Here is a 123204-nt window from a genome sequence, read left to right on the forward strand (position 1 = left end):
GAGCTCTCAGGTGTTTCATGTAACCTCCATCGTGGTTGTTTTTTTTTAAAGAATGATTTCAGACTCACAGGCCTGTACAGAGATTATTTATTTCTTACACACTTTTGCTGTCTGTCCTTCATGATATGTTTCTTATACACAGAGTTTAAGTGTGAATGCAAAATGTTGAGTTTAAAAAGCAGACAGAATGGATCACAGCTCTAATGAAACCTTGTGAGACAGGTCCTTTGATGTTTGTAGTTCCTGCTGATGTGTATGTGTTAAATGAGCCGCAGTGTTATTTGTGCTGTGTAATGTGATTTCTACTGTATTGTTCAGCACCTTGTTAGCTGTTTTTATAGATTTTATACTTCATGTTTACTGATGTGTGCAGACGTGAATATTATGTTTGTCTCATGGAAGTACGACCTACACTCAGGTAATCCTGATTGTCTTAATCCTGTTTAAATCATGATAGAAATTTTGATTATTTTATAATGAATATGATGGTTTAAGTCAGTGGTTTCCAACCTTTTTGTCTTTCAGCCCCCCTCTTTTATCTAGAGCCCCTATTTTTAAGATTTTTTCTTTGGCCTTAATTTGAGTCAGTGGATACAGGTGGAATTTGGGAGATAGAGTATCTCTTAGAGCCAATCAGAACTCCTCCTGAACCTTTTGAAAAATTAAAGATCGTTTACATTTTTGACAGTTTTCTGTTCTGTGTTTTGTGATTTTCTTTATTCAGTCATGCAGCCATGTCAGTCTGAATAATGACAGTTATTAACTACATCAGTGAGAACTTAAACATGTCTGTCTTGTCTACATGAATATGAGTCACTAAATCACATAAACAACACTGCATGCTGATTGACTTGATTTAAAATGGTCAAATACTGACCTCTGCTGCTCACTGACTGAACTGCAGCTGAAGTAATAAATGATCACTGCAGACAGGCAGGAGCTCGTTATGTATTAAAATATATCTGATATTCTCCTCAAAGTTTTCACAATATATTAACAACACTGTAATGATCCATTCAGCATCATCAATGTAGGCATTCTAATTAATTTATCAAACATTGTAACATTTAATGTATGAACTAATCAACATTGATCCTTACCGGGCAGTCAATCACTGAAACAAATTATTACTGATACTTCAACAGGGATATTTACTGGACTGAGGCAACATAACTTACTCATATATTTGATTAATATATACGTGATGTATCAAACATAATTCAAATTAAACTTATATAGACTTAAATTAAACTAATGTCCTATCCAATTGAAAATATATATTTTATAAGATTATCTAACTAATCCAAATTTAAAGAGGGCCATACAGGGCTCTCTCTGTGTGTGTGTGTGTGTGTGTGTGTGTGTGTGTGTGTGTGTGTGTGTGTGTGTGCGTGCGTGCGTGCGTGTGCGTGCGCGCATGCGTGTGTCTCTGTGTGTGTGTGTGTGTGTGTGTGTGTGTGTGTGTGTGTGTGTGCGCGCGCGTGCGTGTGTGTGTGTCATTGAGAACTCGGTAGGGGATTTAATTTTAAAGAGCCACACCTACCGCTCTGCTATTGGCTGACAAGAGGACAGCCATCCGTCAATCACACACACACACACACAGACACACACACACACAGACACACACACACACACACACACACACACACACACACACACACACACACACACACACACACACACACACACACACACACACACACACACACACACACACAAGCCCCGCCCATCTCCACCTGGAGCCGGGAGGCCTCGAGCGTCCCTGGAAACAGTAAGAGAGAGCCAAACTTAGCACGCGGAGGAGAGGACGGCGGAAAGGTAGGCTCACTTAAACCTTTTACTTTCAGAGTGTCAATGAGTGTGTTTGATTTAAAATATTTAACATTATTATATTGCACTTAATTTATCATTAAGTTTTCAATGCGCACGTCAGGTTTCAACCAATGAGCTGCTCTCACACAGATCCGAGTGTTACACAGTGTGTGAGAGTTCGTGCACAGAAGTTCAGCTGTACGTGTAGACAGATATATCAGCTGTCAAAGAGGATAGATGTTCACATTTATAGAGTGTGTTGTCTATTTACAGAGTTTGTTGTGTATAGAGTGTGTTGTAGATGTACACAGTGTATGGGAAGGTGAAGGGTTGGAGCATTCAGCCTGTCCGAACAGAGAGGTGAAGTTAATCCTTAATTCTGTTTAAGCCTCAGTTTCTCCTCCCAGTCTGCAGGCTGTCACACACTGTTCACTATAAGACAAACTGCAGAGGCCTATTAGAGGGGACAAACATGAGGCTGACTGCCCAGGACCCTGGAGGAGGAAGGGGTCCTTAAAAACATCTCTAGTTTTAGTTTGGATTAGTTTTCTCTCTAAGTCTTAACTTCCTGAGTTAAGGAAAAAAAATAACCATGATGCTTAACTCTCTATGGACTCTGAAATAAAAAAATAAATAAAAACAATTCAAATGACTAAAAGATGCATATATTTTAAAATGCAATTCATTTTATTTTTTTTTAAATTAAACTGCATTAGTGTTTTTAAGAGTGTAAATCAAAGTCATAGAAAATGACTTTGACTTTGACATTTAAACTTAATTTAAAACTTTAATACAACGGCATCAAGAAGTCCTACTGACCCAATATTACTGTAATACATTTTTGGTTTTTAAGTTAAAAATTGCAGGCAGACTCCCGCTCACTGTCTAAATTGCACAAATACATTGCCATTGTATTTATGCATTAAGACAGCCTGCAATGTTCGATGGACTCATTTCTCTCCTACACACCTCTCATTAAATAGATCGTTTCCTTAAAGCTTCAGTACTTTTTAATAGTGTCGATCATTAAAAAAACATTGACTGTGTACCTTTAAAATGTGTTGTATCTAAAAGTAATGAGGGAGATGTTTTTGACCTTTATTGAAATCTGGCTCATGGCTCATGTGTGTAATGGAGGTGTAGTTTTATTCAGGGTTGGCTGCTGTGGTGCAAGCATACATTTATGAAATTATCTGTTTATTTTACAGGTATTTTATCAGTTTGTACTTTTCAACATTATGATATATTTCACCTCTGCAGGAGAAGTCTAAATTCACTCACAATATTTAGTACATTATTCAACAATTAACAAAAACTCATAATAATCAATGGTTAACCCATCTGTCATTGTCTTCAGTCTGGTTTGTAGCATTGAGATATATATTTTTTTATGTTAGCCTTTATTTATACAGGTACTCTCCATGACATCAGACAGATGTGTGTATAAAAATAAACATTTACCATTTTAAAGATAAAAACACAAACAGAGAAAACATTTTTACATTCACACATGTGCCAAGTGAGATTACACTGGAAGCCCTAACATTTTATTTTTACTCTGTTTATCTATGATAACATTTCCATTTCGGTTGTTTTCTCGAGATCTCCTCTTCTTTATCACATCATCCCTGAATAATAATGCTGGTTGTCCTTTGATAAGAGGTGAACTTTTACAAGATCTAGAGAAATTCACTCGTCATCAGCTGAAACCAGGTTTGTTAACCCGAGACAAAGGGATAAACTAGAGGAGATCCCGAGTACACAACCAACATGTACTTGTAATGTTATCACGAGAAACAAGGTTGAATAAAAATAATGTAGGCATGTCCTCATGAGGCTTCCATAGATTAGACAAACATTCATATTGTTTCATTTGCATGCATTCAATACTTTCTCTCTGTCTAGTTGGAAATCTCTTCTTTCCTCATCTGTAGTTTCTTTCATTTTAAGAACATAAAATTCAAACTTTATGAGCCGCTCATCACTCCAGCGTCACACCCTCCTAATATGATGGAAAATAAACTACTCTGATCTACATCTAATGTTAGATGCTTGATTGTAGTTTTATGCCTCTTCTCTGAGAACAAGTTGTTGTGGAGTAAAATGTAAAACAATTGTATGATGTCCGAGATGTGGGGTGATAATGTTCAGGTGTTAAAGTCATCGAGGTGATCCAAACACACGTGGTCGCTCAAACAGATGGTTTACACAGATTAACATCCTCATTAGTAAAGATTAACTCAGAGTGGCTGCTCCTTATTGTGTGTGTGTGTGTGTGTGTGTGTGTGTGTGTGTGTGTGTGTGTGTGTGTGTGTCTTTGTGTCTCTGTGTGTGGCCTTATGAGGGAGTTAGAGCAGAATAACATGTTTCCTGGTCTTCAGAGTGGATGGGCCGGTTTGTTCGGATGACTCGGAGCAGGATTAATCTGACAGTCTTTTCTCCGGGCTGACCCGAGGCTGTGGGTCACTAACATGTTAGCATCCTGTCTGAAAGTACATACTGAGGGCACAGAGTGCTGCTGGTCCTTCATGTTTCCTGCTGCGTTCTCACATCAGCTCACTCACATGGAGGCATGCCAGGAAAGAGTTTGGGTAAAGTCAGGGGTAAACCTTCAGCCGTTTGTGTTCACGCATGCAGCTCAGCCCATGATCCATGTGCAGAGTGATTCAGTTGTGCTGTGGAGGAAACTGAAGCAGTAAATGTTTCAGTCTAAGAATACCACCTCCCTCCCCTGACCTCATTTTAAATGTGAATATGTCTGACCCCAGGGTATAAACCCCCTGACCCTTATCTATATAAAACACTCCATGATGACAGGAAACTTCCCAGGGACTTCCAGGATTTTCCTCAGAGGACTCAGCAGAGACAGAAAAGTCATCCCCTTTACCTCCCTATATATTTAAACTGTTTGTTGTGTTAAATATAGACTACAGCCAGCTGAGAAAACAACAAAAACAACTTTAAATTCCACAGTGAGACGCTAACATGGTTCCCACGTGGACAGCTGGAGCTCAAACTCTCTGACCCTGTGGGTATGAATATCAGACTGGACCCCAGCATTTAAATATACCACAGGGTTTAGGAGTTATAGATGTGTCAGTAAAATGATTTATTTCAAACAAAACATGATACAGACACACACAGACACACACACACACACACACACACACACACACACACACACACACACACACACTGATGTGGAAACACATAGATATACTGTATAGCTCCAATTCATAACATACTGTATCTGAAGGCACTTTACAGAAAGAGAACATCAGACCATACACTGAGTTGTATTAAAGAGTAACAGTGGGAAGGCAAGGAAAAAACTGCCCTTAACAAGCAGAAACCTCGAGCAGAACCAGACTCATATTGAACAGGCAGAAACCTGGAGCAAATACGATGGTTCAACGTTTAGGTAGAAACAGAGACAATGTTTTTGTGTAATCTAGACAGTGTGCTCTCTCCTTCTTGCTCTCTCTCTCTCTCTCTCTCTTGGTTAAAATATGTCTGAGTATCTGAAGTTTCCTTAAAGCTTTGTGCTTTCTTTTCTTTTATTGATTATTAGAATTCTTTTGACACGTGTATGGACATTTTTTTTTGACAACCTTACTGTTTGTATGACAAATATTGAAAATCTGTCTTTTATTTTTTTCTCCTCCTCATCCTCACTGGTGTTTGTAACCTGCAGCAGGATGGAGGAGTCAGACCTGCTGAGAGAGAGGCTGCAGGCCATCACTGTAAGATCTACACAAGACAAACATTCATGTTCATACTATACATCATTTACTGCACAACATTCATTTAAACCTTAAACATAATTTACTTTAATGTGTGTTTAATAAAAAACAGGAGAAGCATCGTATTCAGGAGGACATCAGACGGAAGAAAGAGGAGCTGGACCGAGAGAAACTCAAACTGCAGCATCTCAAGGTGCACTGCTGTCACTCAAACATCGTCTATAAACATCAAATAGAACTGTTCATGAAGTGAAACTCTACAAACTCTCTGCTCACTATTAAAACATAGTTCTGTTAAAGTTATGTTAGTCTAATTACAGGTATGTTTAAGGTAGATTTTATTCATTTATTTACGTTACTTGATAGGGACAGATAGACAATCTGAAAACCACTATCCAATGCAGGTTGTCATAGTGCTTAAAGTGGATACAGATGATGACAGAGATGAAACACCTGTTCCTAGAAAGGATTTTGTGTGAATAAAAGATTAAAACAGATAAGTTAAAAAGGAAAGAGAGAGACAGAGTGAACTTGGTGCAGCAAGATACAATAAGACATACATTAAGCTGTGACATAGTTACAAAATAAAAAGAAGAAAGTTAGACATGAGTACTAGTAAGATTTGGTGGCTTTTTTTAAAGGTAGTGAAGTTTGTAGTAAGTTCCAGGATTTTTTCAAGCTGTCTATGCAAAAGATATTTTGCTAAATGAAACTTCACAATTGCCACATGAGCTGCAGCCCTGTAGTCTCTGTATGTAGTGCATTTATTTTAGCTCTGAATTAACTATTTAAACACTACAGTCAGGCATGTCCAACAACAAAAGCAGCATTAGAGCAAGAGTTTAATAGATAACTGTTTTTGTTTTATAGTGAGATCATTTTTGTCCACTAAAGAAATCTACTGGAGTGATTCCTAAATGTGTTAAATCTCAGAGTGTATAAGGTTTACTAAATCAGAAAACTTGTATTCTGTTTCAAATCATCAGAAAAAGTCTCTGAGGGAGCAGTGGCTGCTGCAGGGAGCAGTTACCCACAATGCAATACACTCTCCACAACGACAACATCATCAACAAGAGAGCGCCACGCGTGACCAACAGGAGACCAAAACTCTGCAGCTCAACATACACAGGTACACACACACACATCTCAAACACACACAGATACACACCATTGTATGCCTGTAAACATGGACGTCACCCATTGTTTTCTGAAGAGCCCATCGGTGGTGATGGCCATATTGGAAATGTTGACCCTATCAAGCTTTCGGTCAACATAGAAACAGACAAAGAGGTGCAGCTGAGGCGGGTCTTACGCCTCCTGACACAGCTACAACACGGCTGTCAGATCGGTCATGCACCTAATTACGCATAACCATCAAAAAAATGTAACCACTCGCACAGATTGTGCCAATAAAGATATTAACCAATCAGACTAAAATAATTATTTGAACCAGGCTGTTAACATGTTCATTTCTGCTGTCAAATGGACATTTTAATAGGCGAATGGGAATTCTGGAGCTACCCTCAAGTGGACACTAGAGGTACTGCAGCGTGTTGCACTTCTCCATTGGTATCATTTTTCTATTACTGGAGTGCACACACACCTCAGAAACACACACAGTGGCAGACACACAGAAAAACAGCAGTGTGACACGTTATTGACCATGAGTGTCTCTCTGACCAATCAGGATAGAGATGGACGTTCTCTCTCTGGAGAGGGAGGAGTCTATCGTCTCCACCAATGAGAGCTTAATCCTCAACCGACTGAAGGCTGTGGAGAGGAGTTCAGAGGACATCATTAGGGTACATACACACACACACACACACACACACACACACACACACACACCTACACAAATATTATTACATTGCTTTAACTTATTTCTGTGTGTCTTTCAGGAGGCTCAGGACAGCTTTGTTTTTGGTAAGAATCTATCAATCTTTATTTGTACAGCTCCAATTCATAACAAATGTTATCTGCAGACACTTTACAAAAAGAAAAAGCTGCCTTTCTCAGGCAAAAACCTTGAGCCGAACCAGACTCAAAATGAACAGTCATCTGCTGAGACTGTGTTGGTATTACAGGAAGAGAGATAGAGAGAGACAAACAGAAACAACAACAATGAGTTAAACTGATATATGGTTACAGTAGTAATGGTAAAGGTATGTGTAATAGTAGCTGTAACAAAAAAATATGAAAACAGACTGATGATTCTGATTTTAACTTTAACACTACAATGAAGATGAAATATTATGTGTAACAGTTGGAGTGAGATAGATCCGACAGCAGCAGGTGATCCAGAGGGACTCACACGAGACGAGGAAGCTCAGTAAATATATATTTCTGTATGAACACATTTAAAGGTGTGATACTTGTTTACAGGTGTTTCTCTGTCCCACAGCGCCCCCTCAGGTCACCACAGTGTTCCCAGAGGTCCAAGAATGCCCCTCTCCTCCAGCCAGCCAACACCATGAACCAATTACATCAAGACAGAGTGAGATCATTTTTTCTCCTTCTGTAAAATCTTTGGTAGACTCTGTTCCTCTGCAGCAGTGCTTCCTAAAGTGTGAGCAGGGGCCGCAAGAGCCGTGAGAACCAGAACACCTAATATTTTTTCTATTAATGGTTTAAGAGATTCATCGTGAGTTGGTCATGAATATGTGGTAGATTTCTAATACTTGAGTATCTGAGTACTAATCGATGCATTCATTTTTACTTAGATTTGATATATTTTCACGGCATGATGACGTTTAAATACCATAACTCTGGTCCATGTATGGCTGTCGCACCACTGGACTCGTTAATAACTTCAATGATATATTTCTCCTTGAACATGTGAGCAGTGGTAGCATTATAGTGGTAGCTGACTTTTCTTTATTTTTTATATAAAACAGGGTCTAGTGAAAGGTGTTTGACCAATCAGGGAAAGACATGTGACTGCTATTACAAGATTTACGAGATATGACTCAAGTACAATTTGACATCAATTTCAATACCATGGCAACAAAAATACCAAAGGCAAACTTCTGCATACGGTCTAAATTGCAACGTATGTAAAGAATGCTCTCCATCTCCTACTTCCTATCCAAACGTTGTCAATGTTTTTGTGCAATTTCAACAGTGTGTGCTTTCTCTCATTCTCTTGTGGCAGCTTTTGGTTGAAAATATGACCGAAGATTTAACGTTTTTTTTAAAAAAATGTTTCAATACTATCAATAATTTAATAATAGAGATTGTATCATTTTAGAACACCTGGCATTGAAAGTATGAAAGCATTGAAAAGGTTGATAACCTTATTGGCAACGTGCAGTGACTCTAACATGACTGTGTGTGTTGTGTTTGTGTGTCTCAGCTCTGTTTGCCATGGAGATCAACGTGACTAAAAACCTGCTGACAGGAGAGAGTAAAGTTCTGTCCACTGCAACGATTCCTGCTGACGAGTTACACCAACACACCGGACTCAAGGTTTACGATGACGGCAGGAAGTGTGTCTACGCACTCAATTCACAAGAGGTGTGATCGTCATGAATAACAATAACAATGTTTAATGTAAAATGAAAGGTTGATTTAATGAAGTAGATAAGAACTTACACTGAGGTAGTAAGTAGAATTTGAAAATAAACACTGTTGTAAAGTTTGTGGCCCTGAAAGCACTGAAACAATCTCTAGATTGTCTACATTTGTTGCTCCAATCATATTGTAGTTCCAGGATTTGGGGTTGAGTGCAGGTACATGTGGACTCTAAAGCTGATAAATTCTAGTGCCAATAAAACAAGCTTTTACTGAATGAAAACATACTTCAAGCCAACGTAAAGACGCTGAAATGATCTGTTCTAGAAATGATGTAGACACAAATAATTTCATCCAGTCAGAGAACAGAGATGTTGACCAAACCATTACTGAACAATCTTATTAAAATTGCTATGGTTGTATTCATGACTGTCATGTGTTCACACAATCACCAGGATACCGTTAAGTGATCTAATTTAGGCATTACTTTCTTTTTAAATCACATAAATGGCTTGCTATTTTGTCCTTTATGCTTTATAGTGAAGCCAGTGTAGCGTATTTCTATTGTCTACTTCTGGCATCAGGTTATCAAATGTAACATTAAACTCTGATACATTTATATATTGGTTATCAACTGAAGTTTTGTGGATTATTTTGTTGGTTGGGACATCACTATGGCAACCAGTTCAATGTTTGATGTCTCCAAAGGATGTCAATCTAATCATTGATCTGGATGGAAAAATAAGAATAAATTGGAGTATCATCAGCATATTATCACACTGAAAACATGACAATTAATGACAGTAACTGTAAGAAAGTTATGAGCTCCTTCAGAACTTTTCTGCTGTTTCTGTTGACCTTTTCTTGTATTTTTCTTAAACTGACCTTATTTCCTCTTCTTTTAGCATTCACATGATCGAAGCTGTGCCTCCGAACTCTCAGCCAATGAGGTGGAGCAGCTGCTGAGGAGCGCCACAGTGCATCGCAAAGAAAACCACCAGAACTACTGTGAACCTCGCAGCACGAGGAAGGAGCTGTACTTTTATAATCATATTAATGAGAGAGAAGGAGGGGGGGACTGTGACATCATAAACAAGGGAGATAACAATGGTGACCATCACCTCAGAAATGGCCGAATGGAGACAGACTACGGATGGCAGAGAAAAGCGAGTGCAGATAATCGGGAAAACCATTACAGAGGACAGGAAAAGAAAAAAAAACAGAGCAACCTGAGGGAAGGTCATCGCCATGAAAACCGAAGTGGGTTTGGTCATTACTATGGCAACCAGAAATGCCGTGAATACAGTTCCTATGAGGTGAGGAACTGCCACACTATTCAAGGAGATCAGCCCCATTGCTGCTACACCAGCTGCATCACCAGGAGTAACAGCAAGGTACATGGAGATAGAACCAATGGCTGCCCTCTTCCCAGATCGCATAACCAGGAAGCAGTGTCTGCTTATCAACCACAGCTCTGCTACACCCCAGCCAATCATATCCCTCTTAGTGATTACATCAGTGTGGGTGAAGAGAATCTTTACTGCTCGAGCCAACGTTCCGATCACAATGGAAACCATCCCACTGCTCTGTACAGTGGCCCCGCCCCCACTGACAGACTGCCCTCCCCCCTCTTCGAGGACAATGCCCCTTACACCATCCTCAATGCTGTCAACACCACCGAGCCAATCACAGCCATCTTCATGGGCTTCCAGACGGCGCAGGACGACAGGGGGCTGGGTCATGAGTTTGAGGGTTCTCTGAAGGCAGAGCTGGTCATCATTGAGGACAGCGAAGACGTTGGTGAAGACAACAACACAAAGGAGAACAACAATGCTGGTCCAACAACGGACAACAATTATCAAAATGAAAGATCAACCACTGGAAACCTGAAACATACGCCGAGACCAGTGGGACCAGGTATCAGAAAGATCCAGAAAAAACACAGACACTGCTGCACTGTCTGTTAACTGGACTAACCAGTGTATGCCTGTGTCCACTTACCAGCTGTATCAATCAGCCAACTCATCACTAACCAGCCAACAACTAACATGCTGTATCACTCATCTAACAAGTCATTAACCCTCTGTATCAGTCAGATAACCAGCCCCTCACCAGCTCTATCAGTAAGTTAACAAGTTATTAACCAGCTCTATCAGTCGGCATACTCAATGACTAACTGCTAACAACTAACTAGCTATATCGCTTCTCAAACTAGTAATTAACCATCTGTATCAGTCAGATAACCAGTCACTTACCAGCTCTATCAGTCAGATAACCAGTCACTTACCAGCTCTATCAGTCAGATAACCAGTCACTTACCAGCTCTATCAGTCAGATAACCGGTTTCCATCCAGTTTTATCAGTCAGGGAACCCAATGATTGACTGTCAACAACAAACCAGCTCTATCAGTCACCCAACTAGTCATTAACCAGCTGTATCAGTTAGCTAAAAAGTAATTAACCAGCTCTATCAATCAGCTTACCAGTCATTGACCAGCTCTATCAGTCATCTTACCGGTCATTAACCAGCTCTATCAGTCAGCTTAATGGTCATTGACCAGCTCTATCAGTCATCTTACCGGTCATTGACCAGCTCTATCAGTCATCTTAACAGTCATTTACCAGCTCTATGAGTCAGCTTACCGGTCGTTGACCAGCTCTAACTAATCATTGACAGGAGATGATGGAGACCAAATCGAGTTCAAAGAAACGTGAATGAGGTGACAGAACATGACTCAAAGTAAAGGCGTGTCTTACTTTATGCCGGCTGTATCAAAAAATAGGTATTGTTTTAATATTTACAGCCTAAAAACTTTGTTCCTATGCTAAAATCAGACGTTGTACCCTTGTCGAACTAAATTAATGTACTTATTATTGTAATTATTAACCCTTACCCAAATTATTGTTTTTTTCACATTAATTATGTCCACCTTGAATCTTATTAATTACAGTGAAATGCAGAGTGTTGAAGAGCGTCTTTCTTATCTTCAGTGACCGGAACATTTAGAGATGGAGCTGTGTGAATGCTGTTAACTTGTGCACAGGGTTTCATTTCAGTGAGCTGCTGAGGTCCTGTGGCTCCCTCTGCTGGTAATCAGATCAAACATATCATAGTGATGAGTTTAATTACTCACAGAGGCAGCAATGCTTCTCCCAAACACAGACATGGAAAAGGTTGCAAATTACATTTTTGAATTCCAGAGGAAATAGAGATATTAGTGTGAAAGAACAGACTGTGTTTAATTCAACATTTAGTTAACCAGGAAAAAAACTTGTTGAGATCCAAAATCTCTTTTTCAAGAGTATCTAGGCCAAGAAGGGCAGCAGCACAGTTAACAGAGTTTCTGACTAGCAGCCATACATACAAACATAATATACAATATACAATTAATTAAATATTAAAGGACACAAAATAACAAATTTAAAAAGCAAATATTTGTCAAAATTGCCCACATTTGTAAATATATCAGACAGAACATCTACAGTGTGCCTCTAAATCATCTGACATCCTCTTAATATCATCCAATGAGACCTGCTCTTTAGGTTCCAGGTAATAATCAGACGGTAATAAAAGTTCCTGGGACCGAAGATTATTAGTTCCTGGACTCTTCTGACTGATGGAGGTCATTAGGTGCCAAGGCACACTCAACTGAATTCCTACAAATTGTTGCTTTAAGTCTGTGTGGACAAAGAAGACCAACCAACATGTACATAAAACAAAGAGTGATGAGCGAGGGCTTTAAAATGAGTGAGGAACCTCAGCCATCACATAAGGATTGTCACGATACCAGTTTATTCAACTTTGATATGATTCTAGTAAAAATCAAATGATATTGATAACCGTTTGCCACCAAACTAAATGTGAAGTCCTCAACACTCAATACTGGGTGATCTCTTGTTTTCAATGTTCAAAACTTGCAGATAAACTCCTAGTACTGTCTCACACTTTTAAAGACCAGTGTCGAGTGACGAGTGACGAGTCAGCGGACAAATAAGCAGCATTCTTGTTTAAATTAGCATGGTATTGTTTCAATTAGCAGACCAGGTGTGAATGCTTTTTCTGTGGAGTTGGAAGGTAAAAAAAATGTTTTTTGTGTGCTGGTCTGAACTCTAATCAAATGTTTTGTCTTTGTTTTTATTTGAATGAGCTTTTTATACTATTGTAAGTTTGTCCTGCTCATACAGACTGTGTTCATAATGTGACGTGTAACAATGACACTAATAAACCTTTGATACTGATTCATATTAACAGCTCTGTGTGTGTGTGTCTGCTGCTTAACCCTTATCATAACACTGTGTGTGTTTGTGTGACACCTGTGTAATCCTGCATGATGTGAATCAGTCAAATGACCGTCCAAAAAATCATCCTAGATTTCACTCTGTTAGTTTGAACTGTCACTAAACTCATTGTGTGTGTTTGTGTGTGTGCGATATAGGTGCGTGTTTGCAGGTAAAGAGGGTGGACCGAGGTCTTCCGCTGTAATCCCTGACTGACCACACACATCAGTTCTTCATCATCATCATCTTCCTCTCTGCTGCCCTTATACATCACTTTCATCCGTTCAAACCTGTTACTGATCCTCTGACTTTAAACTATCGCTGTGATGAGCTAGAAGAGTATTTCAGCACTCAAGATTAGACTCAGCCCTGTGTCTTTACCTGCTTTAGAAAAGGATGTGAGTCAGCATTTCAGACTAGACTAGACCCACCTCTACCGTAGTCTCCCTTAAAACAGATTATTGTAACATTACAACAGATCATAATGTATCTATACAGAGGTTCAGGTGGACCTCCACGCTGACCTGAACAGACTCACCTTGTCGTCAGTAGAATCACTGAAAACAAAACTCCTCTCATGCTGCCTCTGATTCACCTGTTGATAACCAAGCTAAAGCTTTAAATAACATCAGTGTGAAATATCCACAAAGGAAAGGAAACACACAGAGCATGTTTCAGGAGTCTCACACTTTATTAAAGAGCTCATCAGGACACCTTTCATTTGGCAATAATACATGATCAAACTCAAGGCCAACAAACTAAGATCAAACAGAAGCAGGATAAATGAGCAGAAAGAGTAAAATAAGATTACCATATACAGACAATTCAGGCAGTGTTGTGTTATTGTATCCAGAGTAATATGGTCACGAACACCCGCAGAGAACACATCTCAAGTGTAGTTTCTTCTTATACTAAGAGTCATGTGTGGTGTAATAAAGTGAGATAAAAGTGAGAAAACAGGAGTGAAACCAGGTGTGTATCATAAAGCAGTGAGGGTACAGCGGTGTGTAATATCATACAGACACACATCATGACATCGTGTTTCACTGTTTTCTCAATGTCCATTCACTAAAGTCAGAATCTCATACAGTTCCTTTTTACAAACTCAAACACTTTGTTCACATTCAAAACAGTTCTTTGTAAAGATGTGCTCAAACATGCCCTCCAGTGTTCAGTGTTTGATTATATGATCCAGACAAATCAAGTGAAGTTCTTCAAAAGTTAAGAGTCAGCATAGACATCAGTGTTTGATTTCAGCGGTCCTGTGAATGCACGTTAAACAGGAGGCGACGCTTTCAGCTTCTTTGTGTTCTGTTTTCATTTATTTGAACTGTCAGAAGAGCTTCCTGTGACCGAGTGTTTTTTTTTATCTGTGTTCGAAGAAATTACCTTTATCTACTTCATCAAACTAGTTTGATGTATTTCATAATTCACTGTTAGCTCTTTTAAAAAATACTTAATTCTTCAAACAGCAACAATCTGGAAAATCACATGAAAACACGTTTTTGGTACAAGAAACCAAACGCTATAAAGACAGAAGGATTTAACTTCTGCTTGGTTTTTGTGTGAATGTAAACTCAGAATAGTGTTAGAAATGATTGTTTCACTTTATTTAACACAGACCACAGTTGTCAATAATGTTCATACTTCAGTAAAATGATAGAATCCCTGTTATTTTAATGGTTAATGTTATTGAAAATAACCAAATCTTCAGAAAATAACCTGCACCTCTTCAGCCACATTTTAAACCAAAAAGATGCCGCTAGAGAAATAAAGATCACTGTCCTAAAACACACAAATACATTGGCAGTGTTTGCAGAAATGTACCTGCAATTTTTTTACATTTAAAATGAACAATTTCCCAATATTTGAAACCTAGGACTTCTCCTTTTTTTGCTGCGATATCTAAAGACGAACAGTATCAGACAGACAAACCCAAAGCTGCCGCCAGACAAGAGAGAGAGAGAGAGAGGGGGCAGCGGAGGTCGCCGAATTCTGACGTTTCTGGAGTCATTTAAGTGTTTAAAAAAGATTTAAAAGTTATGTTTATGTCTCTGACAGCACTTTGTTGCAAATTAAAAATAGAGAGGTGAAATACTTATCTATTTAATAAGACAGGAGTTTGTCTGCCATTTTTGATAATTAAATACAAGAAATGAACTTGCATTAGGACTTCTATTTTTGTTGCCATGGTATCAAACAGGTATTGACATTGTTTGATTTGAACAGAATCATATCAGTGTTTGTAAAATCTGGTTTCATGAGAACTTAAAAACAGACTGGTGAGTGTTGCATTTGATTTTCAGCTTGACTTTCACAGAATAACAACGTTTTTTCGTTCTTCGTTTCTCACAGGGTGATTAGATGAGAGCGAGTATATTTACACATTCATGAAAGTAAAATCAAAATAAAGAGATTTTAAAGTGCTGCTGCAGTCTTTCGCTCACCCGTTTTCAAAAATATCCTCCTCCATTTTCTAATTTGACTTGAACTCTTGTTCACTGCGCAGAACATGTGAGTCCATCATCTAAAACAGCGAGTGAGCTGGACTCAAGAAATTGAACTCAAGTTAGCGGAGGATGGGTCATAATAACACACATCAGTATAAACATGCACACTCAGCAAACACATCCCTATAAAAAAAACATGGCTCACTTCCACTTTAAAATAATCCTTCTTTTAAGGATAAAAAGCTTTGAGGATTTATACGCTGAATTCATAAATATATGCAGCAAAAATACGATACAGTACATCTCTGTAGGAATCAACGCAGGACATAAAAATATGTAAAAATCTTTTCTTTAGATTCAAACGTCTGGTTCTTTCAGAAGTGCTTCAACATCAGCTGAGACTGCAGAGTCTCAGGTAGGCAGAGTTTGGTCAGGTTAAATCAATCCTAAAAATAAAACATCTGTCTGAAAGTTACACAGCATGCTCACGCTGCTGAAGCTCAAACAATCAGCTGAAAAACACGAGCTGTCAAAGAAACACAGAAACATAGACCCTCATTTTAAAAGTGTGTTCGGACCCCTAGTACCCAGAAAGAAAATAAAAGTGAGCCAAGTCCAGCCAAAAACTAACATCAATTGCAATTGTTTTTGATTGAACAGACTTATATCAGCTGTTCTTGAACCATCAAGTCAGTCTTTCCCACCTGAGTGTAAATCAACTCAGAGCTCAGGGTTGGACTGAAGGTTTGTTGAGCCTTCTTTGACAGTGACTTTGAAACTCTGGGTCGGAACATTAAGGATATAAATCATGTATTAAACTTAATATAATAAATGTTTGCCTTTTCTAGTTTCTGCTATGCATAGCTACATTATTTTAAAATGATGTTGTGTGCACTTGCTACGGTGGCTGTCAAAGGCAAACACTCATGACTTATATTTGGGAAATCACACTGCAAATACAGAAAAAAACACATCGCAGAAGTCAGTAACGATGCTGATTAGAAAAACTCAAGAGACGTGCTCCAGGCCTGTAGGGGGCGCTCAATGTAACTGTTAATGGTTGATAGGAGAAAGTGAGGGGTATGAGGAAGTGAAGAGTTTGGACCATTTTCCCCTTGTCTGCCGCCATATGTTAATACCTAATAAATAACTCACATTAACTCCGTGTCTGCCCAGTAAAGGTTTGAAAATCACCACATTCAGTCAGTTCATACAAATCCATAACTATCACAAACAGTGGTATCATAATTCATTCACATGTAGAAATAAAGGTGCAGCAAATATGAAATATTAAAGGAGGATACAGCAGGTTTTAACATGTGCTTCTACAAGTTTACATCAAATAGAAAATATAGGCCACATGTCAGAAACAGCTGTATTATTTCCAGTGCAATTCTATACTCTATAAATATTATTATAGTGACGCAGCTGGTGTGCTGGAGGAGTCCAAGTTACTAAATATGAAGAGAACTTTCTCCAGGTTGACATTTTGTTGTACAGTCTGTTTTCAGAAACCAGTCTGACTGTTTCTGTCATTAAAGCATCATCAACTCATCATATCATCCACCAATAAACAGACTGATGATCGTCTGACCCATCGTTCTGAACACAGAACCAACACTGCGATACACGACGGGTAACTTTGGCGTTACAGGGCTGACAGCTGAGCGCCGTCCATGATCACTCCTTCTTCTGGTTGGCTAACAGGGAGGCTTCCCATCGCTGTGCCATCGTGTTCTGTCGCCGCGGCACTGAGGAGAGGGAGGAGGGGAACTGGAGGGGGGAAGGAGGAGGGCGAGATTCAGCTGAACCACTGGAGTCAAAATGGATGATGGATGGATATTAGGAGGGATGGATTGTTGGATGGATGGATGGATCATTGAAGAGAGGGTTGGACAGTTTAAAATGATGATGGATGGATGGATAATGGATAATGAATGAAAGATGGATGGAGAATGGTTGGATGGATAGATGAAGAAATTACGCAATAGGACAGTTTGGATGGATGGATGAATAGAAGGATGGATGTATGGATTAATGGAAGGATGGATGGATGAATTGAGAATTGTTGGATGGATGGATGAAGAAATGTAGACAATAGGATAGTTTGGATGGATGGACGAACAGATGGACGAGTGGATGGATGACGGAAAGGTTAATAAAGAATTAGAGAGAGGATGGGACAGTTTGAATGGATGAATACATGAGTGATGACTTGATGAAAAAAAGTGTTCCAAATATTTGTTAAATTGTGAACTATTGAATAATAAAATTAATCAGTCCAACTGATTAACAAATTAGAAAGTTCACAATTATTAACAGCAACAAATGAATGAATGAGCAAAGGAAGAAATCAATGACCAAAGATAGTTAAAATAAAATATGATTGATATGCTGTGTGTGTTCATGAACAGAGTTAAAACAGTAAGCTGCAGTGTTACAGTTTACATTTATTATACAACATCAATGAGAGATATTCAATCTTTAGATGAATGTTACTGTAAAGACAGATTATATATAGACAGTTCACTCTATGAGGTTGAAGCTCAATTTATCAATATTTATATTTATATATATTTTTTAGCAGACCAAAGTAGTGCAACACAGACTGAATTTATTTCAGTTTTCAAATGAAAGGTGGCATTGCTCTGTATCTGTAGTAAACTTTTATATTGTAGACTATTTCCGTTGATTTGTTGTTTGTGTGTGTGCGTGTGTGTGTGTCAGTTCACCTTTTGGTCACAAGAAGAACTGGATCGTTCCATTTTACGAGTCCTAGAGGGGGAAGAAGGTGAGGAGACACATCTGTCTGGAACCTCTGGAACTGAAAAAAGAAAAATACAAATTTTACATTTTAATTATTTTCATATAAGAAGATTAACCATTAAGGCCTGTAATCACATGTTTTTGTTTCGCTGGCAGCACCCATGCAGTTAAGCGTTTTTTTGGGGCGTAACATCCTGAAAACAAAAACACCATCAGTGTCGCTGCCCTTGCAAACCTGGCAACCCACTGCACTCGTCTATGTCACCTCTCCTTTGCTGACCAATCAAAGTCAAAACAGATTGGTCAACAACAAGGGCAGAGGAAAAACTGATCTTTTTGGTCTTTCCAATGGCCAATTTCCAGGTGTAGAGCTGCTAATGCGAGGGCAGGATTCATTTATATGGTATATATTAATTTTATTGTTTTATTGGTCATATTTCCATGAATAAAAAAAAAATATTAAGCACACAGAGCTATTCAAATTGGCCCTTACAGTCACTCCTGAGAGAAGCAAATGAAAAGCCAACTTTTTGAAACATAGCAACAACAAAGTTATCAGCGCTGCCAGGTCAAAAAAAAAAAGGTAATTGACACAGAACCTTAAAGAAACAAAATTTTCCCCATGCACAAACTGTATTCAGTATTGAATTGTATGCTGTTCAGTGGATTGAGAAGGTAAAACACAACATCATCTGCAAACTGTTGAATGATGACTCTAACTAATAAAGTCAATCTGTATTAAACACTCTAACAGAAATCCACAAAGTGAATATTTTGGTTGTGGTGAAGAGGAGAAAAGTTACAGCAGTGAATAAAACAGCCTGCTTACTGATTTATTTGGTTTACTTTTTTAATTGAACTAACTTTTCTGGTATGTTTGTGGTCTTGACTGTACGTACCCTTATAGCTAATGTTATCGTTGAGGCCTGGAGACACCAGCACCGTGTCATACCGCTCCCTTCCCTTGCTCCACTCTGCCTCCCTCCTCCTCCTCCACATCTCCTCCCTCTGCCTCCTCCACTCCTCCTCCCTCTGCCTTACCATACGGATCTCCTGCTCCACCAGCGACTGGCTGCTCAGTGAGCGCAGCTTAAAGAACGGATTGGATGTGAACGTGCTCTCCTGTTTTTCAATGGGCACGGGGGCAGAGCTTAGGCAGAACTCAGAGGCGCTGCGAATGATAAGATTGGATGTTTCCACAACGATGACATTGGCAGAGGACACGGCATCGTGGCTCATAGGCCAATCAGAGAGGCCGCCAATCGCAGTGGTGAGTAGGCGGGTCCTCGAGGTAGGACTAGACGAGTCTGGCTCCAGGATGATGACATTATTGGCTGTCATCTCATGGTAGACGGACCGTGGGAGGGAAGAGGAGCAGGAGGGGGAGGGGGAGATGGACAGGGTAGGGGTACGACAAGCTGGAGGTCTGGGTGGAGATCGTCCTGTCTGCAGGGTTGTGGGTCTGACCGCAGAACAAGAAGAAAAGGACATTGGAAAAATCAGAAACAAGGGCAACATCAGACTTTCATTTATCACAAGGTTAAAAAATGTTTTAAAATGAAAACTAAAACTTTTTGACTTAATGTGAACACCATGTGCTCGTTCTTTCCTATGAAGAGGCTTAAAGATCACTGTGTACATAACTCTGTTTAAAGAGATCTAAAATGAAAATCATAATGGCTAGAATACTTCTTTCTACAAGTGGTAAATATGCGCTGACTATAGAAGGCTTTCCCTCAAACTTCATAGATGCTTTGAAAGTGTCCAATGGCTTAAGATGCACAGAACTACAGTAGACCTTCAGTCCCATCTTGGGACCGCTTACAGTCAGATTTTTTTGCATGGAGAACAGATTTCCCCTTACTATTTTAGTGATCTTTACTCGACCTAGTCTGGAACCTAGACCTATTTCTGTTACCTGGATATATTCAGGCCCTGAGCGATTATCCCCCTCTCCCTGCGGTGTCTTTCCTCTCTCTCCAAAGTCCGTCGGATCTCTCTCTCCACGGCGGTCTCTGGCTCCTCCAGGGGGCTGCGGTACGAGGAGTCATCCAGACCTGAGTCCTCTGAGCTGGGGGACAGGGTGGAGGACAGGGGGGGCTCTCTGGGCATGGGATAATGGAGCTCTCTTTGAAAGGAAAGAAAGAAACCTGGCTTTAGATAAGACATACTGAAAACTGAAACTTAAAAAAAAGGTACAAGATGTTTCTTTTTAATTACTCTTTTATTTTGGGCTAACATGTGCTCCAATCAGAAAGTAATATTCTGTCTTTTCATGGCACGTAGAGTTAGTTGTTAATTTGTTCATCTCACATATTAAATATCAATCTCACCGGTAGATATAAATAAATTATGGAACGACTGTTTTCGCGTTATGTTGTAGAGAAGTACATTTTAGGCTGCAACTAAGGAATCGAATTCGCCACTGACAGCTTCTTCTTTTTTTTGGGTTGGCAGGGCCCATGACCTTAATTCCAGAGCTTCTCATCAGCAGGTGGTTACCTGTGTTTGAGGCGGGGGCTGCGGGTCGGGGGGTACAGGGAGGAGTGGGTCCCCTGGAAACTCCCCGGAGATCTGAGTCCTGGTTTGGGCGTGGGTTGACCTTTGACCTCCGCCTCCATCTTCTTCCACTGGCGGCGGGCCAACAGAAAGTCGACATGCTCTGTGGAGACATTCTCACTGAGGGTCTCCTGGAGGACGCAGAAGTCTACAGGGACCTGCCACAGACCAGGATCAGGATTAACTCAGGTGTTACAGACTGATAAGAGGTATGAGGGAGATTTACAGTATTAACACAAATAACATTTTTGCTTGTGAGTGGTGATGTATGAATTTATTTTCCTTCCTTGTTTGCTTGAACAGCTGTGTTGTAAATATGAGAGTTAGTGTGACCAGTCAAGACAGACAGCCGCTAATAAGAAATAATGAATTCAGATACAGGCGTGACATGATGAGTTCTGGTTGAAGAATCTGATTAGTTCTCGTTAGTATTTCAAACTCAGAGCTTGCTGAACATGTTCACACAATAAGGAATGTGTCTGTTTCCTTCTTAAAACTTTAACCTCTAATAAAGAACTGCAAAACTATCAAAGCTGATGGGACCAAGAGTCACGATTCATCCTTTCAGATCCATCAGTAAACCAAACTCCATTTTCTCTGTGTTCATAACATCACCAAAGAAAACGTCGCATTATTCCAGGGAAAAACAAAGATTGTCAATGAAGCAGATAATGGAATTTGTTTTTTTTTAACGTTTAACTTTTTTACATTTAAAAATAAAACAAATGTGAGCATCAGAAATAATAAAAAGGTTATACTACGCTATTTTTTGAAGTAAGATTATTTGTAACATGATGATGCTGGTTGGAAGGCACTGGTCTGGTTAAAAATATCGATTCATCAATGCATTGCAATTATTGTTTTCCCACTTCAATATCCTGAGATCGATTTTGTTTTCGTTGTAATGAAGCCCCTCTCCACTAGGGGCACTGTGGGTGCTGTGAATTCAGGTCAGGCACAATTGTGCATTTAAGTTCATACTGTACTTTTATGTTTTATTATTTGTTTTTTAAAGAATGATTTAACGATAAAATACATTTTGAGTCAGTTTGTTCTAAACCTATACAAACAATGCACACGTAATTATTTAATAAATATCAGAAGGAACTGGGATGAGTTATCTGGGTATTCCTGTCATCTGTATGTATTATTAAATCAATATGGAAGCATATTAATCAATATCGAATCGAATCGATATCGAATCAATTCGTGACCCAAAGAATTGAAATCGAAATGAATTGGGAGGTTGTGGACAATACCCAGCTCCAAAAGGCACCCTGTTCTTAAAACAGGAGACAGCTCATAAAATGTTTTATTCTAACATTTATGTCACGTCTGTCAGGGCTTATTAAATGAACTTTTTGTTTGTTTAAATAAAGTTGATTCATCAACTCAGCGCAGGTATAGGACAGGTGTGCAGAGGTTAATGTTGTGTTGTAAGATGTTTTGTTGTGTCACTTGTCTGGGCATCGAGGATCAGTGATGTTTAGTTTAGCTGAAACACCTGAGAGACCTCCGAGGTGAACATGAAACAGAAAGCTGGGCGGGGTCTTACCCTCCTGTCGGGGTCGGAGGAGCTTGTTGTGGAGCTGCAGGAGGGAGACCTTAGGAACAGATCCCTCGCGCTCCTCATCGACTCCTCCTTCCTCTGCTCCCCTGCTCCAGTCTCTACTTCCTGCCCTCCTCCGTCCTCCTCCCTGCTTTCTCCCACTTCTCCCAGGTTGGTGACATCACAGGGGGAGGAGCTTGCCCAGTGGTCATCCCCTGTGTCACTGTCTGAGTAGACGATGGCGAGCTCGGCCTGCAGGCAGTCGCTCAGGTCGTCTCTGTTCTCCTCAGTGTGCTCTGATGGAGCAGGACACACGAGGAGGTCAGAGAGGAGGAGGAGCTCCTTCGTCTCTCCGTCTGTCTCTCCTCTCAGCCCGTCCTCTTCTTTAGTCTTCTCTCCATCTTTCTCCTCCGTCTCTCCTTCTTTTATTTCTCCTTCTTCTTCTCCCTCTAAAACTTCACTCTCAGATTTCAACCCATCTCCTCCCTCTGCTTCTCCTCTTCCCTCATCTTCTCTCTCTTTCTCCTCTTCTCCTTTATCGCCTCGTCTTTCATGTCCTCCCTCGCTCCCTCCTCTCTCTGTCTCTTCCCCTCCTTCCCTGTCTCCTCCCTCCTTCCCTGTCTCCTCCCCTTCTTTTGTCTCTGCTCCCTTCTTCTCTGAATCAAAAACGAGATAGTCACACTCGTCTTTTCCGTCTTCTCCCTCTGCAGCCTCTTCGGTCTCCTGCTCGTCTCCGTTTGGCTGCCGCCCCCTGTGGCCCTCTGGGTAATGGAGTTCCTGTGCTTCCTGGCTGTGCCAGCTCTCCAGATCAGTCAGCGGTGGTGACGAGCTGATCTCCATGGTATCTGGATCTGTTGGCTGTTCTGCAGTGGTGGGGTCGTTGACAGGGTTAATGTTACCTGAGCTACTGTCGTCGTGGTTACCGTCTGTCAGCTCAGGTGTCCTCCTTAAACCAGTTGTGGCTCTCTGTTGATACAAACAAACACTGAATTAAGAGCTGATTATTTATTCATGTTTTTATTTTTATTTTTTCTGACCAGACGTCTGTGGAAACCTTATGTTCTATGAAAGTGGATTTGAAACTGTTCAATTATTTTGACTGTAAATGTGTGAGTGTGGGACTGTGTGTGTGTGTGTGTGTGTGTGTGTGTGTGAGCTTCAGTAATAGGTCAGGGACCATGACACCTGTACTTTAAGTATGTTGTATGGATTGGTCGTGTTACATAAATCTATATTTTTAAAATATCTTTCTGAACTTTTAATTTATTGGTTACTGCGTACTGCGTGGCTTTTGCAACCTCTAAACTTGAGTCAAAAAGACACTATGTCTAATTCACAAATTACACACACAAAGGGTTAAGCGTTCCCCTAACTGTGCTGCAGAGCAAACAGTGTCTCTGTACACTTGGGTTAGGGTAAGGGTGCAGTTTGCATACTAAAACAAAGGCAGAGTCGACGTAATGAACTGACACAGGACAGAAGAAACACTGAGGGTGCGTTCGAATTGTCTCTTTTGCTTAGGAAGGTTCCAAACTGAGTGAAATGACCAAGAAGCATCTCTATCCAGGATAAGAGCCGTTCGAATTCTCTTAAAGCTAAGGAAAGGTGGGTCAATGCTTCCTTTATAACCTCCTTTAGCTTAGGATACACTGGACCACCCTTTACCAAAGGAGATGAGATATGCCGCCCCACAATTCCTTGTGGCTGCAACTTTTAAAGCGAGTCGCAACAATTCATTTCATACAATCATACTTATGTTGATGTTGATTTATGAGTGGACAGGAAGGTGATGGTTTCACTTTTGTTACTCGTAGCCTGGTATCCTATATGCCTTTTATTTAAATTCCAACCTTGTGGTAATTAGGATTATTTCACCAGTAAAATGGCACACGGGAACATTTTTTTAGTTGCGTTTTTTGTAGTCCATTTTCAGAAAAGTGTAGTTTCACCACGGCAGACCCACATCATTAACCTCCGCCGTCGCATACTTACGTAGGAGTGAAAATGCGGTCGGATTCTCAGAACAACGTGGCCGCCTTTCCCTAAAGGAATTCTATACGAATTCTCCTAACATCTTTCCTTAACCTCATGATGTTTTCCCCGAGGTTAAGGTAAAGAGGATAGTGAAAGCGGACAGGAGGGACAATCCCAATGCACCCTGACACTTAATACACAAGAAGTAATCAAGCAGGAGTGAGTCAAGCAAGATACAGGGGAGAGTGATGACAGCAATCAAAGTGGAGGGTGTAGCTCCACTTCATTTATCATGGAAACGTGCTGACTGTGAAATGTGTCCCCGGCTGAGTCCCAAATCACACACACTACATAGTGCACTCTACAGTGGATATGCCATTTTGTAGTGCTGTCTGAATTCTGAGTAAGCATGATCATACCCTAGATAATGCACTCATTGTATCCCACAATGCATTGTGAAAAGTAGTGTAAAACTGATTGTCTTTAACCAATCAATATATTCCATCATGCATTGCGGTGCAAAGTTTAAGTGAGTGGAAAGTGATGTTTGACAGCTCTCAATGACTGTAACTGTTGGTATCGGGTCAGTTTAGATGGTCTTGTATTAATGTTAATACGGTTTCTATATCAGCCAATAATAAGTCTCAACATCCCCCACACACATGTTCTTATGTTCTCTTTATGTGTCTTCACTGTTTTGCTTCCTCTGTTTAGATTCAAAAGCAGTTTGTTTCACTTTTCTGGCTAAACACTACTTCTGTTTTTGAAAGGTTTCTTTTTTGGCTTGTAATGCCTTTATTTTAGAGATAGGACAGTGGATAGAGTCAGAAATCGGGGAGAGAGAGAGTTGGGAATGACATGCGGGACATGAGCCACAGGTCCTGGGGCGCTCACTTGGAGGACTACGGCCTTCACACGCATGCATGCACACTAGGCTACCAGTGCACCCAACTAAACAGTACTTTAGTACTTTTGGTGGCAGCTTTGATATCCCCCTCAGGAATTGCTCTTGAGAAAATGTCCCCTTTGTTGTCCCCCCGCAAATAGTGCACACAGCCTGCTTGCTCTGCTGGTAGTAGCTCCAGGGAGGGTCAGTGTGTCTCTGAAGCTGCTCTGCTGCCACTCTATGTCATGTTGAGCTAACTAATATATTCCTATATTCATTTATGCAGCTTCAGAATGACCGGGCTGAAGATGACCTACAAAGTCAGAAACACTGCAGGCTGCACACAGACAGCTTGTTTTTTTTTTTAATCATCACTCATTTCTCATCTGGATCTATTTATATAACAGAATTTATTTTTGTTCCCATTAAACTTCAGGTTGTACTCCTCTAATGATGATGCATTTGTAATACTCAGGAAACATCTACTCTAATTCATTTAGAAACACATCGGGTTTGTCACGAGTTTATAAAGACACAGCTTCAACACTAAAACAGGTAAAGCAACACACACACACACACGCACACACACACACACACACACACGCACACACACACACACGCAAAGTGTTTCTATAAATGTTGAGGAGCCTTCAGATGGTTGCCGTGGCGACGATGCGTTGGCTGTGAGTGGGTTTGCAGATTATTATGGTCTGTGGTTTCGGGCATGTGCTGGTGACAGGCTGGAGGTGTTGCTATGGTAACACAGAGTCTAGATGCAGAGGTGGGCGTGCTAAAGTTGCTCCTCTCTCAGTGAAGTCACCGGCACACTGAAACAACTCTCACTGACATGTACGATGATTCTGTGATAAATACAGTATGATAACAGTGATGATGATGATGATGATGATAACTAAACTATAAACATGTGAACTTGTAGATATCTCAGTGTTATGATCTCTAACCTGAAACAGTCAGAAGTAAACTTGACCTGACAGGCCTGCAGACTGCCTGTCAGCCTGAGCAGACTTCAGATGGTTCAGGTAGGGATCGGATCAGTGATTCCTCGCTGCACACCAGAGTACTTGTGTCAACAGGACACCTGAAAGCTGGCAGAACACCAGACACACCTCAACCGACAGCTTTTACAGCCTCCAGGTGGAAACTGAATGATGCATTTTTTAAACAGAGCCTTCGTTATAAGAATAAACTGTTTCATGTCGGTCCGTGCAATGATTGTGTTCCTCTTGAATCATTCTTCACTGAGACAAACTTTAATCATGAAGTCCAGTCATTAAATCATCACAATGCTCTGCGGTGTTCACATTTTCATTACTTTGATCTTAATACCACCTGAAGCTCAGTGGTTAGAATGATTGAGAGCAGTCTCCGTTGTGTATGCCCACTTCTAAATCCCCTCTGATGCATTATTCAAAAGTAAGCTGCAATGTTTTTCCTTGAAGGGCAAAGGAGTGACCAACCCTACTCTGTCTCTAATTGGCTGATACCCGTTGCCTTCATTGGTCCGTTCAGAGGAGCAGTTAGGGTGGGTCGTACTTTGATAATACCGGATACCTAGCGACGCAAACGTAACTGGCTGTGCCACTTTTTGTTTCCAATCTTTTCATTGTCATGAGGTCATAATCATGCATGGTAAGTGAACACAGTTTGTGGAGTGCTGGTTTGATGATAAAAGACTCCTCAATGAAAGACAAGTGACCAGAGGAGAGACTCATGGCCTGTGTCTGTACTTCACAACTATCAACCGTTACCGCAGGATGAGATCTTAACTAGCGAAGATAGCAGGATTAGAAACTCCACATGGTGAAAACAGATGGTACTAAAAGAGCTACACATGGTGCTGAACAGAATGGAAATCATCCCAAAAGGAAGAACATTTAAAGCATTTGTCAGAGAAAAACATTCTGAAGGTAAACGCACTTGAGCTTGTATAGCTCTTTTCTGACTACTCAAAGATTTGTGCTTTTACACAGCCGGTCACACCTACACATTCACACACTGATGACAGATGCTGCTGTGTAAAATGACCATAAGAAGTAACTCATCCATTCATACGCAACGGATGAAGCAGCAGGAGCAACTTGGGGTTAAGTGTCTTGCCCAAGGACACATCGATCATGTGGCTGGAGGATCGAACCCCTGATCAACTCTACCAACTGAGCCGCAGCCGCCCCGGTGGGATTTCATGGTAATCCTTGATGGAACAAAGTGTGTCCATTAAGTTGTGGACTTAGGTTTTTTATCACCGACAGGTTCAGATTGTTATCTAAAGTGTGTGACGGCATTACAGAAAGGATCCTACAGAGACAGACCTTTTTGTTAAAGAGGAAGATGATTTTATTTAACCAGAAACAGATGTTACATACCTCTTTACCAACACACCAGACTACGTTTATAAAAACAGAAATTTGAACTCACAGAACACAGAGGTTGTTGTTGCAATGCTGCCTTAATCAGTTTGTTTGTGTCATCATGTGTAAGACATGATTTGAGATCTAAGCAAACACAAAAGTCACACTGAGGCAGAAGCAGACCAACAACCTCCTGTGTTTTTAAAGAAGGTGATGCGTCATCCATGTCTGGTTGAAAAGATTGTTTTATCCCTTCTTCATGGCGACCTACGTCCTGACACTGAGTGCCTGCACAAGATAAAGCCCTCTGCTGCAGTCATGACCGAGGCTGAATGAGGAGATTTACTGAGTGTTCATAACGTCTGCAGTCCTCCAATCATTTTTCTCTAAAGATAAATCTTCAATTTGTCGAGAGAGAGGTCAAAGCATCTGGGGGAGGATTTCAGCTCTCAGCTCTAATCCCGGCATCCGATCACTGCCTGCCTGGATGTGAACCAAGATGGTCGACATTTTCAAAACTTTTTGATTCCACCACGTGTTTTAAAAATGACGCAATCTGTGTCAAACAGTACTGAAGCTTTAAAAAAGGAGGACAGGTGAAGAAAAACTACAGATACAAATCTACAAATCGTCAGTCATATTTCCAACAAAACGCCCTGCACATTGTCTAAATTGTGCATAGGAGTTCACCTGTTATTCGGTAATAAAAACAATAAATGAACTGGTAGGTGTCAATATAGTTTGCATTTTTGTTGCCATGGCATCAATACTGTTTGATTTTCTAGTAGGCTATCAAAGTTTCAATTCTGCTGTCATGACATCAGAACTCTGAAGCCAGTACACTTAGTGTGGAATCTCTGATTACCCTCAACTCAAACATCTGGAGACAGCGTCATCATCATCATCTGTGTGTGGGTGTGTGTGTGTGGGTGTGTGTGAGGATTACTGATCAGCTTTAGGCCTCATGTGTTTTATAGAAGATGACGGGTGGGATGATGAGTGAAGCAGTGTTGTTCAGTCAGACAGCAGTTCTATACGGTCCCTGCTCGGATCTGTTCTCATCACTTCTAATGATCCTGTTCTGTCAGAGGAGTGCTGAGCCATCCTCTTACATAACGCACGTCCTCACACCGGGCGAAGCACCAGAATCGTGACAGATAAGCGCTCGTACAGAAGCCAAGACACTCGCTATTTGATGGTAGCTCGAGCTATATAAGCTTAAGCCTCGCGCGCATGCACACCTCGCGCACAGGCTGCAGGACGGCCGCCAAACACCGTCCCCTATAATCTGCAGCCGGAGCACAATGAGCTCTGTGATGCGTTTTTTTAAACCTACCAGCAGCTTCCAGCACAGCAGCCAGAACGAGATCATCTCCAGCCGGCCGCGGCGCGCGCATTCCTCTCCACCTTGCTTTCCCAACGGCAGCGCGAGCAGCCAGGCGGCCACCCGCTGGCGCGAGGATGGACGCATACAGGATGCCGCTGCGGCGCGTGGAAATGTGTGTGTGTGTGGATGTGTGTGTATGTGTGTGCGTGGCGGAGAGAGAGAGATGAGAGAGAGGAAACAGAATATATATCGACCTGATCTGTTCTGATGTTCGTGAAACAGAGCGGAAGAGATAAATCATATTGACAGTATTCTCTCTCTCTCTCTCTTTCTCTCACTCTCTCTCTCTCTCTCTTTCTCTCTCACTGCAGGGCGTGCTGCACTCGGACCCCCCCCAACACTGTTATAGATAGCCTATCTATCTAACAAGTGGGCTAGTCCAGCAGGGACACGACTTGCTTCAGTAAATCATGGTCTAATCCGATACATTATTGGTGACGTCACAACTCTGCGCAACCAGAACATGAAGTTTGTTCCGCTAGAATATTATTTCAATATTACAGCTTTTTAATGCAGGCTAAAATAAGAAGCAAACTTTACACTTTGGACACTCTTTACATGTTCTGGGTCTAAACCAGTAGGGGAAAAAGGTGAGTTTCATCAGCAGACTGCAAAATAAAATACATGGTTTAAAGTTATTTTTCAGCTGTCACATCTACTGAACCCAACGTTTGTATAAGAAAAAAAAAGAGTTCAGGTTTAGAAATTGAAGAATTGTCCTTTAAACATTTTTATGTGTAAGCGTGTTGTCACAACACAGTCCTAAAGATCTTCTCTGACTCATCGCATATCAGAACCAGTGCTGTGGTTTTAGGTCTTTATGGATCCTGGTTCTGTTAATGGGGTCTTTAGAGTGTCTGATTCATATTTAAACTGTTTACTTTGTTAATGCAGAACTACTCTTATTCAAAAAGTCTTCAGCAGTGGAGGGTTCTTCCACTTGACCAGCTGTAGAAAATATATTATTCTATTAAAAATCAAATGGTGGGAATACCGGTTTCACAGCAACAACAATAGAAGCCATAGACACCCAATATTTGGTGATTTATTGTTTGTAATTAACAAAACGTTTTGACAAGAAGGAGGAGCTGGAGAGGATCGGGGGTTCCCCTCACTCCTCTCCAGCTCCTCCTTCTTTTCCAAATGAATCCAGCTGAATCCAGGAACAACCGGGTCAATATCTATCCCGGTTTTAATTTGGCATGCTTTCAGTGAATATCGATGTATCAGTGTTCGTGCTCTCCCTCATCGCCCCGGGTGTGCAGGTTTCAGACAGGTCAATATGAAGCCTGGTGCATGCTCAGAGGGTCTCACATGGAGCACACTCACTGCTGTAAAAAAAGAGTGCACTGTAAAAATATTGCTGTGTTAATATTGAAATAAACCATGTTGTTATTATAAGCATGGTTGGCAGAATCTTCATCCACTGCCATCAGGTCTGTTTGCATCTATTCAGCTACTGATCTAAGAGATGTAAGATTGTGAGGGATTCAATCGCTCCTTTCCAGCTTCTCCTGCTTTTCCAGAAGTTACCAACGTTTATGTGTAACTTACACAGTGCTCTTTCTCTCTTAGATAAAAATATGACTGACGATTTTCAACCTTCCTCACTGTGATTTCCTATCAGAGGTCACTGACTGGATCACACCTTTAATAACGTAGTTACCTGTAATCCTGCTTTATGTATACATGATAAAGATTTAAAATAATAACATGAATGATGCATGCAGAGGGTTTTCTTTTTCAACACTGAGAATCATTACATGCTTTAGTCTTAGGCTGATGACAGACAAGGTCAGAGAGAGATGAAACTGTGTGTGTGCGCAGACACACACACACACACACACACACACACACACACACACATGAACACACACATCATTGACAAGTTGGATGGAGCATTGGCACAGATTGGTTCACAGATCAGAGCAGGAACCTTTTTTCTTTTTTCTTTACATGTTTTCGGTGTTTAATTGTTATTTTCTCTTATAGTTTATTTATCCAGGGAGAGATTTTTTTGATTGATTTGATTTAATTGTATTATTGTGTCATGCATAAACAGAATTCCCAGCACAGTCTCACAACACACCATCATTGATACAAAGAGAGCAGAAACCCAAAGTAGACACTAAACAATAGAAACACTGAGAGAATAAACCATTGTAACGTTTCTTTAGAGACAAAAGTGACTGACTTATAAACACTGAAAGTACCCAACTGTTCTACCCTGTCGCCATCAGAGCAGAACATACATTTCATTAATCAAAGGTGTTCTTAACTCATCATAAAAAAGGACTTTACAAAAGAAAATGCAGTTCATTCTCCACTTCTCCTTAATCACAAATCATTCACAAAGTCTGAGTTCCTCCGGGGAGTTTTTAAATCTGACAACTTGAAGAGCGAGAGGCAGTAACCTCCTGTAACCTAACATCAATGAGTCCTTGATAAGTTTGCTTCAAGATAACATTCAGTGACATTATCGTGCTTGATTTGAATATATGTCTGTAAAATGTTTCTTTAACAATATGTCACATAACCATTTCTCTTCAAATCCCTCATGTAACCTTTTCTTTTGTCTTCTCACTGCATGGTAAAGATCTAACTCAGATTCTCCAAAAACAGCACAAACATAATTCTGCACTTAACTCCAAAGAAGGATCAAACACTTTCTGATCAGACATTGTGTTTGCTTTGACCTTTTTTAAGCTCTTGTTTCAGAGTAGGTACTCTCCAAGCACAAGAGGGACGTAAGTACACAGTGATTGGTCCATACATCAGTGTGTGTTGATTGATCGAACACAAGAGCCAATCCAATACCGCCAACAGACATTTTTAAATCCCTCCGTTAAAAACAGTCACTATTTTAAAAGGCTCTTCAAATCATTAAAAATGGGGAAAAGACGCAAAGTAAAAGTAACAACAACTCTTTCAAACTCAGCTATGTTCATAATAAACCCAATCACACACAACAAACACACAGCTCCCACCACGGCGTCCTCCATATTTTCAGTTATGTTGCGTAAGTGATGTTGCTATAGCAACTCTTGGCTGTCTTACGTCACTTTAAAGTTCATATCATCCATCACCAGGAAAAAACGTCCCCATAGTGTGTAGTTCTCAGGAAACTCCCCTAGTAGATAGTTCCTCTTCAAAACGTCACCAGAACTGTTTGGTCCAAAAACACATAGTGTCTCTGTTTGTGAGTAGTCAAGTGATCCATTTTACAGTCATTAGTGGAAGATTTGTTCCCTTTCAATGCAAATCAGCCTCACGGTAAAAATGATCGAATTCACAAACAGCCACACACCGTTAGAGTAAAACAAAACATTCTGCTGAGAGTTGGTGGTAACTGCGCCGCAGCATTTATAAGTGATGTCGTGCTCAAACTGTCCAGTGATCCACCTGTCTATGACTTAGAAATGCCCTCACAATCAAGTTAGAAAAGTTTCCCCTCCCCTCCTCCAACTCATCATCTTTAGTTATTATTGGCCGCAATCCATTCTTAGTGAATCAGGCCCTCAATGACTGTTAGCTCTGTCCATGGTGCTGAAACACCAGGCTACAATTCACATGCACACACACACACACACACACACACACACACACACACACACACACACACACACACACACACACACACACACACACACACACAAATCACTGGAAGTTAAACTGATCAATGGGACATTTTTCAGAATCTGTTTTCAGAATAACAGGATATGTTTTTAGACTGTCAGATAAATGGATTAGATTGATTTGTTGTATGAAAAACTTGTAAGATTATCAATACAAAGACCAAACATGTGATGTGACATGTGACATGTGAGCTATAAAGACTGAGTGCAGCTGCATGTCAATGTCCACTGGGAGAAATATTGAAAAGTCTGTAAAATGTAAGTACGAGCTGTCAGACTTCAGTGTGATGAAGATAGATTCACACATTCAGACCAGATAACGACCCGACTTCACACCAAACACACAGCAGATCATCTTATTCTTCATCCATGGTTCAAAACTCTGAAGAACACAGAGGAACAAACCTCTGCTTTAACAGAAAAACAGGACTAAAACAGTCTTCTATCATCACTGTATCACTGTAAGAGAGCACTTAGCAGAGAGCTCAGAGGACATGAGGGCACAAGGACATCAGCCGAGGCGAAGTGAGGACAGGTGAGAACACAAGGACAGGTGAGAGCATGAGGACAGGTGAGCCTTACCTGCTGATCCAGAGGTTAGAGGAGCGATGTATCGACTGGAGAAACAAACCACTCCGTCTCTGAAGCCCAGCTGTTCTCCTCTGCCTCATATTATCCCTGTCTTTACCCTTTATACCCCCCCCCCCTCCCCCCCCCCCCCTCGTGCACACACATCAGTGCCAGCAGGGGGGGAGCGTGTGTGGGCAGCAGCCAATCAGAACACAGAAGCTTTAGTGACATTAGAGACGCACACATGTTCACACTTTCACACTGACACACTTTTTATAGGACGGATACAGGCATTCAAATGATCACACTCACACACACACCTACACACACGTACACACACACACACACACACACACACACACACACACACAAAAGCACACACACATCTGCCCTGTGTGAGCGTCTGATCCGTCCGTTGTGAGGATTAGTGTGTTGTTGTTATTCTGACGTTAAACTGAACTCCATAATCTCTCTGACTCTGGCTCCTCTCTGGGCCTGATGCTCTGATTTCATGTTTTTATGATTTCATGTTTCATATCGAGATGGAGAGCTTTGATATCAAACTGATTTAGACGCCGTGTCGTGTGAGGCAAGACTGTTATGTAATAAACTGATGTATAGTGTGATGTCACACCAGTGTAGAATTTGTACTGTGAGCGGTTACACAGAACGACACATGAGCAGGAAACACAGAGAAAACAAAAGCCCCCCCGAGCAGCACCACACGGAGATATCAAGCATGTAAAGATAAATAATGGATCATGATAAAAACATTCAAACACATTGAACATGTAAAGATAAAAGCATTAAGCATAAATACAGACAAAATATCACCCGAATCTCAGTTCAGTGGTGATAATGAGCAAACTAAATGATTATTAAAGCATGAATATTGTCATGTTTGGTCTTCTTTTGTTTTTTGTATATTTCATATTTTAGATTTCCTTTCTTGTTTTATTTTGTCTCATTCTTCCCTGGTGTTTCTTGTTTCCCTTGTGTCTTTCTTTATCTTAATGTTTCCTAGTTAAGTCTTTAGTATTTCCTGTTTTATTTTGTAATTCTTGTCCCAATGTGTTTCTTGTCTTTTCTCACTTCCTCCCTTTGTCTGATTTCCCTCCATGCTGATTGTCCTGATTGTCTTCACCTGCGTTGTTAGTCTCACCTGTGTCTGTTTAGTGTCAGGGTGCATTGGGATTGTCCCTCCTATTTCCTTTCACTATCCACTTTACCTTAACCCCGGGGAAACGTCATGAGGTTAAGGAAAGATGTTAGGAGAATTCATAAACCACGTTGCTCTGACAATCCGACCACATTTTCACTCAGCCAGGTAAATATGAGACGGTGGAGGTTAATGATGTGGGTCTGCCGTGGTGAAACTACAATATTCCGAAAATGGACTACTAAAAGCGCATCTAAAAAACGTTCCCATGTGCCTTCTTACCGGTGAAGTAATCCTAATCACCACAAGGTTGGAAATGAAATAAAAGGCATATAGGATACCAGGCTACGAGTAACAAAAGTGAAACCATCAGCTTCCTGTCCACTCAGAAATCAACATCAAAATAAATATGATTGTATGAAATGAATTCTTACATTTAAGCAAGATATTCATATACTAATTGTTTTAGGCAAACAAATATAAAACTGCACAAAGTATTCTTAAGAGAATGAAATATGTTGAATTAAACATCATCTGGATAAAAATGTCTCTTATCTTTTTATCTCTTACATGATCTGAGCCCCTTTATGGTCATCGTTAGTTTTCGAGAACAGTTGGAGGAGCGACTTGTTTTAAATGTTGCGGCCGCAAGGAATTGTGGGGCGGCATATCTCATCTCCTTTGGTAAAGGATGGTCCAGTGCTATCCTATGCTAAAGGAGGTTATAAAGGAAGCATTGACCCACCTTTCCTTAGCTTTTAGAGAATTTGAACGACTCTTATCATGGCCGCCACTTAAATGCTTCTTGGTCATTTCACTCAGTTTGGAACCTTCCTAAGCAAAAGAGACGATTTGAGCGCACCCTCAGTGTTCCTGTCCTCTTGTTGTTACTTCATTGTCAGATTTTCCCCGTGGTCATACGTCTACTTACCTTTACCAGTTTTCTCTTTGTAGATTTTTTTTAGACTTCAAATTCATGTCAGACTTGATTTTTCTCTCTACATAATAATATGTTCAACATACATACATGCACTAATCCAGTTTGATAAGCATAAATAATTGTCTTAATAACCTTTTTTAATTATATCTCTAACGGTCCTGTGTTTAGATATTCATTCTAAGTAATGGGTAAAGAAAATACATTTCACACTTTGCTGATAAGTCATATTTTGGTTACAAAATATGTACACCTGATTTCATACTCATCAGTTCATACTGATTTTCTAGTTCCCTCACTGATTGAATGTTTGATTATGGTCGATTAAATACTTGAAGATTTACTGTTTTAGAAAAGAATCCTTAGGGGACAAAGAGTTCACGTTAGAGAAGGAGGGAGAGGACTTAATGGAAAGAAGAAGAGGAAAGCTCCCTCTCCTCTCGTAGAGTACAAGTTGTTAAGTATAGTGCCCTTCTGACAAAGACTTTCTGGAGAGATGCCCTGCTCTCTTCTCTGACACTCAGGTTAATCCAGTGTCTCAGTGTTATAGGTTGCATTTTGAATAATGAAATATATTGTTGGCATCTCTCTCAGTTCATCTGCCTCATACTTTGAAAAAAGAAACCACTCCAATATAAAGATCAGACATTCTCTGATAATATGTCAGTAAATGTTAGCTCTTTCACATCAAATTATTCCAAAAAATTATGCAGAGATGCTTCTGCTGCATGTGAATTCATCTGTCTGCTATCCACAGCGTGTTATTAAGAATTGAGTTGTTGCTTTCATTTCATAATTAACGATTACATGTGAGGCTGCGAGCATTAAAAACGTATTAGCTGAGCGCATTGTTGATTTTTTTTGTTGTTCTAACTAAAACTTTCATACAAATACAATTTTAAGTTCCTGTAAAATGAAAGTTCTTGTGCCCCAAATCGTCCAATGATTGCTCTTGAATGAGACACATCCCTATAGTGAAGACGCTGATGTCTGTAGAAGTTTATATAAAGATCAACTTTTCCGACATGCTAGTAAAGACCAATATGTTTAAATAGAAAGACTCGGTTTCCCATGATGCTCAACTTTTCTAGTCCAGCGACACGACCCTGAAGCAGTTTAGACTGAGTGTTTATGGATGTGGTTTGGTTTGCTGATGTGATTAATGAAAGATGCAATAAATAAGATAAACCTATTCTAAAAGATGACATCATCTTACCAATGTTTACTGACAAACATCAGGTTTATTTACCTGATGACAGGAAACCAGAGAGAGAACACCTGCACTTTAAAAAAACCAAAAAACTACACCTATGTGAACTGATGACATCACCTGTCCGTATGAGTGTTGTCTCTGCAGCAGAGAGTGTGCTGCACTCTGTCGGCTGGCTGGGGCAGGGTCAGGTTATGGTTATGTAATTCTGTTCAAGTTGTGTCCAGTAAAGATTAGAAATTGTATAACAGAAATTATGCAAGTGAACGCTGCTAACATTCTGGCAGCAACGTGCTTTTAGAATTATGAATTTATTTCTGTAAATGTTTTTTTCTTCTGGTATTACATTCACAGTGCACAGATTTAGACTTGATTAAGATACTTGACTTGAATAAATCCTGTGTGTGTGTGTGTGTGTGTGTTTGTGTGTGTGTGCGCGCGCACGTGTGTATATAATGTGAAAAAAGTTTGGTAAAAAAAGGAATCATTGGAAGAGCTGACTGTCACTGCTTGTTTGCATATAAATGTGAGGAATAAAAGAAAATAACAGGTTGGAGGACACTTTATTGGACAGGATTGTTGAAAATATGTTTAATAAATAAAAAGATTGTTTCATGAAAAATAAATGTTTGTGCTGTGTTTCAAAACGTCTAAGAGCTGTACAAACTGCTTCAGTCTCCAGACAATAATATTTAACATTTCAACATTCCTGAAACTTCAAAAACGGTTCAACAAATTTAAGGATAACTAACATATCAAAGTCTACATAATAATAATAATAATTAACACATATTAATATTGAATCAAACTATTTACATGGATTGGACTCACAACTTGAAAGTCTTTCTTAATAATATTCATGACGAGCTGGAGGAGTGTCATTTAGGGCTGAAAGTGCCGCAGCCATGCGTCCACACAGCTGCTCCCCACACTGTGAGTCAGGCTGAAGCTGGGTGTCTCCATCATCCGACCCCGGTGTGTCATATACTGGCTCAATGGTGTCTCCATCTAAGAGGTAGAAAGTGTGCAGAATGGCACAAGAAGCTACCACCTCCTCAGCAAACACAGGGCTCACTTCCAAGGCCTTGAAGAATATGGAGCTCCACCAGTTCTTTATTCCAAATGCCCGCTCAATAACAGAACGGGTCTTTGCATGGTGCCTGTTGATCCCTGGTGCAGCGTTATGAGGGTGACTGGTCGCAACATACGGGGATATTACGCAAAATGCTGTAGCATTGACATGAGAAAGGCTTTGAACAAACAGAGGGCTATTTTTTCTTAAACTCTTGAGCAGTGAACTCAGCCTAAAAAACTGACACTGGTGGTCACACCCAGCTTGCATTTGAATATAAAAGATGCATTTTCTGTTCAAGTAGAATTGAGCATCAGCACTTGGGGGCTTAATTCTGATATGGTAGCCATTAACGCGGTCAAAAGCACTGGAGAATGCTGAAGATCCAGCCAGGTCTTCAAGGCCAGTACTAATTCATGGGAGGTCATTGTGGGGTGGAAAGTTGATGACTTTGTTCTTTAGCTCAATGTTTTACTGAGAATCCCTGTGATCTATGTCATGTTCAGTGGCGCATGGGATGTGAAAGGCTCGGGAAACCTGAGGCGGCACTTGCCAACTAAAAAAAACAAAGGAAGAACCTTGATTGATGACCAGCTAACTTTTAAGGTTCAAGTAGCCTCGATTGCCCGGTCATGTCGATTTGCCCTGTACAACATCAGGAAGATCAGACCTTACCTGTCAGAACACGCTACACAGCTCCTGGTACAGGCTCTTGTGATATCACGCATCGACTATTGCAACTCTCTACTGGCAGGTCTTCCTACATGCACTATCAAACCTCTGCAGATGATACAAAATGCAGCAGCACGACTGGTCTTCAACCTTCCTAAAAGAGCACATGTCACTCTGCTGTTCATCTCCTTACACTGGCTCCCAGTTACTGCTCGCATCAAATTTAAAACTCTGCTGCTCGCTTACAAAACAGCGACAAAAACGGCTCCTCCTTACTTTAACTCTCTCATCCAGGTCTACACTCCCTCCCCTCCACTACGCTCTGCCAATGAAAGGCGTCTGATCCAACCTTCACAACAGGGTCCTGGGTTCACGGGAGATATTACAGAGATATCATATGAAATCAAAGTCGAAGTGAAGCGAAGGGTAATTGTGCATCGGCATCGGAGTGTCAGAGCCAAAGTTTGGGGCTGACGCCTCATGAGGAGTGTTAATCCAACACTGTGTTTTCCTCCCAGCGCAGATGGGGGTGTGCCTCGCTCCCAGTGCTTAATGGATAGCTTTGCGCCTCTGCAACTGTGCAGTCCCTGATGTGTGTTTAAAATCTCCATGTTACATTAAGAAAGAAAAGATAATATTTTCTGATATTCTCCCACTTTTAGTTTTGGCCGAATGTTTAAGTTAAGATGTGTTTTTGCTTAACTTTTCTGATGTCAAACATTATCCAGATTGAAGCTCAAACTAGTGAAGAAATAAGTTTTTATGAATTCCACTTCATGAACATAGCTCAGTCAGTTGAATGGAATATTTATTTTGGCATATCTGGTGAGTTTCAGTACTTTCAAATGACAGAGTTTTGGGGATGGTCTGCACATCTTCATGGCTGGTCTAGAGTTTGAGGTGGGGCCTGTAGATTCTCACGTCATGCTGATTTGTAAACATCTGATCATCTGCATAAAACACAGCGTATGTGACATTTTAGTATGTGCGCACTGTTAATACGTGAGACCCCAGCTCTGGATGTGTGGAGGTGTCTGACAACACAGCAGGAGAAGCAAAAAAAAAACAGCAACCTGAATGGGTATCCTCCCTCCAACATAAAAGAGCCTGACAAGTTGAAGTTAACAACTTTCCATACTTTGGTGGAGGAGAAAACAAGCAAAGACTGGAAGAAATTAGGGTAAAAATTATGCTAGAAGAGGAGAAGATCAAGAACAACCTGCTGTTGATTGAAAAGCTTATTCAGACGACCTTTGCCTTTTGTCGACAGGAATATCCAAAAGAAGAAGAATTTCTGACGTGGAGCTTGACTGTTATGCTCCTTTGGGCTTTTTTTCAGACGGAAGGCGGCACACATTGGCATGACATGCGAGGCGCTTCCTACGGATGGATGCTCTCCAGGAGACTTGTTTGGCCAAAACAAAGATTTACCACGGAGAGTGACATCCTTCAGCTCAATATCTTTGTTTAATGCAAACTAAATTCTTCCTACTACTTGCCAAGTTTATATGCAGTGAAGGATCCAGGAGGTCATTTAAATATTTACTTGTCCTTTCAGCAAATAAAATATGCCAACATCAAACACAGCAGTTCTTTTCCAGTAAACCTGTATGAAGTTGAGGACTTCCTCAAGTCCTGAAATGTCAGTATTCCTTTTCTTTATTCCCTAGCAGCTAACTAACAGTTAACTTAATGATATGCTGTAATCAGAAAAGGACAGACATCAGAGAAAGTTCAAATCTGGAGGAAAAAAACAACTGGGTCTTCCCACAATGCAATGCATCATTCAAAATGCCTGTGAAAAGTCAATACAGAAAATTCAGTCATATTAAGACGGTACATTGGTCCTTTTTTGTTTTTTTGTTTTACAGACTTTTCCTAATCAAGGAGTCAAAAGCCCTTTGACTTCCTGACCTATCATTCCTATCCAAAGAGTACCTCAAACCTTCATTTTTTTGTGTCCACTTAGCGCTCCTTTCTACATTTTATTGTTGCTGTACTTGTTGGCATGTTTCATAGCACACAGAATATCCAACATGTTCTCTGTTGTTGCTCTGCTTTCCACTGATGAACTCTACGGTTTATTTCTTCTTTTCTCTTAGTGCTCCATGTTTGTGTCTTCAGTGAGGGAGACATGTTACGAGATCCAAGAGTTCTAAACGATTACTTGTTTGTTTTTTTGCCTATAAATCACCATTTTCCTGTTGTCCCGCAGAGGGTGGGATTATCTGGACTATTGAGGGAAACGATTGCAGTTCAGGCCCAGTTCCCTGACTCGAGTGGGGAGGAAGACTTTTCCAAAAGTCTGACAGTCTGTAACAGCATGCATGATAGAAAATATTATGGTCAACCATTTTCATGTCTGCAGATGATCTTTTGATCCTCAGTCGAAGCAGTAGCTTCTTAATTTATGCTCTGTGTATGGTGATGATCATGACATCATACAGACAAAAGTGTTGTCATAATCTGCAGAACTAAAGAGGGCAAATGTCTGACATTTCCTGTTTTCAAATGATCTGACAGTAATTTGACAGTGAGTGATGAGGTTAAGTGTCTAAGACATTTCATTACAGATCAAATAAAGGATTTTGAAGACATCTACAGGCAATGCCTCTGCTTCCCAGGTTTGATACAGATGGGGTGAAAGTGTCTTAATTCAAAGCAAATCCTCTCTATACTGCCCTCTTGTGGTCTATCTACAATTAAGCTTGGATAAACCTCAAGTCAATGAGAATCTAGTTTAGAAGACTTTGGTGGTGAAGCACCGGTGAAATATTTGTGGCTGCAGGTGTCAATATGCTGCAAGCTATCTTGAGAAACCTTATGAATTGATTTGCCTTGACAGGCATCAAGTGCAGCGCTACACACTATCAATCCAGGATATGAAAACAGTGGTACAGTTGTATCTTCTGAGGGCATTGTTTCTGTTTATTTTAGTGATTTTAAACCATTCATTGCACTGATGTTGTGTGTTTTTATACTGTGAATTGTATTTTATGTCTTTTGTATTGTCTTATCTGGACCCTGAGTCTGTAATAAAGTGTTGATTGGTTGAATGCAAGCAGAGGAGGTTTAAGTCTCTAAAAAAATGCAATTCAGCTGCTTGGCTCATTATAGTTCACACACTAAAGGTAGTACCACTGGGCATGAATTAGAGGAGAACCCGGGGATAATTCAAAGAGGGAAAATTTTTTTTTTCTATTGACTATGTTCATTTATAACACATGTTTCAGCAACAAGGCAATTTAAAGTAAGAGGACATTTAAAAATCATTGAAATCATGAACGATTAAATATAAGATCCAAAAGAAATAAAATAATATGACTTTATGCAAAAATAAGGAATTTAAATAAAAAATATATTGAAATATTCTCATAATATATCTCAAAGAACTAAATAATGTATCTGCTCTGAGCACCTTGCAGTGTTATAGTGCTCTGATGTCCCTAACTTTAGGGTCTTACCTTCCCGACAAACACACATTCACTTGCTGATCTTTTCTTGATGTATTCTATTTGACAATTCACCACAGAATGTCATCCCCGAGGATTTAGGCTCACAGTTTCCTCTGTCATCAGTCTCCACCCATCTCTCTGTGTATTTTTCCCTCTGTCCTACTTTCTTAGCCCAACACAAAATAATTACTCGAGTAAGAGTAAAAAAGTATGCAGTGAAAAGACTACTCAAGTACTCAAGAGTACTGAGTTTCTCCAGATTCAGAGCAACACAAATGGTACAAAATAGACACAACATAATATAAAATAACAATGTTCAAATGAAGATGTGTTAAATAATAATATTTTAAATAAAACAATAAATAAGGTCTTTAAAATAAAATAAATAACCCTTGAACTAAAACAATAATAAATTAATTATTTGGAAAATTAAATACATCACCCTTTAACTAAAAGTATAATAAATTATGATTATCCAAAATCATATTAATTAAAACCAATACATTTATTACATTGTTGCAATTATTTTGCACATAAACATTTTTAAACCAATTCCTAGGTTACAATATGTGACAGGCCCTGACGAAATTATCTGGGTTGTGTTCAGCCCAAAAAATATAAAACACCAAAAATCTAACTTTAATACACATCAAAACCTGCTGGCAAACTCACTTGCCAAAAAAGAAACACAACTTTAACTAGATTATTAAGTGAAAATGTATGAAACTACAGAGAAGCTGAAAAAAGAGACCACTCAGACTCTCATACACCCGGACTCGGGGCATGCAAAGTAAACACAGGGAGAAGAGGAAATGTGTCAAAGAAAAACAGTGTCTTTGTGATTGTGTGTGAGTTTGTGTCAATGTGATTGTGAGTGTGTGATTGTTAGTGAGTTTGTGTGATTGAGAGTTTGTATGATTGTGAGTGTGTGTCTGTGATTGTGAGTGTGTGTGAATTTGTGTATGTGTGTGAGTTTGTGTCTGTGTGATTGTGAGTTTGTTTGATTGTTAGTGTGTGAGAAGTTGTGATTGTGAGTGTCTCTTACAGTTTACAATTTTGAGAGTGTGCTTGTTAGTGTGTGTATGTGTGACAGTCAAGAGTGTGCTTGTGAGTGTGTGTGTGTGACAGTATGTGTTTTTGCATGTTCCTTCCCAAAGAATCACTCTTTGAAGTGACTGTTAAACTTCAACAGCAGTTGGCTCTCAAGATTTTTGCAGTGAATTTGTGATCTTTTACTAGTGAACAGGAGCCCTGCATGGCTAAAGAGTCTCTCACAGGCTGCAGACGCTGGAAGACTTGTGTTGATTTTTAATGATAATTTCTTGATTTGAGGGAACGAATGCAACAGATCCATACCTCCACTGGATGGACATGCAAGGTACTTCTCAAGCTCTCATGTTTGTGTTGTTCCTGCCTTCATTGATGCAAAGAAGTCATCTTCATCGCTGCTGTTGGAGCGGACATCTGCATTTACATCCAGGCCGCTGTCCAAGTGGTTTTTAATGTAGTCAAGGCCTGTGGCAAGATACAGTACATTATTTTCAAAATAATTAGTTCTTTGCATTCTTTTTACTTTTCTATTGCTGCCAAGCAGCTGGTGTTTAATATTAAGAGCTCTCAGAGATTATAACTCTTGTCAATCTGTAGTTTGTCCCTGAAAAAATATGGAACTCAAAAACAATAACCATTATGTTGATTAATATAATAAGGCTAACTGATTTTAAATATAGGTATAGTACCAGATTTTATGATGTTGTCATCTGTGGTCCAGGATGCTCTGAACTTTGGTAGCAGTATAGCTGCTGCAATCAGCTCAGGGTCTTTCATTGTCTCTCCAAAACATTTTTGGATCTCATGCTTCAGGGCGTCTATGAGTGGTCCACACACTTTGCAAGCTGACTCCTGCTTGTTCAGCTTGTCCTGCAACTGGTGAAGTGTTGGCAGCAGGAAGCCCATATGCACAGATGTTTCGCCCTGGAGGATGTTAAGGGCCAGGGTGACAGGCTTCATAACAGCAGCATATTAGCATATTCAGCCAAAAATCCCATCTCAGCTGGATTGAGCCTATAAAAGATGTACAGATCAAAATTAGCTGACAGCCATTTGAATTATTGCAATGTATGTATTGTGTACTGTCCATGTTAAATACATAATTAAAAAAATTAAGTAAAATAGCTAACTAGACCTTTTTAAAAACTGTTTAACAAACAATGCGGGATTTGCCAACTTACATCTTTATCTTCAATGCTGTGCATACATTTCAAATTGCTGTTTCTCCTTGTTCCTTCTGGATGCGGACAACCCTTTCTACAGTGAAGAACAGGGAACTCCAGCGTGTCTGGTTGGGTCGAAGGAACTGCAATTTGCACTCGCGTTGCACTGTTTCAAAAGCCATGGTTGACCTGCTGGTCTTATTCCACAGAGCATGACATTTTGCAAAAGCAGACCACGACAGCCTCTTGTACGTTTCGCTGGCAGCTTCTGCAGCTGTGGTATCAACTGTTGATATAAGATTGAGGAGATGGCATGCACACTTTTGATGCACTGGGAGTTGGTACTCCAGGCCAGTGTCGTCACCTAAAATAGCAGACACATCTTAATATTCCACCTCTTCACTTTCATCTTCTGATGCATCATCAATGATGGAGTCTGTCTCCTCCTGTACTTCAGTAACATCTTCTCTCTCCTCCCCATACACCCGAAAGGCCGTCAGAAAGTTTGAGCCACTGTCCGTTGTCGTCCTAGTCACTTTTTCCCTGATGTTGTACTCAGAATGTATTTCCTCTAATGCAGAAGCAAGAACGTCGAACGTGTGCGAGCCTCTGACATGTTTACAAGCTAATGCAGCAGATTGCCTCTCCAGTGATGTTTGGTCTATCCAGTGACAGGTGACACCTGAATAACTACGTTGTCTGGCAGACCAGCAGTCTGTTGTAGTAGCTACATGGTTCACATCTGGTATTTGCATCTTCCTGTATTCTGGAACATACCGTTTTCCTTGCCATTACTGTACACTGAGGTTGCAAAGTTTCTATCATACTCTTGAAGGATGGTTTCTCAACCAGAGAAAATGGTTGGCCAGCTTCACATATAAAATTAACCAATAGCTTGTCTAACGCTGCTTGTGTTACCCACCGTGGGCTAGTGAAGGAATTTGTGATATTGGCCTTCTTCACAGGTTCATGAGAAGAGGAGGATTTTCGCTTTTTATTCGACTCGATTAGGTTTGTGTACGTCGTCAGTTTGTTAGGGTGAACCCTCTGAGGACAGAAAAAGATACCAACGAGGCAATGAGAGATTTATCCATTAAAATAGACACAGTATGACAACAAATTCAAACAGAAACTTTATATATGGAAATGCTGTGGGGCATGTAACAGTGCTAACGTTAGCTATCAACCGCCAAAACTAATGTTTAAACTTGTGTGTGCGTGTGTGTGTGTGTGTGTGTGTGAGTGAAGGGGATAACTTACCGCAACATGCTTTCTCAGGTTTGACGTCGAGTTCTTGTAGGCTGAAATATCCACTAGTTTAGGCGCGCAAAGAAGGCAGCGCATGGTATAGCTGTTTTCTTTCTAAGTTTTAAAGTCAAACATACTTTGTATGTGAGGCTAGGGGTGTGGTTGTTGCTCCTCAGAATCAGCGGTTTCTTCCATTTTGTCGACTCACCCAGATAGTCTGTAAAATCTGCGTACACGGCCACGGACACAACATCGGCGCGGAGGGTTTTTTGTGTTGTCAATGACAACATGACAACACTTGTCATGTGACTCAACTGGCTGCATTTGATTGGCAAGATTTTGTCAGCCATAGCCAACGTTATGTTTTTATTGGTCAAAATTGTCACGTTATAGAAATGTTGGCTGAAGATGTCCCTCAGGGAGAGAAATAGATCGCGCATGTAATGAAAAAAAAAGATATAAAAAAATAAATGAACGACCGTCACTTAGCCAAATGGAACGACGTAAAAGTACCGTTCTTTCTTCAAATATATACTCAAGTAAAAGTAAAAGTATGTTGCAATAAAACTACTCCTAAAATTACAATTTATCCAAAAAATTACTCAAGTATTTGTAACGGAGTAAATGTATCGTGTTACTACCCACCTCTGCTGCTCGATGTCTGTCCTTGCCAGTGTTACTTTGATAAATGTTGCCAAGTGTTTGCTCATGGTGGATTAATGTTGGGTCTCTGTAAATAGTACAACCTCGACCTGCTCTTTGTTTGGAGTATCCTCAGATGACATCTCTCACTGATACACAAATACAATAATTGGAAAATAAAGACTCCCTTTGTGAGACCTGTTTCAAAAGTTAAGGCAGTGTTTGGACATCAATAAAAAGACATAATCAAAATGTATTCTAAATTAAACAAAGCCTGACTTGTTATGAGATCAAAAGGGCTTCTTGTAGCTTATAGCTTCTTTTGTCCAGGAATTTAGGATCAGAAATGGCCAACGATAAAAAGTCGGTCCTGATCTTTGGTTGAGTGGATGGGTCCCGAGTGGATGGGTCCCAGGTGTGCTGGTTGATTTGAAAGCAGGGGTCTGATTAAGTGCCAAACACAGGTACAAAACAGAAAGTGAGAGAGAACTGGGGAAAAAAACAGAAAAGACGAAAAGGCACAGCTGAGAACATGACCATACCCCGCATGAACAGGCTCGTCCTGGCCAGGCTAATCTGGATTCCCTGATGTGCCTGGTGAACTCCCGGAAGAACCTGTTGAAACCTCTGGTGAGCCTGGTGAAACTCTCTGATGTTTAAACTCTCTGGTGAGCCGGGTGAAACTCTCCGATGTTTAAACTCTCTGGTGAGCCGGGTGAAACTCTCTAATGTTTAAACTATCTGGTGAGCCTGGAATCTGAAATGAAGAACTGAAGAAACCAGGACCTTTCATCAGGACCACAGCCCTCCCAGTCCATGTGTTACAGGTAACCCCTACCCTTAACAAGCCCACCAACTGAGTGTGCAGGATAATCATCTACTGTATGACCCCAGGTTCGAGAGGGGAACACATACTCTTTTACCGGGCTACATGGACTGTTGGATGGATTCTTCTGGTAATGTGTGACTTGCACTTGGGGGCAGATTGATTGATTTTCCAATCAACAAGAAAAGGACGGATATAAAGGGGTAGATGTTTCTTGGATTCAGTTTCAAGTGGGATAGGGGACAACCACATTTTTATACCTGGTTTGTGATCCGTAATTCAAAGTGAGGCCTTCAACTGGTTTGAGGCCTGCAGCTGGTTTGAGGGCCCTGTATGGTGGCGTGTAGCTGGTGAGGGGCCTGCAGCTGGTTTGTGGGGGCTTCAGCTGGTATGGGAGGCCTTCAGCTGGTATAAGGCCTGCAGCTGGTTTGCGGAGCCTACAGCTGGTTTGCGGGGCCTACAGCTGGTTTGCAGGGCCTACAGCTGGTTTGCGGGGCCTACAGCTGGTTTGCAGGGCCTTCAGCTGGTATCAGGGGTGTGCAGTAGCATTCCTTTCTGCAGGACGAGTGTCTCAGTCTGCTGCTGCATTTAATAAAACTGCACTGACTGATTTTGAATCCATTTTGTCGAGTATGCTGTAAGCTGAATAGATGTGTGGGGTGTGCAGTGACATTCACTCCCACTTCATGGTTCATCAACTACGACCACATCCTGCTCCAGGTTTACTCCTCAGCCTGAGTATTTGTCCAGGACAGATGAGATGAAGGTCTTTCAGAGAAATGGAACTGTGATGACAGAGGAGTCAAATACAGGGGAGCCCCACCCACAGACAAACACAATGCCTGTGACGCTGTGTGACACAGTGCCTTTAGGCAAGGCGGAACATAACAGGACACATTACCCTCAAAGGCGAATTGGTAGAACAAAGTTTTCAGTCCTGGTAAACAAGGATGTTTACGTAATTTAACATTTATCTACCTTGATACGCAATACATGCAAATCATTGTGACCTAATACCTTGATCAAGATGAGTCCTATAAGAAATCCTACACTCACCGGATATGATTCAGAAGAGCATCTTTTTACTTTCAGTGCTATAAGCCAAAGTTTGGATCATTTTAGAAACTATTTCATTCAGTACTTTGCAAACAGGCTGCTTTTTCATCTGAGCTTTTTGAACTATCTCAAACGAGGTCAAGGGTTTGATACCCAGCTCATGTCTGTATCCTTAGGCAAGACATTGAACCCGACATTGCTCTCACTGCCTTGTGAGTGATGTTTGAATGTGTATAAATTAGTTAATACTGATGGTCACTTTACAAAGCAACCTCTGCCATTAGTGTGTGAATGTGGTGTAAAAAGCGTACTGAGTAGTCAAATGACTTAAAATGTCCATTCACCACCACAATACAGTGTACAGTGTGCAGTACAGTCAGGAGAGAGAGAGACAGAGAGAGAAAGAGAGACTTGACTTTGCCAAATTGGTTTGTGGCTGACAGAAAAAGTCAAACTTAAAGCTCTCAAATGCTCGCCATGGTTGCTTACCCCTTCTACCTCTTTTGATTCTATTGAACACCTAACCTCTAACCGTCACAAAGTTTCAAACAGAACTACAAAGGGTCCAAACTTCAATAACCTTGTGAGAGTTTAAACATAAACTCTATGTCAGGAGTAAAATGTTCAGAAATTGAAATGGCTCTTTTTAATACGAGGGCATTGGTCAAGACACTTTACTCAAGGTTGCTCCCACTGCTTCTTCCACAGTGTGAGAATGTGTGTGAATGAATGGATTAGTAAATACTGATGGTCACTTTGCATAGCAGCCTCTACCATCAGTGTGTGAATGTGTTCCAATATGCAGGAAGGATTTATCCTTTGTGTTCCTCGCGTTCCTGTTGTCCACACTTCCTTGCTGCTGAGGTGGAGGTCGGAGCAGGCCGTGTATGAATGAGGACGGCGGTGGTTGTGGGGGCAAAACAGTCCAATGGAGGTGGCTGGGCCTCTGGGACAAGGCTATGCTGATGACACTCAGCTCTATGTGGACATGGCTCCTGATGACACTACTTACATTTACTCACTCTTTATCTATATTTCAATGCTTTATGTTGAAATGTTTTGTTTTTCAGAAACTTGTCTTGCCACCTTGAACAATGTTCTGGTTTTAAAAACGTCATCATTACAAACCAGAATATGAATCTTTATAAATGATAAAATCTTTAAAAACTGACATCATACTTTTACCAAAGTGCTAGAAATAGTGGGAATCTTACACACACACACACACACTCACTCACACACAGGTTATTCATCATGACATATATTTGAGTAGTAGGACCTTGAAGGAACCCAGTCACTACTCTGGCTTCACTCATGGAGGAGTGGTGGTTCTTGACAAATATTGAATAAAACTTCTTTGAACAGAAACCAGGATCTGTTTGCCCTTTTAATATGTGCCAGCTCCGTCAGAGCATACATTTAACCCATTATGCACTGTTCATCTTCAAATCATTTTCTGCTATGTTCTGTCTTTTTCTGTCTTTTAACATGACATCCTTCAGAACTCAGCCATTAAGATGTGTATTGACTATGAAAGAGACATTTAGGGGAACACTCAGCTTGCTTCAATGACGGAGGTGATGACAAACTGAGCAAACAATTAATCATTTTGTGAACACTCAGATATTAGTTTAACATGCAAATGTCAAAGGCACTGTAGATAATTGGAGTGAGGGAGGGATCACTGATTGGTGCTGCCTCTCTCTCCATCTTACCTGTACCGGTGGAATAGCTCCACCCTGACTGAGAGGATATAAAAGGTAACATGTCCAGGTGAATCTTTCAGAGTTGGTCCATCCTCCAGTTCAACATGGGGACCAAAGAACTACGATCCACTTTGTGGCTCGTCTACGTTACGCTTATTGTCTACGCTCTGACTGACGATGATGGTGAGTTACATCTTATTGCGAGATGATCAGTACACACCGACCAAGATGAAATGTTGTTCTCTATGTGTGTGTGTACTGCAGGGAGCAGGTCTATGTTCAGGTTTATGTGTGTTCTCCAGGGAGCAGGTCTACGTTCAGGTTTATGTGTGTTCTCCAGGGAGCAGGTCTACGTTCAGGTTTATGTGTGTTCTCCAGGGAGCAGGTCTACGTTCAGGTTTATGTGTGTTCTCCAGGGAGCAGGTCTACGTTCAGGTTTATGTGTGTTCTCCAGGGAGCAGGTCTACGTTCAGGTTTATGTGTGTTCTCCAGGGAGCAGGTCTACGTTCAGGTTTATGTGTGTTCTCCAGGGAACAGGTCTACGTTCAGATTTATGTGTGTGTGTTCTGGGAACAGGTCTATGTTAAGATGTTTTATATCTAGTTAAGACATGTATTTTTTAAAAAGGTTTCTTCCTTACCATACCCAGGTTTATATGGATGAGTGGCTCTGATACAGAAACATGGTGGAGTCAGACAGAAAAAAGTAATCATAGTGAGCTCTTAAAGGAGAAAAGAGAAAAAGACAGAAAGACTATTCAATCAAGAATGGATAGACTCTTGTGTTTTAATTATTCCCACTGGCAGATGAACACCAGAATGCCTCGTATAATTCAATACCGTCGCAGTCATTAAATGTGGTAATGTCAAACATCACAACAAGACAAAGCACACATGTTTTGAGCAATCATACCGTCTCAGACGGTGAGCTAGATGAGATAGATCCCAAAAGAGTGATCCATCAGAATCCTTCACCAACCAACAATGTGCAAACAGTGTTCCCTTAAAGTTCCTTTAGCTTTGGGACATCATTGAATTATTTTTACTGACACAGGGGTTTCACAGCTCAGATTTAAAATGTTGACATGGCGAGCTGAAACGCAGCAGCGAGCTTTTGGTCGTTGAAAAGACTTCTAAAAGACATCTATGGCTGACGTTGATAAGACGTTTGAAACGAGTTCAAATGTGAACGTGCATACCAGTTAGAGCTGTATAGGCAAAGTATCTGTGCATGGGCAGTCTCCGTTATCTTCCTTTGTCATGAGATTAGATCTTGTAATGATGACATTAATATCTTGTTATGATGAGATTATTATTTTGTTAGAATAAGATGAGATAAGATTTCTTCTTTGGTAAATGTAATATGCTTCCGTAAAACAGAGGTCCAATTAAGATATTTGTATAATTGTAGTATGCCTGGCTAGTATTTTGAAACAGATTAGTAGATTTCTTTGGCTAGCAGCTATGACATGGGTACATTGGACATATACGCACATCATATAGGTGCAGGGCCGTGCAAAAACAGCAGACTGGGGAAGAAGAAGATAGGTGCGCACACTTGCACAAAAACTTCTAATTCATCACACTGTCAGGTGATCATTTTGTTTTTATCACCTGAAGAGGAGCTCTGGTCGAAACGTGATGTGATGAATTAGAACCTTTTTGCGACGTTCGAGGGAGTGTGCGGGCTTATCTTCTTCCATCTTCTTCTTCGTTGAACCTGTCATTATGACATCCTTTGGGCTATGTAAAGGTAAGCAAGTTAAAGCCTTGTGTTAAAAATGTGACACATCATGTTAATGTTGAGAGGCCGGACTGGATTGGATCCATTCCAACCAATGAGTATTACTGCAGAGGCAGCTGAATGTGTTCAGCACTTTCGGTCCAAGACAAAATTCGGGGACAATCAAGTGTATCGTTTCATAATCCACTTTGTTTATGTAGCATATTTGAAAAACAACATTGACTCTGTTAAGAAAGAGGGGGAAAGCAGGAATACAATACATTCAGCTAGAACAAGAAAATGTTGAACATGTTTGTTGAAAAAATGACTGAAACAATCTATCAGGACTCAATCATAATAGTGTTTTTTTATCATACAAATGGAAACCTCTGCTGCTGTGTTCATGTTTCAGTGGAAGATCACAATCACATTGAGCACGTGTGCTCCACTTTCGGAAACAATCACTGGAAGACCTATGATGGAGAATTCTTCAGACTGCAGTCTGACTGTTTGCACCTGCTGACCTCAGAGTGTAAGGCCAACTACGAGAGCTTCAACATTCAAATGAGACGCTCAAATGAGAACGACATGCCCATCATCAGCAACATCATGATGAAGCTGGACGGGGTCATTGTGGAGCTTTACAAAGGTTTAGTGAAGGTCGATGGTAACAAGTAAGTAAAGTCCCTTCATGAGGCTTAATTTATAAAAGACTGCAGCTTTCGTTTTTTTGTACCAGACTGTAAACATGTTCATTTCTGCTGTAAAAAACTGGCATTTCCGGGGCTCTTTGAACTGCAGCCTCAAGTGGACACTCAAGGAACTGTAGGATTTTGCACTTCAGCATTGGCTTTATCTTTCATCACCGGAGGTTGGCACTTGGTGCCGATGTAAAGTACAGCATCACTGGGACTTTGTGTATCCCTCCACTTTAAGCAGCCAGTACACACAACAGGTATCCTCCAGTAACACACGTTATGCATAGTCAAGTATATATACAATTCAGTCAAGAAGCGTATTGGAACTTGAGATTAAACCGCACGTATACCTCCGGCCTTAGCCCCGTCCTTTAGGTGTAACCCATCCCTCCTTCAGGTGAAGCCAGAACTCACTTTCTGTGACTCCCTCTCGTCTTACAGGCTTTCACTGTCAGAACAGTTATTTATGTTTCTAATTAGACAATGACTTGTGTGTCAGCAGCTCCTATCCATCTCATTGTTTACATTAACTCTCTGTGTGTCCTACAGGGTCGAACTGCCGTATGCCAAATTCGGTGTGACAGTCAGGATGACCACATCCGCTATCTTTGTTCACTCCAATTTGGGAATCAAAGCTATCTGGAACATGGAGGACTCCCTGGATGTATGAAGCACACCCTCACATATGCACACATGCTTTCCTGGATGTATGATGCACACACATTATCACTTTGCTTGGACTTCAGTTGTACTCATAACCAAACCAAGACTTTAGTTAACAAGCCTATAGGATCTGACTGTGCAACAATATGAGCCTACAAAGACAATAAGCCAGTTGAGGCATGAACAGAGCCAAATAGACGTCTGTGTCGACTGTGGACAGTCCTGGAGTGTCAACATGCTGTTAGAAATCAATTAACTATTTAAACCAGCTTGTCGTATATTTTGTCTAAATCAGTCAGCAGGGCAAGCTGGATGACTGCCTTTTCAGATTGAGTGACCAAAGCAAAGCTGGCATGATATCAGGGCTTCTTTATGGTCTTATTTTGATACAAATTACAGCTGAATCAGGTTCAGACAGGAAGTGAGAGACTGGGGAGTAAGGTAGGGATCTGTAGCTAAATTGGCTGGCTTTGTAGGTGGCTAGGCTGGGTGGCAAAATAAAGGTCTTGGAGACAGGAAAAACAGGTGTAAGTTAAGGCCTCCAAACAATGGCTGAACTTGAGCTGCACTTGTGACATAATCAAACAGTTATTGGTTCTATGATCGGGCAGAGACTGACAGACAAAACAGGCTTCTCGTGGAGATGTATGCTGGAGGTATGCAGGGTAGGTGTGTTGATTGGCGAGCCAACAGATTGGTTATGTTAAGGATCCATAAACACTTGGTTAGGCAAAAAGGAAAACAAACAATAATATGGGCAATATAGAAACAAATTACATCAATCAGATTTTCATACAAATCATGTTGAAATCTTTAGATTTTGCCAATAAATACTGCAAACTACAGTTTGTTGGTGTGTTGTTCACAGATTGTTTTGGATGAAAAATACCAGAACCAGACATGTGGACTGTGTGGAAACTTTGACGGCGTAGCCAATGATTTCATCGAAGAAGGTAAGGTCTTCGTCAGCATTATGTAGAGATCATACACTGTACATTATCGCGGTACTGTTACGCAAAGTTACCCTTGCACTGAGTGTATGTTTAATCGACTTGTGAAGTCCTCTCAATGGGAAATTCTGCTATTGAAGGAGAAATCTGTTAATGACCATTTTTCGATGGTCAGAAGATCAGTAGATAGAAAACATTTTGGAATTGCTCTATATCACTTTTCAAACTGAAGGTGCACGGGCCACATCCAGCCGTCGAACAATTATGTCCGGCCCACAAGATAATATCATATATCTATCAAAACTCATCTGCTAGTATGTACAATGCGCACCGCTGAAACTACAAACCCCAAAATGCAGTGCAACATAGGCAGATCAAGACCTGCAGGCTCCAGGTCCCCCTCCATGCTGCTGTCTTCTGTAACAGTTTTCCAAACAAACAATGATAAATCCAGTGCCAATCACTCTTCTTGCACTTTTTCCTTTAATCACAAAGTAAACTGTGTATGGCTGAAATATTTGCACATTTTCAAGGGATTTATCACATTTCAAATGTATTCATTTGGCTTGTTGCACAACAATAATATTTGAGAGTGTCTTGAGGAAAAATATCAGGTTTCTGGGTGTTATGATTGCCTGTTATAAAACTTCCTGATTGGAAACATTTAAGAAAGGATCTCTTCAGAGATATTTAAAGATTAAGATGGCTAAGATTAAGATTAGCTCAAACTGCACAGAGCCCTGAGGTTACTCATTTCAAACAGTCTACAACTACTTTCATCTGTTTAGTTCATAACCTCTGGATTATTAAATGTACATCTTAATGCTACAAATATGCTGTATGGTAAACCTGAATATACTCAGCGAGTCCTCCCCTTCTGTTTACCTGAACTGAAAAAATAAACTGTTTGACATGTGTTACATAAAAGCAGACTTTTATCTAACAAATACTTCAGCAGTATAGAAGTTGAAAATATTTCCAAACATGAATCTCTTAGAGACTTAAAGTTCTAAAATAAATGCTGTAATAAATGCAAATGTCTCCAAACAAGGGTGTGAATAAATAATCCCATATTGTAAATGTGTAATTGTGACTGTTCCATTAGGGTCTAAACTCTCCGTGGCCGACTACGCTGACATCAACAAGGTTGACAGCTGTGTGGTGGATGAGCAAAGCCAACTCCCATATTGTGGTAACCGGGTAAGTCTACACTCTTTATCATCACCATCCTCATGATGATGATGATCATCAGTAACCTTGTAGACATCACTGAGATGTGACTCATATTTAAAATGATCTTGAGTTAATAACTGGAGCAGAGAAAAAAGGATCCAATAACCAAAAGAGAACAGATGTTGGAGTAAACACCACACCCTAACCTTGTCACAGAAGGCAGTACATGAGTAAAAAAAGAGGGTGTGGAAGTCACAGTATGTTAAACAACATGTCCAAGATGGAGGCCGAAGCATCATTGTCGCACTCTGTGATGGCACTCTTTGTCTTTATAACAGAGCTACATGTGAGTGGATGTATTTACATTACCAATGAATAAGTGCAAAGGAACATGCTGAAGACTAGAATAGTTTATGTTTAAAAACTGAACTCAAGTAAGACAAATTCATGGTGCTCTCAAAAAGAGTTTTAATCAGTGATGAAACTTCTTTTTTTTTTCAGGGACAATGTAATAAGATCTTTTCCGCTCCTGAATTCAAAAGCTGCAAAAACCTCTTGGACAAGAAAGCCTTTGTTTTGATCTGCATGACCGATGTGTGCTACAACAATACAGAGCCCAGGGTCTGCCAGACAGTCTCAGAGTTCTCCAGGGAGTGTGTCCATGCAGGCGGCGAGCCGGAACAATGGAGGACCGAAAGCTTTTGCCGTAAGAGCGCTCCCACCTGAAGATTACTCAACTGCTCTGAAGTACACACGGATGTGTTCGCTCTTTGCATGCATCTTTAGCATTTCACAGCAACAGTAAAGTGTTTGTCTCCACAGACAAGTCGTGCCCATACAACATGGAGTTCATGGAGTGTGGCAGCTCATGTCCTGACACCTGCTCCACACCTCAGGCCAGCAAAATATGTCATAACCACTGCCATGATGGCTGCAGCTGCCCTAAAGGTACACACACAAACACACACACACACACACACACACACACACACACACACACACACACACACACACACACATATTTAACCCTGCTTTCATACATTTATTATAACAGTAAGGATGATTTTCTCTCGGTCCCTCCTCAGGAATGATCTTTGATGATATCAGTGAAAGTGGCTGTGTTGCAGCCGATCAGTGTCCATGTGTGCACAACAACCAAGTCTACATGCCAGGAGAGTCCTACTATCACCACTGCAGATCCTGGTGAGACTGTTGACCTTTGGTGATCGACCTTTCAAACTGGACAAACAATAACTGTGACCAGAGGTGTTAAAGACCGACATCACATTCTTCTGCCGGGGCGGCAGTAGCTCAGTCTGTAGGGACCTGGGTTGAGAATCGGAGGGTCACCGGCTCAAGTCCCGGCACGGACCAAGTCCGGAAGCTGGCCTGGTAGCTGGAGAGGTGCCAGTCCACCTCCTGAGCACTGCCGAGGTGCCCTTGAGCAAGGCACCGAACCCCAAAACTGCTCTGGAGCCCTCGCTGTGGGCAGCCCCCTCACTCTGAGACCTCTCCATTAGTGCATGTCCATAGGATCCTGTTTGTGCATGTGTGTGTTTTTCGGCCTATGTTTGTGTAGCATGTTCATTAAACAGAGTATAATGAAGGATAAATTATTATTATTTGTGTATATTAACCGTGTTACCCATGATGCTTGCCACTTTTAAATTAAGTTTCTTTGGAATACTTTTTCAAAGTGTTCATGGCTGTAATGTAGTGGCAAAGATAATAGTAGTTCTGAGACAAAATGTGTGTGTTTTTCTGTTGACAGTGTGTGTGCAAATGGTCAGTGGAAGTGCACACAAGAGAACTGTCCAGGGTCCTGCTCCATGAATGGAGGATCTCACATCAAAACCTTTGATGGCAAAGACTACACCTTCCATGGAGACTGCTCATACGTTCTAGTCCAGGTAGTACACATCATCATCTACAAAATTGCATAAAAACCCACACACACCACAGTTATCCCACTGTCAACATGAAGCATGACTGATCTCTATCTGTGCAAAGAGACACATTTATGTGGGCTGTACAACCGATCAAAGTTTGTGACTTTTAATACTGAACTGTGGTCAGTTGTCTGTGTTTCAGTCACAGTGAGAGTTCTTTTTTTCCCCCATCTTTTTTTTTGCAGCAAACTCAGGGCTCTGCGTTCATGGTGCTGGTGGACCTGGAAAGGTGTGGTGTATCTGACAGTAAGACCTGCCTCCGATCTGTGACCGTGGCCTTAAACAACAACACTTTCGTAAGCTCCACACACATATACACTTCACTTATTAGACCAATACCCAGTGATGAAAATGAAAACATTTTTTTAATTTTCAGTCATTAAGAAAGGGGCATGACCTCCTATTTGGAAGGAATTTTTATCTTGAAGCATTAGTTAATAATCACTCACATTTTTTTGGTTCTGGAAATCGTTGACATCATCATCAATATGTTTCAGACATTGACTTGTGTGATAAATGAGGCTTTTACATCCATAATGATCAGTAAATGAATCAATGTGGGATTGCCCACATCCCTAAGCTTCCCACAGTCTACATCTCAGGTGTCCGATGTATAAACTCCAATGTTGCTAATGTTTTTGTAATGGAGGTGGGGTTAATGTTGTTGATGGAGGCTGTGGTGGAGGGGCCCGTCTTCTCATGGGGCCCAGAAATCCCGGAGACGCCCCTGTTTGTCTTCACTGCATCACTCTGAAATAGAGGATTGTGATTGACAGCTGGGAGCTCATGCTGTCAAATGTATGAGAACACCACCAACATAGACACCAAGCGAGGCTAAAGTTTGAAAAAATATGAAGAAATGCTGTTTTATAAAATCTAAACATGTATCTCTCCACAAAATGACAGGTGATGATAATACAAGCATCTGGGAAAATTCGTGTGAACCAGATTAATTCTGAGCTTCCACTGTCTAACAGTGAGTATCTTTACACTATATTTCAGTAGAAACAAAGCATGTAACAAATGACGACCAATGGAATCACAAGTTAAAGGCTTAACCAATTCAGTGAAAAGGGACAGCTACTATTTTGAAACCTGCATCCTATCTTTACATATTTTGGGGCCTAATGATTAATTGATTCCAAAAGTTTAGTAATCACTCCAGTCAATACTTCAAAGAGGAACATTTAAAAATGTCTGAAAGAGTGCTTTACAGCATAGAGGCCCCAATGTATATGTGAATACAGCCCAGATTCCCATTAAGATACTGAATAATATCAAGTTACTGATAGATCAAACAGTAAGGTTAAATGTCAGGTTGCAAATCTCTGACACATGTTCGATGTTTCTTACTTCTGCAGCGGACCTCGTTGCGTTCAAGCAATCATCCAATTACATCTTCGTCAAGCTCATGATTGGCATCAAGCTTGTCGTCCAGCTGAGTCCAGCCATGCAGGTCATCGTCATGGCCGATTCCTCACTTAGAGGAGGCGTTCAAGGTATGCTTCCACAGTGTTGTGTATAAAAACCACAACTTCCAAATGTAACCTGTAACTTTATCTTACATTTAGCTGTATTTCAAATCTGACTTGTTTCACTAGGTTTGTGTGGGAACTTCAACAACAGGATGAATGATGACCTCATGGGTAGCGCTGGTCTGGTGGAGGGCACTGCCATAGCGTTCGTTAACTCGTGGAAAAACACAGCCAACTGTCCCAACATACCTCCACGCTTTGGACATCCCTGTAACCATGGCATCAACAAGGGTAACACTTCTCCTGTATTTGTGGTATCATCACATATTACAGAAACTACACATTAGAGTTAACCTTGCCTTGTTATTTTCTGACCACCTCATTTCTTTCTTTACACGGTCACAGAACAATTTGCACGGTATTGGTGCTCTAAACTGCTGGATAACAAAGGAGTGTTTGCACCCTGCCATCACGCTGTCGACCCTAACTCATTCAAAGACGTGAGTCTGCACAAACAGGGCTATAATGACAAATAAACCTAATAACTGATCCTTCATTCATTTATCCTTTCCCGCTGTGTGTCTTTACAGATCTGCATGTACGACAGCTGTAACTGTGATAACAGTGAGGACTGCATGTGTGCTGCTGTCTCGGCTTATGTGTTGGCATGCTCAGCAGCAGGAGTCACTCTCAGGAACTGGAGGAAAAACATCTGTGGTGAGAAGAACGACAAGGAGCTTTTTTTATTTACTGTTGTCATATGATCACATGCAATATCAAGTAATCAAGTGCAGCACATTCAATGTGGTTAATGAAGTCATTAGGGGTGGGTGAGCAATAATAACCTGATTTTAAAGGAGCAATATGTAACTCTGACATCTAGCGTTTAAAATTGGTACTGCGGTCAAAAATTCAAAAAGTTTGAAGAGCTGCCCTCATCTCTCCTCTATCAGGTCAATACACTTTATGTCAGGAAACAACAATCTATCAATACAACATGACCAGCTGCCAACGAACCTGCCGATCCCTCAGCCAACCGGACCACTCGTGCCAGGCCAGCTTCGTCATGGTGGACGGCTGCGGATGTGCAGAGGGAACATACATGAACGACGAGGGCAGATGTGTGATGAGCAAAGACTGTCCCTGCTACGATAAAGACAACATCATTCCTTCTGCAGAAAGCGTGTCAAGAAACGGAAAAATCTGGTAAAGACAAAGTGTAACCATGAAGTGTAATAACTCATAAGTTTACAATGAGCCGTACAATTTCACTTCACAGGGGGGGAGGGGAAGGGACAAACATTTAGTTCAGCAATATGAACACATTTGGAGGGCTCCTTTCTGAACATTGGCCCTAGTGCAAGAAAAAGTTGAATTCTCTTACACCAGGGTTTTTTTTTTTTTTTCATCTGGGAGCTTCTTTGAACAAAAAAATGGATACAACCACACTCAGCTGCAACTCTTCAGAGGTTTGATCCTGGACAGTCACCACCAGTGAATGATCTTTAGTCAGTCAGATCCTGAGATGGGATTAGCAGAGGCAAGCTATTCAGTGTTCAAATGTTCTCAATTCACCCGATATAAGGTAGAAAATAGAAACGGAGAACATCAGGGAGAGCCTGATTGTGTAGGACACAGGACTCGACAGCTGTAGCAACCAAAAAAGTAGCACAGGGTAACACGGTGAAAAGTTTGAATATCCATCACCTTACCAAGATAACGTTAACAGTGTCTCTGTGCCTCTTTGTCCTCACAGTTTCTGCAGACATGGAGTTCTCAGCTGTTCAGGAGAACCACAACAAGGTTAGTATCAGAAATATATCAAAAGTCCTACAATTCTAATCACTCAAATGTTTTAAAAGCTTTTATTTCACTGAATGCATCAGTGGTTGAATTATCCTCATGTTTTATCCTATCGAAATGGAAAGGTGTTGACACTTACTTTGAGTTGGCTTCCATATCAAACTCAAAGATGACAGTTATTTTAAATACAGAGGATAACTGATGTGAATATGTACATGACTCCTGAGGCCTGTACTTTCATTCATTCAACCTTTAGTTATACTTGAGACATTACCGAGGGGCAACGCTCACTTACAAGGACATCGAGTCGTTACAGAATCAATTAAAAGACAGACAACAAATCATTAAAAGAACAAAAAGACAAAAAATCAACAAACCAGGGGATTTCTAAGACAAGCCTAAAACTTACTCAAATAATGAAGCGAGCTCAATGAGTATAAAAAAATATACAATAAATAAAAATGTAATATTAAACACACCTCTGTGAAACAGTTACAAACAGAGGTTGGCAGGTTTAAAATCAGGTCTCGAGATGAGATTAGAGAGAACAATATGCTTAATATTTTAAGTGGTTTATGTTGTGTGCTGCTGTCTGTCTTGGCCAGGACACTCTTAAAAAAGAGACTTTTCATCACAACAACTTTCTTTTCTGGTTAAATAAATGAAAAATAAACTCCACTAGAGTGCTGTTATGCTTCAGTGACAGAGGTCACATTAGGGTTGTAAAACAAAAGATTTTTACTAATGACATATCTCACCAAACAGCATCAAAGTTAAACTATAAATATGTTATTTAAAACAGCTGTTGTTTTTTTCACAGGTCCACCTCAATGCATTTCCCCCATGGTGTACCTTGACTGCACCACTGCTCAGCCTGGAGTTTCTGGGACTGAGTGTGAGAGGAGCTGCAGCAACCTGGACATGGCTTGTGTAAGTGTGGCATAAAACTCACACGCTCACAGAAGACTCAGGGCCTGATTCACTGAGAATGGATTATTGCCACAAATAGCTCCAAAGATTGCGCATCACTTTCTCCCTCTATCTGCTCCGTCTCCAGGGCTGATTCACTAAGCTTACAGCTGTAATAATCTTCAGGCGCTAACACGCCCAAGAGTCATCCTGCTCCGTGGAGTCTGCTCTTGTTTTGTGTCTGAATGTCGAGAGAAACTATCTGCACCTTTACTTTGTATGGAGCTGCACTCTCATGTTGACGGAGCTAAGTCCGGTCCACATAGAGATGATAAGCTAGGAGGGAGGCAGGGGCACTTTTTAGACTTTATTGTGAGGCCAGACTCTAAAAATGTGACACGAGCCTCACTGTTAAAAACAAAACTTACTCCATGAATGTAGCAAGAAAGGACAACTGACATCGTCGTCACGGTAACGGCTCCAGACTGTCTCCGCTGACAGCCCCGGGCCTAATTTAACCCCTGGTTATTTTAAGAATAGTAAAGTTTACAGACTTTATCTGCAGATCAATTATTTTTAAGTCATACAGCAATGTCTTTTTGACTCATTTGCACACGTTTAGCAGGCACAAAAAAGATGAATTGGTGAATCAGGCCCTCTGGTTTGTGTAAAACCCTCCACTTTGTCTGTCTGCAGGTGAATACAGGCTGTTCATCAGGCTGCATGTGTCCTAAAGACATGGTGTCAGACGGAGCAGGAAACTGTGTCTATGAGAAGCAATGTCCATGTGTGCACAACGGACAGGAGTACCAGGCAGGACAAACTCTGACTGTGGACTGCAACACCTGGTTAGTACAAGGCTCAAAATACACACCACAACTATTATTATAATATATTTCAATTATATCAGTGAGTTCAAACAATAAAAGGGTAGATAGCTATTAGCTACTGGCAACATAAAGCCAGAAATTGAAGAATTGTAGCCAATCAAATACAAGTATATTAAATTTTCTTTTTTCTGACTCATCTCGTCTTGATTTAGCTCTTTTCAATGAGGATAAAAATCCCCACACGGTTGTCTTGTTATCTAATGATCTCTGAACTCTGAAAGAACAATATCTACAGTCCACGTTTGAACACATAACTTAACTTTTCCATCTCTCGTTTGTCCCTCAGTACCTGCCATAACAGAAAGTTCACATGCACCAATAAACTTTGTGATTCTGTTTGTGGGACCTATGGCGACGGGCACTATACTACATTCGACGACAAGAGGTTTGATTTCAATGGACAGTGTGAATACACACTCCTCCAGGTAAAGTGGCATTTCGTAATGTTTACAGCAAGTTTTAATCTTGATGACGTTGGTCTTTGCTGAAAGGCAACAAATGTGAGGCAATCTTTGTAATGGAAACACAACTTCAGTTTACAACCACAGCCCTCGAGCTGCAACTTTCTGTCTCCAGCTCAGCCAAGAGTTAGCCAATAATCTGCATCCTTCATTGCATCCAATGGCACGTCTTAACTCATGACCGTGCCATTGTCAGGCCATGACCACCCGATGACCACGCCATGATTAGCCTAACAGTCACTTCTTGTTTTGTACTTACATGTTGAATGAGTCAGTATGTCTCCATGCAGAGTTTAGTGGAGCTACAGTTATAGCTCCATTATGTCATTTATTTTGAATATTTTCCTTCAGCTTAATTTTTCCAATTTGTTTGACTTTTTTAAATCTCTGTTTTATACTTTGAGCGGTTTCATATTAAAGACACATGTAGGCTTTTTTGGCTGAATATATTACATGTAAGGGTTAAAAAAATGTACAAGGTCAGGACTTGTAGTCATTACCTCCTCCTGTGTCTGTGCCTCAATCAGGATTACTGCAGCGGGGGTCAGGGCAAAGGACAATTCCAGATCATTTCAGAGAACATTCAGTGTGGAAGCTTGGGAACCACCTGCTCCAGGTCCATCAAGATCTTCATGGGGGTAAACACATCACTCTCTCACTGTCAGGACCTGTCAAAGTTTGGACCTGAACTATGACTCAAACTGTTACCAATAACCTTATTTTAATCATCAATGATAAAAAAAAGTCTGTGATAAGGCAGGGAGTTATGGTTCTAAATCTGAGGGGATTTAAAAGTGGATATACACAAAAGAGGATCAAAAGTGTAGTCTGTACCTGCGCATACCCTGCACTACCACTGCTTTGAGCTTCCCTTTATGGTGCTCTATAAATACTTGTTTACTTTTTTACGTTTTTATCCACAGGAGAATGAATTCCACCTTAAAGACGAGGGCTTCCACGTGATTAAGGGAAGCAGCAAAAGTCTCCCTGAACAGGTGCACAAGATGGGTATTTACCTGATGGTGAGCATCAAGCCAGGAATCACTATCATGTGGGACCAGAAGACCAGCCTTTCTGTTAAACTCCATCCAAAGTTCCAGGTAAATTTTCTAACCTGTTTGTCATTTTTCACAACCCAAATCATTTTGTCTCCCAAAACTGTCAAGATGCACGATGACAAGCACCAATATGGAGGGATTGAGTTTGGGGCAATTTGGCGCCTGCTGAAGGTCTCACAGTGCAACTGCACTGTCGTAAAACTGTGTATTGGCATGCCAGCTCAACGTTGGACATGCTGTTGCTTGAAGCTCTCTCAAACATGTATATATATTGTCCTATATTTCCTCTAGTCGGACTTCTTGCTCTATTATTCTATGATGTCCTGCTGAATTTCAGCCTGACCGTGCGTGTGGGAGTCCTGTTTCAGCAATTGTTTCAGTTAAGATAAGGTCTTATCTGTGCCTGTAAGAGGCTGAAGGAAGAGTTGTTGCTTGTCATGTTGTTTCTTTCATCTACTGCAGTGTACAGAACGAAACAGTCACGAGTTAAAACACTAATAAAGCATTTTTGTGGTTTTAACGAAGAAGAACTCTGATAAACACAAGCCATTCCAGTAAACCATCACATGTAAAGAAGGAACAAATAGTCCAGGCTTTAAATGAAACAGCAGATCTAATTGTACTGACAGATTCCGAGTCTGATTTATCCCTACGTTTGTAGCTAGCTGCTCTTTGTTAAACATGTGCCTTTACAGACTAGTCAATGGTAAAGGTGATACAGTACATTGGTGGCTTTAGGTTTAGCGAGTAGCACTTGAAGAAGGGAAATGACAAACCTCCACCGATCAAACAGGTCTCTTTCTATGTATAGGTCATCTTTTCCTAAAATACACTTTGTCTTTGTATTCCCCCCTCTTAGGGTAGAGTCTGTGGTCTGTGTGGAAACTATGATGGCAACAGTCAGGACGACTTCACCACCCCATCTGGGGACATAGTGGCAGATGTTGTTGAGTTTGGTAACAGCTGGAGGGTTTCAGCCAGCTGTCCAAACGCCGGACTGATAAATGACCCCTGTGCCACCAACGGTTATCGGGCATCCTGGTCAAAGAAACAATGTAGCATCATCAACAGTGTCACCTTCCAGAACTGCCACTCACAGGTAACTATATTGATAGCAAGCATAAGGGCTTATGTCCATTGATGGCTTTTTTTGCACTGGCAGCGGCCACAACTTCACTTTCAGAGCACTTCTCTCCGATGCTTACTGTTGCTAGGCTACGTCTGTTTGCACACAGCACTTCCGCTTTCCTTAGAGGGGACTGTTAAGTCTGTTTTAAACTACTCCCTATGCTTAAAGAGCTCATATTATGCCCTTTTTGGGGTTCGTATATTTAATCTATGTACCTACTTTTGTACGTTCACAATAGATAAAGTTCTAAAAAAGTGTCTGTTTTCATGTACTGCTCCTCCTTGCTCCCTCTACGCTCTGAGTCCGTCAGCTACGCTCTGTTGAGCCCACACTGTTAGACCCCACGTGGGCCAAGTCTGCTCTGATTGGTCTGCCGATCCGCTCTGTCGTTATTGGTCAGTTGCTCAGCACGCGTCTCGGAAATTTCAACATGAGCTGCTGGGTTTGCCACAACGAGCCAATGGGCTTAGATCAGTGATCTCACACTGACAATGACGTCGGACTGACAAATTTTTATCGAGGGGGGCTAGAACCGAGCGTTACATGCAGCTAATGCTACAGCTAACAGGAGGACGTAGGAGAAGCCGCGTTTCTGCGGACTTTGAATTTTTGCACATAGATGTGCCTAAACATGCACAGGATACTTGGAAAACACACTAAAGAGCAAATAAAACCAGAAAAAGCAGAATATGGGACCTTTAATATTTGCTGATGATTAAAGAAATATCACAAAGAAAACACAAGAAAAAATGGAAGTAAGCGTATTGTGGCATAAGCAGCACTACACCTGGAAATTTTACTCTCAAGAAGATGAGTCAAGACTACTCACAAAGCCCCTACTCCCAGTGTAACAGGGTAACATTAATGATAACCTCTATCTTTGATATACTGCTTAAAGCACGCTTTTGTATGTTCAAGGTGGATCCTGGTCCTTTTTTCGACTCTTGTGTAAAAGACTCTTGTGCCTGTGACATGGGTGGAGACTGCGAGTGTTTCTGCACTGCTGTGGCCGCCTACGCCAAAGCTTGTAATGACGCCGGGGTCTGCGTGAGGTGGAGAACTCCAAAAATATGCCGTGAGTTTGTGACCATGACACAAGAATAATGACAGCTGGCCAATGAGGATGAAGGACAAAAAAACGTATATTTACTTATTTTATCTCTTGCAGCTATATTCTGTGACTTCTACAATGCCCCCGATGGCTGTGAGTGGCATTACAAGCCTTGTGGAGCTGCCTGCATGAAGACATGTTCAAATCCTTCAGGAAATTGTTCAAGCCTCATCTCGGCCATGGAAGGTATTTTCAATAGATATTCTGACATGTCTTCTTAATAAGAATGTATAAGCTATAAGGATTTTAGATGCTTTGAAAAAAAGCCTCCTGTTTCATGGCGAACAATGTGTCACCACAGCAAATATGACCCATAGAAATGGCCCAAAAAACACTTTTTGTTTTTCAAATTTATTAAAATGGCGGATTTCCTGTTAAGAGTTAGGGTATGGCTCCAAGGTGCCTTTTTGTAGATGGCATCAAGCCTCATGTGCTTACCAAATAAATACATTTAGCTGAAAGTGTATTCTATGGGGAACTCATTTTGAAAAGTTAGAGAGGGCGCGATGTAGCTATTTTGCCACATCCATGCACTAGACCTATGTCATATGTAAATTTTCAGCAGGCCTGATGCGTGTGCAAACTTCAATGAATTTTCACAGAAGGTTCAAGCCCCCCAAAAAGGGATTCATTTGAAACTGGAAAGAATCAATGACAACCAATTCCAACAGGAACAGGAAAAATCTATCATTAAAAACTGTTTTGTTTTTTCTCTGCTGAATAAGTACATAAATCATAGATTTTCAATACTCTCATGTACTTACACATGGCCAACAGCTGATTCTCAAAAAATTATTAAACTCTGCAAAAAAAAAGATAATAATGTAATAAATAATACATTTATTCAATCAGTAATCATTGTGAATTTCATTAATCAGCCTTTGTGAAATATATGATGGCAAAGGGTAAAGGAGAAACAAACTGTAAAATGCTCTGAATGAATATATATCTCCTGAGGATTAAAGATCCAATTATGGTTTTACAGGCTGCTATCCTCAGTGTCCCATTACCCATCCCTACTTTGATGAAGACTCCATGAAGTGCGTTTCATGGAACCAATGTGGTTGCTTTGATGACATGGGAAACCATTACCACCTCGGAGAAATGGTCCCAACGACTAACTGCAACACTTGGTATGTCTTTCATATAATTACATTTTGAATTTAAGCAGTGGTGATTCTAGAGTCTGTTGGCAGACAGTCTGCCACTGTCCGGACACTTGCACCTCTTCCTCTTTTTTCCTGTTTCTTTTTTTCTCTCCTTTAGACGGATAATTCCTCTTAATTTTTCTTGGTTGACTTTCATTTCTAAACTTTGGTTTTCACAGAAAAAACTCACTCGAAAGTGAGTAGTGTCAGATGGGGCCCACTTAGGGAAGTTTTCTACTGTCATTGCAAAATTTGCACATTTTGGACCACTGCTTTGGTTTCAAGTTTGTCAGATCTCAGGGGGCCCCCTGCTTGTCTGGAGCCCCAAGCAGTTGCCTACCTGGCCTCTTGACAAACAGTGCCTCTGAATGTTACACACAGTAAGCATGGAAGCATTTACATGGTTTGGATGTGCACCCTTAAGATTTACAAACGAAAAAACATATATATTGGGGGTATAACAGTTCACAGTGGTCACAGTTCTGTTCGCACCTCAGTTATGAATCATATTTATTTTGAATGTGCAGTCACATAGTTATTAGTGAACAGTGAGGACTTAAGCTACAGAATCTACCCAGCCTGTAACTGAGACACTTTGAAATTGTTTAAAATCACATTTTATATCCATGCTACTCTTGGATCTTGTAGGCATGTGATGTAATTCTTTATTTCTATCTGCACATTATGAAATGTGGGCCATGTATACTGTCCAAGTTAATAGGACTGTCATTGTTTTATATTGAAATAACATGAATTAAATTAACAAAATCTGGTGGTGAGTAATTAGGCTAACCTGTTGAAATGTAAAAAGCAGAACTTCTTTTTTTTCAACTTATGAAATGTTTATTTCAAGGTAATCTTAACAGGTTTTAATGAAGATATTAAAAAAATCTTAATTATAGATTGTATAAAAACTGCAAAAAAATGTTTTTATGGATATGAAAGAATGTTGAGACCAATAGGTGACAACATATCCATAATTTCTCTTATTTCTTAGTAAATGCACCTCATCTGGAATAAATTGCAACTATGAAGTGACACGTAAGTACACACACATTATTTCTCTCTCTCTCTCTCTCTCTCTCTTTCTCTCTCTCTCACACACACACACACACAAATAGACTATGTGTATTTATATAATTGAATACCAAAAAATAAATATTTCATAAATTTCACTCTCAATCAGTTTGTAGATGCTATGCTAATGGAAAAAACTACAATTATGGGGAGGTCATCTATGATACTAATGACGGGATAGGAGGCTGCATGAAAGCCGTGTGTGGAGCCAATGAAACAATAGAAAGAACCACTTACTCATGTACAACTACAACAACTACTGGACCGACAACAACCCCCTTTTCATTCACAACAACTGAAAGCACAACTACAGGTACAGAAATCCACTGAACATCTCTTGAGGATTCTGCTTTTATTTTATGAATATATGCAGTTAACACGAGATGAACCCTTGCTTTTTTGAATTTTTCTTTTTTCTAATTGTTCATTTATAACACAATTTCTTTAATTCCATTTCAGAGATAACCACGACTGTTGTTCTATCAACAACCTTAGAAACCACAACAACAGAAGAGGAAGAAACAACAACAGAAGAAGAAGAAACAACAACAGAAGAAGAAACAACCCGAACTACTCCTTCAACTACCACAGCTGTAACCACAACACCTGTGGAGACAACAACCACCCCTCCTACTCCTTCAACTACCACAGCTGTAACCACAACACCTGTTGAGACAACAACCACACCTCCTACTCCTTCAACTACCACAGCTGTAACCACAACACCTGTTGAGACAACAACCACACCTCCTACTCCTTCAACTACCACAGCTGTAACCACAACACCTATTGAGACAACAACCACACCTCCTACTCCTTCAACTACCACAGCTGTAACCACAACACCTGTTGAGACAACAACCACACCTCCTACTCCTTCAACTACCACAGCTGTAACCACAACACCTGTGGAGACAACAACCACACCTCCTACTCCTTCAACTACCACAGCTGCAACCACAACACCTGTTGAGACAACAACCACACCTCCTACTCCTTCAACTACCACAGCTGTAACCACAACACCTGTGGAGACAACAACCACACCTCCTACTCCTTCAACTACCACAGCTGTAACCACAACACCTGTGGAGACAACAACCACACCTGCTACTCCTTCAACTACCACAGCTGTAACCACAACACCTGTTGAGACAACAACCACACCTCCTACTCCTTCAACTACCACAGCTGCAACCACAACACCTGTTGAGACAACAACCACACCTCCTACTCCTTCAACTACCACAGCTGCGACCACAACACCTGTTGAGACAACAACCACACCTCCTACTCCTTCAACTACCACAGCTGTAACCACAACACCTGTTGAGACAACAACCACACCTCCTACTCCTTCAACTACCACAGCTGTAACCACAACACCTGTTGAGACAACAACCACACCTCCTACTCCTTCAACTACCACAGCTGCAACCACAACACCTGTTGAGACAACAACCACACCTCCTACTCCTTCAACTACCACAGCTGCAACCACAACACCTGTTGAGACAACAACCACACCTCCTACTCCTTCAACTACCACAGCTGTAACCACAACACCTGTTGAGACAACAACCACACCACCTACTCCTTCAACTACCACAGCTGTAACCACAACACCTGTGGAGACAACAACCACACCTCCTACTCCTTCAACTACCACAGCTGTAACCACAACACCTGTTGAGACAACAACCACACCTCCTACTCCTTCAACTACCACAGCTGTAACCACAACACCTGTTGAGACAACAACCACACCTCCTACTCCTTCAACTACCACAGCTGTAACCACAACACCTGTTGAGACAACAACCACACCTCCTACTCCTTCAACTACCACAGCTGTAACCACAACACCTGTTGAGACAACAACCACACCTCCTACTCCTTCAACTACCACAGCTGTAACCACAACACCTGTGGTGACAACAACCACACCTCCTACTCCTTCAACTACCACAGCTGTAACCTCAACACCTGTTGAGACAACAACCACACCTCCTACTCCTTCAACTACCACAGCTGTAACCACAACACCTGTTGAGACAACAACCACACCTCCTACTCCTTCAACTACCACAGCTGTAACCACAACACCTGTTGAGACAACAACCACACCTCCTACTCCTTCAACTACCACAGCTGTAACCACAACACCTGTGGTGACAACAACCACACCTCCTACTCCTTCAACTACCACAGCTGCAACCACAACACCTGTTGAGACAACAACCACACCTCCTACTCCTTCAACTACCACAGCTGCAACCACAACACCTGTGGAGACAACAACCACACCTCCTACTCCTTCAACGACCACAGCTGCAACCACAACACCTGTGGTGACAACAACCACACCTCCTACTCCTTCAACTACCACAGCTGCAACCACAACACCTGTTGAGACAACAACCACCCCTCCTACTCCTTCAACTACCACAGCTGTAACCACAACACCTGTTGAGACAACAACCACACCTCCTACTCCTTCAACTACCACAGCTGTAACCACAACACCTGTTGAGACAACAACCACACCTCCTACTCCTTCAACTACCACAGCTGTAACCACAACACCTGTGGTGACAACAACCACACCTCCTACTCCTTCAACTACCACAGCTGTAACCACAACACCTGTTGAGACAACAACCACCCCTCCTACTCCTTCAACTACCACAGCTGCAACCACAACACCTGTGGTGACAACAACCACACCTCCTACTCCTTCAACTACCACAGCTGCAACCACAACACCTGTGGAGACAACAACCACACCTCCTACTCCTTCAACTACCACATCTGTAACCACAACACCTGTGGTGACAACAACCACACCTCCTACTCCTTCAACTACCACAGCTGCAACCACAACACCTGTGGTGACAACAACCACACCTGCTACTCCTTCAACTACCACAGCTGTAACCACAACACCTGTGGTGACAACAACCACACCTCCTACTCCTTCAACTACCACAGCTGCAACCACAACACCTGTTGAGACAACAACCACACCTCCTACTCCTTCAACTACCACAGCTGCAACCACAACACCTGTTGAGACAACAACCACACCTCCTACTCCTTCAACTACCACAGCTGCAACCACAACACCTCTAGAGACAACAACCACACCTCCTACTCCTTCAACTACCACAGCTGCAACCACAACACCTGTGGAGACAACAACCACCCCTCCTACTCCTTCAACTACCACAGCTGCAACCACAACACCTGTGGAGACAACAACCACACCTCCTACTCCTTCAACTACCACAGCTGTAACCACAACACCTGTGGAGACAACAACCACACCTCCTACTCCTTCAACTACCACAGCTGTAACCACAACACCTGTGGTGACAACAACCACACCTCCTACTCCTTCAACTACCACATCTGTAACCACAACACCTGTGGTGACAACAACCACACCTCCTACTCCTTCAACTACCACAGCTGCAACCACAACACCTGTGGTGACAACAACCACACCTCCTACTCCTTCAACTACCACAGCTGTAACCACAACACCTGTTGAGACAACAACCACACCTCCTACTCCTTCAACTACCACAGCTGTAACCACAACACCTGTTGAGACAACAACCACACCTCCTACTCCTTCAACTACCACAGCTGTAACCACAACACCTGTTGAGACAACAACCACACCACCTACTCCTTCAACTACCACAGCTGCAACCACAACACCTGTGGTGACAACAACCACACCTCCTACTCCTTCAACTACCACAGCTGCAACCACAACACCTGTGGAGACAACAACCACACCTCCTACTCCTTCAACTACCACAGCTGTAACCACAACACCTGTGGAGACAACAACCACACCTCCTACTCCTTCAACTACCACAGCTGTAACCACAACACCTGTGGTGACAACAACCACACCTCCTACTCCTTCAACTACCACAGCTGCAACCACAACACCTGTGGTGACAACAACCACACCTCCTACTCCTTCAACTACCACATCTGTAACCACAACACCTGTGGTGACAACAACCACACCTCCTACTCCTTCAACTACCACAGCTGCAACCACAACACCTGTGGTGACAACAACCACACCTCCTACTCCTTCAACTACCACAGCTGTAACCACAACACCTGTTGAGACAACAACCACACCTCCTACTCCTTCAACTACCACAGCTGCAACCACAACACCTGTTGAGACAACAACCACACCACCTACTCCTTCAACTACCACAGCTGCAACCACAACACCTGTGGTGACAACAACCACACCTCCTACTCCTTCAACTACCACAGCTGCAACCACAACACCTGTGGTGACAACAACCACACCTCCTACTCCTTCAACTACCACAGCTGTAACCACAACACCTGTGGTGACAACAACCACACCTCCTACTCCTTCAACTACCACAGCTGCAACCACAACACCTGTAGAGACAACAACCACACCTCCTACTCCTTCAACTACCACAGCTGTAACCACAACACCTGTTGAGACAACAACCACCCCTCCTACTCCTTCAACTACCACAGCTGCAACCACAACACCTGTGGTGACAACAACCACACCTCCTACTCCTTCAACTACCACAGCTGCAACCACAACACCTGTTGAGACAACAACCACACCTCCTACTCCTTCAACTACCACAGCTGCAACCACAACACCTGTTGAGACAACAACCACACCTCCTACTCCTTCAACTACCACAGCTGTAACCACAACACCTGTTGAGACAACAACCACACCTCCTACTCCTTCAACTACCACAGCTGTAACCACAACACCTGTTGAGACAACAACCACACCTCCTACTCCTTCAACTACCACAGCTGCAACCACAACACCTGTGGAGACAACAACCACACCTCCTACTCCTTCAACTACCACAGCTGCAACCACAACACCTGTTGAGACAACAACCACAGCTCCTACTCCTTCAACTACCACAGCTGTAACCTCAACACCTGTTGAGACAACAACCACACCTCCTACTCCTTCAACTACCACAGCTGTAACCACAACACCTGTTGAGACAACAACCACCCCTCCTACTCCTTCAACTACCACAGCTGTAACCACAACACCTGTTGAGACAACAACCACACCTCCTACTTCTTCAACTACCACATCTGTAACCACAACACCTGTGGTGACAACAACCACACCTCCTACTCCTTCAACTACCACAGCTGCAACCACAACACCTGTGGTGACAACAACCACACCTCCTACTCCTTCAACTACCACAGCTGTAACCACAACACCTGTTGAGACAACAACCACCCCTCCTACTCCTTCAACTACCACAGCTGCAACCACAACACCTGTGGTGACAACAACCACACCTCCTACTCCTTCAACTACCACAGCTGCAACCACAACACCTGTTGAGACAACAACCACACCTCCTACTCCTTCAACTACCACATCTGTAACCACAACACCTGTGGTGACAACAACCACACCTCCTACTCCTTCAACTACCACAGCTGCAACCACAACACCTGTGGTGACAACAACCACACCTCCTACTCCTTCAACTACCACAGCTGTAACCACAACACCTGTTGAGACAACAACCACCCCTCCTACTCCTTCAACTACCACAGCTGCAACCACAACACCTGTGGTGACAACAACCACACCTCCTACTCCTTCAACTACCACAGCTGCAACCACAACACCTGTTGAGACAACAACCACACCTCCTACTCCTTCAACTACCACAGCTGTAACCACAACACCTGTTGAGACAACAACCACACCTCCTACTCCTTCAACTACCACAGCTGGAACCACAACACCTGTTGAGACAACAACCACACCTCCTACTCCTTCAACTACCACAGCTGCAACCACAACACCTGTTGAGACAACAACCACACCTCCTACTCCTTCAACTACCACAGCTGCAACCACAACACCTGTGGAGACAACAACCACAGCTCCTACTCCTTCAACTACCACAGCTGTAACCTCAACACCTGTTGAGACAACAACCACACCTCCTACTCCTTCAACTACCACAGCTGTAACCACAACACCTGTTGAGACAACAACCACCCCTCCTACTCCTTCAACTACCACAGCTGTAACCACAACACCTGTTGAGACAACAACCACACCTCCTACTCCTTCAACTACCACATCTGTAACCACAACACCTGTGGTGACAACAACCACACCTCCTACTCCTTCAACTACCACATCTGCAACCACAACACCTGTGGTGACAACAACCACACCTCCTACTCCTTCAACTACCACAGCTGCAACCACAACACCTGTGGTGACAACAACCACACCTCCTACTCCTTCAACTACCACAGCTGCAACCACAACACCTGTGGTGACAACAACCACACCTCCTACTCCTTCAACTACCACAGCTGTAACCACAACACCTGTTGAGACAACAACCACCCCTCCTACTCCTTCAACTACCACAGCTGTAACCACAACACCTGTTGAGACAACAACCACCCCTCCTACTCCTTCAACTACCACAGCTGCAACCACAACACCTGTGGTGACAACAACCACACCTCCTACTCCTTCAACTACCACAGCTGCAACCACAACACCTGTTGAGACAACAACCACACCTCCTACTCCTTCAACTACCACAGCTGCAACCACAACACCTGTTGAGACAACAACCACCCCTCCTACTCCTTCAACTACCACAGCTGCAACCACAACACCTGTGGAGACAACAACCACACCTCCTACTCCTTCAACTACCACAGCTGGAACCACAACACCTGTTGAGACAACAACCACACCTCCTACTCCTTCAACTACCACAGCTGCAACCACAACACCTGTTGAGACAACAACCACACCTCCTACTCCTTCAACTACCACAGCTGCAACCACAACACCTGTGGAGACAACAACCACACCTCCTACTCCTTCAACTACCACAGCTGCAACCACAACACCTGTGGAGACAACAACCACACCTCCTACTCCTTCAACTACCACAGCTGCAACCACAACACCTGTTGAGACAACAACCACAACTCCTACTTCTACTACAACACCTACAACTACTGTTACTGTTGTAACAGAACCCCCACCAACAACAACAACTGTTGTTACCAAACCTTCAGTTCAGAACACAACTACTGTGGCTTCAACTACCACAGCTGTAACCACAACACCTGTTGAGACAACAACCACACCTCCTACTCCTTCAACTACCACAGCTGTAACCACAACACCTGTTGAGACAACAACCACACCTCCTACTCCTTCAACTACCACAGCTGTAACCACAACACCTGTTGAGACAACAACCACACCTCCTACTCCTTCAACTACCACAGCTGCAACCACAACACCTGTTGAGACAACAACCACACCTCCTACTCCTTCAACTACCACAGCTGCAACCACAACACCTGTTGAGACAACAACCACACCTCCTACTCCTTCAACTACCACAGCTGCAACCACAACACCTGTTGAGACAACAACCACACCTCCTACTCCTTCAACTACCACAGCTGCAACCACAACACCTGTGGTGACAACAACCACACCTCCTACTCCTTCAACTACCACAGCTGCAACCACAACACCTGTGGTGACAACAACCACACCTCCTACTCCTTCAACTACCACAGCTGCAACCACAACACCTGTGGTGACAACAACCACCCCTCCTACTCCTTCAACTACCACAGCTGGAACCACAACACCTGTTGAGACAACAACCACACCTCCTACTCCTTCAACTACCACAGCTGGAACCACAACACCTGTGGTGACAACAACCACACCTCCTACTCCTTCAACTACCACAACAACACTCACTCTTCCAGTCAGTACAACTGTCTTTTCAACAACTATGTCCTCTACGGAACCTGTTTCCACAACTATAACAAGTTCTTCGACAATATGTTCATGCATTATCAATGGAACTTCATATCAACCTGGTAGGTGATCCTCCACTTTTCATATTACATTCATATCACATTTCTCCTAATGGGGTCACAGGATTAACAGCTAATGCTCTTTTGTTGTGTTTTTAAATATATTTCATGTAATTCTTTTTTATTTCCAGGTCTTAAATAAAATAGCTACTCTGTATATTCTACATTTTAACCTTAGTTTTTTATATTAATGTCTAACAAATGTATGAAACATTTTAAAGTAAACACACCCACATACAATGACCACATTCAAAAGTATAGTCACCAATAATTTAAAACAGACTATCCAAAAATTGCAGGTACATACTGGTAATTTAGCTGACGCAGTCATTCAACATTAAATTAAATGATTATTCAGAGTTATGGGTTAAATAGAAAAGGATAATAATGTATGCGTAGTGTAATTCAAGTCTGATAATAATTAGCTCATAAATTACTGTGAATAAGTTACTTTCTTAGTCTGTCCAGATTGCTCCTGAATCAGTTCACATATGAATATATGAATTAAAGACTTTATTTCCATCGTAAATTTAAAATATGATTAAAAAAATTAAACAAAAGGAACAGTTTCCAAAAAAGGAGTAGGACGAATTGATTCATACGTTCAGTTTCAGCTCTTCAGTTTATAAGTTTATATTTCAAGTGAGGCTGTCCTGTGAGAACCATAAATTACTTAACGGCCCACTAAAAACAAAAACAGATTATCCTAATGCATAATATTTACCTGAGAGATATTTTGTAATTTATATACATATTTTAAATGCTCAAAGTGAAGACAAGGCAAGTTTATGTATGGAGCACCATTCATACACCAAACAATTCAGAGTGCTTAACAGAGTTCAAAATCAAACATTTACAACATTATGAGGTTGAGCAGAAATAAGAAATTCAAATAGATTAGTTCATCAGATCAAAAAGAAATAAATTAGGCTACTATGACGTTAAGAAAAAATGTCACATTAAACACAAATTCTAGGAAAATATCCTCAAATTGGGTCATTAACGACGAGTGATGTGATCTGTGTGTCTCACAGTGTTATAGAGCTCTGAAGTTTCTGACTAGGAAGATGTTTAAAAAGAGGCTCAAAATCAACCAGCCATGACTTAGTTTGCTAATATCAGTTCTATGTTGGCTTTACAAAACAGAGATAGAGTCCTGCTTTGCTGCGCCACTTTGATAAAATGCAGCTCTTAACCTTTTTGGTCCTAACAAAGCTCTATTCTCTGTCTGTTCATTAACCTTTAATTTTCTACTTTAATCTTCGATCTGAACTCTGCTTTCACAGGGGAGACGCTCTACAATGTTAATGATGGCATAGGCTTGTGTTATATTGCTCAATGCAATGCATCGTGCGAGGTTCAGAAGTTCAACACTTCATGTCCCACAACACCAACTACAACACCACCAATCACAACCCCATCACCACCTGAGGACTGCATCTACATGAATGAAACACGACAGGTAAAGAACAGAGTTTTAGAATAGAAAGTGTTTTTTAGCCCAAAGTAAGCACATTATCATAAACATCTGGACTTTGAAGAGACATTGCAGTGATAGGTGCAGTAGTATTTTTTCATTTTCTTTCAAATGGCCCGTAAACACATGCGTAAGAACCACAAAAGGCAATATGTTGATATCTAACTTCAGGTTAGAGTACGGATCCAAGAAAAACACATTTTATGCACAGAGAGGATAGTTCCCTGAGTACTGTTAAATTTGATGAGTTACGTTTTTGTCCTTTAAGACATCCACATAACTTTCTGCTTCTTAACCTCCTTCCCAGCATTATGAAAGCTGGAAGATTGACAACTGCACCATGGCTATCTGTGAAAACGGCACGGTCATAATGAAGGCTTTTTCCTGTCCCTTTGTGGAAAAACCTGTATGTACCAATGGACAACCGCCTGTCAAGGTCTATGATGACAACGGATGCTGCTTCCATTATGACTGTGAATGTAAGTCGTAATTGTAACCTTTCATCATTTTGAGTTTTTAACATGCAGCAGAATAGCTGTTTTATCGTGTTCACACTCTTAACAATAACACATCCCTCTCTGCAAAAGAATTGACAAACTTTAACTTTTGCATCTTAACTTACTGGTTTTAAAGTTTAACAAATAGCACAATAACTTTCACGAGGGAAAATGGCGTTTCTTCCATGTCAACAGAACGCCCATGTAGCCTGTTTTCCGCACTATGTAACTTTGGCAGCATCTCATGAGAAGTGCGTACGGCTTTACTGCACTAGTTCACAGCTTTCAGCTAAAAGGCAGCCAGTTAGCTTGTCTCTGTACTGTTTGATAAAATGGAAGAGGACGGTGTCAGATGATGCTAAGGAGAGAAAAAGAAAGAGTGTCCGAGCAAGAAGCTGGTCTAGAGGACTTTGTCAGTCCACATGGCTCTTTGTCTTCTCACAACATCTTTGCCTGTGTTCTGGCGAGATGTGCTGCCGTGTCAAAAAATGCTACCACAGCACGAAACAATGGCAAGGGCTTTCTTTATCCCCTTTAGAATAAAGTAACCATAACAAAATAACTTTATATTGATTCAATACTCATTCCATATGGATTGTCACAGTCTGGGGAGAATGTGTTGGTGCCCTATTATAAGATTTCACAGGAAGCGTATTTCAATGGACAATAATCTCCTAGAATACTCCCAGTACAGAATCACTTTTAAAACATCACAACTCCAGTGAGGGGGGCTTGTTTTGATTCTCTATAATACAAAAATCAAGATTTTAGAGGAAGCGTTTCTCTATTGTACACAGCACCATGGTAGCACATCTTAATGGGTGGCACTATTGTACAGAACACCTGCTTCTCCACTCTCTGCTTGTCATGAAATGCATGTTGTTAATAAGGGGGAGGGGGGCTAACGACACTATTTGTGTTTTACGACAGTGCAGTTGCACGCAGAGACCTTCAGTGGCACACCAAAGAGAACCAATTCAAATTTGTCAATAAATTTGCTTTAAAAGATACTGAGGTTGAAACTTCCTGCTCAGAAAACGATCAGACTTATTGGTGAAATAAAATATGTGTTATGTTTGTTCCACTTTTAACTATTTCTTTATCTGTTTCTTCTTCTCCTGCAGGTGTATGCACTGTCTGGTCTGGGCACTACAACACATTTGATGGAGTCGGTTACATTTTCAAGCAGTTGTGCGAGTACTACCTTGTCAAAGAGATCCATTATAAGTACAAACTGTCTATTATGTTGGACAGTCATAGATGTGACCCTGCGGACAGCACGTTCTGTCCCCAGGCCGTCATCGTGAAGTTCAACACCTACACCATCGTTTTGACTCAGTTGAAGAGCGAAGGCCTTGTGGTAAGCTAAAATTAGAAAAGTATACACAAACCTCATTCATTATTCTGAGACTTGATGCCAGTCAAAGGAGTAAGATGAAAAGTACAGCTGGAGTTAGAAGTGTCATTGTTTTTCCTCTCCCTGTCCTACAGGCGTTCAAAAACGGGAAACGGATATATCCCGCCTACTCCAATTATTACATGTACCTCTTCAGCACAGATATGGCAATCACATTGGTGATGCCTTCCATTCAGACAAGAATCGTCTATAGAACCAACTCATTCAGCATTTACCTACCATATGATCTCTTCCATGGGAATACTGAGGGACAGTGTGGTGAGTAACCAGAACACACACACACACACACACCTGTTTCTGTTGCTATATTTGGTTATCCCTGATTGGAAACCTGTTCTGTCATTTTTAAGGGCAACTTAAATTGACCAGCTAATCAACATAATCAGCTAAATCTGGTGCAATGCATCTCCTCTCATAAATTGAGATGAATGTACATTGTCATTTTTCTCAGCAAATATTCTCATTGTAGCATCATATAGAGCAGTGGTTCTCATCTGGTCTTGCCTCAGGACCCACTATCAACCAATCAGATTCATTTCATGAAAAATTGTGCAGTTTGGATCTCAGACGAAACAAAACATGTTACATAACAAAGAAATTGAATAAAACATACATGTTTAAAAAGCACCTAATGGACTTTTTAACAAAAACATTTTTTCAAAGCACACAATCGCGACCCACTGAAAACAGCTCTGCGACCCACTTTTGGGATCCTACCCCCCAGTTGAGAACCACTGATATAGAGGACTCTCTATATCACTTTCTGTTGCTTCATCTGCCACATGTTCATTGTTTTTACGTGACATCTTACCTCAGGAGGCCTTCCGCCCTCCCTCCCACTGGGAGGTGCATATGTGAACAGTAAGGTCAGGAGAATATAATGGCTTAAGTCACTAAACTGCCCGATGATTTAAATATAAAACAAAAACAAAAGCCTTACATGCAATGTGTTTTTTGATTGTTTTAGGCCTAAGTTGTTACATCATGTCACAGTGTGGAGCTTCAAGCTTTCAGTAGTCTATAATAAGGCCCTTTTCTTTCTTAACTATGAATCAGGTCCATCATATTTTATTCAAAGTAATATCCCAGTAAAGAGCCATTTTCATGTGTGAACAACTGCTTCTTCTCCTTTCCCAGGAACCTGTGACAACTCCCAGATCAATGAGTGCCGTTATCCAAATGGCGAGAAGGGACCCTGCGATATCTGTGCACCCTCCTGGGTAGTCCCAGGTCCACCCTGTGACACCACAACGATCCCCCCAACAACTTCAACGGCAGTGACCAGCCAAAGCACAACAATCATAACATCACAGCTCCCCTGCAAACCACCGGTCTGTGAACTCTTAAAGAGCAGGTGAGGAGGAAAGAGAGTGCTTTAATTAACTTCTGAGCTGTTTGTTGTCTTAAGTATGTAATAACCTAAAACTATCAACACATTTATACAATCAAAAGTGAACCCAAGGTCCATTCACTTCTATTGGAATCTCTATGACAACCAATGTGCCCGCAGTATTCTAAAAAAACATTGAACTTTTTCGAAGGATTTTGGAGAGACCTGACCATGTGCTAGCTTAGCTAACAGGCTGCTAACTAGCCAACATTCCTTCGTTTCAGTTGCCGATGTTGATTGTCAGTTCGCTCTTTAAACATTTTCATATACTGCCTGATTACCTGAATCGTTTTCCAACCCATCCTTACCTGCGTCACGTTATAGGCCTACACTGAAGAATTGGTTCATAATATACAAGAAAAAGGGTGCTTCCGAAGACCTGAACTCTTAGTTTCTATTTTATTAAAGTTGTTGAATATTCATAACAAAGTGTTCTGCCGTGTTTGTGTATCCTTCTAGTATATTTGAGGAGTGTGCTTCGGTCATTCCCGCATTCCCATTTCTTTCATCCTGTGAGACTGAAGGCTGCAACGGTGGTGGAATTGAAATACCACATATCAATGTCACCTGCGCCATTCTGGAGACCTATGCTGCTTTGTGTGCTGAAAAAGGAATCTGTATTGACTGGAGGAATAGAACCAATGGGATGTGTGGTAAGATCTATAGTCAGTAGTGTAAAGTACTACAGTTGTTGTGTTGAGTGCTCAAAACTTTAATTCTATTTCCATTTTCCAGAGCACAAGTGTCCAGAGGGCAAGGTGTACAAGGCCTGTGGACCAGCTGTAGAGCCAACATGCAATGACAGGTAATGAAAACAGTGTTGTCCTTTTTTAATTCAGTATTCACAGCAGAACATTTTAACACCACTTTACTGATTCATATCTTTTTATTTTCTGCTTTTTTCAAGTTCTGTTTAATTCATAATAAACAAAGATTAAAAAAAAAAACACTGTCTGATTCACAAAACAACCACAAAGGGTTTAAATGCTCCCCTAAAGCCTCGCTCACACTGTGCGATTTTTTCCCCCGATTGTATTATTATTGTAAGTCGGGGTGGCATGTCAACTCACACTGTACGACTGAACCATTTTTATAATTGTAACCCACCTCACACCCTCCTTTCAGGTGTCAGGTATCAGGGTTGTTAATTAAATTAAACAGTGGGGTAAAAGTTAAGAGAAATTAACAGGAATGACCCTTAACAAACACAATTAAAAATGTTCATTAAATAAAAACTTTGTTCATTTTAAAGGTTGTTGTGTGTAATAGTCAGTCTCAGCGCCAGACTGTGCTTGTCTTTACCAATGGGTGAATCTATGGATGGAAATTGGAGCATGAAAACCTATCATGTTAGAGACAAGTTAATAAATTGTCACCATGATTGAAGATTATTGTTTTGTAACCTTACATCTTAAAGTTTATACACCACTGTAATAACCACTTGTTTCATTTCTGACCTCAGATACAACAGCATGTTCAACGCAGGATCCTCTCCATCCTCTACTGACACTAAGGAGGGTTGCTTTTGTCCTGAAGACACCACTTTATTCAATCAAGTCTATGACGAATGCGTGCCCGCTTGTGGTAAGGAACCCAAAGGAAACATGCTATGACTGGGTAATGGAACTTTTCACATAAAAGCTGTCAGTCAGTATTCAATTGTCTCTATTTGAATTTCAGATTGTACAGGACCTGATGGAAAACCAAAACTGGTGAGAAATCTTCCTCTAACATGCATAACTGTGTAAATTAGCAAAGCAGAGTTGTGTCTCTGAACATTTTTGTCTGATAACCAGCCGGGTGAAACATGGATAAGTGACTGCAACAACTGTACCTGCGACATGGACTCCATGAGCGTCGTGTGTGAGCCCACTCCATGCCAGACAATGGAGATCACCGACTGCAGTGAAGAAGGCCAAGTTCTGGTATCCTCATCAGACGGCTGCTGTACACAACATAACTGTGGTAAGTTGGGGGGGTCCATTGAATTGAATTGAATTTGTTTCATTTAAAGGTCCCATATTCTGCTTTTTCTGGTTTTATTTGCTCTTTAGTGTGTTTTCCAAGTGTCCTGTGCATGTTTAGGCACATCTATGCGCAAAAATTCAAAGTCCGCGGAAACGCGGCTTCTCCTACGTCCTCCTGTTAGCTGTAGCATTAGCTGCATGTAACGCTCGGTTCTAGCCCCCCTTGATAAAAATTTGTCAGTCCGACGTCATTGTCAGTGTGAGATCACTGATCTAAGTCCATTGGCTCGTGGCAAGCCCAGCAGCTCATGTTGAAATTTCCGAGACGCGTGCTGAGCAACTGACCAATAACGACAGAGCGGATCGGCAGACCAATCAGAGCAGACTTGGTCCACGTGGGGTCTAACAGTGGGGGCACTTCAGAGCGTAGCTGACGGACTCAGAGCGTAGAGGGAGCAAGGAGGAGCAGTACATGAAAACAGACACTTTTTTCGGACTTTATCTATTGTGAACGTACAAAAGTAGGTACATAGATTAAATATACGAACCCCAAAAAGGGCATAATATGGGCTCTTTAATATAAATGATTTGGTGTAACATAGTTTCAATACAGAGCATGAACTTGCGTTTATATTTATGTTAAGTTCCAACCCTTTCCCTAGTTGGGCCACTGAGTAAACAGTGTATGAAATATACAACAGATTGTTAGGTGGCTCCTGGACTGTACTGAACTGACCACAACAGACTTGTTTCAAAGACTTCTTCCGTTAGACATTTGGACTGAATACAACGATTAGCAAAGGATTTGTAAATTCCGTTTTACATCTGTACATTCAAAGGCATCCCACCACGTCACATCTAGTGTTATAGAGTTCTGAAACCCCCGACTACAGAGTCTTACTGCCCAACAGACACAGGTTCGCCTACTGGTCTTGTATTCATTTAATTTGGTTAGGGATTTTCGGTTAACAATCCACCACAGAACTTCTTCCTGAGGTTTAGACTCACAGTGTGCTTCATCTGTGTTTGACACAGCCCTTACAGTAGCTGCCCCTTTAAACCCCCTGAGGGGTGCTGAGGTGGCGAAACTAAACCACAGTCTTAAAAATGTCACCAGTTGTAATTGTGATGCTTTAGACAATGTAATTTATGATTCAGCCTAAATTGCTTACTTCCTTTCTTTGTTGTTGAATTTTGGGGAAATTAATATTTCTGCTGTGTGAAAGTGATTTCTTTTATGTGTTGCGTTTCTTTAATCTCCTCGGCTTGCCTACCAGTGTTATAGTTCTTTTCAGTGTCAAGGGATTCTAAGAATCCCTTGTCAGTTGTCAACACATAGTCCTAATTATCAAATCCTCATGTGCCCCAACAGAATGCAACCAAGCCCTGTGTCCCAATCCACATACCTGCCTGCCGGGCTTCAAACTGACGTACACAGATGGCATCTGCTGCAAGTCCTACAAGTGTGGTATGTTAATCTGTCAATGTGCATCTGTTATCAGAGAATAAAAGAATGTGCGGGTGTATCATATGTAATGTAAAACAACTGTGCTAATCTTAAACACATGGCTGTTTTGTGAAACCATCCTACCGTTTATGTCTGAAGAAGACTAAACTGTAAAATAAAACATTTAAAATTTCAGTAGCATGAACAGCTGATTTTTACAAGGTAGTGTAGGTAAAAAAAAAGGATGACCAACCTTCAGTCTTACTACTTTATGCTACTGTAAGGAACTTTAATTTTCTGTTCTGATCTCGGCAACCTCTGTGTACAGTTCATAGTGGTATCTCTTTACAGATGTTTAAGAAGAACTTTTAATTATATATTAATGGGAAAAGTCCATCTTTTCACTGGTGGTCTCTTTTCTGTGGTCAAAAAAATGTAAAATGTCTATTTAAAATGTTGATAGACAAGGGCCGATACTTATCTGAATTGTACCTCTTCTTTTTGTTTTTCAGAACCTAAAGGCGTTTGTGTCTTTGAAGGCACTGAGTACATGGTAAGTGTACTGTTCAAAGTCAAGATATAAACAAACTAATTAGTCAATGTTCAGGTACAAAAAGGTGAAGGAGTGAATGCTCATGTAAAGGTTAACTTTGTTGCAATGAAAGTCAGCATTTACGCTTATAAACTAACAAGTAGATGTTTAAACTGTAGGGGTTGCGATTATTTCAGAATCAGAATCAGAATCAGAATCGGGGTTTATTGCCAAGTTCCTTTACACATACAAGGAATTTGACTTGGTGTATTGGTGCTAAACAATTAACAAGGAAATAAAGCAGAACTAGCAACAACTTAAATAATACAGTATAAGAAGCTATTACAATATATAAAATATAATTAAAAAATGTAAAATATAAAAAATAAAAAACACAAACTGTACAAAAGGTGCAATGTAGGAGCTGTGCAGTGGACTATGAGAAAAAAGAATATTAGTGTGTGTAACTACTCACAGAGTGCATGTAAGGAAGATACATTTTTAAAGTCCAGTGGGCGTTAATGTAACGCATTAATGCATTTATATTGTGACTCGATGACGAGAGACAGTTTTTTAGAAGGAAGCAGGCAGTTACATCAGGAAGTAAAATACAAGTTATATTTGTATATTTTCCTTTGTGTATGAAGTCTAGTTATTGTCTTGAATAACACCGAATGTTGTTTCATTAGATCTTTTTCAGATTTATTGAGATTGTTGAGAAGTACTGGTAAAAATAAAAAAAACATTTCAATGATGGATCCATTAAGCGTCTATGATTTAATACTAGAGGCTAATAATGTTTTTAATAATTTATACATCAGTCATACCGACACTTGTTTGCTTTGCAATAAGTCAGTATGGATGAAGCAACAATGGGTCTTTTTTTCTCTTTGGAGCAGACTAGAGAAATAAAGTATGTATGTATATGTATATGTAAGTGAAATGACTGAAAATTAACAATAATCTGTATTTTTTAGCCTGGTTCCAAAATACCAACACCAGGCCAACCATCAGGAACAACAACACCAGGACAACCATCAGGTACAACAACACCAGGACAACCATCAGGTACAACAGTAGGAGGACCTGGACAACAAACAGTTACAACAGTAGGAGGACCTGGACAACCGTCAGGTACAACTGGAGGTGGACCTGGACAACCGTCAGGTACAACTGGAGGTGGACCTGGACAACCAGCAGGTACAACAGGAGGAGGACCTGGACAACCCTCAGGTACAACTGGAGGTGGACCTGGACAACCATCAGGTACAACAGTAGGAGGACCTGGACAACCAGCAGGTACAACAGGAGGAGGACCTGGACAACCCTCAGGTACAACTGGAGGTGGACCTGGACAACCATCAGGTACAACAGTACAAGGACCTGGACAACCATCAGGTACAACTGGAGGTGGAGCTGGACAACCATCTGGTACAACTGGAGGTGGACCTGGACAACCATCAGGTACAACAGTACAAGGACCTGGACAACCATCCGGTACAACTGGAGGTGGACCTGGACAACCATCAGGTACAACAGTACAAGGACCTGGACAACCGTCAGGTACAACTGGAGGTGGACCTGGACAACCATCCGGTACAACTGGAGGTGGACCTGGACAACCATCAGGTACAACAGTACAAGGACCTGGACAACCATCAGGTACAACTGGAGGTGGACCTGGACAACCATCCGGTACAACTGGAGGTGGACCTGGACAACCATCAGGTACAACTGGAGGTGGACCTGGACAACCATCAGGTACAACAGTAGGAGGACCTGGACAACCATCCGGTACAACTGGAGGTGGACCTGGACAACCATCCGGTACAACTGGAGGTGGACCTGGACAACCATCAGGTACAACTAGAGGAGGACCTGGACAACCATCAGGTACAACTGGAGGTGGACCTGGACAACCAGCAGGTACAACAGTAGGAGGACCTGGACAACCATCAGGTACAACAGGAGGAGGACCTGGACAACCATCCGGTACAACTGGAGGAGGACCTGGACAACCATCAGGTACAACTGGAGGTGGACCTGGACAACCATCAGGTACAACTGGAGGTGGACCTGGACAATCATCAGGTACAACTAGAGGAGGACCTGGACAACCATCAGGTACAACTGGAGGTGGACCTGGACAACCAGCAGGTACAACAGTAGGAGGACCTGGACAACCATCAGGTACAACAGGAGGAGGACCTGGACAACCATCAGGTACAACAGTACAAGGACCTGGACAACCATCCGGTACAACTGGAGGTGGACCTGGACAACCCTCAGGTACAACTGGAGGTGGACCTGGACAACCAGCAGGTACAACAGTAGGAGGACCTGGACAACCATCAGGTACAACTGGAGGTGGACCTGAACAACCATCAGGTACAACTGGAGGTGGACCTGGACAATCATCAGGTACAACAGTACAAGGACCTGGACAACCATCAGGTACAACTGGAGGAGGACCTGGACAACCATCAGGTACAACTAGAGGTGGACCTGGACAACCATCAGGTACAACTAGAGGTGAACCTGGACAACCATCAGGTACAACTGGAGGTGGACCTGGACAACCATCAGGTACAACTGGAGGTGGACCTGGACAATCATCAGGTACAACAGTACAGGGACCTGGACAACCATCCGGTACAACTGGAGGAGGATCTGGACAACCATCAGGTACAACTGGAGGTGGACCTGGACAACCATCAGGTACAACTAGAGGTGAACCTGGACAACCATCAGGTACAACTGGAGGAGGACCTGGACAACCATCAGGTACAACTGGGGGAGGACCTGGACAACCATCAGGAACAACTGGAGGTGGACCTGGACAACCATCAGGTACAACAGTAGGAGGACCTGGACAACCATCAGGTACAACTGGAGGTGGACCTGGACAACCATCAGGTACAACAGTACAAGGACCTGGACAACCATCAGGTACAACAGGAGGAGGACCTGGACAACCATCAGGTACAACTGGAGGTGGACCTGGACAACCAGCAGGTACAACAGTAGGAGGACCTGGACAACCATCAGGTACAACTGGAGGTGGACCTGGACAACCAGCAGGTACAACAGTACAAGGACCTGGACAACCATCAGGTACAACAGGAGGAGGACCTGGACAACCATCAGGTACAACTGGAGGTGGACCTGGACAACCAGCAGGTACAACAGTACAAGGACCTGGACAACCATCAGGTACAACAGGAGGAGGACCTGGACAACCATCAGGTACAACTGGAGGTGGACCTGGACAACCATCAGGTACAACAGGAGGAGGACCTGGACAACCATCAGGTACAACTGGAGGTGGACCTGGACAACCATCAGGTACAACTGGAGGTGGACCTGGACAACCATCCGGTACAACTGGAGGAGGACCTGGACAACCATCAGGTACAACTGGAGGAGGACCTGGACAACCATCAGGTACAACAGTAGGAGGACCTGGACAACCAGCAGGTACAACTGGAGGAGGACCTGGACAACCATCAGGTACAACTGGAGGTGGACCTGGACAACCATCAGGTACAACAGTACAAAGACCTGGACAAACATCAGGTACAACTGGAGGAGGACCTGGACAACCATCAGGTACAACTGGAGGTGGACCTGGACAACCATCAGGTACAACAGTACAAGGACCTGGACAACCATCAGGTACAACTGGAGGTGGACCTGGACAACCTTCAGCAACAACTGGAGGAGGACCTGGACAACCATCAGGTACAACAGTACAAGGACCTGGACAACCATCAGGTACAACTGGAGGAGGACCTGGACAACCATCAGGTACAACTGGAGGAGGACCTGGACAACCATCAGGTACAACTGGGGGAGGACCTGGACAACCATCCGGTACAACTGGAGGTGGACCTGGACAACCATCAGGTACAACAGTACAAGGACCTGGACAACCATCCGGTGCAACTGGAGGAGGACCTGGACAACCATCAGGTACAACTGGAGGAGGACCTGGACAACCATCCGGTACAACTGGAGGTGGACCTGGACAACCATCCGGTACAACTGGAGGTGGACCTGGTCAACCATCAGGTACAACTGGAGGAGGACCTGGACAACCATCAGGTACAACTGGAGGTGGACCTGGACAACCATCAGGTACAACAGTAGGAGGACCTGGACAACCAGCAGGTACAACTGGAGGAGGACCTGGACAACCATCAGGTACAACTGGAGGTGGACCTGGACAACCATCAGGTACAACAGTAGGAGGACCTGGACAACCAGCAGGTACAACTGGAGGAGGACCTGGACAACCATCAGGTACAACTGGAGGTGGACCTGGACAACCATCAGGTACTACAGTGCAAGGACCTGGACAACCATCAGGTACAACAGTAGGAGGACCTGGACAACCATCAGGTACAACTGTTGGTGGACCTGGACAACCATCAGGTACAACAGTACAAGGACCTGGACAACCATCAGGTACAACTGGAGGAGGACCTGGACAACCATCAGGTACAACAGTACAAGGACCTGGACAACCATCAGGTACAACTGGAGGAGGACCTGGACAACCATCAGGTACAACAGTACAAGGACCTGGACAACCATCAGGTACAACTGGAGAAGGACCTGGACAACCTTCAGCAACAACTGGAGGAGGACCTGGACAACCATCAGGTACAACAGTACAAGGACCTGGACAACCATCAGGTACAACTGTTGGAGGACCTGGACAACCTTCAGCAACAACTGGAGGAGGACCTGGACAACCATCAGGTACAACTGTTGGAGGACCTGGACAACCATCAGTTACAACTGGAGGAGGACCTGGACAACCATCAGGTACAACTGGAGGAGGACCTGGACAACCATCAGGAACAACACCTTTTGTACCTGGGCCCTGCCAGGAGTGTTACTGTGGCCCACATATGGATCCAATTACCATGGTGAACATCATTGAATGCAAACCTATTGTTTGCAACACCAACTGCTCTGAAGTAAGCTCATTTACAAGTTTCACAAACAAATGCATGCACAATTATTTATCTTTGCAAAAGTTTACTCAACAGAACACAACTGGATATCTTTTTAAAAGGGGGTGTATGGAGTCCCTTTATTAAGCAAAGGCATATTTTTGGAGTAACATGAATCAAAAAAATCAGCATGGCGTCTAGCTTTTACCTGCAGGAATTAGCCAACCAGTACATGTTCTATTTGATGAATATATTATGCTTGCCTTGCTGTCTTCCACCCTTTTTTGATTTGATGCCATTAATTGCAGCAGTTAACATCAAGAAGGTCCACAGCATCAGGTAGTAAGCAATAACTAATCAACAGAAACATTTTAGATAAGGAAGCAAATATAGAATCCAGATAGAAAGCTTGAGGGAGAGACAGGAACTCAGCAGGCAAGGTCCAATAGCAGTATAACTAGTAGCCGGTCCAAGTCTGAGCCAGCCCTAACTTTTGCGAATGGGTGCTGTGAAGGAATATATATAGACTGTTCCCAAAATTGTTTTTTTGGGGGGGGAGTTGAAGGACATGTATTGATAAAATAGAAGTCACATATTCCTAACAGTTGTGCTGGATGTCAGGCCGATGCCATCTAGGACAGTTATATCATTATATCATTAGATAAAGTCTTTCTGAGGTGTTTGGTGCCAAGCACAATAACTTTAGTTTGGTTGAGTTTAGAAGCAAAAGATGTCTGGTTATCCAGGTGGTTATGTCCTTTAGGCATGCTTCTAATTTACATATTTGATTGATGTCATCAGGCTTCATTGAGACGTATAGCTGAGTATCATCTGCATAGCATTGAAAATTGGAATTAAAGTCTTAGACTGAGAGAGAAATCAGGTTTTAGAGCACATATTTTCACTAATGTATCAAAAAGTATTACAATAGCACATGATGTCATTGCTGGAAAAAAAATGTTTGGTAATTTATGTTCTCCTCCCTCACTCCATTTCTAGGGTTTTGAATACCAGGAGGTACCTGACCAGTGTTGTGGCAAGTGTGTCCAGAAGAGCTGTATCTTCATCGCTCTTGACAAATCAAGACATGTAATCGAGGTTAGTTATGTAGAAGTGTTAGTCTTTCACACATTATTTAAAGGAATAACTGATAACTTTTAACATTTGTGTTATACATGAATGCTACAAATAACACTACCTTCATCTTAAACATGAATGTTTTAAATAATATGAGTTTAAATTACACAAAGGCCAGAGCCTCTCTTCGACAGTTAGACTATTGGTAAACTTTCTTTGTTGTAAGGTAAAGCTTGATTGGCGGATGAGCTGAGAAGGATAAAGATGATCAATGTTTTGGCTTACTTATCTTCTGCTCTCTCTTGTAATATAGATCAACGAAACTTTCACTCTTGCTGATAACAAATGTGTGGAGTATGTCTGTGAGAATATCAACGGACAGCTTGTTACTAAAGAGAGAAAGAATATTTGTCCTCTCTTCAACCCCTTGGACTGTGAACCTGTGAGTAAATCAGACCTCTGCAGCTCATACGCCTGCTCTGTCTCAACACAGATTGTCCATGTCTTACTCACACCATAACATGTGTCTTCTCTTTTCAGGGCACAGAGACAACTGACCCCAGTGGATGCTGCAGAATCTGTAAGTTAGTGGAGTCAAAATATTTAAATGATAATTCAGGACAAAGCTGTGTCATTATTAGTGCGTGTTGCAAATATTGAACTGTTGCTGTGTCTGACAGGCACTATGCGCAGCGTCTGTGAAATCCACAGTAAGCAGGAGATCATCAAGGTGAACAACTGTGAGAGCACGAAGCCAGTCAACATGACATACTGTGCTGGACACTGTGGAAGCATGTCTATGTGAGTCTTTTCATTTCCCTATATGACATTTGACAGAAGATGGATTTGTTTGACGCCAATAATGTATATGACTGACTCACAGGTGTTGTGTCAGAATACAAACTTACCATAAACTTCCAAAAGTCAGAGATGACACAAACACACTGACTGATCCAGTCAGAAGGAGACTACCAACTCCTGTGTTCTGTGGGGAGGGGAACTTGCTTTTTCTGTCATGGAAGTCTTGTGGTTTTAAAGAGTTTATTCCGGTATTCCCTGCAATCGGTGCACGACCATATAAAACTCAAGGCGGATTGTCAAGACTTTTTTTAAAATTTGACAGTGTACGCCAGGCTAAAGCTGCATACCTAACCCTGCTCGTGAGCAGCTATCCCTACACTTAAACGGAAGCTTTTACTTCTGAGCCACAAATATTCTTGACCAACATGAATGTCTCACTGAGCCGATATAGACTGAGAGAAAGACAGAGACCTGCCCAGGTGTGATTCATCAGAATTAGCTAATCTCATTCATTAACATTCACACACGTTGATGAAGTAACGGGAGCAACTTGGGGTTAGGTGTCTTGCCCAAGGACACAGCAGACTTTTGGCTGCAGGAGCTGGGGATCGAACTCACAACCTTCTGATTGATAGATAACCAACTTAACAAACCTAGCCACAGCCAAGTGAACCAACAGCAAATCTTAGTTGTCATATCTCACAAAGTAGTACATACATGCCATCAATAAAAGTGCCATGCTGGTACGTGCAGATCTAAAAACTAGAATGACTTTAATGAACAGACAGGTTTTTCATTTTGGCCTAGAGGATGTTCTATTTTTAGTTGAATCTGCTTTCACATTGAAGAAGTTTTAAGGTCTGTGAGTAGATGCAGAGATGACAGGAGCAGTTCAGTGAATAAAGTTACAAGCTGTTGTCTGTGTGTGTGTGCAGGTATTCTGCTGCAGCTAACGCCATGATGCATCAGTGTGAGTGTTGCCAAGAAGCCAAAACCAGTGAGGGAGAGGTGGAACTCGAATGTGACAATGGCACCACGGTCCCGCACAAATACACCATGGTGGAGAGCTGTCTGTGCAACAGAGCAGTGTGTGTAGGAGGAACAACCATTGTTCCAGCGAAGCGCCGCAGGAGGCGTTGATTGCTGACTCACTGCTAACATCCAGACTGAACCCTTAAGACACGATACAAGACATGACCTTTGACCTTCTTATTTTCAACAGCTTTCATTCTTTCAAGCCAATTTGTGCTCTTTGTCAGCGTCATAACATACTAATTGTGATGTAATCTTTCTTCCTTCAAATCATTTCTATTAAAATTTGACAACTGCAGCATAAAAAAACTGGTTTGGACATTTTTATTGATTGGAATAATAGACACTGTAAACAGAGCAGGATGAACTTTGAAAAGGTTCCAGCCTGTTCACTAAAGAACTGCATGCTTTTATTCCCCTAATGAATAACATTCAAGTCAAACCATTAAAAACAACTTGAAGAGCATGTTGCAATGTAGCATTCAAAATAGCTATCTTATGATTCTGTTTTAACAGTTATAAAAGCTCACAGACAGAAGAGTAATAACAGAACTTACTGGTTATTATAGAAGACTTTGTTTGTTAGCCTCACGCAAACAAAACGTTAGCCTCATAGCATAATTGTCTAAGTCATATTTTAAGGTTTTCAGAAAAGAAAGAAAAACACATTCCAAATATGTGACTCGAGTCCACACCTCTGCAGTTCCTAATTCCTATGATCGACTGAAAGTATATTTAAATTATTGAAAGTTGAAGAAATATGAGCTAGCTTACCAGATGAATAGAAGAGACGAGCTAATGCTTCACTTGTGGTCAGATGAGACCTGTTTTTCAAGGGGGCCGCCATCTTTGGAGCGTCACAAATGCATAAGTCAATGAGATGACTTAGGCAGATAGTGATTTTGGAATGTAACAAGCATTCTGTTCAGGACATATCCAATAATGCACAGTGAATCAGCAGTGTTAGGAGAGTAGAGTTAGGCAGGTATCACAATTTGGCCAAAATATGATTTAGGCAATTGTGCTATAAGGCTAAAAAAAGGAAGTCAGGTATTTCCGAATGGCAAACCATGCAAAGATCATTTTGAACCTGAAGTCTAAACTAAAAGGAATTCTTGGAGGTCATTTAAATATTCAGTATTTTATCTAAGGGAGATCAGGTTCAACATGTCCTGGCGGACTCTAATCTGGACTTTTGAGCGAGACCAGGGGCCTGTACTACAAAGCATGTTTAAAATACCCAGGATATCTTTGGGTTATCTGTCTTCACTAACCCTGACATAAGAGATTGTGCCTAACAGTCACATGAAGCTTGTTATCAACCTGATAAGTAAATCCAGAGTTTCCAAGAACACGTTTATATAAAAGGGGCGGAGTTAGGTTCCTATAACCTATCATAATCATCACTGAGTCAGCAGATCGTCATACCTAACAAACGCTGAACAAACTATATAATAATACAAAGAAGTTAAAGACAAACAGGCTCCCAAAGTCTAAAGTTACACAGCTGCAGGAACAAATGCAGGAAGGACAATGGGCAGAAAAAAATAAAAATTGGGAGAGTATTAATGTGCAAACATATTATATTTTGTTCCCATAATTCACCTTAGAACTGGCGATTATTACGCCTGTTTTTTTCCCTTAAATGGATGTGACTCTTTCATGTGGCGTTTATAACAGTTTGAGAAGTTATATTTCAGCTGCAGCTCTGGCGATAATAAACAGAGGGGCATGGAGACACTAAACATAAAATATGAATATATGATTCACAGGCCCCAGGTTTAAAATTTTAAATTAAAAAAAATTGCATCAAATGACAAAAAGCCCAACAAGACTCACACATACAAGTAAAACACTTATAGATGTAATAATAAATCAAAAGTCTGTGGCACACCGAAATAACTTTACTGTATTTTTTTGGGACGCACCTGAGAACGTGTTTAAATGGACTTGGAAAATGGACTTGAGCTTGTATCGCACTTTTCTAGTCTTCCGACTACTCAAAGCACTTTTACACGCATGTCACACCAACCTATTCACACACTGATGGTAGTGGTCTTGCCCAAGGACATATCAGACTTGTTGCCCAGCTGGGGATTGAACCCTCAACCTTCCACGACTCTACCAACTGAGCCACAGCCTGCAAGCTGTGCACGGTGTACCCTGTTGGCCACTTATAGATCTAATGTTTACCAATAAGCCTCACTGACTGACATGACATTATAATTTATTGACAGTCCTGTCTGAGTATAATTTGACCCTAATTATCAAGAAACATTTAAAATATTTAAATTGGCCCAAATAGAATTAATCTACAGTAAGCGATTAGAAAGAACATGAATGCCACAGCTTGAGAATGAAGTAAATAATATGAAGTGGGATTCAGTTGTACAATCATGTGATTTTAATAAATGGAATATTTGGATGGACTCAAAGACAATTAATCAATTTACAGAACCACTAAAATCCGGCAACAAAAGCTCCATCTCTCCCCTGGATTGACAAAGATATCTGTCAAATGATGAAAAAGAGGGACCTTGCTTTAAAAATTATGCACAGATATTTTTATTTTAAAAGGACAAAGAAAAACAAAGACTACCTACTTTGAGAAGTTAATCGTACAGTCAGGGGAAAAGCTTCTCTTTAAGGAGACATTTTAACAGGCTCACTAAGTGAGAGTCTAATCTGAGAAAATGTGTAATCCAATTAAAGGTAAATGGTGTGATCAGCTCTCAAAGCATAGCTGCAAATGCATTAAATCCCTGTTACATACAATCAGTGGAGGAGCTGTCAGCAAACTTCCAACCAATAGTTCTGTCAGACATCTCAGTGAACGAGACATCAGACGACTTTGTCTTCACACAGACGGATGAAGGCAAAATAAAGCCTACAGTATATCACAAATAATCAATTAAACAACTCCAAGGCTAAAAATATACTTGGATTAGATACTGAATTTATAATGAAGCATTCTGCTTTCATGAATCCCATAATGCACATGATAAATGTATCCATTATTGCTGAATCATTTCTCAAACATTTAAACATGGAGATAAAACTCTAACCCTGACATAGCCTGTATCTACAGGCCAATCTCAATTGTTCCTCTCAAAAGTTAGTGGCAGAGCAATTGATCAATTTTCTTGAAACAAACCAGCTTCTGTAAATGCCAACAGAGCTCCATCCACTTCCTGTGCCTGCGGAGTGTCATCAGCCCCCTGTTCATGCTGACAGTGCTGGGAACCATTTCTAGAATGGAGGGTCCATCCGGATTTTCTCGGTGGACCGGCTGACTCCTGGTTCTCCCTCAGCGGTCTGTCCAACTCCTCCTGGTTCTCCTTCCTTATAGGCAGACAGGGTCGGTGATCCGGCCTGTGAACTGTTCCTGGTTTCCCATTGGTGGTCCGGAAGTCCCCTCTCTGCCGCCAAGCCTGATCAAGTCCAATCCTGCTCACCCCATCTGGTCAGCCTCCCAGCGGCTCCCTCAAAACTGCATGGTGCCCCTATTTGCCTCCTAGCCGCCCTACAGAACCACTATCCAAGTTTAGTCTGCCTCCCAGTCATCAAAAAATGACACTTTCCCTACGAGAACCCAATACTTATCAGAGCTAACTGCGTCAAACAGCAGACATAATTTCTCATTAATCATTGGAACCAGAATCAGAGTTTGGACTTTACTCCTCTGACTTTCTTTTAAAATGCAAAATGGTAATCATTTGGCAGAGGCAGCTCTAATTATTTATGTGGACAGCAGTGCCATCATGTGGTAAAAAAAAATAAACATATAGCCTATGCTATATACAAACAAACATATTTATCTGCTGGTTCATTGTTTCCAGTTTAATATCACATTGTAATGGGGAGCCAACTTTTGACTATCAGATCTTATCAGGTAATCTTTCACTTTACAATGAGCAATTTAGTCCAGACCGAATTTTTAAAATGTCTTCTGGAGTCTTCATTTAAATAAAATAAGAATTTAGAAATTGATGTTGCATTCCCCTCTCTGATGCGTCCATTCAAGCTACAAAACCTAGTCTCTGCATTATCTGTGAGACACTTAGTAATGTTGTTTTTTCACCAAACTACTTCAAAATAAAAAATAAAAATGCCTTGAAATTGCAGGGTCCTAAAAACTACGAGGCGATCATGAATGCAACACGAGCCTCGTTGCTTCTCAGCCTCTCTTCTTCTCTATCATCCTTTTGTGTCTCTTGTCCAATCGGCGCAGAGCTGTGGTTTCCTGAACGCTCATTGGTCGGGAAGGAGGAAGATGCGAAGGCCATGGAGAACAGATAGGGGACTTTACAAACCATCCCACTGATGAGATTAATTTGGTGAAATTAATCATATATATTGGGCTCGTCGCGGTTTGGAGGTCGAGTGGAAGGTCTGTGGATTATTGCGCACTGGTCAGGCCGGTGTCGGCATTTTTCGTTTTGTTTGATGTGTCGTGTCGGATCGTTTGATGTGATGTCGGGCCCGCCGCGCGGATTTGTAGGTGAAGTCACTCCCTAGAAATGTAGCTCGGGGTTACAACACGGACAGAGCTATCACTGAAGGTAAGAAAAGACAGAAACGGGGAACTAGACACGATGAAAGACGCCATTAGGTATTTTAGGACCTACTTCGAGTAAAATAATAAAAACATATTGACCTTAGGGCCTTACTATGGACAAGCTGCGTGGTTTAGCATGAGACTGTTAAACTGTGGAAATTAAAATACTCCCATGTGTCAAGTTCTGCGTTTATTTAGCTTAAAATAGTGAGTTTGAGTTGTATAGCCTAAACAATATAAAAATGAGACAAAAACAGTGAACTGCCATCTTAGGTTGTCTTAGTCAGTGTTTTTTAATCACTGTTGAAAAGTATTATAATAAATGTGCAAAAGACATGTATAATATCAAGGTAAGTGCAGCCCTCCCTTTCTTTAATGGTAAGTCCGCAGTTTCAGTCAAGTTCAGACTGAAAGACCATGTGGAGGTGTGTGTGGTTTTTAATCACTCCTTCTGTCCTCTCACAGGTATTGCTGTGTGGACGATGCCCAAGCGATGTCTGATGTTGAGGCCACGTACGCAGACTTCATCGCCTCTGGCAGGACAGGACGCAGAAATGCCATGCACGACATCCTGCAGAGTCCCACTGACCCCGAGGGACGAGAGCTGCCCCTCACCCTCTCTCTGTCCCAGCTGCACATCAACGCAGGAGGGGGAGGTAAAATAATGCCTTATGCTGAGGGGGCTTACTTTGGACTGGCAGTCATTAAACTATGAATGGAATTCTGTATTTTATTAATTCAGCTTGTGCTATGTTAGTTCTCTAGAGTTTGTGTGTGTTAAGAAGAAAGAGAGGCACTCCTGATGAAAACAGGAAATATATCCTACAACCTGTTTTAAACCAACATCATGCATATGTTTGAGGCATATAAGTAAATAATATTCATATAGCCTACAGTTAAATATTTTTTAGTTTGAAAACTAGAAATCTTTTCCCAATATTCAATTGGATGAAAAGATCTCTGCGTTAAGTGTGCATAAGAGTCATGGTGGAGCTTAAATCAACATCACTCTTTTACGAAAAAACCTGGCGGTTCACAGCGCATCACATTTTGTAACTTGCACAATGCGCTTTGTCTGATAGGAGTATCAAATGTGTAAAAACTAGGGCCAGACCGATATCTGATTTTTGGGGCCGATATCGATATTGGGGAGAGGAAAAATCTGATACCGATATATTGGCCGATATCTTTCTCAGATCAATTTTTTTCGATCTGTAGAGATGGATTGATTTAGATATAGACATTTATTGTGTTGATCCCTCAAATGCAGTCATCAAACACTTGAGGAAAAGAAAGACATTATAACTTAGACAAGATGGTCACTCAACTGGAATGTATCTTTGCATGTACGTGCATCTCCGCTTGACACTCTGCTAGTGTAATACAACAATACTCAAATTAAATTAAATTTGTCTGGAAAAAAAATCTAGTAATATCAGTTTTCTGTGCTCAAATTAGCCGTTACTGATAGTCAGCGGATATGCTAATATCGGCTGATATTACTGGCTTGCAGATTGATTGGTCAAGCTCTAGTAAAAACACCAAGCCACAACCTCCTGTGTTGAAAAATGTAGCCAATTTGGAAGTGCAAAAAACTTCAGTTCCTGGTGTGTCCACTTGAGGCCTTCTGCAAAATCCCAGAAGTCCCATTAACACCCATGTTAAAATTCCCATTTTGACTGCAGGAATGCACATGATTACAGCCTAGTACAAAATACGATTTTCATTGGTAAACACTGTAAGAGCGGGATGGATTTTTTCTTAGATCTCATCCGTTTGGAGTAAATCAAAGCTAAGAACTGAGAATACATTATTAGAGATGTGGCTGATTTGACTGACAGGTGGGGGCACATTGTAGCTTTTTGCCAGGAGGCTTAAGGCCCGCCTCAGCTCCGACTCTTTCACTTTAAAGTCAAAGGTCCAGGTCGACTGAAATGTAGTGTGAGACAGTATGTCCAACATGGCAACTGCCAATAACTAGTGGGTGACGTCACTGCGACTACATCCATGTTGTATCTTTGTTGTGAAAAACATGTCATCTTATAAATTATTATGTCTGGCGTAAATGTATTCAGATTTTCCTTCCTTTTTCCTACAGACGGAGATGACACTGATGACAGCCAGAGCTCCTCCTCCGCCCACAGGAAGGCAGAGCAGAGGAACAGCTAGCCTGCCCGGCATTCCTGCCGTTAGATGGAGAGTTGCGAGAGGGATTCCAGCCGCCAGCGTGACGACTCCGTTCGTCCAGAGCAGGCTGGTTGTTGGAGGGTAGCATCACTGCAGCTGAGGTGCCTATGAGCATGGCGTTGACCCCTGAAATCCAGTGTAGAGGTGCTGTGCGGTGATGTCTTCACACAGTGCTCTCATGCTCCTGTGGCTCTGCTGTGCACTAGTATAACAGGCTGATGGCATGGTGTGTTTTTCACAGTTGAAGTAAGCAGAGGGACACATCTATAGCTCTTTTACAGCTGATTATAGTTTCAGTCATAGTTAGCACACAAACAGGCTGGATGACTGGAGGAAAAAGAGAAATCAGACAGAGTCTTAGTGGGTTTTGTACATTTGCAGGCAGTTTGTTAGAGCACCGAGACGTGCTGATGTGATGGCTCACAGTGGGAGTAGCATGGTTAGTAGTGATGGTGGTAGAGATTATATTGCCAGTTAATGGCTTGTGCTTCCTTTTTAAATTGAGAAACACTGAACAAACACACACACACTACTTTATACGTGTAAAGGTGTGTTCACTGACTCTGTTGTGTTCGAAAGGACACAACCCGGTAATATATCATGTGTGTGAAACTGCAGATTATTGGACGGCACTGAGTTGGTTGTGTGAGTGTTCTGTTAACCATTAATACACATACAGTGAGCATGGTGACACTTTTTAATAGCTCGAGAAGATAAAAGATAGTGGTGTACTTTCTTTCAAGATGTTTATACTTTAGTTTTTGTATTACTCTTCTATTAATGGCATTATAATCACAAGGAGTTGGACATTTTAGATAATTAGCTTGTTTTTTTTTTTATCTCTGACCGAGATGTAGAGGAGAGGATTGATAACGCTTTCTTGTCATCAGAGTCATTCAGAGGGTTAGCTTAGCATAGGTTTTAACTAGCAAGTAGCTAGCCTAGCCTAGCGTTGTCTTGGAATAAGAAAATCTGCCAACCCGCACCTCTGAAGCACATTATTTAGATTCACAGAAGTTAAATAATAACTACTATAAATGAACACTTAAAGCTATCACTGTAATTAAATGGGGAAAAAATGAAGGTTAGTTAGCGTTGGAGGTGCTGAATTATGTTTACTTAAGACTGAGCCAATATACTTTTTCAATCTTAATATTAAGCTAAAGCAAAATCTGTACATGTGTGGTATAAAAGTCTCTTTTGATTCCTCCTGTACTGTACTTCTATTTTATTTTCTATTTTATTCGAGTATTCGTTTGCCTGCAGATGAGCCACATGTGTTCCTACTTTTTCCATTTTATTTTTTTATTGTGTTCTTTGGTTTCATGAAGGTTATTTTAAGTGTTTAGTACAACAATTGTTCATTAACGACCAATAAGCTAGGGAGGCTAGTAAGGGAAGATAAGCTAACCTGCTGCTGGCTCCTGCTACACATTTCGTGTACATAAAGTGAATAGCTACAAATCACGCAGTCTTACTCTCAACGGTAAAATTAAGAAAGTGTTGTTTTTTTTCACAAAATGTCCAACTACTCCCTAAATGTACATATGCAATACTCAGTGGAGCTTCCAGTGATCTAACACGTGAATGTGAAGTCTTCTGTTTTCTGGAAACATCCCACAATCATGACCCACAGAGACCATCATGCATGCACTGTTCAAACCGTGTGAATCGTTCATTTCTCCCCCAGTGTAATCTTGATGTAGTGCTGCAACTTAACTCTCTCTCTCTCTCTCTCAGTCTTAACACGTGCTGATGAGAATTAGGCAAACATAACTGTGTTTTATAAAAACGTAACCAATCAGGTTTTCAAGTCGTAAACTGCCGTGTGACTGTATAGTGACTCTCACTGCAACGACACTGTGTGAACCCTGCTGGTCATAACTCAGCATGTAGACAGACTGCAGGTGCATGGTTTCTGATCAATGTGTAGTTGTTTGTCTGACTGCCTGTCGTCATATTTTTTACCCAATGTGTCCAAACTGAATAAAGAAACTGGTCACAGTAAAATGTGTCTGATTGTGTCTTATTGTAACTCTGCCGTTTGGCCAACAGGTGGCGCTCTTTATCAAACATTACAGGACAACATGCATGACACTCAAGCTATGGTGAAAAAAGTGCTGTACAGATTTTGAAAGTTTTTTTGTAACAATAATACATTTAGGATAAAATATTTTAATTAATGAGGAAAAGTCATTGGAAGTTTGAATGTTTGTAAAAACTCCTTCAAGGGATTCTGTTTCTCATACATTTAATACATTGTTGTCAAACTCTTTCCTATTTTAAGAAATAGCAAATGTGTTCGACAATATGAACACTAAAATACTGTTTGTCTTCTGTCCCCCAGTCTGTGTGTGTGTTGCTGACTATGCAAATAATCATTAAACAATAGTACCAGGAAGTTTCAGTAAGAACGAAAATCCCCGGCTGGTATCTCTTAAGTTCCTCATTCTTTGTGGCAGAGTGTGACAGTACATTGTCGACCGGCTGACCCACTTGTCAGAGAAGAACACCTGCAGATTGTCAGTGGACTTGTCTGTTATCAGCCAGATGAGAAACAGAAGAAATCTGAGGACTAAAAACAGTGGATGAACTTTTTCACCAACTTGGAAAACACAGCGAGAGAGGTGAGCACAAATACACGCGAGGTGAGAATGACAGCGTTCAGAGCTGTGCGTCATGTTATTGTGCCCTAACAGAGCGTGTTCATTCTCAAACACACACACACACACACAGAGGAAGAAACAGATGTGCAAATAAAAATTAATTTGGTGTACAAAGTCAAAGGTTGGAAAATATTGGCTTACATGTTATTTAATTATTTGTATTCTTTGTCATTAAAAAAGTGACTTTTAATGTTTGTTTAAATTATTTCAGTTATTATAACATTATTCTTCCAGCTGTTTCATAAAAAAACTGGTTTATTGAACTTCAAGTTCCATTTTGATCGCTTTTACAAACACTCCCAAAAACAAAATTGTCAAAGATTGTTGTAAATTAACAGATTATTTTAATTTAGCATGTTGTAAAAACAGCACTAGCATGAGATCAAGGAGACAATGTAGTGTGTAATTTATTTGTTGCATCAAACTCTGCAGTAGATTTGAGTTTTCTTTCATGTATTTCATCACCTTTAATGTCTTCACCACTCCGGTCTTTTTGGCTCTGTGCATTGGTAAAAGAGGAAGTTAGTATCTTGGTCATCAAGTGTGTGTGTGTGTGTGTGTGTGTGTGTGTGTGTGTGTGTGTTTGTGTGTGCTCCTAATCTGTTCAGACCCTTGGTTTCCTGCTGTTTGCTGACTGTCGAGTTAAATATACACCAGAAGCACTGAAGCAGTGAAGCAGTGAAGCACGTAGCCTGAAAACAAACTGCCAAACTGTTGCTCTACTCTAAATCATCTTTACACACACACAAATATCATGGATGGTAAACACATGTAGACTTAGCTTTGTGGGGTTTTTCTTACTCATAAATCAAGAACACACTCTATTTTTTAAACGTGACCTTTTTGGTTGCTTTAACTGTTTCTTCCCACTAACTCTTATAGTCTTATAGACCAAATAGACTTTCACACACACACATTTTGTGGTAGATATATGCGGGTTAAAGCAAAGCTGTAGGAAGCTTTAATCAGAGATTTTAAAGCTTTTATTGAAAATGCAGGTAGCCTTTTTTTAGCCATATTAGCAATAACAATGTTTGGTCTGTCAAGTTGACACAGAATGAGTGACAGACAATGACGCTGTCTTTCACGTCAGTGTCCTCCTGTGGAATATTTCCTAACTGCTGTTGTCTGGATTAAACACATTTATACCTGCATCAGTGTTTCCTGTAGACAGAGACCGTCATTTTCTCAGCCCATCAGGCAGATGGCTGTCCACCAATTACTCTGCTTCTGCTGAAGGTTTCTTCCTCATTAAAGGAAGCGATTCTTTGCCACTGTAGCTGAGTTCTTGGTCTTGGCTGAGTCATGTTGGGTCTCTGTAGATATCATAACAAGGACTACGGTCGAGACGTGCTCTATATGTTAAGTGTCCTAAGATAACGTTTTGTTATGATTTATTGATTGATATGACTCAGGGTTATATTAAAAAAGCGGCAAAGTAAATAATATCCCTGTTAACCCTGTTCTTATTTGGTGTTCAAATTGCTTTCTTTAATTCTTTATTCTGTTCCCCGTACTGTATCTGCCACAAATGCAGAAGCTACACTTCCAAAATAAAAATAAAACTTTCCTTGGAGGGCAACCGTTTATTGTTTTACAGTTGATAATAAGTAGTTGGTTGTTTCTTTTCATTTGTCATTTATCTTGACAACTGTGTCATAACTGGCTTAAAGGCCATGACAAATATGGGAAGGACACAAGTTTACTGCAAAAAATAATTTATTGCAAGAAAGTAAAAAAACTAAAATGATAACATCAAACATGGAGTGTGTCCGTCAGTAACGTCAGTAGTGTGAATGTGGATGTGTGGCATAATGAAGTGTTTGATGTTGTGAAGCAAACCAGAACAAAGACTGAAATGTGTAAACGATGGTTGGGCCGAGTCCAGGTCGAACAAGAAAGAGAGAGAGAGAGTCACAGAAACACTGGGCTTTTAGGCCCAGGTGCTCTCAATCTGGCTAACTGGTTCCTCTCTAGGAACAATGGAGACTGAAGATTAGTAGAAACATGACTATTAAAGGTAGTGTAGAGACCGTCACAATTACTGTAGCATGCCACTTACTCTGTTCACTTTTTACTTTTTAAGAGCACGTAAAGGTGCCGAGTGTGTTCCTCTTGTCTCTCTGTGGTTGAATCTCTTTCTTTAGTTTCCTTTAACACGTCAGTAACAGTGTTTTTTTTTCTTATTATAAAAAACAGGTGCTGATTTACAATGAATCATTGCCTTCTTTTTTTTTTACCGAAGCAGTTGATCAAACATTGTCTTATTTCAGAATGATTATCACCGTGGTTTTATGTGATCTTTTTGGTCATGATTTATTTCTAAACCGTTGTGTTTATGTGTGTGTTGACTCTGCTTTTATTTATTTTTTCTACGGTGGCCAGTAGGGGTCACACGCTCGGCAACTTGTTGAAACGACGCACATTTAGAGAAACGCACAGCATATTCAGGAACGCTGCACATTTAGAAGCAAATGTAAACTCCTGAAACATATGCAACGGCTGAAACGCACTGCAAAGACCCAAACGCGCTGCAAAAAAGGCAAAACAACTGCAATAACATCAAACACACTGCAAGTCCGGAAAGAAACAAGTCAAAAACACAAATACTCAGAAAACAACTGCAAGTACAGAAAGTTTAGCCTTCATTAAGGAAGTGCTCCAGGCCTGCGGGGGCGCTCTGTGGGACTGTTTATTTACGGGAGAGAGTAACGACGGCCAACCACCACGTTCTGCGCACACGAGTCTGTAATCATCATTCCAAAAAGGGGAAACCGGGAGAGGACGAGGAAGGACACGGATAAATAAACCGTTGTTGTGATACGAGAAGACAATTTTCTCACCGCTGTCGCTCAACATTCATAATATAGGTACTTCTAATGGAGAATAATATCTGATAAAAAGTAGAAAATGTCACTGGCGTTGTCAGCCCTTGGTGTTTTATTAGTGGAACAAGAATAGAAGAGGCACTTCCGTTTTTCTTCTCGTGCACTGGCTCTCCTGTTTCATGTAGCTGAACAGCCAATCAGAGAGACTCCTACCCCCAACCGCCCAGACTCATGCTGATTCAACAAGTGGCGACGACTGCTCACCGACGGCCGACAGTCTTGGTGTGTCAGGGCCGTAAGCCCTTCCAGAGAGGGGTGGGGTCAGACACAACTCATTTGCATTTAATGGACGTACTTCAGTTGTCTGATCATTCATATGGAGTGAGAGGTGAATGAACTTATTTTGTTCTGGTAGCATTGTTGGATAGTGGATACAAATTGCGTCTGCTATCGTTTAGCGCTATCCTAGCATTTTGTAACAAGGCAGCACATTTTTATAGAACACCTTGTCGGCTACTTTAAAAATAAAGTTAATGCCAGAGATAGAACCACAAAATAAGTTTTGTGTATGACTGTCATTGCTGAAATGTCTGCATAAATGTTTTTTAAAGATTTTAATAAGATGCATCAGGATGTGTGCTAGACGTTGATTTTTCTTTCTTTGGTTGCTGCACTGCAAACAGACAATGCAAAACCACACATCACAAATCAACTGTTGAGGTTTAAAAGATTCTGTCAATCATTTGGTTGTGTTTATGTCTGTGCGTGTTTGCATGCAAATGGCAGTGTGTCAGTGGTTGCTGTCACTGGTGTACCACGTGAAAATGCTTTTTTTAGCCACAGGGTTTTTATTGTATTTTGCAGTACTAAGAATCAAAAATCAGCTTTATTGGCTTGGTATGCTCACACACACAAGGCATTTGACTTTGTTTAACTATGTTCTCTATATACATAAGTATAACAACATTTATCAACAATAAACACAAAATAAGCAAAGACTAATCTATGTGCAAGACTAAATGAGAAATGGGTTGAGTCTGGATACAGAGAAAAAAAACACTTGAAGAAATGACTGAGCAAATGTAGTTTTATGTTTTAGTACTCTACAGTTTCCACCTGATGTAGACCTTGTTATGATTACCCTGTTTGGTTTGCTTACTAGCTGACAAATTGTTTCTGGACCAAGGTTGTTTACATGTTTCAAAATCAGATTTAAAAAATAAAAGTTTACGAAACTGTCAAAACTCAGTATATTGTATTTCTTTAGAATGAGGAAATGGTGCCATCTGAATGATTTCTGATCCATTATTTTCGGTGCCTGTTTATATAATGAACCGATAGGTGTAATTGTGGTTTGGATAGCCTGGCCCCAAACAGTTATACAGTATGCATAAACTGCTGTGCTGCTTTTAGTGGTATATATTGTCTTGTTTAAATTTGTTTTGGCAGTTTTGCATAACTTTTTTACTTGTTTGTGAAACTTCAACTGATAATCTAAAATAATGCGTAAAAATTTGAACTTATGTACCTTGTGTATCTCTTTCTCATCAATGTCTGTTCTAAAATTATCATTTGCTTATCTTTTTATTGAGAAACCCATTGAGACTGTTTTATCATAGTTTAAGGTGAGATGACTATTTCAAAAGTAACTTTGACACCAGACATTTCTTTTGAGAGGATCTCTGCTGCCATCTTAGTGCAGGGGTCTTTACCACGTATATAACTGTGTCGTCTGCATACATTCAACAGTTGACTCTTTTGCAGCTGTCTGGTAAATCATTTATAAATAAACTAAAAAGTAAGGGCCCTAAAATGTAACCTTGTGGAATTCCCAACAGATGACTGAGTGGAATTTATTCTTACTCTCTGCATTACTGACGGTTTCTTCCATATTTTGATTTGTATGTCCAAAAATGTGCAAACTACACCCGCTGTTTCTTCTTTCTGACTGATATGTTCATTTATTCTATTTTAAAAAGGTGTTGATAAAAAGGGAAAATAAGACCTTCCCAGTGGTTAGATTTTGTGTTATTTTTAAGTAATGCATCACAGGTGTGTTTCTTGCCAAATATATAGGTGTTGTTTGTCTTAGCAGCTGTGAATGTTAAATGTGTTGCAGTCCAGTTCACTCTTCTTCTTCTCACTTCCTCATGCAGACAGGATGGGCTGTATGAAGTCCACGCTGAGCGGAGGCTTGGAGGGAAAGACCAGCCAGCAGACTGTACGTACTGAGCAAACGCATTATGTCAGAGACCCCACCTCATCCATTACAAAAAACATCATAGTAAGTCTTGAGACGTGCAGCTGAGCAAAACAAGCTTCAAGTTTTTGACAGAGACACTGATTTCAGCTCTGAGCTAGATGGATAGATACTGATTGATAACTGTGTTATCATTTGACACCGACATTGTTTCTGACTTTATAAATTGTTGATCTATCTTTGCAGAATAACTCGCTGTTACCTGGTCAGGTGTTCCAAAAGATGGAAGGTATGGCAGACATTATTTTGTACCAAAGCCCTGATTTTCTTTGATTTGAAAAGTGTGAAGCCAAAAGTCATGTTGTCTTATAGCCTTTCTCTTCAGAAAATGCTAGGAAAGGGAGAGAAGCTAAGAAAGTGGTGATAAAAAGAAAAATAAGCCTAAGCCATTTTAATATGATATATAGATCTTATGGGGTTTCCTTGCCTTTTGGAGCCAGTCTGAAGTAAACACTTGAGAATCTACCGTTTTTTGGCCTCATTTCTCAACACAAGAGGCTGCTGCTAGCTTAGGATCCACCTAGCCTTGCTAGTGACCTAGCTTAAACACAGAAAGCTTAGCATTAGCCAATAGTTATGGCCTGCTGGTTTGCAATAAGCTAGTCCAGATGATTGACTGTGACCTCAATATTTGGAATCACTAATAAAAACATTGTTATATTAAACTTCACATCAGTTTTCAGTTAAAACTCATGATCACTTTAAAAACAAATCAGTCATGTACTCCTTAATACCTCCAATTCTGGTCCTTGGGGTCTGGCTCATCCTGTAATTTGAATTAGCTAATTACATGTGGGTCTGTTATTTCTTATGCGACAACTGTGTCCAATTGTCTGTGAGGTTTTTTTTTTGCGTGCTGGTAGACTGTCCTTTGACCTGTAATTATAAATTTGTTTTATGTTTTTGTTAGTACCTGCCTGAGAAGGATGAAATTTAGCTTTTGTGCTAATTCCGGCATATGCCATTTGCTGACATGCTTATTAATGTGCACTGTCCTAATAAAAAGGAATAAAAAGAAAATTGACAGAAAAAAATATATTTATTACCAACACAACTGATTGTTTTTAGTATTTGGACTATAAACTGAGTGAGACTCTTACTATTCCAGATAGACTCGTGAGCCAATAAGAACATAGCAGCAAAAACTAGCCCCTAATGCCATCCTCAGTAACATTTTTTTGTATTAACTTGTTATAAATGGTTCTACCCTGGTTGATTCCTTATGTAGTCTCCATTTGTTTGTTTGTCATCATCTCTTCAGCCCTTTTGGGATGGTTTTTTTTTAGTGACATGAGTAATCCATGTCCTGCACTTGAGATAGAACTGGGGAATCAAAGACAAGCTGTGGGTCTTTTCATTCCTTTGAGCTGTGCTTAAAATGTTATTACCCTTTTCTGTTTCCTTTCAGAGCAAAGTGTCGGTAAAATAATGATCACCCTATACCCGTATGAAGCCATGCATCCAGACGACTTGGGATTCAAGAAGGGGGAAATGGTGAAAGTCTTAGAGGAGTGAGTCTCTGATACTGATGCTGGACTGATTACATCATATGAGGCCAAGATCAATGCTTACACAAGGTCCAAAACTGAGGCCTGTTTAATCTACACACCATGAGGATTGATTGAACCTTCATCAATCTTGATAGTCCATCCATCATTACTGACCCTTGCATCACCAAAAGTGTTCAGAGGACATACTTTACATTCTAGTGTTCAACCAAACGTTTCAAATGCTGCTGCAAAGATGAAGAAGTACTATGTTTGAACAAGCTGTAGATTGGATATGTGATGTGTTAATGCATATATGAAGTTTGATTCTACTTAAAATCTATTGAAGATGGTACTTAATGGATAAAACAGGGTTCAAGAGGGTTGTCCAGTTCTTCATGACAACTAGACTTAGGTACTTAGGTACTACTTAGGCAAAGAAAAACAATAATTGTGCTCAAATATGTTGAAATGTTCTGCAGACATGGGGAGTGGTGGAAAGCAAAGTCGTTGACAACCAAGAAAGAAGGTTTCATCCCATCCAACTATGTTGCCGAAGTGAACACCATCGAAACAGAGGCGTAAGCAGCTGCTCATAGATAACTGGCACTTAATGTGCATGGACTGATGGACTCATGAGGAAGAGTATGATCATCCTGTACATGAGCAGATTTCTCTGTGTTTGCAGGTGGTTTTTCAAGGACATCACCAGAAAGGATGCAGAGAGGCAGTTGTTGGCACCAGCAAACAAGCCCGGCTCTTATCTTATCAGGGAAAGTGAAACATCAAAAGGTATGGAAATTAAAAACAGACATGAGAGACAAAGATACAGTGACATTCAGTACCCATTTTCATTGTATGGAGTTCAGACTGCTCCATTTCAAATCAACACTTAATGGTGGCCGATAAGTGCAAAGGTTCTGCAACGGCAGAATTGACTTACACGAAGGAAAAAGTGCATTAATGTAATGCAGATTAAAAAGCACACACGTAAATCCAAAACAAATGCGGAGGCTGAAAATGACACAGGTCTGAGAACAGGGGATGTGTAAGCCTTGCCGTTAGTGCTGGCTCCAGGCATCCCAGGGTTACCCCAACAAAACCTGCTTAACTCTCTCGTCCCGAGTGTGAGGGTCCAGGCTGGACTCGCTTTGCATCTCATAGTTCCAGTTATTTTAACGTTACTCTCTAGTTTGTCAAACTAAGACATTTTCTCATCCAAACAATAAATCCACTTCTTCGTCTTCATCACCCACTCTTGTTTGTTATAAGTTGTAACATTGACCCGCCCCCCCTCCCCCATACAGTCCTGGAGCCCATTTACAGGTTTTTTAGATGGATGCGTGTCATTAATGTTATTCCAGTGCGTTTCAGTAGTTGCATGTGCTTTTTAATTCTCAGAATTTCTGAATATGCTGCATGCTTTTCTTAATGTAAGTCTTAGTGTGAGCCTTTGCACTTGTCAGCCACCGTATCACTCACTCTCTTAATACCTGATTTCTCCCAAAGGAAGCTACTCTTTGTCCATCAGAGACATGGACACCTCGGGGACAGATTCAGTCAAACACTATAAGATCAGGATGTTGGATAATGGCGGATACTACATCTCTCCTAAAGTGTCTTTCCTCAACATCGGCGCTATGATCAAACACTACCACAGTGGGTACAGCTTCTGAAGTGACACATTTACCATCCTTATTACAGAAATGTCACCTAACCCCCCGGATATATTCAGACTAATTCAAGTATTGTACAATGAGATCATTAACTACATATCTAATGTTTATTCTAATAATTTGAGTGCTTGAAAAGGCATCCAATGGATATTTTGTTTACATCTTGTTTAAGGATGCCCCTAGTTCTAATGTTGATGTGTATCCCTAGTTCTAATGTAGATGTGTATCCCTAGTTCTAATGTTGATGTGTATCCCTAGTTCTAATGTAGATGTGTATCCCTAGTTCTAATGTTGATGTGTATCTTCCAGGTAAATCAGATGGCCTGTGTCGTAAACTGGATCGTCCGTGTGTGAAACCCAAAGTTCAGAAGCCGTGGGATAACGATGCCTGGGAGATCTCCAAAGAGTCCATCACGATGGTGAAGAAACTCGGAGCAGGACAGTTTGGAGAAGTTTGGATGGGTGAGTACAAAGTAAACTGGGCTTGGCTTAGTTTAGTTATCGTATCGGTTGTCTGTGGTGGCCAAAAGTGGTAATTGTGATGTGATTGTGCACCCGTTTTTAACAAAACTCTAAAGCCGTTTTCACATATGCGCTCCGGATAATATCTAGATATTTACAGGAGGACTTCTCCGAAGATTCTCCCAAACTAGCCGTTCACATATGCTCCTCACAGCGGGGGACTATCCCTGTCAGAGGGGAGGGGGCTCGGGGGATTTCTCGACGTAAGACAAGTTTTGGCACAGTAGCACAAACGCGACCGTAAATAAACAACGCGGAAGTAGCGGCCGTAGCAACAGAGTCAGCTACACGACGTTATAATGAGAATATTTTCCTTTATATGAATGCTATGTGTAATCCAATGGAATGACAACATCCACAAAAGAGAGGAGAACAACATACTGATGAACAGAAAACATAATGCAGCCGTTTAATTACGTGCACGGAGAGCGTAGTGGTCGTGTGCAGACACTTTAGGCAGTCACTGTATATAAACGTCACTCGGGTCCCATTGGCTGAAATGGAAACCTCCGGAGTATATGCTGCCGCATTCAGACATCAGCTCACTCTGATATTCTGCGGATAAAATACTAGGGGTCTGGCCAGAGAAACTCCGGGTAAAGTCTGCGCGAAAAATGCGGTTTTTCAGGAGATTTCCATATGTGTGAAAAGGGTTTAACTGATGGTTTTGAAATTCTGTCTTCATTAAAAAAAAGTCTCCTGGTTTCTTCTGGATTTGCACTACTTTTAGAAGTAACAACAACCTTTTTTTCAATGTTTTGCCCATAGTGACTCTTCCTTACTTCAATCAGGGTGGCATGAATTATTCAGATCGTACAAAAGGGACCTAATAGACAGTATTTTATTTCTTATCTTAAGGATGTCAACCTAAAAAAACAGCAAATCAAACGACAGCTAATACATAAAAAAAACATAACCTTACCAGATTATGATACAAATACATCCGGAAGATGTGAAGATACGATTAATGGCACAACCAGCTTTATGTTGAACGTTTTTTTTTATGTACTTTTGACATGATTAGAGGTTTACACACCACGACACTAATATGACCTCAATTAATTTATTACAGCACCTTTAAATATTCCTATAAGTTCTCTTTGACGTTGGTGACAGCCAGTTTATCTCGTTCACTTTTACAGGTCAGACGATTTCTAAATCCTTTTTCTCATTTATTGTAAATAAACTGCAGAGCTGCAGAAGTGAAGAGTGCGGGGAAGTTCCATTTCCCCCTAATTAAAACAAAAATGACTTCCTTCTTTTGTTACCTTTTAGGTGTAGAGCATATTTGTATGCACTGACTACTGTCTCTGGAAATAGGCTGTGCTCAAAACAGCTCCCATTACTGGCTCTGGATGTTCAAATTCCTGTCTGTATGAGGGTTATCAGTTTTTATCATCTATGTAGGAAACATTTGAGTCTGAAGAGATTTGCATCACTGTTTGGGAGTGGAGATGGGTGATGACACACATCAGAGAGGGCTGTGCAAAGTGGGAAACATGGTTTTATTGCACAGCTTTATGGGTTAATCTTACCGTTGTCTGATACCAACCATGATAAATGACTTTGTCACATTTATTATTTGTGTCTCCTGTTAAACAACCTTATTACAAAATGTTAGAAAACATTGCTGTTGCACATCTTTAAAAAAAAAAAGAGGGAAGTTGTCGGGCCTCAGAGCAATAGATGCATGTTCTGTGGTTGGGGCTACTTCAGAGGAGGAGTAATGATGGGGAAGACGAGCTCCAGGTTTCCAGTATGACGAGAGTACACAATGGTGAAACTCTGTTTTATTGGTTCAGTAATAATATTACATAAGCAGTCAGTTTCATAGTGCAGCCAGCAGTTCAAACCCAAACTGTACCAGTTTCTTTTTCCTTTTTTATCCTGTATCTCTGTCTGTAAAATGTTCCATACTACAACACATTTGTGTTGCTTGGTTCATATGCAGTTCAGTTTACCCACAAAGCTGCAATATAGTTCATTATTCATCATTCATGTGAGCGCCGAGGTCTTTCCCTCTTTAGCAATAGAGTCTGCTAATTTGAACAAATGAACAACGTTAACCACTATATAGGCTAAAGTCTGACAAAAAGCTCAGAAAAGGGCTGATGTGTTGAGTGAAGACCATCACAACAGAAATCTGAGGCAATACAAGGCTCAACATCAACAGGGCTTTCACATCATTGGGTTACCTTTGTCTGGTTTCAAAGCTAAGGGTTAGATGATCCTCAGTGCTGATTAATTGCTAGCTTGATTTTGGGTAAAATAGTGTCTTAATGTCGTTTAATTAACCCGGATTCATGGGGTTGATGTTTGCTGGTTAATTGTTATCTTTTTGTTTGCTCAATACTTTATCAGCCAACATTAAAAATCTACCAAAATCATGTCCTTGCAGCAAAGCTAAGAAACAGCAGGCTGGCTAACTTGAGACTTTTTACTTCACAGCTAACGTTATTGCAAGAAGAAATACTACCCGAGTGGATATAGTTAGTTACTTTCTAAATGACATCATCAGCTAATGTAACCTATAATTGTAAATAATACTTTAAGCCAATGATAGTCTTAAGGATGACATGTAATAAAGTAAAGCTGTACAGCTAACATGAAGCCAGTCAGTGACATTGAGTCTCATGTACATCACGTTACCACTTCCTGCTGGTTTCTAGGATGTGTGCTGATGTAAGAACAAATCATATTGCAATTGTACTTTATAACCACCATGTCTGAAGGGAATTTCTAAAGTTTGAACAAATAACCCTGATCATGTGTTGATTATGAACTCAGACACTGTTTTTGAAAACATTAACCAGGCAGGACAGGTTTTAATTAAATCCACATTTACAGCTGATGACGTGATGACATAATGTTTGATCATGCAATATGTAGGATGCTGTGTTATTGAGCTTGACATACTGATATACTATACTAACCCTAAACCTCCTATACTGTACCTTTTAAATTTTCACCACTATCTTATTGACCTCTTTTTTGAAGTTCAATAGCAATCTTCTATATGTGTAATATTACAGGGTTACAGTTTACTTAACGTGTACAATGTAGCTCAGGCAGAAATGTTGTTATAGCATCGCTTAAGGTTCAACTGAACTAAACTCAGTTTACATCCCCATTGTTATTGTTTTGTGAGTTATAAGGGAAGTTTGATTTTATTTAACCTTTCTTTTACCCGGAATTTAACCCACTGAGATCCAGATGTCTTTCACAAGGTTTACCAAGAGGACAGTCAAACACGTCATAAATAAGCCTCATGTCCAAACTATGGCTAACACTTTCATGAAAATAAAAAATACCCCTTTCTCAAAAAGTCTCTGTCTTGCTTCTCTTCATGAACAGCATTCTACAAGAACAACACCACAGTGGCAGTGAAGACGCTGAAGCCAGGCACCATGACGGTTGAAGCCTTCATGGAGGAAGCCAACGTCATGAAGATGCTGCAGCACAACAGGCTAGTGCGGCTCTACGCTGTGATCACCAAAACACCCCCCATCTATATCATCACTGAATACATGGCCAATGGTATTTACAGTGACCTTAGACTTCATCTTTAAAAGAGAGCTTAGCAGGATGTACAAAAACAAAAACTAACATGTCATGTGACTTTTTCTGTCTTGTATTTAGGGAGCCTGTTAGACTTCTTAAAGAGTGACGCAGGAGGCAAAGTGCAACTACCAAAGCTCATCGACTTCTCAGCGCAGGTACCCCTCACACCGATGGAAATACGGAGCATTTTTAACTGCTCAAGGCCATTGTGGTTGTAAAAAAAAAAGAATAAATGCAAAGTTTCCATTGCTGAACTGAAAGTAGGAACTACAACCAAAAGTACAAATTTGAAAGCTCACTTTTAAAACCCAACTTCTGTTTTTGTTCTTTTAATTTCCAACCATTTTACAACGTCATGTTGTTTTCATTCTGAGAGAAGTAGAGAGGAAGGCTTTCCAGTTAATCTTTATTATTTCTTTCTCAGTCTGTGCTGCATGTCGCCAGTCAAGTAGTTTAATTCAGCTGATATGAAGGAATGTGCTTAATATTACATTGGCAATGAATGAATACGTACTTAGATTTAAATGCAGCTGCTCTGGCTGTTTTATGTCTGGTTACAATTACAAAATTATTTACAGCAAGGAAGAACAGTCTCAGTAAAATCGAGCATTCATGTGTTTGCTTTAATTCATTAAAATTTAATTTTGATGTAAAGCTAAATCCTTAAGTAAATAAAAACATATAGAAAGTCAAACAAAGTCGAATACAAACAAAGCCAATCCAAATGGAAAGAAGAGATATCCACCAGGGACAGATTATTATAACACCAGCACATTAGCCACTTTAATCAGCGACTTGCTGTGTCAGCACTAGTTTAAGAGTGAAGGTCAGAGTTAAGAAAATTGATGAAATAAATAAACAGAAAATGTCTTTACTGTCACTTTATTATGAGCGGACAACGTGTTTTGCCTGTAGCTTCCTCAGGTTCACCCAGCATCATCAGGGTCATCAGGAAACACATTGCACACAACATTTAAATAGTTGAGGTATGAAATTGAGAGAAAGGTGAAAAAACATGTGAAAAATACATAAAGACAACCAATCAAATACATCCACTTATATATCAGCCAATAAGGCACCTGCAAAGGTACGCTGGTTAGGTTTGTTGGGTGGGAACAGCTACAGTTTATACATTTATAGTGATCAATTAAGGTCTGAGATTAATGCATTAATCAAAATAAAAGCAGATTTCTATTCAAACAGGAAGTAAACTACCCCTCAGCATGAGACAGAAATTCATATAAAAGCCAAAAAAAACATTTTTTTAAATGCTAAATAATGGAATTCAGACAGGTGGTCAAAATGTGATTAATCTAGATTAACTATTGAAATTCAGGGATTAATCATGATTTAAACATTTCATCATTTGACAGCCCTAGTTTAAATAGATCGTTTGCATAATTTCCTCTACCATTCACAGCCTTGAGATGCTTTGAACACATGTGTGAATGACTTTGCATATCATATCATGTCTGTGTTTTTACCATGTGTTTTGTTGTTCTTTTCAGCTTATCTGTTTAAACCAATAGTTGCGTATTCATTGACTTTCTTTGCGTTACATTTCCCTGTGTCGCTGCAGATAGCAGAGGGCATGGCGTACATAGAGAAGAAGAACTACATCCACAGAGACCTGAGAGCGGCGAACGTCCTGGTGTCAGAGAGTCTGCTCTGTAAAATAGCTGACTTTGGACTTGCAAGAGTCATAGAGGATGACGAATACTCGGCCAGAGAGGGTAAACTTTGTGTGTCTTTGTTAAAAAATAACTGACTGTGTGACTCCATTGTTGCCTGAGGTGAGAGGTTATTTCCCATCACAAAGGAGCTGACTCCGTTACTGGATACTTGTGACATGGCATTATGAAATCCCCCTCAGAGAGCTAGACTCAGAATTAAACATGTAATGTGGCAGGAGATCACTTTATTGTCTGAGAATCCAGACTGTTGGTTTCACACATTGTTGTACGTTTTTTGATTCATGTGAACCAGTACCACAAAGACCAAAGACCAATGAATGTGAAGGCCTTAAACCACAGGCAGGGTCTAAAATCAGGAAGTGAGACAAGACCTCTAATCGTCATTCTCTCTGGTGTTTTTTTAGGAAAGAGTTTTTTTGCTGCTTAGACAGATATTGAAACGCAACCAGATTTGTGAGTAGATCTCCTGTTTTACGTACAATTATATCGTATAGATGCAGAACCTGCAGATAACTGCCACTTGCATCCAACCCCAACTCTCTCTCTCTCTCAGCTTATCTCTCTCTCTCTTTTTTAGATATTTTTACAAGTACAGTACTATAACCTCCGTACATGGGTTGCGACATAACCGCTAGGCTATCTAGCGCCCCAATAGTTGCTGTTGGTCTACAAAATCTCCGACCCATACTGCCATAAGGTCAGGATGGAAAGTACCAATCAAATGCCTCGCTGTGCGTGCTCTACCATAGCAGTGCACCAGCGACACTGGAAGAACTTCTGTCTTTTATGGTGGCAAAGTGGTCAATATGACATGGTTAGTGTGTGGAGTGACTAGCTGAATGTGCTAAACTCCAGCAGCATGTAGTTTGTCCTTCTCAGGGACATGAATGACAGGATGAGTTCACAGCCATAGTTTCTAGTTTCTAGTTTCCTCGTTTTAAATGGAGAAATTGGGAATATTAGACACCTTTACTATATTTGATTAGAATTACAACCACAGTCTGAGAACTGCACTCTGGGAGAAACTGCCACTGAATCAGGGCAGTGATGGAGTTCTCTTTACGGTGCCATGTGAATATTTCTAAATTGTGTTTATTTCTAATGTGATTTTAAGCTTGTATGAAGTATAGTAGGCTGTGTTAAAATGTGGTCACCTATAGAAAGTAGTCCCTGACAGGGGGGTTTAAGATATCATCCCATCACTCCTCAAGTTCTTACATGTAAAATAAAACTGTGAGAAGTGCAGAGGTCAGAACCTTGACGCCAAACACAAACTATGTTCAGCTGCTATAACTATTTTAAATAGATACAAACATGAGTTGTCTGACTGACTGAAGTCACGTTAGTGCCAGGTGAGCATAGCCATCCTCGGAGCTGTCCATCTGTGATAAGATCACCCAGGAACATGTTGTGACCAGGTCTAAGCAGGGCCCATAATGCAGTGCAGTACACAGAGAGACAGTCTAAGACTTGTGGGAGAGGCTGCATTTATTTTTGTGTCACTGGATGAAACCTGGTTGATCAGTGATGTGGAACCACAAGACAGTGAAACTAACTAAAGGAAAATTAAAAATAAATGTAGGTACACAAATAAAAAGCTTCCATTACATATGACACAGTGTCAGTGAGACCTGTGGGAGTGTGTGTTAGTACAGCCTGGGTTATTCAGTATGAGAAAAGAACTGACATTTACAGAATTTTGGAGTATCCTCATTGATATCTTTGTACAATTTAAGACAGACTTTTCATGTATGTGGATGTAACTGTGTGTGTCCTCCACAGGAGCAAAGTTCCCCATCAAGTGGACCGCTCCAGAGGCCATAAACTACGGCTCCTTCACCATCAAGTCGGACATGTGGTCCTTTGGAGTCCTGCTCTATGAGATCATAACATATGGGAAAATCCCTTACCCAGGTAAACGAAAAACTAACAACATTAAGACCAACGCATAGTCCGTTAGTTATCAGTTGTTAGCAGTTGGCCTGACTATCTGATGGACATAAAGATTATCTTGCCAGAGTGATTTTAACCTCCCCGATCTGCTCGGAAGTCGATCGGGGCCGCCCCAATTTAAAATCGTAAACTTTAAACGTGTTCAAAATCAGAAATCCTGTGGTGTGGGGAGAACACCGAGGAACAATAGCCAATAAGGAAGCAAGCTGACTGAAGCAGGAAGCACAATAAACATTACCATGGCGACAACAAAAAACATGAAGCATAGAGTTAGATGGATGTCATACATTCAGGACCAACTTGTTGATTTGTGGCAACAACACAAGTGTTAAATACAACGTGTCCTGTAAAACAAACCACAATCCAACTGACAAGGAACATGTTAGACCAAAATGTTTTGGACGTACTAGCTAGCAGCTAGCCACATTTAGCTTGACTATCATGTTTGTTTACTCTTAAGTCGAATTTTTTTAAGGTGGAGACTCTGGTTGTTTGTGAATGAATTGGTTAGTGTGTGGTGTGCTGAGTTGGTCGACTCGTTACTCACCACACTCTATAAGAACAAAACTGTTAATCTGTCATTATATGTGCGGGGTCTTTCACATTTTCAAAAACGTTTAAGATTTTAAAATCTTTTAATGTGTGCCAGGCCTAAAGTAATACGTAATGAAGGGTTTTGATTGAGTCAGGTGATGAATTCACATCTTTCATAGGACCTCGATCATGTCAGTTGATGATGTGCCTGAGTGGAAATTGTATTTTTTCCTAAACAAAAAAGGAAATGCCAAATGTCGAAAAAAGTTGCCTCAAATGAATCTGAGACATTTTGGGGGGGGGGGGGGGGGCCAAATTCTAAAAATTCAATAGGGCCTTTAAAGTGCACACACAATCATCAGGGCCAGCTTTGTTTTTATCATTAGGCGTTTTCGGACCGCGGGAACTTCCTCATATTTCTAGGAACAATTGGAACCCTCCTCTTTTTGTATTCTTTCCACATCGCAGGAACTATGAACTATTTTAGTTCCTAGAACCCCGTTAAGAGGGATACTTTTAAGCTCCTGCTTCAGAGTCGATACAGTGGCGGAGTGAATGCAGACAAAACAAAAGTTCCCATGGTGTGTAGTTTTCAGGGAACTCCCTAGTGGATATTTCCTCTTCAGAGTCTGTTTACTTGGAAAAACACCTAGTGTGTCTGAAATAGTTTCAGTTTTTGTTTCTTTGGTGCATTTTAATTTTCGCTGATTTACACCTATTTTATTGATTACTAACAATTTCTTGACTTTTTACATAAGTTTTTATTCATGATTTTATTTTTAAATTATATTTGAATTGACGTCATCCCTCTTTTTTTTCCCTGTCAATTTCTGTTCTTCTTTCTTGTCTTTGTGAAGCACTATGAGCTGTATGCTCGTATGTACGGTGCTGTTTAATTAAAGTTGAGTTGAGTTTACTAAGCAGTAAAACAGTCATTATGATACTGGGACCAGAGTGTTGTTATGTTGTGATTCTGATATTTACTGCCCTCTGCTGGCAGTTTATATTTTCTCAATTACATAACAAAATTAAAAGGGATTTAAAAATGACACATAACACCATTTGTTGCTATAGACGTGGCTTTAGCTCAGTGGTAGAGTGGGTCATCTCTCAGCCAGAAGGTCAGGGGTTCAATCCCCATCTCCTCCAGCCATATGTCAATGTGTCCTTAGGCAAGACACTCCAAGTTGATCTGGCTGCTTCATCAGCGGTATGCGAATGTGTATGAATGTGATTAGTTTATACTGATGGACACTTTACATAGCAGCCTCTGCCATCAGTGTGTGAATGGGTGTGAATGTGTAGGTGTGACCTGCAGTGTAAAAGCGCTTTGAGTAGTCAGAAGACTAGAAAAGCGCTTTACCATTTACCATTTATTGAAACAACACCTGCAATATCTATAACAGAGCCATTAACTTCAGCTTCTTTCTAGCATATTCCCTAATCACTGCTGCTGTGTGTCAGATGTCTACTGCCACAGTTTGCATGTACTCATTCATACGTGAGCTCAAGCAGAACTGTCCGTCAGTGTTGCCTCTCTCTTCATACTCCTTTATTAACACATCTGCACATGTGTCTGTGTTTTCCTCAGGTATGACTAAAGGAGAGGTGATGTCCTCGCTGCAGCACGGCTACAGGATGCCTCAGCCCAACGGCTGCCCTGCAGAGCTCTATGAGATCATGATGACGTGCTGGAGGAACAAACCTGAGGACAGACCCACGTTTGAGTACATGCAGAGTGTCCTGGAGGACTTCTACACCGCCACAGAGGGACAGTACCAGCAACAGCCTTAGAGAGGAACATGAGACTTTCCATATGTTTGGATCCACTTTAGAGGTTCTTTTCTTGTAAATATGCCTCACTCTAATGACTGTAAATATACTGAATATAATGCTTTTGTCCCTATGAGAATATACAACATGCAGCTTTCAGCATCTTGTGGGGTCTTAAACCATTATTTCTGTGTACACAATATTGTATTTAGTGCAACGAAATCTCACCTTTTAGCACATTTCTGAGCTCTATATAAAAGAAGTTTATATTCTCTGTTGGACTTTTTGACACTCGAGTGTTGATCCAATGGCGTTTATGAATTTGTAACGAAGAGATTGTTTTATAAGATTTTTAAAACCTTTGTGTACAGAGGGACTGAACAAAAAGCAGGCGGGATAAGATAAAGCAGCGTTCATTTATGATTGGTGTAAAAAATTAATAATGTAAAAATAAATACCTTGTGTCTATGAAAATAATTAGAGGTAAAAAATGGACTTGCTGCATACCTGACTAAATGACTTGGAGTAAATGGAATGACCTCGGTCCTAACTTGTTTCAAACTAACATATCTGCATTATGATGGTGTGTCATTTTAATGTTCTGATGAGACTCTAGTGCTTTCAAAGGTAGACTTTTTACAAGTCAGAAACTGAACTCCTCTGTCCACGTTCGACTGAAGCATTATATGTTGGGATGTCTCATAAAAACATTGTTATACGTGTCAATGGTTTAGAAGATTGTAGGAGAAATATCCATTTCACTTCCATCATGTCTTTATAACAATGTCTCTTTAGTGACTTTATAAAGCAGACGTTAAAGAAGAGATGTCTGTTAACTTACTGTTTTATTGACCACAGGAAGTCAATCACCTGTAAATTCACTTCACATTGAAGTGTTGTAGCTTTTACTTGTTCTTGTATTTTGTGTGTATATCACAGATAAAAGTGTAATCTGCCGTCTTTATCTTTTCATCATGTAAAATATGTTACCATCAAATCAAATATGTGGATTTTGACCTCCGTCATGTTCTTTGTATCGCTCTTTGTGTATTTGAATTAAAATAATGTAACATGATTATCATTTTATTTCTTTGTCGTTTGCTCATCAGTTCAGCTGTACACTTGATGCTATTTGAAGTAAGAGTTAAAAAACAGTTCATATTTGATTGATTTTACTTTTACAAGCAGAACTTGTTTCAAAGCCATAAAAATAAATCTCACAAGTGACTTCTAGAAATAATATATTATAAACATACAATATATAATCTTATTGATTTGATGCATTAAAACCATAGACTGTAAATATTAGTGGACGAAGTCTGAGTGACGTCAGCCATTTGTTCCTGCAGGGGGCTCTGGAGGCTCATCTGGCAGCAGCCGCCATGCTGGAAATCCTGTCTCAGCCCAACTGTCAACCTAACAACAGGATGAGAGCTGGAGCTGAGGCGGGTTTTAAGCCTTACATTAAGCGTTACATCACGCCCACCTGTCAATCATGTCAGCTATGCCAAACTATGGATAACACGTATTGTTCATAAAATGAAAACAGAGCTGTTTTTTTTTTTATTCACAGTGTGTACTGTGTGTGTCCATGATGACAATAACTAATCAGACCTATTTAGTTTGGTTTTTAAGAGGCTGTAAACATCTTTATTTATGCTGTAAAAACGGCTTTTTTGCCAGTTATGTGTATGTGACTTCCGGTGGTCCTGGAGCGCCAACCTCTAGTGGACACTCGATGAAATGTAGGATTTTGCATTGGCTTCATTTTTCAAGATCGAGGTTGCCGCTTCATTAAAACACAACAGATCTTTTTTCCTGTAAAAGAAATACAATGGATACTTGTCAGTCTGTCTGCCTGTCTGCCTGTCTGTCTGTCTGTCTGTCTGCCTGTCTGTCTGCCTGTCTGTCTGTCTGTCTGTCTGTCTGTCTGTCTGTCTGTCTGACTGTCATATTTTGTTAAGGTAATACTTTATGATAAAGGACCAATCTAGTAAAATCATAACTAGCTAAAAAGTTTCAGTTTCCCTTTCATTATTACCACTTACATGTTGCCATAAACATTAAACACAAGTGGTGTTACTATGACAACTTCAATTATAACACTGATATGATATGGCATTTAAACAAGTGATTGAAAACTCATTCAGAGCTTCAGAAGACACAGAAGTCTACAGATTCATTGAGACTTTGTTTATTATGGAAGGAAGTCAGTTAAATAAGACAGTAGTAGTTGAAGGTGGTGGCTATTGAGGTTGGAGTTGGAGGCTGATAGATTTTGGCAACCCCTGCTGGTGAACACGATGGCTAAGCATTGAGCAGCTCAGTTTGCTGTTAGAGGCTGCTGGTGGAGGCATTGGTGCTGCTGATATACTGCAGCAGTCAACTACAAACTGCTAGTGGAAGCAGCTACAGGTTGCTTGATTGGAGGAAGCTTTCCTTCATTTTGCACAGGTGGAAATATTTGATGAGTGTCTGGTAGGGGCTAGATGTGGAGGCAGTTGTAGATTGATGGATGAGGTGTTGGACGGGTAGAAGCTAACATTGCTAGTAGAGTTTGCAGATGGAATCAAGTGGGTCCAAAGCGGCTGCAGTTGGATATGATAGATGTTGGTATTTGACGGAGATTGAAGTTGGATGCATTTCTTCTCCTTTACCTGCAGGTGGAGACAGTTTGAGTTGAAGACATCAGAAACAACAGCAGTTTTTTTTACATGGTGCAGATAGAAGCCGATGTTTCTGTCAGAGGCTGCAGGTCAGCAGCTGAAGGTTTTTGGTAGTGACTGCAGGTTGAGGCAGTGGATAAAGGTTGTTAGCAGAGGCTGCAGGTGAAGGCAGCAGATTTTATGTTTGGAAGAGGTTGAAGTTAGACTGAGGGTGCTTTCTTTAATATCGAGCAGGTAAAGGCAGAGGCTGATGGTTTCATGCAGAGGCCTGCGATGCACGTTGACAGGTGTTTACTCAGTAAATTTACAGGTCTAACATAGTTCATGAACTTGTGTAAAGACTTTCATATTACTGCATGTATCTATCTGTAAATCTTAG

At 41.0% G+C, this 123204-nt stretch overlaps 5 protein-coding genes across 12 annotated transcripts; 4 read left to right on the forward strand and 1 right to left on the reverse strand.

Annotated features, from left to right (window-relative positions):
• Nucleotides 1-1587: 1587 nt before the first annotated feature.
• Nucleotides 1588-14164, forward strand: LOC132978696 (palmdelphin-like). 2 transcript variants are annotated; one of them, XM_061043961.1, is made up of 10 exons: nt 1588-1818; nt 5507-5555; nt 5668-5748; nt 6542-6684; nt 7243-7357; nt 7454-7478; nt 7957-8049; nt 8908-9068; nt 9971-10982; nt 13502-14164. In XM_061043961.1, exons 2-10 carry the CDS (start codon nt 5511-5513, stop codon nt 13546-13548), a joined length of 1722 nt encoding a protein of 573 aa, XP_060899944.1. In that variant the 5' UTR covers nt 1588-1818; nt 5507-5510; the 3' UTR covers nt 13549-14164. The 2 variants fall into 2 exon arrangements, with proteins under 2 accessions (XP_060899944.1, XP_060899945.1); XM_061043962.1 differs by lacking the exon at nt 1588-1818 and adding an exon at nt 3388-3525.
• Nucleotides 14165-16563: 2399 nt separating this feature from the next.
• Nucleotides 16564-33578, reverse strand: LOC132978697 (cyclic nucleotide-gated cation channel beta-1-like). Of its 4 annotated transcripts, none has more exons than XM_061043966.1 (7): nt 33501-33578; nt 22674-23633; nt 21062-21276; nt 20478-20687; nt 19459-20021; nt 18526-18617; nt 16564-17566 (listed from the first exon to the last, which is right to left on the reverse strand). In XM_061043966.1, exons 2-7 carry the CDS (start codon nt 23505-23507, stop codon nt 17474-17476), a joined length of 2007 nt encoding a protein of 668 aa, XP_060899949.1. In that variant the 5' UTR covers nt 23508-23633; nt 33501-33578; the 3' UTR covers nt 16564-17473. The 4 variants fall into 4 exon arrangements, with proteins under 4 accessions (XP_060899949.1, XP_060899947.1, XP_060899946.1 ...); XM_061043964.1 differs by lacking the exon at nt 33501-33578 and adding an exon at nt 29233-29564 and having other exon boundaries at nt 16564-17606; XM_061043963.1 differs by lacking the exon at nt 33501-33578 and adding an exon at nt 29233-29562.
• Nucleotides 33579-49782: 16204 nt separating this feature from the next.
• On the forward strand, nt 49783-92769 carry LOC132978317 (mucin-5B-like). Its single transcript, XM_061043426.1, has 52 exons — nt 49783-49867; nt 51819-52080; nt 52654-52768; nt 53636-53720; nt 54823-54917; nt 55392-55596; nt 55713-55838; nt 55976-56093; nt 56662-56800; nt 57025-57135; nt 57746-57815; nt 58201-58338; nt 58441-58605; nt 58720-58814; nt 58905-59031; nt 59268-59520; nt 60071-60117; nt 60938-61047; nt 61723-61874; nt 62203-62341; nt 62905-63015; nt 63301-63477; nt 64295-64534; nt 65483-65639; nt 65733-65861; nt 66661-66808; nt 67821-67864; nt 68010-68213; nt 68360-68373; nt 75703-75865; nt 77149-77324; nt 77647-77818; nt 78961-79196; nt 79328-79511; nt 80391-80607; nt 81103-81296; nt 81379-81448; nt 82106-82227; nt 82324-82355; nt 82440-82608; nt 83983-84078; nt 84570-84610; nt 85567-85657; nt 86219-86406; nt 86648-86754; nt 86879-86919; nt 89189-89574; nt 90550-90648; nt 90941-91069; nt 91168-91207; nt 91308-91428; nt 92364-92769. Exons 1-52 carry the CDS (start codon nt 49789-49791, stop codon nt 92566-92568), a joined length of 7134 nt encoding a protein of 2377 aa, XP_060899409.1. The 5' UTR covers nt 49783-49788; the 3' UTR covers nt 92569-92769.
• A 3946-nt stretch (nt 92770-96715) lies between these two features.
• LOC132978699 (cAMP-dependent protein kinase inhibitor alpha-like) lies at nt 96716-100632 on the forward strand. Its single transcript, XM_061043971.1, has 3 exons — nt 96716-97022; nt 97484-97674; nt 99117-100632. Exons 2-3 carry the CDS (start codon nt 97512-97514, stop codon nt 99185-99187), a joined length of 234 nt encoding a protein of 77 aa, XP_060899954.1. The 5' UTR covers nt 96716-97022; nt 97484-97511; the 3' UTR covers nt 99188-100632.
• Nucleotides 100633-101644: 1012 nt separating this feature from the next.
• lyn (LYN proto-oncogene, Src family tyrosine kinase) lies at nt 101645-121234 on the forward strand. 4 transcript variants are annotated; one of them, XM_061043969.1, is made up of 13 exons: nt 101645-101832; nt 106856-106983; nt 107146-107188; nt 108368-108470; nt 108929-109027; nt 109135-109238; nt 109956-110105; nt 110432-110584; nt 113999-114181; nt 114284-114360; nt 115785-115938; nt 117682-117813; nt 119978-121234. In XM_061043969.1, exons 2-13 carry the CDS (start codon nt 106861-106863, stop codon nt 120178-120180), a joined length of 1524 nt encoding a protein of 507 aa, XP_060899952.1. In that variant the 5' UTR covers nt 101645-101832; nt 106856-106860; the 3' UTR covers nt 120181-121234. The 4 variants fall into 4 exon arrangements, with proteins under 4 accessions (XP_060899952.1, XP_060899953.1, XP_060899950.1 ...); XM_061043970.1 differs by having other exon boundaries at nt 106856-106920; XM_061043967.1 differs by lacking the exon at nt 101645-101832 and adding an exon at nt 104895-105087.
• The last annotated feature ends 1970 nt before the right edge of the window (nt 121235-123204 follow it).

The sequence above is a fragment of the Labrus mixtus genome, chromosome 8 (assembly GCF_963584025.1).
Source record: "Labrus mixtus chromosome 8, fLabMix1.1, whole genome shotgun sequence".
Taxonomy (NCBI): domain Eukaryota; kingdom Metazoa; phylum Chordata; class Actinopteri; order Labriformes; family Labridae; genus Labrus; species Labrus mixtus.

Coding starts and splice junctions, on each gene's coding strand:
- LOC132978696 (XM_061043961.1), top strand. CDS start 5,511: ATGGAGGAGTCAGACCTGCTGAGAGAGAGGCTGCAGGCCATCACT. Junction 6,685..7,242: donor CTGCAGCTCAACATACACAG/GTACACACACAC, acceptor CTGACCAATCAG/GATAGAGATGGACGTTCTCT. Junction 8,050..8,907: donor ACCAATTACATCAAGACAGA/GTGAGATCATTT, acceptor TGTGTGTCTCAG/CTCTGTTTGCCATGGAGATC.
- LOC132978697 (XM_061043963.1), bottom strand. CDS start 29,367: ATGCGTCCATCCTCGCGCCAGCGGGTGGCCGCCTGGCTGCTCGCGCTG. Junction 20,022..20,477: donor CAGGGCCTGAATATATCCAG/GTAACAGAAATA, acceptor TTCTGCGGTCAG/ACCCACAACCCTGCAGACAG. Junction 17,567..18,525: donor GTTCTTCTTGTGACCAAAAG/GTGAACTGACAC, acceptor TCCCCCCTCCAG/TTCCCCTCCTCCCTCTCCTC.
- LOC132978317 (XM_061043426.1), top strand. CDS start 49,789: ATGGGGACCAAAGAACTACGATCCACTTTGTGGCTCGTCTACGTTACG. Junction 67,865..68,009: donor TTGCAACTATGAAGTGACAC/GTAAGTACACAC, acceptor ACTCTCAATCAG/TTTGTAGATGCTATGCTAAT. Junction 86,755..86,878: donor GACAACCAGCAGGTACAACA/GTAGGAGGACCT, acceptor GACAACCCTCAG/GTACAACTGGAGGTGGACCT.
- LOC132978699 (XM_061043971.1), top strand. CDS start 97,512: ATGTCTGATGTTGAGGCCACGTACGCAGACTTCATCGCCTCTGGCAGG. Junction 97,675..99,116: donor CATCAACGCAGGAGGGGGAG/GTAAAATAATGC, acceptor TTTTTCCTACAG/ACGGAGATGACACTGATGAC.
- lyn (XM_061043967.1), top strand. CDS start 104,931: ATGCTGATTCAACAAGTGGCGACGACTGCTCACCGACGGCCGACAGTC. Junction 109,028..109,134: donor AACACCATCGAAACAGAGGC/GTAAGCAGCTGC, acceptor CTGTGTTTGCAG/GTGGTTTTTCAAGGACATCA. Junction 115,939..117,681: donor CGAATACTCGGCCAGAGAGG/GTAAACTTTGTG, acceptor TGTCCTCCACAG/GAGCAAAGTTCCCCATCAAG.